The sequence below is a fragment of the Sinohyriopsis cumingii genome, chromosome 2, assembly GCF_028554795.1.
Source record: "Sinohyriopsis cumingii isolate HCF-2022 chromosome 2, ASM2855479v2, whole genome shotgun sequence".
Lineage (NCBI taxonomy): Eukaryota > Metazoa > Mollusca > Bivalvia > Unionida > Unionidae > Sinohyriopsis > Sinohyriopsis cumingii.
This window is the reverse complement of record NC_142962.1, coordinates 149,656,408-149,771,593: the sequence shown is the minus strand read 5'-3', so window position 1 is coordinate 149,771,593 and position 115,186 is coordinate 149,656,408. Positions and strand designations below refer to the sequence as shown.

Here is a 115,186-nt window from a genome sequence, read left to right as displayed (position 1 = left end):
TTCATGTTAATGCATGAAAGAAAATGTCTTTTTTTTTCTTCTCTGTCGATCCCCTCGCGTTTGAGCATCAATGCTGCATTTCAAACTATATCAACAATAAACTCAAGGAAGTTTAAACTGATGATCATAATAAATAAAATAACAAGATTATCGTGTGAATTTAATTTTTTTACTGTGAATGTTGAAAAGATAGCGGAATTCATATCCCTAATGTTTGTGTAGCTCGTCGTATTTGCGACAGATGTATTCAAGAGCTTTTAGTTTATCACTGTTTATTCAGGAGGAAGAGACAAATATTTCGTGACTCTCATGCCCTTTCTGATTTGCAGCATGGATTTTAGCACCGACGATACTTGGAACTAAGAGGAAGTCCATCTTCTTTCAAGATCCGCAAATCTCTTGATAAATATAAAGTGTTTATATTTATTTCAGTTTATCCCGCGTGTTGCCGATTTTCGTGGACTCTAGGAAAAATTATCCAGTAGGATCCTACTAATTACCAATTGTGACTGCAGATTGCCCTCTGACAGTTGTTGACCCTCCGAATTTTTAGTCCTAGTTGTCCTAACCTGTCCGCTGCCCTGGAGTGTTTGTAAAATATAATTGTTGAAAGCTAAATAACTTTAAGTGTGTTTGGTGCAGAATTTTTTTAAAATACATTCTCGCGTTATCTTAGTTTAATGGTATTAGTGGTACAAAGATCAGGCCGAAAGTAATGTACATAAAAAAAGCCAATAGTTTGCTAGGGGAGTTTGGGGGATGTAAGTCGAATTTGGAACATATATTGTAGTCTATTCCTGTGAGTTTCTCACACGTATCTAAAAATACAAGTACATAAAATACTACACTACCAACTCGATTATCTTTGGTGTCACAGGAAGTGAAAAAACGCCAAAAATCTGTGATTTAAGACATGACTGTATCCTCTTTCAATATATAGAGCGAGTAGACATTCACACTAGATTCTGAGTTAGAGTAATGCATTCATGTCGTCACTGGTTAGTTCTAATTGGGAGTTTCATCAGCGGTTAACTTTCTTTTTTTGGGGTGGGTGCGTGGGGAGATATAGTAACATGTTTCTCGAAGAAATAATCCCTAACTTGATAGAACTTAACGGCTGTTGATTGTGCTCAGTTAAAAACACAGGTTTAAAATATTACACAAAGACCACAGTTGTACTAGTACTCGACCTCTGCATACTATTCTTTCATATTTAGTGTTAACTTCAAAGACAAACACTGTACATGGTTCCAATGCGCAAATAGAAACTGTACTATTATCTAATAAGGAACAAATAATGAATAGTTGTTCTTGAATGTTAATGTTAGCTGATTAAGTTTGCTGGAAATGTATTTTGTCATTTGTTTTGTTTATGTACAAGCGGAGTGATACACATAGTTTCTGAATATAAACGTCGAAGAAATATCAAATTTGGCGATGCTGCGAGGTTGCTACCTTTGATCGGTGTTTCAAGCACAAGGTGTTTACCAACTCGCGTCTGTGCTTTATATGCTCTACTATATCCTGATCATAAAAAAGCAACGAAACATCAACTGACCCAACAGTGGCCAGTGATGGTCTTATTTGTGCAGCTCGGACGCCGCTAGAGATCGTAGTGCAGTGGTTTGCATAATAACCTTTAAGCAGAATGGTGCTGGTTGGCCTGATCCCGTCAACAATATTTTTATGTGAAATTTTGATCATTTACGTCTTTAATGTTGTTGGTCAGTCATAATGTGTAAAGTGAAATTTGTGAGGAATTTATTAATACAAAGTGGGACTTTTCTTCTTCGAACATAAATCATTTTCACTTTAAACGTTCTTTGTACATCAGTCACGTATTTATTTGTGCACTCTATTCGTATCAGGATAGATACATGATTAAAATTATGTCTTGTTACAGTCTGGTCTCGTTTATCCGGCGTCTGATTATTTCATAACCATTTTTATATGACACACAAATGGCAATGATTAATTACGCGTGATTCCTAAATTAAACCTATTTATTCGAGACTCATCGTTTTAGGTGGAAACCATTTATGACGTGTAAATGAAATTAGACTTTAATACAGACGAATCTGGTATTTTAAGTTTTCTTCAGCGGTCAAAAACAGTGCGTGTTCAAAGTTATGTAAGCTCTTTATCTTGAAGGGATTTTAAAGTTAAACGTTTTTAATTAATATGTACCTCTCGAATTATTGAACTCAATCAAATTTTTGAATGGAAGAAATTTGAAGTCAATTTAAATGAATCGACCACGAGGCTCAAATAACTCGTACGTAATCTCGTTGCTATTTGCACTTACAACATGACTTATGTACATGTGCTTATTTACAGCATGACTTATGTACATGTGCTTATTTACAAATTGGCTTATGTACATGTGTTTATTTACAAAATGACTTATGTACATGTGCTTATTTACAGCATGACTTATGTACATGTGCTTATTTACAAATTGGCTTATGTACATGTGTTTATTTACAACTTGACTTATGTACATGTGCTTATTTACAGCATGACTTATGTACATGTGCTTATTTACAAATTGGCTTATGTACATGTGTTTATTTACAACATGACTTATGTACATGTGCTTATTTACAGCATGACATGTACATGTGCTTATTTACAAATTGGCTTGCGGGAGGTCGTGGGTTCGATCCACGGCCGAGTCATACCAGAGACTTAAAAAATGGTACTAACAGCTGCCTCGCTTGGCGTTCAGCATTAAGAGGTTAGTGTTAGGACTGGTCGGCCTGGTGTCAGGATAATGTGACTGGGTGGGACATCATGCTACATGTCTGCGGCATGATGCCCCAGTGCTAGACATCACTATAAACTGCCACATTGCAGACATCGTAGCGATATGACTGAAAAATTGTTAAAGCTACGTTAAAAATCAAAATCACATCACACATCACATTACGACACAAGTAACAACGTTTGAACTATGAATATAATCTTGGTCATATATGGAATGACTATACATTATATTATTTCCCAAATCGAATAAAGTATCAACTGTTTTATTTAAGGAATGATTTGGGTATATGCCGAAAATAATGATACTTTAGATAGACTTACCCTAAGCTCCCTATATATTTGTGTTTATTGCTGCAGACCAATGTGAATATAGCTTTCTTTCTCCTTGAGTACTGACAGAATTGTACGTAAAGCAAAAATAAGAACGTTTATAACCGCAGTAGGTAGGGGGTAATTCCCAATACATAATGACAAATAATAACGTGCGATTACGTACCTGTGGAAACGCGCCAGTTCTAGCTAGTCTGTGCCTTTGAAATGAAACTGAAGGAACATAAAACAAAAATAATTTCATAATGTTATGTCGATACTGCAAATTTAAAGTGTTTGCTCACTGTTGGGTCCTGACGTTGACATTCGATCCAAATGTGTCGACCGACCAATTTCTTACGCTTGATTTTATATCTCCGCTCGATTGTGTTGTAGTTGTTGTTTCAGTGTATACTATACTAAATAAATATGATTAATATTTGAGCGCAAGGCAAGAAAGAAGACACTTATAGTACAAAGCTACAACCCAATACAAAAGCAGACATACTAACCCAATGTATTCTTTCAACCCAACCTATTTCAGAATATGGTACATGACCCGTGTTGCTTGTCTCATTAAGCATGCATATTAAAAATCGATGTACTGTATTTAGGTCATTGTTCTGTTACCGAACTAATGCTTACACCTAAATAATCAAGCTGACTGGAGTCGATATAGCTTATTTAATATAGCCCAGAAAAGTAGATAAAGCCAAGTACAAAGGTGAATTGATGAACGATATTAAATTCAAATTCATCTTGCAAATAACAAATAGTTTTAAACATTAAGAGTTACGTGACGTATCTATTTAATTTGAAGCAAGAGATCAAGTGGACCAGTCTGCTCGTATTGATGATCTTGCGCTTTTTTTGACGTTTTCTGCCCAGTAGTGGAGAATATCTTCTAAATACGATTTTTTTTAAAAATTATCCAAACCACCCAGTGTTACAAAACAATCAAATGAACATACTCATTTACATACTGACTAAAACGTAATTTGCAGATAATGTACTATGAAAACTGAATAAAAATATTTTCGATGTCCTTAGCATATTGGATTTGCGTTAGTCCTGTATTACACGGGAAAAATTGTCACTCACGTGCATATGTTATGCATATTAAACATGTAAGATACACAAGTATAAAACAGACACAAGTTCCACACATAATAAACACTAGTTCATCATAAATATCAATCATATGTAATGCACATGCCAACAGGAAATAGATTTAATCCATCTTTGTCAGCTTCGATTTGTACATACCAGTCATATGAGCTGCTTATGTAACCTTTAAGACTAATATATGAAACATATATGGGTATTTTTATATGCAAGAAAACATGTTCTAATAATTGTTACTGCCACTGAAATGTACAGACAGTGCTACTCTTGGTCGTCCGTTACACATTTGTTAGGTTTTGTGTTGACGTCAGTTTTTAGGCAATGTGTTTTGAGACAACTGTGTCCCATGACCTGTGTTCACATTTTCTATGTTTGTTACGAATCCAAACATGTATTTTAATATATAGCACACTCAGTAGTGTGGACTCTGCACATTCGACAATACATAATGCTTAAGCATATCTAAAAATGTATAATGGTGCAAATCAATAGAAAGTCTAACTGTGGGTAAAGAATATAATTACCCATATTGCCACATATTGATAAATAATGACGAACCTGCAACGATGCCAATGCACAACAACGATATTTTTACCCACTGGCAGCGATACAAATGACAAAAACATGAGCTATGGAGAGGGTGTGTGCTAATTTATGTTCACTAATATAAAGATAATCATCCCGCTGCAGGTAACAGTCAGAAGGATGTGAAAAGATTCGACTTTAACTTAACGTATAGTAATAAATAATTCCTTAGACGTTGTCTGTAAAATTACCACCGTTTGACAGCCTCTCCCAGTTCAATCTGCAGTGTCAACAAACAGTTTCGTTTTTCAAAAAATATTTCGTGACCTGTACAAATGGTACATTTATTGCTTTATGGCAAATATTTCATTGCAACGCAGTGAACAAAGATTGTTTTACAACGCAGAGCCAACGATGATGCCTTTATATATGACATATCATTATAGGATTATTTCAGTTTCTTCTCCATTTCAAGCAAAATGATCCCAGAAATGAACTATAATACCATACTCTCAGTATTGAATCAACATCTATAAATGTGCATCCGAGGTGAGAGGATTAAATAGGTGGTTCTGGAAGACTGATGAAAGGCATATCACGCGCAAGCGCAATATGGCAAGGGTCTTGTCTCCTCGTATATATATTTTCTCATTTCTTCTATACTATAAATAACACACTTACACTTTACAGAGACCCTACTGGATATATGGTGATATCATATGTAAAAATTTGATGATATGAAGGGATTCATTCTTTTCTAATATCTTTATTCATAGACGCCATGACATCATTTAAGAGGTATACCATTACACACCAGGAAACGGCGCAATCGGCGGATGGATATCATTCACTTTCAGCTCCAAAGCAGCAAGTCTTACAGAAAGACAAGTAAACTGACTGAATGTGTTTTCTACGCAGATTTTCAAGTATGCAAAACGGGATACAATATCGTCCAGCACAGATAAATAAAAATATAAAAAATGCACAATTTTGTGAATAAAAATTGTTGGTACACACAGACGCCACCCACCCAATTTATAACCCTTAGAAAGCAACTAACGTAGTCGGATAGTTGCTTCAGTTCTATAATTGTAGTTGTCCAATCTTAGCTTCTTATTTAACTTATATCAGAGAGACCATTTACAAAGCTTAGAATACAATACATTAGACTACAACTGAAAATTCTCAAATGACACTGTATATTATTTCTACATTATAATCTGAACGAAGGAATTAATACTATGTTGGAAAGGCTATATTCAGTGGACGATAGTTCTAGGATCGTCCATTGTGTTTACAAAAGTGCTAAATGTATATTTTGTCCGATTATACTACAAGTACCGTTCTCCTAAAACACGCAACTATTGTATCTATTTATTTTTGTTAGGATCGGAACGAAATAATGTGCGATACTGAATTTACTACATGTTCTATGCTGAACCTTTTCTCTAGAATCTTTCAATATATAAGAAGTGAACTTTCTGCGTATGACATGTGTTTGTGTTTTATTGAAATGCCTTTTCTACAGACATTTACAAAATTGCAGTTTGAGTGATAGTACGATCACAAAACCTAACCAACTGTGCAAAACTGATTTAATGATTTAATTACAAAAATGTAATAGACATCCTTTCTCACCCTCAGCAACCTCAAGCAAGACAGAATTAACTTCGTTAAGCACAATAAATAAATTTAAAATAAATAAATAAATAAATTGTATGCACACAGTGAAGACCTTTGCAGAAAATGAAACATCAGGCATTATAGACCTCTGATATTCATTCTGAAGAAAAATAAAAGGCAAAAGTTTGAGAAAAAAAATAAGGCCAAACAGTTTCTGGCATGTTCAAGAATACTTTAATTGGCATATTTTAAAGAATAAATATTTTCTTAAGAACAATACTATAGGCTCGAAAACTTTGCTTTAAAACCAAATTGCGAACCTTTGTACTATTTTCATTAAGATTGCCACGTGTAATGAATGGAATTTAGAAAAAAAAACAATGAATGAATTTTAAAATACAAAGTTGCAAAAAAGTCGCTGAGGCATGAAGTATAGGTCATTGTGGCCTCGTTTTGCAAAAAGGATAAAGAATTTATCAAGCTACACTCACTTTCTACATTTCATGATTCTTGGCAAGACAGTATGCAAATATGATACATGCGGTTTGCACAACATTTCAAATCATATTTTATGAATTGTGTAGGTGTTACCTTTATCCGATGGCTTATATACATTTTTCAGAATTCGAACATCTTTACTTTATCTTTTTCTATCTTGTGGTAACTGATGTTTACCTTTAACTTAAATGGGTTTTCTTGTGATAGATTTTTGCGCTTTGCTTTACATTTTTATAACTTTACCTGTTGTCGGCACAACATAACTTTTGTGATGAGGTGCCATAAAACGCTGCTATTTGCATACGTACGTACGAAACACTCACGCGGCCATGAGCTAAATGCAAAAACTAATACACGCCACATTGAATATCTTTTGTTGTCATGGCGTAGTAGTAACAGTGATGCATATCGTCGTACATTGTGTAATTCTGACATGCATAATGCCTGCGAATAAACTTTAAAACCACATAACTTAAATCAAGTGACTGAAAAGAAGGAGTAGTGCTCATGGAGATGCTTTTCCATGCTTCAAGGTTCTAGATGAATAGTATTACGCAGCATGTTAAAAACGTATGCAATCATGATCTCAACGCAAAACGCAACCCAAGCCAGTAAATCATGAAATACAGATCACAGTGACCGTTTATTGACATGCATTGTACTAAGAGAAAAAAATATGCATTCATCTTGTTCAATTACCAAACCATGAACCAAAAAACATCAAATAGAACCGAAGTCAATGAAATAGGCGTGATTTAGATTTTTAACGTAGCTTTTACAAAATTGTCAGTCATATCGCTACGATGTCTGCAGTGTGACAGTTTATAATGATGTTTAGCACTGGGGCATAATGCCGCAGACATGTAGCATGATGTCCCACCCAGTCACATTATCCTGACACCAGGCTTACCAGTCCTAACACTAACTCTTAATGCTGAGCGACAAGCGAGGCAGCTGTAAGTACCAGATTTAATAGTCTTTGGAATGAATCGGCCTGGGTTCGAACCCGCGACCTCCCGCATCTGAGGCGGACGCTCTACCACTAGGCCACTGGAGCGGCCCAGTGAAATATGAAATATGGGTAACAGTGACCAACTACTAGGAAGAGGGCATAATAATCATTAGGATGCATCTTGGAGACAAATTATGTCATTTTATGTATTACAGTATCATGCAGTAATTAAAATCAAATATACTCATAAGCTAATTTGAAAAACGTAACATAAGACCAGTACAATTTGAAATGTAGGTTACACTGACGTTTTTTTGTTGCAAGTGTGTGATACTAACTGTGATGCATATAAGCATGTAGTTTCACGATTCTCGCATAAACAGTGCTTGAGACTGAAGTCAGCGAAGCAATAATTATAATGAATAGTGACCTATTTCTGTAACGTGGGTGCAGGACTCAAAAAGATCCATGTTCCTACCAGCGTTCACGAATCTTAATATAGCATTATGTACATCAGGGGAGAAATACTATTTGATTCTAATCTAAACGTAACACTTAAGTGAATGAAATATGAAATGTTGGTCACCGTGACCTTCGTTTGTTATAAGAGTATGCTACTAACAGAGAGGCATACCATCATCAAGTTTGAATCTACCATGAACAAGGCTTAGAATTAGGCTTAAAATAAATGAAAAAAGATTTAACGAAACTCATCAAAGCATGAAATGTGGGTTAGAGTAAACTAAGTACGTAATACATGAGTAGTACTTATCACGATGAATTCCCTCATCAAGTCAGTGAAGCATGAAATAGAGGTCAGAGTGACCTAATTTTGTAATAAGAGTACAATACTCATCGACCTGCATCCCTCAACAAGTGTCATGAACCTAAAAGTAAAATCATTTATACAGGGTAAAAAATGTCATTTAATCAAGAGTTAAACGCAAAATCTAAAGCCAGTAAAATGTGAAGTGTAGATCACAGTGACCATCTTTTAGGGTATGGGCGTACTAATAGACATTCATACAAACGTCCAGCTCATTATCCTGGCATAAGCAGTGCTTAAAAAATAAAATTAAAACAAAAAGTAACCAATCTCAGAGAAGTGCGAAATATAGGTAAAAGTAACCCACATTTTTATAAGCATAACTGTTGAGAATTGCAGATGCCCCACGTTATTTTTAATAAATGTAAATTTAGATCGTCGTGTTATCAATATGACACGTCGCCACCAGGTGACTTTAAGATTTTGTCCCCTAGATTTGGGGGAGTTATTGTTGTTGTTTATTTTTTTGTCGTGTTTGTTTGTTTGTTGTTTTGTTTTGTGCTTTCTGTTGTTTTGTTTTTCTATTTGTCTTTTGTTTTTGCTTTTTTAAATCATTCTTCCTAATATACCTAGAGTACCAATAAACCAAAAAATACCCCCACGTATTCCCAGTAGTTGTGTGATTTCCACTGTATATATAATGAATTGCTAATTTTAGGAGTAAAATGCCATGTCATAGTAAGGTACATCGAGACAATTTATGTATGCACAATGACTTAGCACGTCTTATCAGACGAAGGTGACTCACTGTGTTAATAGATTATGGTTATTCGTACTGTTCATAGTTTGGAAACGGGTATGTCCTTATGCGCATTTGAACACGTTTGTATTAGATTTACCTCAACGCAATAGACTGCAGGTATTGTACAACGGCCCCAATTAAAGAGCGCACACACAAACACACACACGCACGCTCGCACGCATCACACACACGCATTCATTTTATTCACCCAGGCCCAGTGCGGCAGTTTGGGGTTCATGGAACTTAGTGAAGGATGCGCCTTGATGACTACTGTACTCTCATTGCAAACGTTTAGGTCACTGTGACCTCTCTTTCATGTTTCACTGACATGATGAGGGAATACATCGTGATAAATACTACTCACGCATCAGGAAAACTATTTTCCTTTGACCAATATTTCATGCTTTGATGACTTTGGTTAAATCGTCTTGCTTTATGCTTATTTCTTTTTTTATTCATGGAAGAATCATCTAACTTGATGATGATTTGCAACTCTGTTAGTACCATATTCTTACAACAAAAGAAGATGATGGTGACCAATATTTCACATTATTATATGTTCATTTTTCCCCCGTTAACTTTACATTGTCAGAATCGTTCAATAGTCCCCGATCCTGAACGCGCGCGACAATACACATATAGCATTCACGTGAATAAAGGAACTACTTAATATTGTAAACAAACAATGACGCAGACGCCAGCACGTTTGATTTGTAAAGAAATCATATACATTCGCGTAAGAGGCTCTTTACGTTGTGGTTGTTTAAATTTGTTTCTGAATGAACTAAAACATGTTTCGTGGACTGCAAAAAACCCCAGCTGTTTTGTCACATTCCGCGTTGATACAATGTTACGGATTTAGACTAGCTACATTAAAAGACGGAAGATTAGGTCCTTACAAATAACATACAAGTGACAAGACATATACTGTCTTCTTCATCTGGTGATAAGAATGGCAACATAAAATATACTAAACAGTTTTACATCCTGAATTTCCCTAAAATGTTCTTTCCTTATTCTGCAAATCCGAATTACATGAGCCATGTCATAGTTTTCAATCTGGATTACACATTTCGAAATTGTGCTGTAATTTTGATGATAAGTGCAATTGCGTCCTCCTTACTGCACTCAAAATGAAATAAGCATTAAATTCCATAGCGTCTTTTTGATAATTGCAATTGAAAGATTTCATATTTTTCCCACGTTATGATTTCAAACATTCAATGACAGAAACAGGAACACATTTGCAGACGTAAACACGCTTCCCCCGCGCCACTTCAATCCCATGTATTTAATGTATAATTTGCACAGATGAATCCAGTCCAAAATCACAAACTTTCGTCGAATCGAAACAACATACCAAACTGTATTAATTCCAGATCAAATGGAAAAGTTGTTGCAATGTGCGTTCATTCACAATATGACTGAAAATTTCAGTTTTAACTAGACACGCCATTTTCTTTCGAAAATTATGTCGAGCGCGCGATTAAGTTCAAATTTTCTGGGCGGAGTTATGTGCGCATTAATGATGATGTCATTGTGTAATGACAAATCTGCGCTTGTGCATTTAGTTTGGAATAAGGCATTTATTCATTGGCGTTGTTTCTTGTAGTGTATTTTATTTATATAACTAAACCTTAGGTAGAATAAAAAAAATGAGCATATAATAAAAAGGTTACTGCATTTGTATGGGAAAATATGAACTCGTTTTGTCGGACGGATATACTGTACTCACAAGCTCGTGCAGTATTCCATCCCAAAACTCGTTCATATTTTCCCATACAAATGCAGTATCCTATAAATACACTCGCTTAGGTGTTACATTTTGTTTATTCAATGAAGCCGTAACAATGTATGTATTAGCATATGTGCTACGCTTTGTGTAATGTAACAGATCTCCTCTACTTTGTATGCAATAAACAGTTGTCAAAAGACCACTTCTCTTTCCAGAAATTTACATATTATTTAAGGATAATACGTTTCAGTCAATGGCACATGTTCCTCTTTTTATTCACCCCTACCCCATATATATATATATATATATATATATATATATATATATATATATATATATATATATATATATATATATATATATATATATATACGCGGTTTCATTTTAATGACATAACGAAATTTATAATGCAGAAATAACATTCAATTTGAGCAACTTTGCTCATTTTTACGCCATTGTTTCTGCCAGGTGAGGTGAAAGGCGTGCAACTCGAGTACGTATTATAATTATATTTATAAATTTGTTTGGAAAATATGCATACATAATTATTGCTAGAAAACTCAAAGGTAAAATGTGCCAAAGAAATTCGTCAATTGCAAGGTTACTTTCGATTTATTCAAATGACTGGAACACACATCACATAAATCGAGCTTCACCTGTATGTATGTATGTATGTATGTATGTATGTATGTATGTGCGTATATATATATATATATATATATATATATATATATATATATATATATATATATATATATATATATATATATATATATATATATATATATATATATATATATATATATATATATATACATATATATATACATATATATATACATATATATATATATATATATATATATATATATATATATATATATATATATATATATATATATATATATATATATATATATATATATATATATATATATATATATATATATATATATATATATTGTTACAATCCAGGGGTATTTCATTGACCGAGTGGTGTCAAATCATGGCGCCATTCTGCACTAAGTCATAAGTTTCCCCTAATTTTCCAAAGACTTCCATAAACCTTCTGTTGTAAATTAGAAATCCCAACGTGTCCATTTTATAAATAATTTTACTCTAATCAATACAGGACCACAGCTCTCACAACTTTCAAATTGTCTTTCAACCACACATCTGCATGGTTTCTCTTCATGAACTTTTCGTACTGTCAGCATTTCACTCCGTAAAACTATGCAGCTTCGCCTAACACAATGAACTAATTTTATTACGCCACCTTAGGCCAGTCAAATCATGGTTTCGAGCCACATTCCGCCTGCAAAACTGCATCACATTTGCCACCATGGTGACATAAATGGTATCTGCCTTTTTGTTTATTCCATTGTGTTATTTATCAGTGTCAACTATAAATACTGCATCTGCTGTCACACAACCAATGTACACCACTAGATTTTAATAGGGACTATGGAACGACAGGGACTCTCGTGCGACTCTAACCTTAATTCATCAAATGTAAACCATGGCACCATGGAAACTCACAAACACTTCACTCCGTGACGTCTGCTCCAAGTAAACTGGCTAATTATTTCTAGCTCAAGAATATTTCCACGGACCGAGTTCCAATAATCGAACAAGTAATCCTAAAAATATTAGATAAGAATTCCTTAAAACGGGAAGCGATAACAAAATGCGCATACTCCAAAATTATTACGATATATATATATATATATATATATATATATATATATATATATATATATATATATATATATATATATATATATATATATATATATATGTGTGTGTGTGTGTGTGTGTGTGTGTGTGTGTGTACATACATACATGCATAGAGGGAGACAGACAGACAGACAGAGACAGAGAGACAGAGGCAGAGAGAGATAGAGACAGAGACACTCACAGCTCAGATATATAACATTGCCTATATAAAGCAATTCATGTGTAGCAGTCTTTACTTCAAAACAAGAGGGTACTGAACTATTTAGCTAAGTTCACATGGCGTGGAAATGAAATGGGTGCGTAGGTTTACATATATCTCAATGGTGGTGATATTTCAATATAGGTGTGAATGGTGATTACAATAAGGTTATGAAAATCAAATAAGTAAGATTATATACCCCCACAGGGGCGTAGCTACCATATAGTAAGAGTATGCAAAACATAGCTACCCACGAATTGTTTTTTACATTATAGATATGGCAGGGATCACCGGTAAGTTTTGCATAGTGGTAATATCCTAGCTACACCACTGATACTTTATTCGGTAATGGGGGTTCCTGCAACGTTCAACTAAATGTAATGATGATAACGTGGTGCGATTAACTTTACGAAAATGAAAAGGAAATCAGCTGTGTAATAGTGGTGCAAGTTGTCGGGAGTTCTTGCATGCTATGTAAACCTATTTTTTTTCATCCACTGTTAATATATCTCCAGGCGTCAAAATAGAATAAATATTCATTTGAATAGTGTATTTGCACTTGGAATTGAAAACTACATGCGAGCCAGTAGTCTACAATATACATAGCTAGCAATATTTAGAACGTGACTAAGCTCAAACGATGACGTAATGGCATCAAGAAAAAGACGCCGATAAGAGTGTATCGAAGTTCAAAAGATCATATGACGCATTTACAAAGGGCCATTCTATCATGGGTGAATAAGTTTAAACGGACCAGTAAACTAAAGGTTATTTCCCCAAACACATATTCTTTTCTCGGTTCTGGTCAGACAATGAAGCATGTGATCAAAATGTGATGATCAGACAATATTTAAGAACTTTCTCTAACTGTTGAAGAAGTGGATATATCAGTGTGTTGTCAGTTATGATTTTTTGATGTTGTTGTCTCCATCATTAGAGATACGTTTTTGGATTAAAAAGTTCCATTTTATGATTTCATGCGTGTATCGTAAGTGATTTAGACGTGCTGTTTTTTCATGAAGTTGTGAGTATCTTATATTAACGGTCTAGTATGGTTATATACCGGATATCAGAACACGGTATAATTAGGAATACTTGTATACGCTTTCCGAAGGCGCACTATGCGTTATTTTGAGGCGATTTCCCTCAACGACAGTGCCGTCAAGCGAGGAAACTGCCGAATATAGATGTTGAACAATCTACATATGCATCGCTTATAATTATGAAAGGACTTTATCTGATATATAGCTTGTTGATATTTTAATAATTTTCTGTCGATCTGTATTGCTGATATTAGTTTTCGATCTTTATCCAACAATACCAGATACGTGTGTCTTTATTTCTATTAAATTACACAGACTTCAATTTATTCATTTGAAAAATATGAGAATAATGTATTATTCAATCTAGGTCTATGACATCGTTTCGCTTTAATATAACTAAAAAGGACAAATTCATATATTAATATTATAATGCACGTACAGTAACATAAAAATGCATGTACTTTATTAGATTTATATATTTTTAAATGTAAACAAATTTTGTTTTAGGCAACTTCATTTCATGACGTGTTTTCATTAAGATCCGAAAAGGGGAAAATATACATTTACATCCTCAGTTTTATCAAACAACTTTAGATTTTCTTTAATAGTCCCTTGATTAAATTTAGGATACATTAATGTAGTTATATTTGCTTATTTCACGGTGATTCTCTTACACTTTATCGATAACGGGAAAGATTGAAGGAGGATTTATTCTTTTAATATACAGTTTTTAGAATTGGAATATACTGATCAAGCTGGACCCCGTGTCATCGATATTCGATCTTGATGTCATAAAGGGATTAAAATCAATAGTATAGTTCTATTTCTTTTAAATGGATTAATTTATTAATCGATTTAAAATATTGATATAGAGGGTCTTATTTGTTCATTTTTTAAAAACCTAAGACTTGTTTATTTGTCAACCTTGGTTTACATTATAGATTTTGGAATTTGATTTTAATAACAGAAGAAGTTAACATAGTTACAGTTCTTTCATTGATAAATAGCATGCAGTTTATTTATATTATCCTTTGTAAGGATTCTTTTAAAACTCAAGCTATATTTTGACATCATTTTTCCGTCCTGATCATTGAAAGGATATAGTATGGAAAAATGTATTTTCCGATGTAAATGAAATTTTAAAACGGAACGTTTCCTTGATTATACAGAGAATTACGTTTGAGATAAATTACCGTAATTACCTGTCCGTGAAAGCTTGCCGATTAAAATGTAACTAGGTTAGTGTCGAGCTAGTCTCGAGTTAGAACTACTTCTATCTAGATTCTTCAAATATGCTCGGTTAGAGATTCTACTTTGTCAAAACCGACATATGGCATGGTATATACAATTTGATCGAAAAGACATGCACAAGATTGAGCATTTGACACCTGCAGTAAGAGGTATTGGTAAATGTAAGGGGTCTCCCTATCGAGCGAATCCAACACCTAGGTTGTTGTTTACTTCCGAAGACTTCAAGGCAACAGTCGTTGTCAACGGAAGGATTCTTAAACGCGCAAATACTGCACCAGATTTTCTATAATCACCTAATGACCACTGTCACGTACCCCCTGCGGAATTATTACTAACCCCGGATAAGGACGGACAATGAAAAAGTTAAAAAGCTCCTAGCCCTCAAGTCAGCAAAACCGACGGTCTAGGTGTATAAAATATAAAAATAATAAGGTGAAAGGTATAACAATTTAATAAACTATATCACGGCATCCAACCATTACAGAACAATTTTTCAACGCAATTGCTTCCAATCAATAAAAGACCTATCCAAACTTCCAATTATTTCATCACGCGAAATTAAAGGTAAAAGTGTTTCCTTCCGGTATCCCTTACATGTTACTCATCTGTAACTTCTGCCTTGTATTCCTTGTCGGTACTTCCGGCACCCTTGTTTCAGTTCTCCTGGCACTCCTTATTGGTACTTCCGGTAAACTTGTTTCCGTCTCCCGGCTCTTTCTTCACACAACCGCATAATTCTACTTGCTCTCCTCGTCTCCTTCCCTTTAATCTTCGGATGAAGTCCTATCCCACCCGGAAAGCTTTCTCAGAAGCCATTGTTCCAAATCTCGTCCAAAGTGAAGTGTTTGAGAGTTTCCATGTTGACCCTGCAGGTATGTGTATTTGTATTATTTTAACAAAAGAATTTCAATACAAAATTTAGTTAACTACTAAAAAATTTGTCGGGGTATTATTTTTTTTTAATCCCCCAGTGTTGTTCGTCCAATTGTGGGCTTTGTCCCCAGTGTCGGAGTTCCATCCCCCTTATTTTGTGATCTGTGCCAACGATCTCCCAAGTCTCGTATGTGCAATATGTGATTTTGCTATATATTGTGTGTATGCTACATATTTAGATGTAGGGACGGCAGTCTCAGTCAAATTATATCCCAGTTGTCTTATCATTTAAATTTTCTTGACTTATAAATTGTCCAAAATTTTTGATAATTATTTTTTATTTTTATTTAAATTTTTATATTTTGTAGAGAAAACGATGCATTTCAAGGTTTATAAAAGAAAAAGATCCTAATGTTTCACATGCATAATCATAGTGTGTCGTTTTCTCTTTGTATCTTAATTGCTGAGAAGGCTAATCCCGAGTAAGGAGCCGCATTTTCTTTATTCGTGTATGCATCCCTTATCTGCAGGTTTTTAGCCGTCTCACTTATCATTAAATATATACAAGTTCCAAAAGGGTTTTATTCTTGGGTTAGTCCCTAAACGTTAGTGAGGGCAACTCTTGGTTATTTTACCAAATTTATAGTTTGTCCCCGTATAGTTGTTCTGTTTGTCCATTTCCAAACATGTGGGCTTTTCTGGCGCTCTTCCGAAGGCCTTTTCACTTTGCGTATCGCCATGTGACATAGCCCTTCGGCGTCTGTGCGTCATACTTCTCCCACAAGTAAATAAGTAAAAAAGATACATATAAAATACAGAACATCTTGTATTTAGACGGCATATTTGACAAGAAAACACTCTATTTGATTACAGATTATAAAATTGAGACAATGAAAGAATGCGGACAAATTATTTTGAATGGAAGAGACTGAAGGCTGGAGGCGAGAAGGGGGAGAGGGGGCCAGGGTATACCACCCCTTAAGGATGGATACCGGAAACGGGCCTTGGCACCCCAACTCACCCACCGGCTTAGACCTTAGTACTCGGAAATAAGAATCCAATCTCATAAAATGCCTTAGGTAAATTCTATTAAGAATGATAACTATTGATAAAAATAAAGGAAAAAATGTATATAAATAGAGGGAAGGGACAGAGGACCTCTATGAGGAAAGTACGAGTCGAGGACGCCATGGGGCTAAGTCACAAGGCGCTACGCGAAGTGGACAAGCCCAGGAAAGAGCATGGATATACACCCTATATATGAAACTATGCATACACATAGAAATATACACCCCATATAGGAAATTATGCATACACACAGAAATAATGGGGTGTGATAAATATATGTTAATAGGGCTATTACTTACTTTCACTATGCTATCCTTTATAGACTATACAGCTCCCATTTACTTACTGTCACTATACTATCCTTTATAGACTATACAGCTCCCATTTACTTACTGTCACTATACTATCCTTTCTAGACTATACAGCTCCCATTTACTTACTGTCACTATGCTATCCTTTCTAGACTATACAGCTCCCATTTACTTACTGTCACTATACTATCCTTTCTAGACTATACAGCTCCCATTTACTTACTGTCACTATGCTATCCTTTCTAGACTATACAGCTCCCATTTACTGACTGTCACTATGCTATCCTTTCTAGACTATACAGCTCCCATTTACTTACTGTCACTATGCTATCCTTTCTAGACTATACAGCTCCCATTTACTTACTGTCACTATACTATCCTTTCTAGACTATACAGCTCCCATTTACTTACTGTCACTATGCTATCCTTTCTAGACTATACAGCTCCCATTTACTTACTGTCACTATACTATCCTTTCTAGACTATACAGCTCCCATTTACTTACTTTCACTATGCTATCCTTTCTAGACTATACAGCTCCCATTTACTTACTGTCACTATACTATCCTTTCTAGACTATACAGCTCCCATTTACTTACTGTCACTATGCTATCCTTTCTAGACTATACAGCTCCCAATTACTTACTGTCACTATGCTATCCTTTCTAGACTATACAGCTCCCATTTACTTACTGTCACTATACTATCCTTTCTAGACTATACAGCTCCCATTTACTTACTGTCACTATGCTATCCTTTCTAGACTATACAGCTCCCATTTACTTACTGTCACTATACTATCCTTTCTAGACTATACAGCTCCCATTTACTTACTGTCACTATACTATCCTTTCTAGACTATACAGCTCCCACTGTATAGTCTCGAACCCCCCTTGCGGGTTTGACTCCAATAAAAGCAATTTCGGCCATTTTGTTTCCTAAATAAAGTAGACTCGGCCTGCTCGAGCGAGGAGAAATATATACAAATAAATGAAATATGGACCCTAGCTCGAGTACAGTCAGTCTTATTCTAATTTATGCGAGAAACGACACGAATGATCAAACACATGAGACACTAGGCCCTTTTTTGTTCAAATATTTACACCGTTTACTCGCCAAAATTCAAAATTGAAAATACGTTTAAAGTAAATCATTGGAGACTACATCCAATAATCATATAATAGGACAACTGGGGTTTTGAATTTGATTAACTGATGCTGTCCCCACATGAAAAGGATATAGCATACACACAATATAGCATACACATATAGCATACGTGGGACATAGGCAAACTCTAGTAAAGGTCAACTACATAACTAGCGAAGGAATTCCGAGAAAGGTGATTAAAACCTATTTCGGATGAACAACCCTATAGAAGCACTAGGGAACTCTAGAAGTACCCCAACCAAAATATTTCTAAAATAAACATTTCATTCAAAATTCTTTTTATAAAATTAAACAAACAACAAAACAAACAACACACCTTTGGGGGATACAAAAACACATGAAACAACCATTATTTCTTTTGGACGGGGTGGGTGGGGGGCATCTGTCTGGTGCACCCCCCCCCCCAAAAAAAAAAAAAAAAGCCACATAAAAAACCACGGAGGTTTCCTGTATCCCTTAGTTAGAAAAGAGTGCAAATAACAGAATACTGTATCGGTGCTTTATTAGTAATATTTGGGGGCCCCGAGTGGCCGAGTGGTCTAAAGCGCTCACCGTTACGGATCACAGCCATCTCACCTCTGTCTGCGTCGGTTCGAGTCTCGGATTCGGCTAATGTGAGAAAGCTTGCCAGTAGCTTCTCGTGGGTCGGTGGTTCTTTCTGGGGGTTTTCCGGGTTCTTCCTCCACTATTAATACTGGCTGTCATATATAGCCTATCTTGGGCTGAAAAATGGCGTTAAACACTACAACAACAACAACAACATTAGTAATAAATAGTGCAAACATTTATTTAGTATTGCGTTGTTGGTTAGATTTTATTGTTTTCTTTAAATAGTCTGCAATAGTTTGGTTTCGTATATTGGTCCTCTGAGGTGAGAGATGAAGACCGGGCTGCAGCTCGTATTTGACGCTACGAGTCACTAGTTGGGCGGTATACCGAAGCCCCTCCTGTATCTCCCTTCTCCCTGGCCAAGACAAGCAACCTTGAAAAGTAGACTTATTTTGAAAGCGAGGATTCTTAATACGGAGTAGATAAAAGAAAAGAAAAACCGTTATTTAATTAGTTTTATTACTTGACCACAAGATAGCATAGCAGTTGTAATGCAGTCAATTATTTTTAAAACCACATTACTTTCAAAATTTGCATCTAGATATAAAATATTGTTTCTTTGATACTTGTACTTTTTACATATTTCCATAATTAGCAATATCCTATTTTTTTTTCTTTCTTTTTTATTCTTTTTTCTTTTTGTCGCATTGGGCGTTTTGTGAAATTGGCAACTTTACATAAAGAGCATTTCGGTATTGTTCTGATAATACAACGTCTGACAGCTTCTTCGCCTGTAAGCCAGACGTTGTGCAGATATTTAAAAATTATGCTTTGAATTTTGACAGATCTTATTTTCTCCCAATTTTTCCAAGTTTTTTCCCAGTTTACCCCCCAGTTGCCTTGTTCTACTCTACATCATATTCTTTTCGTTACATGCTCTCTTATCCAATCATATGTTTTTCATGTATCCAATGTCCATAATTCTGCTTGATCTCTATATTTTAAAAGTGTTTCCTTAACATATCTAAATTTTCGTGACACTTCGATTTTTTTTCTTCCGTAATTTTATTATTTTTGTATATCTTCTGTCGGCCCCTCATGGTGAAGCCGAACCAGTAGATGTACAGTGCCTCCCACGCTGTCTTAGCTTCGGGTTGTACTTTTTTCAATCTATTTATTATATTAGTTACTTTTAGTAGTAGTGGGCTTGGCAGTCCCAATCCCCCTCTACTTTGTGCTCTATACAGAGTCTCTTTAATAATAGAAAGGGTTTTGTAATTCCATATGTAGTTTATTATGTCCTGATCCAACTTATTCAGAATTTTAATTCCATGTCTGTTGATCTAATTGTATAATTAATATTTGAATACAAATGTGTTTTTGCCACTTGGGCCAGCTCCATGATGCATAGTGGCGTTAGGGCCCAGATTTTCGCATTTTCTCTTATTTGATTAATTATATTTTTTAGTTTTCTATAGTGTCTTTTTTCCAAAATATACCCCACGAGGTTTCACTGTATCCCTCATAGGTGGGGAGGTAGCTCGGGTGGTTCCCTCTCCAGTTATCTATTTGCAAGATTTCGGTCTTGTTTTGGTTGATTTTTGAGCCTGATGCTTTCCCTAAATGTTCAAATTCTTTCTCTAGACGTTTATAGGATTTTGCATCTCTTATAAAGTTTGTACAATCATAAGCATGCTGGAGCAATTTAAATTCCTCTTTTAGATTTTGTTTTTGGATACCTTGTATTTCTTGGTTGTTGCGTATTTTCTGACTTAGAATTTTGATTTCTGAACTCCCTTCCAGCAATCTAACGTCTCCAATTTCCCTCTGATCTGCTCTCACCAAGGTCCAAACATGCACAGATCAGTTCACAATGAATGTAACAGAATTAGGTCTGGCTGCGTGAGAAACCCGCCCCAAAATTTTGCGATCTTAGTTCTGACTGGATACAGGTGGTATCTTTGAAAAATGTCTGGGGTAGTATCACTGATGTGTTATAATGTCGGGTTTCCGGTCTCTAAGCCTAAACCGACCGTGACAACACTGCTGATTGCAAAACAAACAGAGTTTCTCACCTCCGTGGCAAGGTTCTTCAAAGGATGTAACGGCGAATTTGACCGTAATGCAATGGCTAATTCACGGAGAGGTAATTTCTTTTTCAGAATCGGTCGTAATATTATATAACACGTATTGACATTACCCAAAGTAATTTTAATTACGAGTTCTATCAGAAGACATGTATATACATGAAGCAGGAATTGTTAGCAAATGTTCTCACACAACGTGACTACCACGCATTACGAAACTCTAATTTCACACTTGCATGATTTTTTTCGTGTTTCACATTTGCATGACTCATAATTAGGTGTTTCTAAGCAGTGTAGTTGTACGTCATACGTCATAAAACACGACCCATACATATGATACAAAGAACTCGTCCTATTTCGAATTACTTAAGACTTGTACATTCGAATATCATGATAATCCCTTATTTTTAGGGGTCCGTTTAGACTATAGAAACTCGAGTAAAACATGGTTCGTTGTATATGGAGGCCGCTGTGGTTCTTTACAAGAGAGTTATTCCAATAACCTCTTCCACATTCTCACTCATTAAGTTACATTAAAAACAATTTCAGACTGCTCACTTCTATATCTAGTCCTATAATGTGACATGCATAAAGAGGGTTTGAAGTGTTACTGCCAGATAAATCGGTGCTGCATAGCTTGTACTAAGGTCGTTCAGCACTGGAACAAGAGGTCAAATTTTGAAGAATATCTCACACTGTTGGCATTCCATATTGACAGTGTTGCACAATTTTGACCCAGATTGCTTTAACTGTACTATAATTATCGTGGCTCGTTTTATTTGCTGAATTAACTCAATGCACAATCAAAAGATTTGGTGTTTGAAACTCCACTGACCACCATTTCAGTCTGTTGAAGAGTGAATGTAGGGTTCCGGGTCAAAACGGACCAGAATCAAAAATGCCCACGACCAAAACGGACTAGTGCTGAAAAGGCCCGGTCCAAAAAGGCCCGGTCCGAACAGGCCCGGTCTAAAAAGGCCCATTTATGTATTAATTACCAACTACTAGTATCATGTCTGATAAAAGTAACTAATACGTAAATATCAAATCCTTGCTTTACTGGTAAATGTCTATAAATAATGTGCAGTAGAGATTCATTGTGCAGTATGTCACAATCGTATGTCAAGTGATCATGTAAATAATTGCGACACGCTACTACATGTTCTATGTAAAATGAACAAAGAAGGCAAATAATAATTGCGTTAGAAAACATTGTATGTAAAGCGAATCAATAATATCTTTGTTATAACATATCAAGACTGAATACGAGTTAGTGTCACCCACGTGTGGGTTGTGCATGCCAACTTTATCATGGTAAAGCCTTAATTAAGTAATGACGATTTAATTTATAATGGATGAATATTTTCTCTTGCGAAGACTATTGACTCTTCCTGTTTCACATACATTCAGTATCGTTAATACATGTGTATGCGTATTGTATTTGCGTTGATTATAGTTTATGCTTTCAATATACATTTGTTATAATCTGTGCCTTGTAGGCACCGTTATTGCGTTGTGGTTGCATTGAAAGTCATGTTACAATTGGAAAAGAATTAAGAGGTTATTTATACAAAAATTAACAACATACATTTGTATGAAGGGTTAGAAAGAGAAAAAGAAGAAAATATATCATGTCTAGCTAGTATAAGCAAACAAAAAAAAAGATAAACGCTAATGACATTTCAGATTTATAAATTTGTTAATAATAACAATCATTATTGCTAATACATGAATATTAAAATCTAATATCAACTACTACAACAATATTGCTCATAATGGCTCTCAAATATATTTAACAGTAAAATATAGTAAACAATTATACAATAACAACAACAAAAAATCTTCGAACTATATAATCTGTATACATAGATACTCACTTTTCAACCAAAAACCTTAACAAAATTTCACAACAGTGGCTGCTGGCGTTAATATTACGATATAGGATGCAATCCTGTAATAACAGAGGGATATAGTAATGTTGTTCGCGGTTATCATTAAGCTTTTCTAAAGATAAATTTCCTTGTCATTTCCAGGGTTTTTCCAGGATGAAATTACTTTTTCAACGTTCACATATGACTATTACTGAATAGAATTAAAACTCCATTGGCTTAGAAGTGAATAGATATGGGTATTGTAAAAAAAATGTCTTTTTCTTATTCTTTTCTTCTTCTTTTTCTTCTTAATCCATCTTTTTTAACCCGAGCCTTTTTGGTACCGGTCCTTTCTGACCCGTTACCGAATGTAGCCGAGGATTGCCGAAGTCTTTTAACTGGTGGCAAATTTTCGTTAAAGAAATAACTACGGATATATTTGGTCAATGTAATTAGACATGTTCATTTGAGGAATAAAAATTAACTCTTAGCTGAACTGGCTTCGGCATTCCTTGATTTTAAATTTCTCCGCGACTGTATGCATTGTTATTATATGCAGTAGTTCTGACATCATGTGCAGTGGTTTTGTCACTTCATGCAATGTCATTACATGCAGTAGTTCTGACATCATGTGCAGTGGTTTTGTCACTTCATGCATTGTCATTACATGCAGTAGTTCTGTTATTATGTGCAGTGGTTCTGTCACTTATGCATTGTTATTATATGCAGTGGTTCTGACATTATGTGCAGCGGTTTGTTACTGTAGGCAGTAGCATTGTAATTATATGCAGTGCATGTTTCCCATCATTTGGTGCTTAACTCCTTATTCATTTTATTTGGTGGTTATGTCTTTTTTCATGCCACTTAAATTTCTATATTGGGTGGTTTTATCAGTAAACACCTTGCTTATTTCATATATGATTTTACTATTGACTATCATGATGATAGTTGGAAAACTTTGTGAGGTTAGTCTATTTTTAGAAATCCTAGCGCCTAAACATGGACATTTACAGGAGATAGTTAGGAAACAATAAGACCATTAGGTTAAAAATACATAACAGCCATGTTTTTAAGAATGTGGGAGTAAATTAAGGTTGTGCCCATGGGTCTGATTTCTGTACAAAATGCCTGTGTCTTATGCAAAATGTGCAAGACTTAACAGGTATGGTTTAAAAAATGTTACCTGCATTTTGTCCTTTCCACATTCAATTGGCATGCACTCACTTCCTCAAAACATTGTTTTGAATGTTCACTTCTACCTATGATGCCAAATGCAATGGGGATCAGGATCAATGTAATACTTGTAAATCTGTTCTTAAAAATGAGCCATTTTTGGATGAAAAGAAGAAGTAGATATTTACTTCGTTGTCTTGAAACTTCTTTTACAATGGGACTATGGTTTTTCACTATATCACACGAGGTTCATGGGGTAAGGGTCAGAGCCAATAAATAAGTAATTCACTCCGTCATTTGAGTTCCATGGGGTGGGGGTCAGAGCCAATAAATAATTCACTACATCGTATGAGGTCCAAGGGGTGGGGGTCAGAGCCAATAAATAAGTAACTCACTCCGTCATATGACGATCAAGAGGGATGGGAGTAAATAAAGGAATTAGCCGTAAAGTCTTCAAATTGTAGTGATGAATGTTGGTAAGTACTAAACCACCATTTGTCATCTCATCAACATCAATTGGTAATCTAACATAAATCATTTAATGGTCACCATCATGCTGATGAAACTATAAAATTTGAATGTTGAAGATATTGACACCTTTGCACTGAAATTGTTCCCACATCTCCCTTTGTATTCTTCTGAAAGTTGACAAAACTAAATGTGAGTGCATCTTTGGGTGACAATACCTAACCTTGTCTTTGTGTGTTAAGTTTCACTCCATTAGATCAGATTCAGCAGTCATTTGTTCCATATATAGTAAGGATAGCTGTGATTGATTTTAATATCCCTAACTGTGACCTTTACCCTAATGTCTTGGGGGTGGGGGTGGGGGGCATAATTGGTATATGATGCAAATCACAATTATAATGTATCCCTAGATTAAATCTAAATAAGATATATCGCAGCTTAAAAACTACAAATTGGTTGATGATATGTATCACTGGGTTCAAACATTTTTCGAAACAAAAATGTCCAAGTCTTTCCTGAATCAAATTGATTTTTTTCAAGGTTCACATATGACCTTTACTGAATGGAATCATCCAAATTTTGATTTCAAAAAAAGTTTTCAAATTAATAGCTGTTTCTGTCTTGAGATTCTCATACAGTATCTCAGTGAGATATATGACCATGTACTAAATGATGGGATGTGTCACTTAAAACAACAAATTTTAAAATTCAAATAAATTTGCATGTAACTCATTTAAATTTACAGAATAAACATGTTAACTTTATGCTGCTTAACAGAGTCTGTTGATGTGAAGATTTTTTGTGGAACAGGGTTGTTTGAAAGTTTGACAAAAAGCGCTTAAAAATTATATACCTTTGTGTAAAAATGACATTTAAAAAAATAATCCCCTTACATTTGGTTGCTGTCCTCAGGGGTACTTTAATGTAACCTGTTTATGGAGTGTATATTTAATACAACCATTGTTAAGTACATCTAGCGGTGGCATTCAACACCGAAAATTGCCCCAACTGTTGATAGATTTATGCCAGTTTATCAAGATCCGATAGAAAATATCACTGCAAAGGAGGTGGAGGCTGGAGTCATGGCTACGGTTACTGATGATGTTTAACACAGCCTCCAGAGAACTATCAAATAAAACAAGCAGATTTATCACATTAAATGTTTAACTGGGGAAGATAAATGCTATTATTTGTTTTCTTAAACTTAACATGATCACAACTGACAGAAATGTATTACGACTATGCGATGCGAGATTGGTCATCATATATTCTCCTTAGAAAAATATGAACATGCAGCCGTGGGAAAACCAATCTACTTGACCAATTCCATCACCTCAGCACTTGGATTGACTATGGTTCTGCTCTATGGTTATTATGTTCTTCTGAAGGCAGAACAGGTACAAGGTGGTGACGTATCTATTTGTAACAAGTACAATGGAGAGAATATCGGTATGCATCAATGCTACTTGCATGAACTGAAAGTATCTATATTTGGTTTTAGGGTAACAACATGCTGCCTAATGCCCAAGATAACCTGCAAGGAAAACCTGAGAAGTTATCTAATCTAAAATTCAAACCGTGTGCTAAGTATGAAACTGTAGAACAAAACCTATAGAAATATGTTTTGGGGATGTACCCATAGCATGCATACAGAATGATACCTCAGCTGACTCAAGAGTTGCACAAGCTCCAAATAGCCCATTAATAACCCTTCAAATTTAACTCAAGATGAGCTCAGTAAATTGAAGCTATAAATTCCCAATTTTCCCCCGACTTTAATCGATATCTACAAATGAATGCTAGTTTTTCTCCCACTTTCCTGGTAGCATTGAAAGCCTGGCGACATAGTGTGCATTTCTGCAGCTCTGACCTTCAATTAGGTAGTGCAATTGTGGTACTCGACATACTATCTGATATATATATCAGATAGTACATACATACATACATAAAATTTCATTCAAATATCTTAAGTATTTCCAATATTAAAAGCTGTAGATATATATCTAAAAGCTATGACCTTGACTTTCAGGCATGGGGGTAGGTATGGTATGCAACAATATGTTTGATCATAATAGACTTGCATAAAATTTCATAAAATTATCTTCTGTTGCACTAAACTCACAGCTTGGACAAAGATATATGTCACAAAATGACACTATTCCTTGCTTTGACCTTGCTGTTTAGGCAGGAGTGACATGACCAATAGGCAGTATACCATCTTGTAATTCTTAGCTGTGCAAAGTTACATCATGATATTATAAGTGGTTGGTAAGTTACCACCCAGACAAAGATATATGTCACCAGGTTACTTTTTGCCAATTGCTGACCCTGATCTTTATGCCGTCAAAGTTTCTACAGCAACTGTTAAGTGACTGGCAAGATATGCAAAAGTTAATGGATGAATGGGTGAATGATCACCTCATAACACATGATGTGCCAGACGTATATAACACTCAACTGCAAAAAGGCACAGACCCATATCCACCATAGCATAATGCACAGGCCCATATCCACCATAGCATAATACACAGACCCATTTCCACCAAAGATAATGCACAGACCCATTTCCACCATAGCATAATACACAGGCCCATATCCACCATAGCATAATGCACAGACCCATTTCCACCAAAGATAATGCACAGACCCATTTCCACCAAAGATAATGCACAGACCCATTTCCACCATAGCATAATGCACAGACCCATTTCCACCATAGCATAATGCACAGACCCATATCCACCAAAGATAATGTACAGACCCATTTCCACCAAAGATAATGCACAGACCCATTTCCACCATAGCATAATGCACAGACCCATATCCACCATAGCATAATGCACAGACCCATATCCACCAAAGATAATGCACAGACCCATTTCCACCATAGCATAATGCACAGGCCCATATCCACCATAGCATAATGCACAGACCCATATCCACCACTGCATATTGCACAGACCCATTTCCACCACTGTAAAAAGCATAGTCCCATATATCCACCTCTGCATAATTCACAGAACCAAATCTACCATAGCATTATGCACAGACTTACATCCACAGTTATATAATGAGCAGAATCATATCCACCATAGCATATTGTACAGATCCATATCCACTACTCCATATTGCAAAACACACACGGAATTTATCAAATGGGTTCTCTAGCCAAAATGAGAGTCAAATTCAATCAACCAGGCAATTTGATGTGTTGCTCGACCTTTTCAAATCGAGCTCAGGAACGTCGTCCAGGTAAGTCCGGAATTGGTCTCTACTGCTATTTTAGCAGTCATGACGTCTTTTCGGCATCACCATAATACTGTGCTAATGACTGATCACTGGTAATCCGTTCTTTTTTTTTATTTATACGGATTAAAAGGCTGGGTAGACAGGTAACCGTGGGCTGCATGCTCCGTGCATATGGCCGCACCCCATTTTTCTTATATTCTTATGGTTAGTCACGGCCCACGTGCTGTATGCTTATCCACTCCTCTCTCCCTCCCGTTTTATTTGTTTTCCTAGTGACGAGTGCTCTGCTGTATTCCAATGTGACGTTCCACTTGTCATCCAGCGAAATCCTTATGCGGCAGTGCCCTTTGTTGCTATCCACTGCAACTTTCGTCCTTTGTCTTCGCAGCACGTGGTGGCTGCGCTGGACTGCTCAAAGATGTTCACTAGACGACATTCCCTGGCTGACTGCTGATGATCATGAATTGGTGCTGATGTAGGTATTGTTAGTTTTTGTGTAAGGGGATGTTTCCCTTCACGTCCGTGTTTGAGCTCCCCAGATGTATAACCCATCGGGCGGTGTAACGGGTAGCTGATTATTATGACTATAACTTGTTACTAACACCTTTATTTTTCTACTTCTACTCAAAGCATGATGAATCACAATAAAAAGTGTTACTTATAACTGGCCTACAACATTAAAAGTATAAGGTGGCTTAAATCCCAGTCATCATGGCCCGCTGCACAATGCGGCAGCAAATAGATTATAAATTACCTAGAAAATTAAAATAACAACCCAAAATTATACCTATAAGGTGGCTAAAAACCCAAGCCATCAGGGCCAGCCACACAAGGTGGCACCAAAATATATATAATAAAGGAATTATGACCCTAAATTAGTGAAATATAAGGTGACTAAAAACCCAGTCATCAGGCCCCCCGCACAAGGCGGAAACAATTATTATTAGCATAGAAGCACCAAATACCACTCACTTAAATAACTTCTCTCCTAAAATATATTAGGAAATTCATCCTGCAACCTATATATATATATATATATATATATATATATATATATATATATATATATATATATATATATATATATATATATATATATATATACATACTTCCTACAAACAGCACAAAATGATTTTCCAAACTATAAATACGGCAAACGACGCCGTTGCTATTCGAAAAATGGGGACAAAAATAGATACCGGATGTAGGGTGCGACCCTATGCTGAGCCTGATCCTCCTTTGCCGCCTCCAGGTGAGTTCGTGTGGACCATTCCCACCCACCTTTAGTCCCTTGAGACAAATGTCTCGAAATCGGACCAATCAAATAGCACTTTATAAGTGTATTAATGCGTTGGGGGAAGCGGCACCATACCTTCCCCCTCAAAACAATCCAATATTCCCAAGTGGGAAATAAATCAGTCGTGCATGCCCGAAAGGGCGACACACGACTATAACTGACTTAAGTAAGTAAGTAAGTCTGGCTATCATTCATTCATTCATTCGATTCAGGCAGTCGACACGGAGGATGCCGGACCGGCTTACTAGGAGCGGTGTCAGGGCGGGAAAGCAGAACAAACGTGCGTTTAGGAACACAGAACAAAGAATGTGTCAATAGCACTTAATAAGTACAAAAAAGAACAAGTATATTCTGCTCGTGTACGGCCTTTCATCACATGCTGCTGATAAGAATTCACCGAAACAGGGACAGAGAAACGGGAGGAAGCAGACAACACGTTGCAGCTCACAAAAATGTAGGGCAGCCAGTGATACGACACACCACCAGAACCATGTCTGCAATCCAGTGAAGAACAATATAAGCAGTACTGAAGAAAGAAGTGGCACCATAGAAATTTAATGGAATGGTGTACTACTAGGTGGTCTGCTAAAAAAGGGAGGCGTTATTCCAGGGACGCCACCGGAGAAACAAGCTATGGAAGCCCTCTTATACTGGAGCAGCTAACCAGCCTTTCGGAAGATGCCTGTTCCATAATAGCATTCACAGAGAAGAACCTGGGAAAAATATTGCTGCCATTGCCTGAATTTATACGGTTTTCATTTGGCTGAAAACCGTTTTTGATAATATCTTTATTTTAATATCCTAATTTGATCTGTTTTGATACCGCTATTAAAATATGTATCCTTCTATTTCTTGTTATGCGTGATACAAACTATGCATAAGTCATTTTGACTTCGTGATCGGTATGTATTAGTTTATTGCATGTACACTCTGTACACAAAATTCCAAGTTTAGTAATGAATCATTTTTGATTTTTTAAAACTTGTTGTCTTTGATTAATTGCACAGGTGGCTTACACATTATTGGTATTTTTATTGTCCAATAAATAACTGAACTAGATTTGGTTAGTACGTGCTGGTATTTCAGGGCTCTGTTTCGTTTGTTTCAGATGCACCTGGAAAATGCTCGTCGTCTCGTACACAAGCTAGCTATGGAGGCTATTGATGACGGTGAATAAGAAGAAGTTGAATTAGAGGAGGAGAGGGCGAAAGAAAAGGGGTATAATCCTTCTGATGAGACCCATTTGCCACGTGAAGCCTATGGCGATAGTATCACTACAGAAATCACCGCAATAGTTCACGGTACCTTGTACCGAAGATTCGGACTTGGAGCTGGCTATACAACGCCAAGAGTGGGAATATTAGCGTTCACAGCAGCAGAATCAGTGCGTACAGACAAGAGATGCATTCTTCACAATCCCTCAGACTGAAGATTGGGAGACTGAAGCGAATCAAACCTCTTCATCAATCCCTATCTTTACTATTTCGTGGGAGAACAATGGGAGCTGTAGATGTGTGTGGGGCCACACATGTGAGATGTCAGCATTAAACAGGTGCTCCTGGAGTTTAAATACCAGTCCTTCTCAGGGCTATGCAGCTGTCTAGAAAAGAGAGACTGATTAGGTTGCCAATCATAGAATTCTGTATGTGTTTGTGTGCGCACATACGTATGTATGTATGTATGTATGTATGTATGTATGTATGTATGTATGCATGTTTGTGTGCGCGCGTACGTTTGTGTGTATGTATGTTTGTGTGCGCACGCGTATGTTTGTGTGTATGTGTGTGCATATGTGAGTGTGTGTTTGTGCGCATGTATGTTTCCGCGTGTGCGTTTGTGTTTGGTTTTATCTTAACAAAAGAAAAAACTCGTCCCTGTACAAGTGGTATTAGTTTGTTGTTTTGTATTTAAATTTATTTTAGGTTAGCCCACTTCTGTTAGGGGATGACTGGTAAGTAATATGGGTAGTAGACAAAAGGGCATGCTTTCATTCACGTCCGTACGTGAGACATATCAAGCGAAGCCTTCGTCAGTCTGGCGACCCTCGTTGACCAGACAACAACTTGAAAAATGAATTTGTTAAATGACTTAAAAGACAGTTTATATTGGATGATGTATGCAGCGTATATCGTAGAAAGGATTGCAGCTGAATGGATGTATCCAGTTAAACAAGACTTCGTGACAAGTCAAGTGAAGAGTCTAAACATAGCCAGAGATCTGGTCAAAGACGCGGGAGAGGAGGAATTGGAGACGTTGAGAGGAGGAATTGGAGACGTTGAGAGGATTGCTTATGTTGGAGTATGTTAAGGTAAGAAATTGAAGGAGTCTGTTGATAGTGTGAAAAAGTAAGGTACTTTTTAGAAGAAATAGAGAATTTAACTGATTGGTCTTTTGTGAAGTGGGGATTAGACCAATTAATTAAAGTAGAACAGATGGTTAGAAAGGTGAAGATGATGAAAGAACTGGAAGAAGACATATATATATATATATATATATATATATATATATATATATATATATATATATATATATATATATATATATATATATATGTCTATGTTTGTCCCTAGAGTAGTGCGTATTCATGTCAGCCCTTGCCCCACTTTTTCGACCGATTGAGGTCAACCACTTACAACGTTGTTGAGAGTGTCCAGTACTGTGACATCGCGCCTGTTCAATTCTAGGGACAATTGAAATACCCGTGTTAAATTTCCCATGTTAAAGATCACTGGGACTATCTAGGGACAATGGAAACACATATGTTAAATTTCCCATGTTAAAGTCATTTTGTCCCCCATTTACAAACACCCAGATTTAACACTAAGGTCTCATTCTTCTCCGTTCGCCCCCCCCCCCCCCATCACTACTTACGAGCACGTTTCTTTAAAGAAACGACAAATAAGATAATGGTGACAAAAGCAATTAGATAGCTTCGTTTCATCAAAGGAACACATCGGTACTTTGGGGACGGAAATGGGGTGGATAGGGTGAGTGTGTGTGTGATTTGGATTCCGAACTGTTACGAGTCTATGCTCTTAAAATAAGTAAAAGAAAAGAGTACAAACAACAAGCTTCGTACAAATTTAACAAATAATGTGTATTCCTATAATACAAAGTTAACAATGAGAAACAGAACCTACTGTATTGCGAATTAAATCTAAAAATAATCCAAGGATTAAGGGCTCAAGTCCTAATAATAAAAAATCCGGAATAAAATTCAATTCAAGTCCTGAAGAGATCCAAAATTGAAGGCGATGACGTGTCGGATATGAGCTGTGAAGTACTGATGTGTCAATAGTCACTTGTTGAATCAAAGAAATATTATTCCAGGTTTGAATGCAGCATAACTTCCAATGAATGTCTTTATCCAAGAATTTGTTCATAGTACTTTTGTATTTCCATAGAAAATAATCACTTGAATTCAATAATTTGAAGAAAATAAAATTCAGCCCAAAGTGGTCACAACATAATACAACTTAAAGTACTAGATGTTAAAGCACGATTGGTAAAATCCTCACAGTCACAAGATAATATAGTTCTCTGCTTCACCCCAGGTCACAAATTAGCATTTTCTAAAAACAACCATTACCTAATGTAAAATAACCTTCTAGAATGATCTAATGAGCCTTGTTTATTTACAACACAGTAGCCTATACAATTCACTTTGGAATCATCAAAACCCTGACGAAAATCAGCATGTTTACGTGAATAATAATTCAGGTAATAAGCTCATACACATAGAAAATAATGAAGCTATTATTAGTTCTTTGCATAAATGAAATTTGAAAAAAAATAAAAAGTCAACCAGATCAAGCAGAAATGAACTCAATGCTGGACTAATGTTACATTATAATAATATGTAATGAAGTTTAAAAAATAAAACTAACAGACAAACGATTTAAATTAAATATACATAACAGAACGTAGCTTTTAACGATTTTTCACTCATATTGCTAAGATGTCTGCAGTGCAGCAGTTTATAGAGATGTCCAGCACTGGGGTATCATGCCGCTGACATGTAGCATCATGTCCCACACAGTCACATCATCCTGACACCAGACTGACCAGTCCTAACACTAACCTAGCGAGGCAGATGCTAGTACCATTTTTAGGAGACTTTGGTATGCCTCGACTCGAACCTGCGACCTCCCCCGTCCGAGGCGGACGACTTAACCACTTAAGCCACGGGAGCGATGGAATAGTGTGGGAACACACACACACACACACACACACACACACACACACACACACACACACACACAGAGATATATATGCAAGTTACTAATATCTGCTAGTAAATAGCAAAAGGAATATGAAAATAATTTTTTCTCTCAAAATTCAAATGTTGCATTTGCCCGATTATCATTGAAAATATTCCATTTGGTCACCACGTTGGCGTATGTGACACGTGTACAACATGTGAAAGAGAATCATAATTATAATTATAATTATATATTCAAAATTTATGTGATAAATAAAACTGTTTGGTAAAAATAAATGAATTATTTTCAATGAAAAATGGAAACGCAGTGTTAATAACATGAAATTCGTTTAATCGTAAGTTTTTTTTTCTTCTGTACATTCGTTACTTACGGAAACTACCGATGTACCGTTAAGCGAGACAGTAAGGCGGTACGTAGCAAAGTGGAATGATCTCTTTTACGATTCTCAAAATGAGCACTTGGAGCACTGTTAGCTTACTTCAATTGTTGACAACTGGGTGTCGTTCTCCTCGTTTATATTACACACGCGTACATTATGATAAACAGTGAACACATGAGCGGTAAAGCAGAACAATCCATTTCGAATTTTATAACAAATGCCACATAGTTAAGCAGAATTTGATGTATTGAAGGTAAGTGTACATACTTGTGCGATTGTTGAACTATCAGACTGTAAAGTTATGAAAACACCGTCCGATATGTAACAGCGATGCGTTGAGAAAGTTAACTGTTACGCTTCGTGTTCACATAACAACCTTACAAATCCCGTAACTTGACAATGTCAGTTACGTGATAGAACACAGTGCCGGATTACCAAATAGGCAGAGTAGAAACCGGCCAATTTGCCCCATGTCACTTATGGGCCCCGCGACAACGGATCAAAATAATATTGATAAAACATTTTAGGAGATAATTTGCGATGGGGGCCCTAAGATTTCGACTGCACAAGGGCCTCCACAGGTTTTAAGCCGGCACTGATAGAACAACGCATAATTTACTAATAGTTTCATAGATGTTCATGGTTTATTTCTAATCTACCGTCAGAGTACCTAATCCTGCACGCTTTTTTAACGATACATTGTCCAATAATAGAAACTGTGTTGAACTATATTGGTGCACAGGAGCTAGTATTGTTTCTTACCAATGACCTATATATAAAATCATGTATGTGCTGTACAGTATATATCGCTATATGACTTGGAATATGTGTTAACTGTAAGCAACAAGTAATACGAGTCTCTGCTATATAACAATATAGTACATACATGCATTTGTAAATTCAAAGTAAAGACACGAGCCCTTATGTTTCGAGGTACAAGGTGACTTAATAAACTGGGTTTTGAGTGTCGAATAGGGGTTGGGGTTGCTTGGTTCTTTTTTTAAATAACTAACCCACATAATCAAAAAGTATACACGATCGGCTCCAACAGAAAGGAAAACTAGTCTGTCCGTTGTTTCAAATACAATTTATATGTGCCAACAATTTAAAAAAGTTGATATTTAAGTCTACAGATTAATTTAGAGATATCATGTACCTTGACTTTGAAGACATCAGAAGACCTCGCATTATGGGCCTGTTTATTACGTGACTGCACAGTTATTATTTATCGACATTATAAATGACTATCCATATCAGTTGTAATATCTGTAACACCTGTGAACATACAGCTGTACATTGGACTTTGACACGTTGAGTTTTCTACTCAGTAGTAGATTACATATACCTCTTATGGTGTTTAATATTTTAATATTTCAGTATAATCTAAGAGAAGATCACAAATATATTAAATCAACTAGACTTAAGGTATTTTAAAAGTAAATTAAACAATCACAAAACCATCCAGAATAGGGATGCGATTATACACAAATTCTACATTAAACAACACTGGAATACTCAGACAGGAATTAGGGTAATAGAATATCGCCTAGTAACTGTTTTACAGGTAAATAAATGCTGAAAGTCAGCAGGGGTGTGTGGTGTATAAAAAAAGCATATAAATATAGTGAGAAAGGCCTAACGATCTCACCTCAAAAGAGTTGAAAAAAGATTTCATTATAGATAAACGATGTCTTGGAAATTTATATTGGAAACAGCAGAAGGGTCACAGTTGAATTGAGTTGACCAATATTGCAAATTACATATAAAACTGACAATGACGTGTATATATATATATATATATATATATATATATATATATATATATATATATATATATATATGTGTGTATATATATATATATATATATATATATATATATATATATATATATATATATATATATATATATATATATATATATATATATATATATATATATATATGTGTGTGTGTGTGTGTGTATGTGTGTGTGTGTGTGTGTGTACGATATACATTCACCTAAAAGTGATTTGTCTTTAATTTTTTAAAGATTGTCTCTGAAAGATCGTTTCAGTTATGTTTGATTTTTTACTACTTGCTTGGTTTTCTTTGGCTCTTTCCAACTGTTATTTGCATTACAGCTTTTTTCTGTTTGGGTCAGTTTTATTGTTAGTGTCATGTTTTAAATCTTCAGTCTGTTTTTCATACGTTACCGCATCAGAACGTATAGAGTAGATTTTCGGGTTGGTATAACAAATATTTTCGCTGCAGATGGAAGGTATTCACTTTGAATTTTTACGCAGTATTTGTCAGTTACTGTCTCATTTATTTTACTTGCTTATCAAACTGCTCATTACTGTCAGTTGTTCTCATTTTTCTGTTTCCTCTGGTACTGTTAATTGTTTGCTTTGTACAAGAGTAGTTTCCGTGTGATATTTAGGTTCTGTCTGTTCAACAGATAGCACCAATTTATGGCATTTTTATTCTTCAACTTAATGTGTGGCCAGCAACTCCGTTTCCATCTGGTCTGCCATTGTGCTGCGTGCAAGAATTAATTTGAACTTTTCGCGATTATATGTTTCATAATAGAGTTCATTTAGCTTTTATTCTGAAGTTATATCTTTCTGACTGATATTTTATTTTGCTTATTTCATTGCCTTCCTTTGTGTCTTCCTTATACAAGTGATGAAATAGGCTTGCAGTGCTAGCACTGTAACATGGAGTTTGCTCTAAAAAGCCATTAGCAAGTTTAATAATCGTCATAACTTGTATCTGACCTTGTGCCCCTCCTACATCAGCATCTTCATATCAAAGATGCACAGTTGAATTATCAAAATCATCACCTACACCATAAATCATAGTATGTATTATGTTGTTAACAAAAGATAAATGTCACTCTTAAGGGAGACCATTAACCTGATTTTGGACAAGGTCAGGTACAAATATAAATAAACTTAACATACAGTCATTATGAAAAACCAAAAACAATACAAATTTTCTGTTTCGACATTATGGTCTCAAACTAAATAACAGAAAAATGCAAGAACCAGCGTGTTTTGTCAAATTCAAGCAATTAATTTCCATATAATACAAAGAACTTAGAGTATTGTGAATTAAATCCCAAACGGTCCTTAAAGTTCTATCACGAGTCCAAATGTGTGAAGTTACAATTGATTTACAGTGGTATTCAAAATAAATTCCAATATTGAATGTGTTGATGTGCATCTAGTCTCGAACATGTAAATGTGCCAGTTGCCTGGAGGGTGATGATGGGCTAAGTGTTTTGATGTATCAAGATAATACAATCCAAAATGTCGTTTTCTGAATTCACTATAATTCTAAATTAACGTTCCACTCCAAGATATGATTGGGCTCTTGGTCCTTCCAGTGAATACTAATTTGAATCAATAAATCCAACCAAATAAATAAAATAAAAAAAATGAAGATTGATTCTTCTTCAGATGTAAAGTCAAGAATGGGTAATGTTTGAAGTAAACACTATGATATAAAAAAGCTAAGACACAATAATAGAGCCAGGATGTAGGTCAGTCTCCTCTTTAAAACCATCAAAGTTGTCATCGACGATGATCTGGATATATAATACATGCTCATAGAGAAATATTAGCTATGTATAATGTTGTTTACAAACTAAATGTCACTGGTCAGGCAGATCCCTAACTTGATTTTTGACAAAGACAAGTACAAAATACAGATATCCATAATCTACAGTCATGGAGAAAAGCCAATGTAGATCATGCGCGCGTGTGTGTGTGATAGCATATATTATTCACTGACACACTCTTTGTAAGTGTTAGTGAATGATTTGGCGTCTCATCCTTGCCTGAACATTTATCTTATCCCATTGTCTATGGCTTCCTTTAGACGTATGCATGCCTCGTTTAGAAAATGTATATAAACAAATACTGATGATATATAATTATTGCAGGATTTATTTTCAAACTATCGACGGCAAAAGAATACTGCAAAAGCCTTGTTACCTTTGGTGTGTGTCAACCTTCTAGGTTTTCTCCAGTGCAGGTGAAAGCAAAAACAGATGAAGTCTAGATCTGTATAAGAAATATTATGTAATAAAAAGCAACTAAAGTCTGCCAGGTTAGATTGTACTATAATGGAAGATTCTCACATTAAAATGGAAAGTGAAGTAAACCCAACGAATATCACCAAAGACAGCAAAGCACAGGATTCCAACAGTAACACGAATGCGAGTGAGGAGACTGAAGAAAAACCAAATCTAGATTTATTTCCTCGGTATTGCGACAAAGATCATATGAAAGGTAAAGTCGTACTTGTTGTTAATGAATATTTTGAGAGAGAACCCCGACGTAAAGGAGCCGAGAAGGATCTAGCTAACCTAAAACATGTGTTCATGGATAAACTAGGATTTGAACAACTCAACGAAAAGCAAGAGTTAAACCTCAAAAAGTCGGAACTGGAAAACGTTCTGACAGAGAATGCCAAAATGGATTATAATGATACTGATTTATTTGTGTTTGCTATCAGCACACATGGCGAGGAGATACGAAGACATACCCAGCAGTATGAACATGCGCTTATGTGCTCAGATGAAGAATACGTATTTACCACGGACATCATCGACAGATTCAGTAAAAATCCCTCTCTGGCTGGAAAGCCCAAAATATTCTTTATCCAAGCATGCAGGATTCCATATGACACAGATCCTGAAAAAGGTATCAAGTACATACATTTGTTTCAATCATATACATACAGACAGAAGTCCACAATACATATATCAATCATATACCTATAGCCAAAAGTCAACAATACAGATATCAGTAATATACATTTAGACAGAAGTCCACAATACATATTTCAATCATATACTTTTAGACAAAAGTTCACAATACATATGTCAATCATATACTTTTAAACAAAAGTCCACAATACATATATCAAAAATATAATTTTAGACAAAAGTCCACAATACATATAAGTAGTGAATAGGGTCACTTTAGCCTCAATGGAAAAAAGCATTACAGAGACCCCTGGGTCGTTTTAGCCTCAATGGAAATTTAACATGGAGAAAAATCGTGGGTCGTTTTAGCCTCAAGGGGAATTTAACATGGGAAATAGCCTTGGGTCACTTTAGCCTCAAGGGGAATTTAACATGGGGAATAGAGTTTGGGCTTGTTTAGGGACAAGGGGAATTGAACATGGGATTTGTTTTTAAAAAGAAAATTTTTAAAAAAAGGGGTAGGCAATTGAAAAGTCATTCTCTTTTCGAGAAATATGGCTGGCCCTGAAAAGGGCCTTTGGGTTTATTTTAATGTATTCATTAACATAAAGGGCACCGCATTGGTCTTCTTCTTGTCCTTAGGCTGCGTCTCACTGTTGGCCCGTAAATCAGCACTCTTTTCAGGCATCCTTGTCTTTCAACGTAGATCCTACGTATCCACAGGCTGGTGTTTGTCCTGTGCACAACGGTCCACTTGGACCGGACATACATGAGCATGTCCGTCCTAAACATCATGGAAGACACAAGGGTGGATGATTCAACTGTGGTCCACATCTTGAAGCGACGAGAACAGGTGAATCAATGCAGTGAACTGCGCTTATTTATAGGTAGAGGAAGGATTGAAACGGATTGAGTTCATTCACCAATCCGAACACGCGTTACAAAATTCAGTCAGCCCACATCCAATCCGAAGAGAGCAGTCTGTGACGTCACGTGGTCTATATAGTTTCGCTAGTGCTTGTGTACAGTCAATCTATGCGACAGTGATTCAACATGACGGAAATTCAGAAAACGATCCATCCTTCTTGGTGTCACACTCCCGAAGACCAAATACAATTCAAAGAGAAATACTACGAACAAGAAGGCATCTCTTTAGACCACATCGAAAAAAACGAAGGCAGGCGATCGTTTGCCAAAGTGATGTTAAATTGCTTGTGGGGTAAAATGGCACAACGACCGTGTTTACCCAAGACGGAATATTTGGCAGAACCTTCCCGCTACTTCCAGATGATTCACGACAAAACCAAATACATGAAACACGTATACGTCGTTCGAGAGAATTTGATCTTGGTCAATTATGAAGAAGATCTGGACTTTGTACAAGACGACCCTTTTGGAAATGTCATCATTGCGGCTTACGTGACAGCTCATGCTCGCTTAAAATTGTACGAAGCTTTAGAACTGTTAGGGGAACGCGTCCTGTACTTTGACACGGACAGTTGCATTTACATCCATCACCCGATTCAACATCACCCTGACATCGAAGGAGACCGTTTAGGAGCCTGGACAGACGAACATCCCGACGACAAGATTCTAAGTTTCGTCAGTGGCGGCCCCAAAAATTACGGCTACGAATACCGGGACAAACAAGGAGAAGTGCACACGACGTGCAAAGTGAAAGGACTGACTCTGAATTATCGTACCAGTCGAGTGGTCAACTTTGGGGTATTGAAAGAAGCCTTGCAATCGGGAGAGGATGGAAACTTTAAAGTGACCACCTATCAACCGAACAAGATTGTACGTTTACCCACTCACCACATCGTCAGTCGACCCTTGGAAAAAGTCTATCAAATCGTGTACCAGAAGCGAGTGAGACTTCCCAATCACTTTACGTTGCCATACGGTCACGTCGTTATTGGTCTGTATATAAAAAGGAACCCTAGGCAAGATCGATAGTTCATTGTGACTACCAAGACCGAGCGAACAAGATGAATACTTTCAGAGAAACACAGAACAAGTTGTTTAGAAAGGCACAATTCAAGTGTGAGGCTTCGGAAGTGGAATGCGATTGTGAGCCTTGCGATGGGTACGATGCTGTACGCTGTGACCTTAGCGATGCCGTAAAGCATCATGGGAACTTTAGTGTCACTACCCCTATCATGGAAAGGGATGCTGTGCGTGTCAAACCTGAGGGATGCGAAAGTGATGCCGCTCGTCCTCTTGGACATTTTACTGGGCTTCGTTTTAAAGGGGAATGTTCACCTTCACGTCTACCCCCCCCCCCTACGGATATCATCCAGCCCTGAGCAAACTCCTGCCCATGTCACTCAACCCTCATCGAAACGAACCTGTGAAAGACGAATATTCGTTTCCTGTGCGTTTGTCGGAATACTGCGACTTTGAAAATCGTCTTCAATCGTTCAAAGGAAAATGGCCTAAGTATCTTGGAGGACCGACCCCCGAAGAATTAGCCAGAGCCGGATTTTTCTACTTGGGCGAAGGAGATAAAGTCAAGTGCTTCAGTTGCGGTGTGTCACTTCACCACTGGGAACCGCAAGATTCGGCCTACGTAGAACATGCTCGATGGTCACCGAATTGTCATTACTTACCCATAGTGGGACCGAGACATTGAAGTAACATACCATAATCTGTTCATGGATACTTTACAAGAGAACATTCGTGCTTTGCCTGTAGAGTTAAGAGAACGCATTTACCGAGAGCTGGTCAAAATACAAGTGAAACGTAAAGAACAATTGCATCCGTTACGTCACCGGTGTTTGAACCACTGGGACCTGAAGGCTATACAAGGATTGATTCAATTGAAAGTGTTCCATCGGACAGACATTGATCAACGATCCTCTAGTTTTAAAAAGGATTGGTTTGTTATGGACGATTCTACGTACATCATTGTAAACGTACTGCATCGAATTCCAGAGGAAGAGTTAACGAATTACCAACATCTTGAACACAATGTCAACTTAGTGAAAGAGGAAACTTCTGAACGAATTGTAATGTGCAAATTAGTGACTAAACGATTTAAATTCGACACTGAAGTAAAACCATGTTTGTGCAAAGAGTACATTTCTTGTGTCAGACCAAAGAGGATTTAGTATGACCTATTCATGGATACTTTGCTAGAGAACATTCGTGCTTTGCCTGTGGAGTTGAGAGAACGCATTTACCGAGAACTGATCAAAATACAAGTGAAACGCAAACTCAAAGTGATTCGTCCGTTTTTAAATTATGCTCTGTTCCAAAGTACAAGAAGACTGATTATGAGTGGATATTACATTAGGCACAAAGTTAAACGAGGCTATTGGCCACCACCCAACGATTCCAAAAACAGTGTATATACTTATGGATACTTTACAAGAGAACATTTTGGGCTTGCCTGAGGAGTTGAGAGAAAGGATTTACCGAGAGCTGGTGAAAATACAAATGAAACGTAAAGAACAATTGCATCCGTTACGTCACCAGATCTTTAACCACTGGTACCTGAATGGTATAAGAGGACTGATTCGTCAGAAATTTTTTCAGTGGTCAGACCTTGTTGAACACTTTCAGTTTGGGGATGATGATGGACTAGACGTTCGTAATTTTGGTTACTTCGAGATTCACTTACTGCAACGTATTGAGGAAGACGTGTTAAAGGATTACCAACATTTGTTACATGGAATCTGCTTAGAAAAAGACGAAACATCTAGACAAACTCTGACGTTTCAGTTACAGTATGTAACATTTAAATTCCCTACTGGAGAACGAACATGTTTGGTTAGAAATTACCTTTATTGCTTCCGAAACAAAGACACTATAAAATCAAGTTGCCATGCCACGGATTATGTCATATATTATTGAACAGATTCCGTGGAAGAAACTCAATGACCATATTCAAACCGTGGATCATTACCATCGATTATTACAAGAACTGTATCCATTCAATTTGGGACGACAATTGGTGTGTGTCTTAGTGACTTGTTTTCTGGGATTTCGTTTACCAGCCGATTCTTTGTGGACTCTTTACGATCAGTACTTACCACCTCAATGGCCTTAAATGGTCACGAAAAACTTCTTTTGCTCAAAGCCTTGCGTTTTCATCTGGATACTTCTCGACCTCAACAGGAAAAAATGATTCGTCAACTTTTAGCTACCCAAGACGTGTATGACGATATGTGTGTAGCTTGTGACTTACATCCCCATTGGACAGATGTCCGTGCCTGGAAAGAATGGGGTTTTGAGGCTTGGACCCAAGAAGTGGCCCAGTATGCACGAGAGTTGTTCAAGGAAAAAAGTTACTTTTCAACCCGTGTTAGTGACGGTGCCAGAAGAACCCGTCACCCAGGACAGGACTGTCGTGGACAGGCCTGAAAGACCCTTTCGGGAGGACACTTGTGTGACCTTACCCCCTACTATAGAACTGGTTAGAACATTACCCAAAACATGTTGTTGTTGTACAGACACTTGTTTTTATTCCACGTTAATGGTCATCATGTGCCTTTTATTCTTGTACTTAAGCCTTTGGCTTTTATGTATTTTTGTCTTTCGTATTCATGTCTGAACAAAAAAACATTCAATAAACGTATTCTGAAAAAGTATATAAACTCTTGTCTTGTTTGTTTTCGTGTCACAAGTGACATTTTTCACACAATGGCTACCTCTGCTGTCTCTGCTCCCTCTTCCTCTACTGTCAAAGTCATCGACGAACACTTAGATCGTGCCAGTTGGGAGGCTTTGTATCTTCGCCATCCCTTTAACTGCTCATTGCTGGATCTAGCGGTTCAGGCAAAACCGAATTCGTCAAACGTTTGATCAAACATAAACATCATTTGATCGATCTGCTACCTCAACGGATCGTGTGGTGTTACAAAGAGTGGCAATCGGCCTACAACCTCTTGCGAGAAAGTCAAGGCGATTCCATCGTGTTTGTGGAAGGCATTCCTAAAGAAGACGACGGCATCGTCTCTGACTCCCGTCAAACCCATTTGATCATTTTCGACGACATGTTAGGAGAAGACGAAGAAGAAATTAAATTGTGGTTCACGCGCAAAGGGCATCACCGTAATGCCAGTGTCGTTTACATCACCCAAAATTTGTTTCAACAAAGTAAAGCCCATCGCACCATCAGTCTCAATGCGCATTACGTGGTCTTGTTTAAAAGCCCTCGAGATAAATCGCAAGTGCAAGTCTTAGCCAAACAGTTAGGAACGCCTTGGCTGACTCAGGCGTACGACGATGCCACTCAAACACCACACGCCTATTTACTCGTCGATTTGAAACCTACGACTCCCGAGGATTTGCGATTTCGTACCCACTTGTTTCACCACTGGTGCCAAGACGGAGGGGCTGTCCTGTACACGTCTCCGTCCTCGACTTCATTTCACTCCCCATAAAAAATCTATAAAAACCTTAGACCCTTTTTCGTCTGTCTCACACAATGTGAACATGACGTCCCTTCAGTAGCATCTTCCTGTCAAATTGATTCGTGCCTTGTATGGCATCAGTCGAGAAAAAAATCCACAAACACGAGCTCGTGTCTTAGAAGCTAGTCTCAAAGAAGTCTTACGATGGTTCACGGTGACGGCACGTCAAATACTCCAAGGAATCATTCAGATTCCTCATCAAACTAAACGCTTTTTCGATCGAAACAAAGTCGCTTTGGTCCAACTGGCCGATCTCCGCATCGACACTCAAACCAAAAAACAAATCATTTTGAAACCTGGAGGGAGCGGTACTCTAGGAGGGGTCATCATTCGCTCTCTCTTAAGATGGGATCCTAATGCCCCTAAAGTTATACTCAAGAAAAAAATCCAACGAAGCCCCAAGAAGAAAAAGAAAAAGACCAGGTCCCCAAGAAGAAAAACTTCTCCCGTGGCGGGACCCTCCTCTGACCAGAAACCACCCCGGAAAAAGAAAAGAAGCCCCCAGAAAAAGAAACAAGAGTAAAAGTCCCCAGAAAAAGAAAAGTCCACAGAAGAAAACTAGTCGCAAGAGAGGCACTTCGGCCAGGACGCAACCTTACACTCGCAAACCACGACCTGACACGGCGGTGACTGCGTCTCCGGCATCCTCACGTTCGTCCATTTCTCCGTTGATGACACCAGGAACTGAAGAGTACTTGGAGACGTTGATTACACCAAGAACTTCTCCCTTGATGACCCCAAAAAGAACTTTCCCAGTGGCAGGACCCTCCAATTTAGTGGCAGTGGCTGCTGCTCACAAAGTACCTTCTCCCAAAATCAAAGTCCATGAAAGATCGGGCATGTTACAAAGTTTACTGGATTTGTCCAAGCAAGAACTGGCTCGATTTAGTCCGTTACCTACCCCTGCACGACGTGTCATGCCTGTCCTCAAACTGATACGACGTAAAGACAATCAGTGGCGACGCGTTCCAGTATAAAAAAGGCGTGTGATCAAGTAGGGTATCAGTGTTTTTGGTGCTCCTGAAGACTCTAAGATGTCACCCTCCAGAAAACCCCAAGGAAAGAAAAGGAAAGGACTGCCACCACGTTTAGCCAAACATGGGGACATGTTATCTGTCCTGTCCAAAGCTTCTCCACCCCTACGAAAAAAACTCATTCAAACGGCCTCCAAAGAGGTCATCGATACCGTGTGCGAATGTTGTTTGAACGTCTTGAAAGGCACGATCCCTTTGTCCAAACACCAGAAACAATGCTTAGGTAAACATCGTCACGTTCTTCGCCAAATGGTTCAAAAGAAAATTCCCATTCGTCAAAAGAAGAAGATGTTGGTCCAACGTGGAGGTATTTTACCCCTCTTGTTAGGTCCCATACTGAAAGGAGTCTTAGGAACCATGTTGGGAGGACTGGTGGGAGCAAGATAAAAAGGCCCTCGGAAGTCCCAAGATCTCAGAATCGACCCCTGACAACCCCATGGAAGGACGAAAACTGGCTTTAGTGCCTTACAAACGATGGATGGAATACCATCGGTGGCAAGAACAACGCACCCCGCATTTACCTCCCAATCCCAATTTGAGCGAGATGTCCCAGTTACAACACGAATTGCAGTCTTTGATGGATCGCCAAGATTTGTCCGAAACAGAAAAATCGCAAAAGTACGGTCAACTCTTGCAACGACTGCAACTCTTTCACCAGAAAGCTTTAGACGAAACAGCTCTACCCACTCTGAAAGATTTTAAGAGCTTGATGAAAAGTTCAGCACCATCACCAGTACCAGTACCAGTACCATCACTACCAGTGACCAAGACAGAAAAAGGAAAAGAAGAAGAAGAAGAAGGGTTTCAAACTCCACCAGAAAAAGTACGCAAGTTAACAACACCTCCTACCTCCAGAATTGGATGGATTAAAAAGATGATGGCCACCCCTTCTTCATCACAAGAGAAAAAGAAAGTGAAGACAGAAGTGAAACAAGAACCGATATCCCCCGCTCAGACATCCTCCTCTTCAACACCTATTGCCGGTCGCACACGCAAAGCATTGCAATCCAAGAAAATACCCCAAGAGAAAAAGAGTAGCATCCTCCAAGAGTGGGTGCCTTATTAACACACAAACACAAAAAAATGGAAAAAGTCTTAGCCAGCATTTACTACGATCCCTCCCATCCTGCAGGTTACGCAGGAGTTCAAAAATTGTATCGTGCTGCCAAAAGTCGACTGAAAAGTCTCCGTTTACCTCAAGTGCAACGATGGTTACAAGAACAAGCTACCTACACTTTATACAAACCCATTCGTCGCAAGTTTGCCAGAAGTCGCACCCGAGTGGAAGGCATCGATCATCAATGGCAAGCCGATTTAGCCGATGTCTCTCATTTGGCCAGCTACAATCGTGGCTACAAATATTTGTTTTGTGTCATCGACGTCTTTTCCAAATTTGCCTGGGTTGTGCCCTTGACTTCCAAATCGAGCAGCGAGTTAGTGCCAGCCCTGCAACGGGTGTTGAAACAAAGCGGTCGTCACCCTCTTCGATGGCAAACGGACAAAGGCACCGAATTTCTGAACCAAGCTTTCCAAAAAGAATTAAAGAAACGTGACATTCATTTTTTTACCACCGAGAATCCCGAAACCAAAGCCAGCATCGTGGAACGTTTTCAACGCACTTTGAAAGAACGCATGTGGAAATATTTTACGCATCACCACACTCTGAAGTACATCGACATCTTACCGCACCTGGTGCAAGCGTACAACCAATCTTACCATCGAAGCATCGGACGTGCCCCGCAAGAAGTGACTCCCGACAACGAAGTGTTGGTGTTTGAGCGCCTGTTTGGTACGTCCCCGACGAGGGCTGTCCCCAAGAAAAGTGGAGAGTTGACCGTAGGAGATTGGGTGCGCATTGGCAAAACCAAACGCACTTTCGACAAAGGTTACTTGCCTAACTGGACGACCGAATTGTTTCGCGTCACTGGACGAGTGCATGGCCGTCATCCTGCCGTCTATAAATTGGAAGACATGAACGGAGAAGTTCTCAAAGGAACGTTTTATTTGCCCGAGTTACAACGTGTCACCAAAAAAGAAGACGACGTGTACGACATCGAAAGCATTCTCGAACGCAGTACCCGTAAAGTGGGCAAACGACGTGTCAAAGAAGTCAAATTACGTTGGAAAGGATATCCACCCAGTTTTGATTCTTGGATCGACGCTTCGCAAGTCATCGACTATAAAAAGAAGTGACCATCATGCCCTTTCACACAGACGCAGCTACGTCGACCACTCTTTCTTCACCTAGTTCTTCTGTGCAAGATTTACAAAAACAACCCTTGTGGGTGTGGTGTGGAGAACGTGTGCCTAAAACGCAAATCGTCTTTTTCTGCCAAATCTTCGTGGTGTATTGTGTCATCGGTGCAGCCATTGCCAATTTGAGTTTGCAACAAGGAGACAAACAATTGTGGACCATTTTATTGAGCAGTTGCATCGGTTACCTGCTTCCCAATCCCTCCCTGAAATTCTCCTCGAACGGGAACCACGGGAACCTTGTGTCCAGTGCCAGTGTCAGTCACCACTCCAATCACAACCAGAACCCCATTTTGGACGGAGACACGCCTCTGACGTCCACTAACCCCTCGGACAGCCACAGAACTCTGGAATTATGAGTCACCAAAACCAATTTTACTTAACCTTACCCAGCGACAGTTCCATGGAGGTGTTTCCCCACAACACGTTGTGCTGTTACACCGCCAAATTACCTCAGGGCATCCCCTTAGATCACGAAGCCCATTGGGAAGTGGCTTTAGTAGAAATCATTCACCCGACCCAAGTCCTCAATGTCCTTCCCAATCAAAATTTTTTTGATGTGGAAGTTCATGACGAGCAAATGCAACAGTGGATGGATAGCAATGTCAAATATGACAAGAAAACCCGTACACAAAAGTACACCACCTATCACTTGTTTATTCCCCCAGGCTATTATTTTAGTGGTCAACATTTGGTCAGCACCATAGCCACCAGGTTTAATGGCGTGTTTCTGAAAGCTTTGGAGCATATCAACAAAAGTGTCACCATGGAGTACCACAAAGCAGCTCTTCGCTTCTCGATGAAATTTGAACGGAGTAAAATCATGTCCATTTTATTTTGTCCTGAATTGTTTGACATGTTGGGCGAAGACATGAACATGAGAATGGCCATGCTCAAGAAAAACGAATTACCCATCGTTTAGGACAACGAGTCGTTTAGCAAGTTATTTCGTACCCCAGTAGAACTGAATCAAGGACTGAATTTGATGTTCGTGTATTCCGATGTGGTGGAGTACAACGTGGTGGGACACACCTCCGTACCGTTACTACGTGTCATTCCTTTCAAAGTGGATTCTGCCACGAACGCTGACGAGGAAGGTGGAAACACTTACCACGTCCACCGCGAATTTGTCCATCCTCACTATTTGCCTGTCAGCAAGTCGTATTTGGACACGGTCAACATTACTATAAAAGGAGATTTGGGACAAAATATTCCATTCACCAAAGGGAAAGTCACGGTGAAACTCCATTTTCGAAAACGGTTTTCTCACGACTCTTAAGTCATGTATCCAGTGTACCGAGGGGTTGCTCGACAGCGAGGACACGGTTTAGGAGATATGTTAAAATCGGCCTTTCGTTCGGTGGCCCCGGTGTTGAAACCGATGGTGACACGCGGATTGCACGCCTTGAAAGATGCGGCACAGACGCAAGACAAAGAATTTCTCCAAAATGTCATCATCGACAAACAAAACCCTAAAGAAGCCTTCATGAAGGCAGGCAAAAATGTCTTGCTGCAAACGGTAAAGACATTTTGGGTCGCCGAGAAACACCTATAAATGCCCTGCAGGCTACCGAGTCAGGCATTCAGCAAGGACAAGGCAGAAAGAGACGACGAAGAAAACACCCTTTCACCAGACTTCAAGCGAGAAAGGCCAAGAAAAGAAGAACCGTTCGAGACTTAGACGTTTTCGATTACTGAGACACAGAGAAAAAATGATGCACCGAGAATCTTGCGCTTGTTCCAAGACGGAACTGGACCTGTTTGCCATGCCCCCCACGATGATGACGATGCAAGAATCCCAATGGGTGGAATATCACCCCGTCTCCTCACTGACCGATTCCGCTCCCATCGAGTTTGAAATCAAAGGACAGCCCGAAGATTACATCGATCTGAATAGCAGTTACTTGTACCTGAAAGTCAAAATTCTAGATAAGACTGGAGGTCCTATAGACGATGAAGCAGTAGCTCCCGTCAACAATTTCATGCATTCCTTGTTCAGTGGAGTGGACTTGTACTTGAATAACAAACTGGTCAGTAGCAGCATGGATACTTACCCTTATCGTGCCTACCTGGAAAATCTCTTGACGTACGGAACAGATGCCAAGAACACTCATCTCACTGCCTGTGTGGTATGGGAAGCTGACGAACCTACCAAGTTTGAAATATTGGAAACTGATGAAAAGAAAGACAACAATGATGGATTTGTAGATAGAAGAAAGAGAATCACGGGAGTCGACACAAGTTTAGAACTGATGGATCGTTTGCATTTGGACATGTGGTTGCAAGAAAAGTATTTGCTGAACGGGGTGGATGTCCGCCTGAGACTGAATCGTAGCAGTACCGCTTTCCATTTATTGGCTGATAGTGACGGTTACAAAACCAAAATCCAAGAAGCCAGACTCTACGTACGCCGTGTGGAAGTGTTACCTAAAGTGGGAAACGATATCAGTCAGACGTTGAGCAGAACGACCGCCAAGTATCCCATACGACGCGTGGAAGTGAAAACCTTCACCATTCCCAAGGGACAGCGATCCATGATCGAAGATCATCTGTTCCAAGGACAGTTACCCAAACGTTTGATCGTTGGTATCGTCGAGAATACAGCCTTCAACGGAGCTGCCGAAAAAAATCCTTTCTACTTTCAACACTTTGGCGTGTCCAAAATCGAAGTCAGTCGCGATGGCAAAACCTTGTGTACCCGACCGTTTGAACCTGACTTTACCAAGAAGAATTACTTGAGATCGTACTTGTCCCTGTACGAAGCCACCGGACAGTTAGGAACCAATATCAGTAATATTACGTACGAGGATTATGCAGGAGGCTACGCTTTGTGGGCTTTTGATTTCACTCCAGACCAAGGCAGCGACGAGGGACATTTCCACCCTATAAAATCCGGCCAGATTCGTGTGGAAATTCAGTTTAAAGACCGAGACCCTGATGAAACGGTGAACGTCATCCTGTATGCAGAATTCGATAATACCATAGAAATCAACAGTTTGAGAGAAGTTATTCTAGATTACTAGAAGCCATGGAAGACTGTTATCCCTCTTTACCTAGTGGAGAAACTTTGGACATGAAATGTGAGGAGACCGTGGAAAAAGAAGAAGTGTTCATGATGAAGTCAAGATGGCCAGAACAAGAAGCCCATTTAGTCTGCTGTTTTGCCAAACACTTGGTCGAAAAAATGACGGAATTGATCAAGAAAAATTGCTATGGATGTCAAAACGATCATCCCAGTCAAATTCAACACGATAAATGCCTGATGTTGAGTCAAGAAGAAAAATTGGACGAGTATCTGGACGAAGCTTGGAGTCTCATCTCGGACAAAGACGTGTTGCACCAGTGGTATAAAGACTTGCGTGAACATTCTTGTCCACCATTAACCACTCAAGAGATCCATCGTATCGAAACTCTCCTGAATCAGAGTGAGGAGACGAAACGAAGAAACGGTTATTTGTCAGACATTTTGAAGCAAAAAGTCAGGATCGAATTGACGACGTATTATTACCTGTGAAGAAGAAAAAAACAACACAAATGGATACCTGGGAACTTTATTACCTTTTGAACCACAGTTCGTATACGTCTTCTTGGAATCCTGTTGTCTGTGCTAAAGATGAACTCCCTCATCGCAAACCTAAAGACCATCTAGCTTACGTGATCAACACGGACGACAGTCATCTCCCAGGAACCCACTGGGTAGCCGTCTACTTTCCTCAAGAAGGATGTGTGGAATATTTCGATTCGTACGGATTGCCTCCTTTGGAAGACGATATCATCGACTTTATGAGAAGAAATGCTCAAACCACCCGTTTCAATAATGTGAAATTACAAGGCACAGATTCCTTGGTGTGTGGACAATATTGTGTGTATTTTCTGCATCATCGCAGCCTGGGCTATTCCTTAGAACATTTAGTGACTCATTTTGATCCTCGTTCTTCTTCTAGAAACGATGTGAAAGTAGATCGATGGTTTTGTGACCATTATGCTTATCTTTTGTCTCAAGCTAGGAAACGTAGTGTCCATCAATGGCCTAATGATTTCCAACAGTGGAAATCACAATTTCATTCACAACGTTGTCAGCCCTGTTTAAAGTAGACTGTCAATTGAGAAAAAAATGTTTGATGTTATAATGTTGGATTATTGTTTTAAATATGTTAGAGTTGATGTTTAGTGTTAAGTGATTATTGAATAAATAATGTTGTGTTTTGAAAAAAATGCCTTTGTGGTTTGTTTAGCTATAAGACTGTTTGATTGATGCTCTTTCATTTCTTACTATCCCTCTCATGACACTCATTGAACGTTGCGACTCGAAAACCGTGTGGGGATGTTTTCCTTCACGTGAATTTGCATAGGGTCAGACACAGTCTGATACCGAAGCCAGAAGAAATAGAGAATGTGAGAATGTTAAAAGTCACTGAAGACCTGATAGAAGAACTCTTCAGAGAAGAAATGAACAGGGAGAAAGAAGAATGGACAGAGAAGTACAGACTTCAGAGACAGCATCAACAGCAGCAACAACAGCAACAACAACAGCAGCAGCAGCAACCTGAACCTGACAGAGGCTTTGTCGATTGTCGTATCGACACCAAAGAGTTCTTCTTCTCTTTCCGAAGAAGCAGACCTATCGCCAGAAAGTCTATCCTCAGAGGACATCGCATTCTTAGAAACTAAAAAAGAATGCCATAGCAAACAAAAAAAACCAGCCCTTTTCAGGGCTACCCCAATACTCTAGAAAAGAAATAACGATCCATTTGCGAATGCGTGTAGGTAGAGTAGTGTGAAAATAAACACTAACTCTTTTTCAAAAAAATGTGAGGGTATGTGTTTGTGTGTTTGTGTTTGTAAGTGCTCAAGTACGTTGGTATGGATAGTAGATTAAAATGATGTCTTTTTTGGTGTTTGAGGTGTATATTAGGGGTTAGATTCGATTGCTTTGCGTATGTGAATAGTCTATTGAAGTGGTTAATAAAAAAATTTTTAGAATAGGAATGGGTAGCATAAAAAGTGAGTGAGTGTTTCTTTTAGGTCCGCGCGTTGTTTTTTGGTCATGATCTAGGTAAGATCAATTTAATGTTTTTTAGGGGATGTTTTCCTTCACGTCCGCGCTTTCACTATAAATTGAAACTCGTTCGGCAGTCTAGCTACCCTTGTTGATTGATCAACACCAAAAATGAACACGAGACTGTCTAAACTGTTGGAACTTCATGTGCATCTGGAATATGCCAGGCGCCTGTTGAATGAACTGGCCGAGGAAGCCATTGTGGAAGACGGAAGGATGAGAGAGGAGGAGGAAAGAAGAAACAAAGAAGAGGAGGAGAAAAAATACAAAGAAGAGGAGGAGGAGAGAAGAAACAAAGAAGAGGAGGAGGAAAATGAGAGAAGAAGAAGAAATTTCAGAATCCCAGAGAGCGAAAATTGGGATTCTGAAGCCACATATCCTGCCTCTGCTCTCTCCCCCCAAAAGGTAAAAAGTAACTGGGGGACAAGATGTGTATGTGGCGCCAGGCCTGGAATGTGCCACCATTAACCAGGTGTCCATGAAGTTCCAAAAAACAGCCCCTTTCAGGGCTACCCAATACTCAAGAAAAGAAATAACTATCAATTTGCCAATGTGTGTAGGTAGAGTAGTGTGAATATAAACACTAACTCTTTATTAATATTGTGAGTGTATGTGTGATTGTGTTTGTGTTTGTAACTGCTGACGTAAGTTTGTGTGAATAGTAGATTATGGGTTTCTTTATTGTTTCTTAGCGTATGTGGAGAGTATAGTTTGTGTTTTATTATATGAAATGAGAAACGTAGGGGGATGTTTTCCTTCACGTCCGCGCGTTGTTTGGTCATGATCTAGGGAAGATCAATTTTATGTTTTTTAGGGGGATGTTTTCCTTCACGTCCGCGCTTTTCGTATAAGAACCCACAGTATTCGTCGTTCAAACCATTCTACAAAGAAGATGGCTTCGAACCAACTGGACAAGATGCAAAAATTACAAGACGTTTTAGACAATTTAGGAATGATGGAGCAGATGTTAGTAAGACTTAATGAAGACCATTATTCCTATAGTCCCCATCGTGTAAAGATGGAAATTAATAACGTAAGAAAAGTAAAGGACATAATAAGTGGTGTCATGAAAGAGATAAAGGAGGAGAAGGAGGATGAAGAGGAAAGGATAAGAATAAGAAAATGGAATGAAAAAATTGAAAAAGAAGAAGAAAATGAGAAGAGGAAGAAAGAAGAGGAGGAGGAAGAGAAGAAAGAAGAGGAGGAGAAAAAAAAGAAGAGAAAGAGTGTAGGAGAGAAAATAAGAAGTTGGTTGAGAAAAAGAAGAAATTAGAAGCAGAAGAAGAAAAACCAAAGGCCCTTTTCAGGGCCACCCATATTTCTCGAAAAGAGAATGACTTTTCAATTGCCTACCCCTTTTTTTAAATTTTTTTTTTTAAAAAAAAATCCCATGTTCAATTCCCCTTGTCCCTAAACATGCCCAAACTCTATTCCCCATGTTAAATTCCCCTTGAGGCTAAAGTGACCCAAGACTATTTCCCATGTTAAATTCCCCTTGAGGCTAAAACGACCCACGATTTTTCTCCATGTTAAATTTCCATTGAGGCTAAAACGACCCAGGGGTCTCTGTAATGCTTTTTTCCATTGAGGCTAAAGTGACCCTATTCACTACTCATATATCAATAATATACCTTAGAAAAAAGTCAACAATACAGATATCAATCATATACTTATAGGCAAAAGTCCTCAATACAAATATCAATCATGTACCTTAGACAAAAATCCACAATACAAATATCAATCATACTTTTCTGTTCAAGTCCTGTAGGAAGGAAAGTTTGCCATGGACATCTTTATGTTTACAACCTCCGTTGTGCAGTCTTTTCCTATTGATGTTTTCAAGAACTGAGTTGTTTTGGTGGTACATTTCATCGATAATCCATTGAAAAAGCCCTCTAATAAATTAATTACATCATGCTAGATAAGAACACTTGTATACATTCGTGACCACATACATTAGTGACCACATACATTACTGACCATTCTGATATTATTACATATTTTCACATTAAAATTAGTTTAACAAGCGTTACATTGGTCTCGATAACCGACTTTTCAACGGATGCAGGATAGGTCAAACAACTGTTGCACAGTATGTTAACAGTATATTAAATAGCAACGCCCTGCATCGACATTCTAAATCTCGAATGGAAAGGCTCAAAACATTCTTCATAATTTTTTGAGGGCACGAATGCTTAAGCGAGCAAACCTTCAATTTCAGCTGCTAACAGTTTGGTATTTGTTTGTCACCCCGTTGATCGAGTATCGAGTACAGTTTGACATGCCCATGGTCCATTAGTTAGTTCTTGCTATAAAAACCTCGAGGCATTTTGTGAAAGTCATTTCCTATGTTCTGTAAAGTAGTACTAATGTGTTTCTCGTGAATGGCATTGGGGTAACTATTTGAATGAAGAGACATTTGTAATCAATCTCCACGTTTTTATTTTCTCTGTACGTACATTTGTGCCGAGATTAAGTTTTGGACTACAATTTTCATGCGTAGTTAACTATTTTCTGATAGTTCTATTTTATGTTTTCACCTTTGTGGGGAATCAGTCCATTTATGGTCAACTTTCCTCTTCCTTAAAGTAATAACCGGGCGCAAACGTCATCGCCTTAAATAGAAAGACTGTGTAGTTTTGTTAATTATATGTTTTGGATGAACTGGAAAATTGCTAGTTTGAAGTGGGAGGGAGAAAGCTGGTGTGACTTTAAATCATTTAAGTATCACTTTTGTTGTGCCACTTTTATTTTACTGATTTCGTCTCGATATTCTTTGTTGAGTTTGAAAATGTATGCAAGGAGCTTCATTTTGATAGCTGGTGGCTTCAAAGGTGCCTGGATACATCTTTGATCGCGCCTGTATCCGAAAACTTGAGTTGTGCTCCCTTAATTAATAATAATTTGCCAGCTGTTCATGTTTACTTAATACGATTTCAAGTTCGTGCTTAGAACTGATTGTTATTACGATTATCTCACACTTAAACATTACTCGGAGCAAATAATGGTTAAGTCTTAAACCTCTTGGAACATGACCTCCAACTCAACCCGCCCCCCCTTAGCCCCCCCCCCCCCCCATAATTTTCACCACCTATCCCTCAGATGTCTCCGATTCATATTAAAGTGTCGTCATTGGAAACGAATCTCAAGGAAACAGAGTTAAAGGTCATAAAGTGCTAAAGTATAATTCATTGTTTTGGGTCATAAGTTGATGTACATCAGCTTAGAAAATCGTTATTCATATACACTTTATGACATATCTTCTTTAATTTATGATGATAAAAAAACTTCGTCCAGCGAGGAACGTTGTTGGAACTTGTCGTTTTCAGCATTTTTAGCATAGATTTTAGTGGTGATATACGGCTAAGTGGAATGGTTTATGTTTCTAAATGTTTGTGCAGTCTATTTTTACAATTTTTTTAACTTTACAAATCTGGTGCTATATAGCCACAATTGTGTTGATGTGCCATAAAACGATACTACACACATATATGCATTTCCAAATGAGCATGCATTTCCTTACGTGGGTTCACACAACTGTAACGAAATGCTCTTCTAAATGATACGTTAGGTGGATCAATAGGTAGCTTATATTTGCGCGGAGGAATTTTTAAAAAGGTACCGTAGTAATCAAGCTCAGTAGTACGTTATAGGGACAGAACGGCTTAGATAAACTTTCGAGATTTCCTTAAGAGAGCACTAACATGGGGTCAAAATACAGAAATACATTTGAGTCAGACAGGTTAGAGACTTTGTGGGTTTTCATTTTTCCTAGCTGTTGCCTTCTGACAGAGTGAGTTTGGCATGTACCACAAGAAAGCGAAAGTGGTTATTTAAGGGATGGCTGAAATCCGTTACAAAGTCTTAAACAACACTTTTGGGACAGCGTAAATACACCAAAAAGCAGTGAGACATAAACACTTCCTAATTACTAAATAGTATTACTAAAGTCTTGCTAGTAACGTTCCTGAGATAAATTTAAGTATTACTAAGATTTTCTAGACCACATAATATCGCTCCTCAAACCTCCTGGTCAGTCCACAACAAAGTAAGAATGGACCAAACCAACCAACGACAGTGCCTCAATAGAAAAGTCCATCTCAACGTCCTATGGTTGTAAATCATACTTTCAAATATTTTCCCTGACCCAGCATATAACACTGTGTATCTCAGATGATAATGGTCATATACCAAAAGATTTGGAATGCTGCTTCTCTGATATTGAACAGAAATAAAGCCATAAAGACAACTCAGAACTAGTGCTAGGATTTTAAAGCTAGATGTTCAGGGCACATGACGTACAAAAATCTGGGCTCCCAGTCGTAAACATACTAAATTCTGGGCTCCCAGTCGTAAACATACTAAATTCCAAGTTTAAATATTTGTTGGAAGTTTAACAAGGAAGCAATTCTCTGAATCATCCAAACTACCTAAATTTTATTTAAGTTTCTATACTGATTATAATCATATTGCTCCATTGTTTTAATTAGGCTTTTAAAAAAACCTTAGCAAAACAGGAACTGCATATAGATTGTTTACTACAGTCATAATTTGTCCATTACAGCTACTATTGGCAGTACTGCTTCTAAAAATGAATGTACACATCCTCTCACATCCTAATTTGTAAAATTACTTGTCAGAGAGAGAGAGGGGTGGGGGTGGGATAGGGTCTGTCCCTATGAAACATAACGTCATTAGGAACCAAGTTTTGAACCGAAAATTCGTTCACTGGATCACATCAGTGAGAACCTAAGATTTGAAGCAGCTTTCAACTTATATGTTCAAGAAAAGTACCGTACCCATGAGGGGTATTGCGATTTATATTGTTAACATACGGCGTAATTGTAGTTTCGCCTGTCTTGAATCCGTTTAAATGTCGGTTAACCTGACCAGTGCGAAGCATTGTAGAATTTCATGACAGGGACTGCAAAACTTAAAGGAACAGATTTCATTTATGTTCAGTCTGAAGTTGTTGAAAAAGTTGTTCCTCATTGGGATCTGATTGACTATTTGGCCATCCACCTGACACAGCGACTGACAGATGAAGATAATTGACTGATCACCTGTAATCGACTGTTCACCTGTATGTGTCAATTGAATCAAAAGGAATGCTAATTAGCAGCAATGCAGTGGAGCACCGAGGCAACATTGTTTTGTAGGAATCATTATTTTGAGTGGTTTTGTTGTTTTATCTCAATCAATTTGCGATGTTTCCTTTATTTTGTCACCGAACCATTGGTTTTAAACCTTAAGCAGTCTATTTAAAAACCTCATCACTTATGTAATTCACGTACATTATTTACTTGATTGCAATAGTTCGTCTTCTTTTAGAGTTTTCCCTTATTTGTGCCGAGACTCTTCAGCGCTGCATTGTTTTCTTTTGAATTATGAGCTTTAATACTCATCGCCAAGTGCGTTGATAATTAATATCGATTGTATATTATCACGCCCTTATACACGGTGATAACATTTAATTGATAACAAAATACCCGTAATATGAAACCTTTCATAATATCTTTTTTATATTCGCCAGATGCCAAAGTTTATGACCCGGGTCACGAATACCAGCTTTTGACAAAGCATACAAACGAAGAAACCGTAACCAAAAACAACGGTAAATAATATATTTTCGGATCACATGTATGTAGTAGCTTCTATTCTCAGATTCAAGATGTGGACTGCGAATGTGAAACTAATATTAACCTGGGTGACAAAACCATCCACTTTATTTTACAGAAGGATAGTTTTCACTTGCGATAACCTATTTTATTTCGAGTGAGAGAATCAGATTTTATTTTTACTTGCGACTTTATCTCAGTTCTAATACCACTCATACATAGCCTGTTACATTGTTATGAAACCACATTTCATCAGGACCGAAATAACATTTTATAAACATTTTCATCTGTTAGATGAAGAATTACTGATTCAGGTTGAACTATTCTACCCCATATGACTTTACTCATTCAGGGCACTTGTAGGTGAAGTTCGCGCGTGGGCACGTGCTCATGATATGAGGATAAAGTGGGAGGGGGGCTTAACCTAGATCAGAAAAAAGCAACAAAAAAATCATCCCAAATCGTTAATATCGTACTACTATTTGTGAACAACAGAATATATTTTAATTAAGCTGAGCGAATTATAGATCATGTATAAATGATGTGTCGCATCCGATAGCGATAACGACACCCCTGCCTCAAGGTCAAGGTCACGGTAATGAGCATTGGAAGCTGAAATTAGGACCAGTCAAGATATTTTAATGAATCATTAGCCAGCTATACGTCCTGTATAAGATATGTCACATGACATAACCACGCCCTCTGCCATAAAGTGAAAGTCAGCAAAGAAAAATGTAACTGACTTGTATCCTTGTCTTTAGTAGAACTTTTTTGCCACTAATAATTTAATAAAACTTTAATCAGTTGTTTATCCAGCGAGACACTCATAAACCACAGCCAACCCATCTCGCCTCAAAGTCAAGGTCACAGCAAGGGAACTTATAAATGAGTAAGTGTATGACTTTCAAACTGATGAAGAGATTTTAATGAAACCATACTATTTTCTTTATTTTAAATTGGCATTTTTCCACCGTCATAGCCCTACAACAAGGTCAAGTCACACCAGGGATAAATGTACGTCAGGACCCAAATTCCGTATCTAATTATTTCTTTTTAACCCCTACGTATATTTTGATGAAACTTTACCTAGGTAATATTTTAACATAACAGCCAAGTCTCCAGCCTTAAGTTCCAAGTCATTAGTAGCGGAAATGTCGAGACGGGCTTATCAAGTTGCCCAGGCCTACGGTAAAATGGACAAAAAGTGCTTTCCCTTAATACGCCGTTAAAATGGCTGCTTTCTGCCATCTGGTGGTACATGTTATTCAAGAATTAATACTACTAGTTTCGTAAGTGTTTAATGGGAATTCCTATGCGCGTTGGGATTTTTAAGGAGAACACCATGCCCCCTTTGCGTTAACGAAATTCCAGCAGTCTTAAATGACGATGATTATCAACAAAATAACAGCAGTGGTTGAAATAATAGCCAAATACAATATAATGTTCTGAGAATCTGAAATCATATTGCTTTATGCCAAACACTTTAAAACCCGTGTTCTTTTTATGTATGTGATATATATATATATATATATATATATATATATATATATATATATATATATATATATATATATATATATATATATATATATATATATATATATATAATGTACGCTGCTGTATCAGTGATATACCACGATATGTATACATTTTTCATGAAAAGGAAACGAGGCTTTCCGAGTTTCCTTTTCATGAAAAATGTATACATCTCGTGGTATATCATTGATACAGCCTACATACTGTGCACATATTTCATTTGTATCACATACAAATACATATATTTGCTCTTTGAACGGAGCTAAGATTTACTACAGGCAGCTTTGTATTGACCGGGTGAATGAACTCCTCACGTCCCCGGGTGTGGCCGCTACAAAATGTAGTTCTATGCCTTTTGTGGCTATTGACAATCACCTTTGCCTTTGCATATTGACAAGTTGATTGTTTTCTTTTTTTATAGTTTCTATTTTTCTTCACATTAATTAAATCAATATACTAAACGCTTATGATTTAAACATAAAAGATGGTTTTAATGATAAACGTAGAGCACAACAAACACTTGCTTAGCTACGCCATTCACATGAACGCTATGCCATTCACGTACCGTCGCATGGAAATTAATGTGGAATAGAAACTTAGCGAAATGACGAACCAACAAGAGGTAATTAAAATATTTTAATATATTTACAGTTGATCGTTGTCAATATTCTGCTTTAGTAACAGTACCACCGACAATAAGCTCTCTCTCTGTCTGGTCGGTTTGACTTTTAACACACGTACACACACTCTATCTCTCTCTCCGTCTGTCTCTCTCTCCGGTCGGTTTGACTTTTAACACACTCTCTCTCTCTCTCTCTCTCTCTCTCTCTCTCTCTCTCTCTCATTCTTTGGTCGCTTTGACTAAAATTTTACCATCATTCATAAGTCCAGAAACATCGTCGGATGACACAAACGAAAATCCTTTACGCTCTTCATTTCATAGATTTTAGCCCACATCTTGCTACGATGGTCAAGAGAGAGAGAGGGAGGGAGGCTTTTGGACATTTTTATATTTTATTAATAATAATAATCAATTTTTAGAACATTATAGTATGTTTACGAAACAACAACAACGACAACAACAAAACATTAAATACATCACAGTATGTGTACCACGTAACCGAGAAATTTACCGTATAATGTGGACATGGTTTGCAACTTTTTTCATTGATAAACAGTGTACCTAAATCCCAAGGAAAGTGGACACATATCGTTCCGACGAAACATATTCTTGTAGGTTACTTGGTAAAATTTCTATTTCAAGATTTTGATCCAGCTAAAATTCCTTTTCTCTCTCACTCCACATTTCTGCATAGTTTGCCGGTTATGTATGAGAGGGAAGGGTGGACAGAAAGCATAAAGGATTGTGATGAAAATGTGTACCATATTAAACTGATTTAGAAAATGGGGATTATTATTACTTTTCACCGTTATTTTCATGCATCAATAATGATTAATGTGTGGAAATTGATCTTTGATCTAGAATCAACTGCAGACGATCTAGAGAATGTTTATATATGCGTATTATTGCGCCATGGGCGGATCACAATTTGATATATCAGCAGTATTGGTATATCAGATTGCCTTATACCAACACATTAAATGCCAAGTTTATATATATATATATATATATATATATATATATATATATATATATATATATATATATATATATATATATATATATATATATAAGAAACCTTGGTTCCGAAACGTAAGTGATATGTTTAAATCATTATTATTTTAATATAATAAAGGTATACAACAAACTTGACTGCAACACTTTACACTTGCTTAAAAGAGTTTTCCCTTATGACGTGATGACTCCGCGGCTGCTGCAATGGTCTGACAAACCTGAGGTGTTTTCATACTCTTTTTCAAGTCCATTGGTAATCAAGGTCCCTCGTGATTCCTGTTGACCATTTATTCAGTAAGAAAGACCCGTACATTCTAATTTTGATAATTTATTTTTTCAGATTCGCCAGAATCCGAAGTCTGTGGCCCGATTCACTCAATCCATACTTTGACCAAGAAGGTAGACGAATGCTCCTTAACCGAAAACAATGGTATTTATAATTAAAAAAATTATTTCAGCATTATCCCTTATTAACAGTATAAGCTATTATATTCTACTCTCAGATTCAAGATCCCAGTTTGGAAATAGTGAAACTAATATAAACGTGGATTTCAACTCTATACTCTTTGTTTATAATCAGGATTGTTTTAATTTACTTGAACGTAGTTCTTTTCAAATTAAATTATCAATTTTTTTTACATGCGTCGTTAACTCATTTGTGAATAATATTCGTGTACAACTTGTAACGTTTTTATGAAAGCATATTTTTCCAGCAGGACCGAAGTAATTGTCATTTATTGGATGACGAATCAAAAGTGTCATTAAGATGGAGCTAACAAAACGCTTTGCTGGGAAATATAGATATGCAACAGCCAGTATATATCTACACATACCTCAAATGACAGCCAATCTATATGTATATGTACCTCACATGACAGCCAGTCTCGATGTACATTTACCTCATATGACAGCCAGTCTTTATGTACACGTGCCTCACATAACAGCCAGTCTATACGTATACGTGCATCAAATGACAGCCAGTCAATATGTACACGTACATCAAATGACAGCCAGTCAATATGTACACGTACCTAATATGATAGCCAGCTTGTATGTACAATTACTTCACATGACAGACAGCCTGTATGTACACGTATTTCACATGATAACCAGTCTATATGTACATGTACCTCATATGACAGCCAGTCTTTATGCACACTTGCCCCACATAACAGCCAGTCTATACGTATACATACATCAAATGACAGCCAGTCAGTATGTACACGTACATCAAATGACAGCCAGTCAATATGTTCACGTACCTCATATGATAGCCAGCGTGTATGTACATTGTAGTTCACATGACAGCCAGCCTGTATGTACACGTACTTCACATGATAACCAGTCTATATGTACATGTACCTCATATGACAGCTAGTCTTTATGTAAACGTACATCAAATGATAGCCAGTCAATATGTATAAGTAGATCAAATGACAGCCAGTCAATATGTACACGTACATCACATGATAACCAGTCTATATGTACATGTACCTCATATGACAGCTAGTCTTTATGTAAACGTACATCAAATGACAGCCAGTCAATATGTATAAGTAGATCAAATGACAGCCAGTCAATATGTACACGTACATCACATGATAGCCAGCTTGTATGTACATGTATCTCATATGACAGCCAGCCTGTATCTACACGTACTTCACATGATAACCAGGCTATATGTGTATGTACATGTACCTGCTTGAGAGCACGTTATAAGCGGACGCCTTTATATAAGTACTCCCTTTTATTCTCAGGATTGTTAAATATTAAGAATACGTCGCATTGTCTTTCTTAATATTGATAGCTAAATCTGACACAAATTTAAAGAAATATTTTCATTTTTGCATAATGAATTGCAGTTGAAGTGGCAGAGAATAAATATAAAAAATCACGTTTTCTCACATCTTCAGACAAAGCACATGCCGCACAAGACAAGGTAGAGGCAGGACATAGGAGTGAGAATGACCAGACGAGTCAACCAAGTTCACAAGACAGAGCAGACGCAGGACATAGGAGTGAAAACGAGGGAAAAAGTCAACCAGGTTCAGGCCATCAGGGACAAAGTTCAGTCCATTTTCTCAGTAACATTCGATGTCCAAAGGATTGCCTTGTGGTTTACGCAATTCAGTCTGGAAAGCTGGCTTGGCGCAGCGAAGCTCATGGATCCTGGATGTTCCACCATTTACATCAAGTGATTTGGAACTACAAGCAAACTTCAGCTGTGGATTTCTTTGACGTCCTGACTAAGACGGCATTTGGGATGGCGCAAAGAGAGTCCAACACGGGAGTAAAACTTACACATGGCAAAAAAGCCGTCCCTATTGTCCAACATAGGTTGACGAAACAGCTTCTCATTCCACTGAGAAACATATAGAGTAATTTGAATAACGCTGGTCCCGTTGACTCAAAATAGGGATTCGACTTGATGATAGCACAGTTTGCACTCAAAATTATATTTAAGGTGATAGCACAGTTTGCACTCAAAATTATATTTAAGGTGATAAATTAAAATGTTTAAATATTTTACGTATGATCATGTAAACTTTTTAAATTGCACATCAATTTACAGCAATCCTTTTCCATCATAATAACGAGAGGTCTAATTTTGTCATGACTGAGCAATTGCTTACTACTACAGGAAGGGAAAGTCATGTTCGACACCATGGCTATTTCAGCGTTTATATTTATGAGTCTTCAGTATTTCTTAACACTGTAGGTGAGATTTGTTTCCTACACCTTGATTTGCTACTATTTGTCCAGAGTATTATCTCATTGTACTTGAGCATAACATAAAGAGCAAACAAAGACCTGGTCTTAGTGCATTTCTCGTTGGAATTTCATTACTTATCACAGCAGTTAAACCATCTCGTGTCTTGCTGTTGTCTCGTCCATTTTCCGCAGTTGTTAAACATCCGATCCATTTTATTTAGAAAATAAAAGAAAACTAAAACAAATATCCTTCACTTAGTTCCAGAATCTCATTCTTCATACTAAAGTGTGAAAAATGTATTACATAATAAATGTAACAATTAGGGAACAGTGTTTAATATCTATTTTGAAAAACCATGGTATGAAATGAAAAAGAAATGAACGTTTGTTTCGTCATGAACAAAAATGTATTCAACTGAATTTGGTCAATCGATATATTGATTACACAATTGCTATATATATTTAAAAACTATTTTAAAATAGAAAGCATAATACTGAATAAAAGTCATATATACAAATGTGGATGGACTGTACACATTTGAGTTTAAGTGTGCACATTTTTGGTCACTAATTCATAGCCAAATACTTTCTGATTATATAGCAAGTCAAAGGTTTTGTTGTTGCACCTATTAGGCTTTTTTGAAGAGAGTCATATATCGGTATAAAAATCTATAATACATCCGGTATACAAACAATAGTACAATGTAAAAAGGACGGTGGATGATCTGTTGTACAAATTTTTTTGTTGTTTCAATGTTTTGCAATCAAATAAATGTCTTTAATATATAGCTTACACCAGTTATATTAGTGATGATGATTTAGATAAATTGCAAACCTTACAGGTGTTATCATTAGAACAAACGACACAATCAAACCTATAAAGAGTTCTATCCATCTTATATCAAATTATAACATGAAATACAACACATTACCTACCTTGAGCACTATATTAAACAGAAAACAAATTGCGAAAAATATTGAATTAGCAAACAAGATCAACCATAAAGCATGAGGCTAAGCTGTTGCAATGCTTCAAGGTTTCAATGTTAAACATTTTCTTTTGCACTTTGTGATCCGTGGCTGGGTACAATTTGTTAGAGAAATTGTTGGCTTGGCAATGTCTTAAATTTGTTTATAGTCTAACCAATGCTGACTAACAACATAGTGCTTAAAACGAATGTTCTTCCTAACAGGACCTTTTCATCTTACTGTTCTTTCTAATTGTATTGTTTTCTTTGTTTCGGATTTTCATACATTTTGTGTATGTTCTTGATTGTTTATTCTTCCTTTGTCTTGTACAGCATGACTAATTTGAATAAAGCTACATCTATTTTTTCCTAACAGCATAGTGTTTAAATATTTTCTGTTTGAAGTTGTAATTAATTCATACACATTAGGCCATTTTTCACCTGTTATTTGCTAATCTGCTCTGGCTAAATTTTGCTCAATAAAGTTTATAAAATATAGTTGTATGTTGTCTGTCTTTTTCTGCTTGTGTCAATGTATACTTTTAAAACGCTTGAGCTAAATTGGTTTATTTTTTAGGATGTTTATTTTTTTAACATGTGTTCCCCTTAGGGTCAGCACAATAAAGGCATTGCTTAATCCTAGCAACTATTTAAATAGCTAGTGACAGGAAATTGATCAAAGTCATTAGCCGAATGTCGCTAAAGGTTACGGTGAAAATAGTACGAAATAATACTTTTGATTGCTAAATGACCTGCAGGTTTAACTGGAGTTTCAGTTTTGTATTCATGGGAAATAAACTGCATTTTTTTCCATTTTACTACTCTTGATGAGCTTGACAGAGCTATTCCAAATGCTTTTATTTTAAAAAAGTCATGGTCAGTATTCGGTAGCGAAAGCAATACATTTGTTTGATCAAACGAAACCCAGTTTGAATTTTCCTAGCATTATAAACCATTCATGTTCAAGGGTTCTATATATTCTTTCAAATGAAGATTCCAGTAATTATCTTCTTGACCAATGTATCTAATGTCAAATATAAACGAAACCCAGTTTGAATTTTCCTAGCATTAGAAACCATTCATGTTGAAGGGTTCTATATATTCTTTCAAATGAAGATTCCAATAATTATCTTCTTGACCAATGTATCTAATGTCAAATATAAACGAAACCCAGTTTGAATTTTCCTAGCATTAGAAACCATTCATGTTGAAGGGTTCTATATATTCTTTCAAATGAAGATTCCAATAATTATCTTCTTGACCAATGTATCTAATGTCAAATATAAACAAAACCCAGTTTGAATTTTCCTAGCATTAGAAACCATTCATGTTGAAGGGTTCTATATATTCTTTCAAATGAAGATTCCAATAATTATCTTCTTGACCAATGTATCTAATGTCAAATATAAGTTGTCAAAAGCTAGTGAAGTAGCAAGAACTACTCACGACTCTTCTAAGTCCAAAATTGAACGAATGTATGATAGAAATACACTTTCTTGCCTATACCTTAAAATCGTCTTCCGGCTAATGTCTTCGGTTCTTACACAATTGAAAATAAAATAAATGACTTAAATCATATGAACCACACTGCTGAGAGGCGGAAAAAGAAACAGCTTTGTCATGCAAATATGTTAACGGAGGATTTTGATAGAGACAGCACAGTTAATTATTCAGTCAACTTAGTTGTACCCAAAAAGAATGGATGTGAATGGTAGAATGCAATCTCATTGTTGTAACTTTGACTTAAACACTCTTCGGAATTAAAAATATGAAATAATTTAGACCAGAAACTTTCACATCTATTACAACAGGAAAGTAGTGAGTTAAAACAGCTATTGTATGAACACAAGTACTTGTTTCCTGATGTTACAACACGAACAAATACAATCTATCATTACCTTTAGATTGTAGCCTCTAAACCTGTGAAACAGCATCCTTACAGGATGAATTCTCTCAAAAAGGAATATTTGGAGGAAATAAAGAAAATTATTGGAGAATGCCTTGATAGAACGAAGTAAAAGTAAATGGAATTTACCATGTATTTTTGTGCCTAAACCATATAATATATTCCGCATGCGCACAGAGTATACAAAAGTCAATAGTGTCATCAAGACGAATTCATTTTCGATGCCAAGAAAAGGTTATTTCATTGCCAAAATTGGAAATGATAAATGTATCACTAAGTTTGGCCTTTGACGTAATATTGATGAGACATCGGATGTCGATCTATGACACTTAAGAGCGGCTGTATGTACAGAATGAAGAGAACGGGTCCGAGAACAGAGCCTTGTGTAACTCTAAAACAGCTCAGTTTAGCTGGAATGTTTTCCATTAACAGACACAATTTATGTCATGATGGCTAAATTGGACTTGAATCATAGAAACGCTGTATCGCGAATACCGAATACATGATGGAGACAATGAAGCGAAATAAATTATGGTATGTTGTGTCCAATGCAGCAGAAAAATCAAGGAGGTTGAGTGCTGTAATCGTTCCTTTATCCAAATCACAGAGAAAGTCGTTAACTACTATCAGAAGGACAGTTTGAGTAATATGCCGAGGGCGATATACAGACTGTATATTGCTAAACAAAAGCCTATTTTAATTCAGATTGGATACGCGGTGGAACAGATCATCTTTATCTAAGATTTGTTTAATGAATGAGAGGTTAGAAACAGGGTGGTAGTTCTTCAATCCTTAGAGTCAGGTGTCGATTTATTCAGAGGCCTTACAATAGCAGTTTTAAAAAATGATAGGAATTCCCTGGAGAAGACGGAAATATTGATAACATCGGTTAGTGAAGACAATATTGAATCTAAGCTGTCACGCAGTACTGATGTAGGAATCGAATCGAGTTCACATGACTTTGGGGCACTCTTCATCACAATTGTATGTACCAAATCCATAGAGATAATTTCAAATGCTGTTAAACGTTGCCGTGTACATTTATTCCTTTATATTAGCTTCTTCGTAATTTTGACGAGATCTTTGCAGCTGGGACTTTCAGTGATCTTAGTACTGTAGTAACTTGATTTTGATGCATGAACTGTTTGTAACTTTCTCATTAGCGACTTCATATACCTGCTTATGAATAGTGAGGCTGGTGGAAAGCCAGATCCTCTCAGCCTTACGGCGTTATCTTTTAGCTGTGCTAAGATGGTCCATAACACTACAAAATCATGGAGATCACTTTTTAATAGATACTCTACACTCGGTTGCTTGGGTATGTTTGTCAAGCAATTTAATTTATACTTTTGTAGGAGTTGACGAATTTGTTAGGTTTGCTTGGAAATTATGCATGGGTTGGGTAATTTTATTTATACGGAGGTTTCTCTTAGTAGCGAGCAGAGATGGAGGATTAAGGACTGATACGTTAGAATGGCATTTTATTATTTGCTCATTTTTTCTCCCGTTAAGTTTATATTGTCAGAATCGTTTAGTATTTTACGATATTCCACACCTTCATATTGCATTCACGTGCATAAAAGAACTACTTTCTATTGTAAACAAACAATGGACGCAGACGCCAGCACTTTTGATTTGTAAACAAAAGTCATGTACACTCGTGTAGTAGGCGCTTTACATTATGGCTGATGAATTTTTTTTCTGAATGAAGTAAAGCAAATGTTTTGTCGACTGCCACATACCAGCTGCTTTGGCACATTCCGCTTTATCTTTTTTGATACAATGTTTCGGATTTAGACAAGATATATAGTAGACGCCAGAAAGGGTCCTTCCAAATAACATACAAGTGATAAGGCATAAGCTGTCTTCTTTAGCTGGTAATAAAAATGGCAATAAATATACTTACAGTTTTAAATCCTGAATTTCCTCAAAATGTACTTTCTAGTTCTGCAAATCCGAATTACATGAGCCATGTCATATGTTCTCAATCTTGATTACACATTTCGAAATGGTGCTGTAATTTCGATTATTAGTACACTTGCATCCTCCTGACTGCACTCAAAATGAAATAAGCATTAAATTCCGTAGTGTCTTTTTGATAATTGCAAATGGAAGAATCATTTGGCTAGCCTAGCCTGTATTTGCTTACTTCATATCCAGTTTCATCATCCGACCAGGAGTTGTCATTTGGCTCGCAGGCCACATTTTCATTTTAAGAGAGATCTCCTCGGATATTCCTTAAACTATCAGTTCAAAGTTGTAGCATGAATTGAAGCAAAACATTTGCCTGTTGGCCTATGTCCATACATGTGTTGTCTTAGATCGCAATGCATTTAGTCTGACATTTTTTTATGGCTCTAAATAAAAATATAAATGATTGATAGGTAAGAATTGAACATGAGTATCTTTATCATTTTCGGGAGATTAATACAATATAGCACAAGAGGACATAAAAAAAGACGTGGGTATTTTTTTCTTCAAAATCACTGATTTCTTGATAAATATAGAATCTATGAATTTATCTTCGTTAATCACCTATGATGGTAACACATACAACCCGCTACAGCGTACTGGACGATTTTCCTTACACTAATAAAATAATTAATATTACAAACTCATAAACTTAACGGTGTCAAATTTACAAAGGCTACACACATGGTAAGGTGAAGGAAATCCTCAACGGTATATTATATTGCCCCAGGTGGTTGGAGTGAGTTGGGGGTAGGTGGGTGGGTGAGAATATAGGCCGCATTTTGTCGGACGTATGGATTCTATTCCATTGATATTTACACGCATTTACAAACACAAATATACAAAAAACACAAAGCACTGCACAGCTACCTCACTGTACTCTACGGCGTGACAATTCTGTATAATTGTAGACATGGCTTTAAACTGTTTTAATCAATAGAGCGAGTAAATATTTACAATATAATATATGTAAGTCATCCGTTTGTTCTCATTATATGTAAAGTTCTTTTCAAGATAGTTGAATAAGGTCTGTGTTCGATATTTCCTTACTTAGTGAATAGGACTTGGCTACCAAGAATTGTACTCATATTAAAACCTATGTTTAATGTCTTACACGAAGTCTACAATCGATTTTGCGTCCTCGATGTGACCGTACTCTTTTTTCACACACACATATACACAGTGGGGATGGTGTCAGTGCGGAGAGAAATTATTTGATGACCTAATGAACAACAAAGACATAAAAGATTGTTCTTTAACATGATTTTTAATTTACTGAATTGATGGCTAATTTCATGATTAGTTCTTACTGTAATGACACCTTTAACTACCAGAAGATGAATATCGTGTGTCAGTTGTTTTACTGATTAAAACACTCTAAAGACGAGCGGAGTGACACATATAAACGATGCCGATAGGCCGAATTCGTCAATAGTGCAGGGTAACTACCGATGGTTTCTTTTTGGGCAATCAGTGTTAAAGGTAAATGATCTTTAAAACTTTGTATTTGTTTCAAACGCTTTTAGATATTCGGATGTAAAATCACTGATTCGTGAAACAGACCGAAATATAAACTGACGCAACAATGGACCAGCCTTGGCCAAATTTTTGTCACTCAGATGAAATGATGACGGTAGTGCAGTGGTTAGCATAACAAATTGGGCAGTGAAAGGGAGTAGTTTCCACTCTCACCACTGACTATCAACAATATTCTTCCGCTAATTACTGACCGTTTATTTATTCAAACGATCTGGGTGTTTTTGCGATGTTTGTGACGAACTATTACATAAACTAAAACTGGTATTCCCCATACAGAAATAATGATATACGTCATATTTATTGTTATTATTCTCTAAAATCTGCTTGCAAATGAGAAGATAAATACGTAAAAATAATTCCAGTGTACAAAATTTAGTAAATTGTATTGCCCAATGTAAACTGTCATATAAATACTTCCTATACGTAAACTAACTTCAATAACCAAGCATACACAATCTAGTAGTTAAATATGTCAGTTTATTGTCATTTCTTTCCTACTTTCTTCTGTTATAATTTTACAATACGTAAGAGAGTTGCTAATGACAACCACACTGCGATCAGAAATCTCGTTCACGACCATATTTCCACCGGCTTTAATGTTCGCAATTTGTAGACTGAAACTGAAAATATATTTGAGAAAGAAGAAACTTGCAATAAATCGAAAATACTCTCTCAAGCAGACACACAAGTATGGAGGCACACACACATACAAAAACTAATGCACGCACATCAACCACAAATTGAAACTATCATTTAAAAAGAACACTTGAAATGGAGTTCATTAATTATTACAAGTGACCGCAGCGTCGGTACTGGAAGAGGTCTTAAGGATTCTAGGTAGTGACAGCTTAGTTTCACCAAAAAGTATTTTACGACCATCTCAGAATTGCTTTTAAAAGAAGAAAACAAACTGTAATATTAAACAACAGGTAAAGTACTAACTTTTATTTTAATATGAAATAGATCAATATTGTATGAAGAATATCGGTATATTTTCTCTTTCAGAAATAAATATAAAATGTATGCTGCCGTACATATACTGATTGGTGGACGGATGAATGGATCAATGAGTGGATGAATGGATGAATGGATGGAGAGACAAAATATGAATTTCGAAAGCAAAAATATAGTTCTGTATTAGGTCTGAGAAATAAGATTTTGGTAGGACTAATAGACAATGCATATTTCATACTCGAAAACGAAGTGTGACTATTACAGCAATTCCAACATGTTCCGACATATTTTTTATTAAAAAAAAAACAAAAAAAACACTGACATCGGAAAATAAAACAAGAGATTCCTTATAACTTTACACAAGTAAGATTTACTCTCCATGGTACTATTCTTTGAAGAGAAATTCCTTCTCATTTAATTACAAATCGATGTTAAATTGTTTATTGCTGTGAAATTATATTTTTAACATTTTAACCCTGGATACATTGAGGGTATTTTCTTTTCCTACGTTAAAACAGGATAGACTTCATCGTGTGGAATAAAAACCTCGTTAATTTAGCGAGTGGCTTCCACTTGAGAAATATATCGTTTTTGGCGCCACAAAATTAAATATATCCGGTATTTTTCTTTTTATTATTTACCAAGCTTGCTCCAGAACTTTTGCTTAGAAGACTAAACTCACAACACCACACACCTCTTTTCGTAAATTCACGCCACTTAAGAAAGTAATAAGATTGAAATAACATAATATTTCGCAGAAAATTGCATTTTTGTAATTTTATAAACTATTTAATCATTTTTTACCATAAAGCAAGCCTGATTTAGCAATATTTCAGCGGGTTTATTAAGTTTGTCGAGGTAGTAAGGAGAATTAACTTAAAAATTTGAGTCTACCGCATCCTCTCGGTAATAGAGTTCAGCGAAGCATTTGACCACATCATCGTATGATGTAGATCGCACGTGTGTGTGTGTGTGTGTGTGTGTGTGTGTGTGTGCGACACATGAACGTTATGTGGAATACGTGTCCCACATGAATGCACTCAAAAACACCGCAGATGCCATGACTGTGCTTTTGACGTCATGAACGTCAGCAATGTTTATAGCGGTTTTGATATAGAAATTTTGCCATGCTATAAATAGTAATCCTGTTTTAAGCAAGTTCAATGTTCTATAACAAAAATCTTAACTATTTGTTCACTTTCTAATGGCGTGAAAACATTCATAGACATACTCTGTATTTCTAAAGTTATATCGATACCGATGACGATCCATCTTTTTATGCAACAATGTTTTCTAGTGAAAATGAGAATAAATTGACTTAAGAGATTAAGACATTTTTATGGGAAACGATTCTTTTGGATGGATAGTTCATGACCTGTGGGAGTGCAGTATCCATCCGATAAACCGAGTTGATAGTTTCTTTCGCAAACGCAGTAACCTCTTTATTATATACTCATTTCTTATTCTACCTAAGGCTTAATTATAAATAATGCACTGCAAGAAATAAAGTAATTTAATTTATGCTATATTCCAAAATAAATGCACAACCGTAGATTCATCAAAACACAGTAACATTGTTCATGTGCACATAGCTCAGTCCAGCGATCTTGCAGCTTAGTCGCACGCTCTGCATCGGTTTCAAAAAGAATTGTCGTTTTTGGTCTACTTATAATTGAAATTTAGAGCCATATTGTTAATTAATGTGCATGTATTTTGTTTATCCAGTTCATTTCTTCTTTTCTTATTATAATTGACTGCATTATTGGGTCAGTTCAGTGTAGTAAGGAGAATGAATTTCAGCCGGAAATGTAGCCTACTCGAAATTCCAGTACAGTTTCGGTGTGTAGCAGGTTCTGCAGGACATGTCGGTCGGATATGAGGAACTAAGTAAGAAAGTACATTTTGAGGAAATTCAAGATGCATAAATGTAATATATTTATTACCATTCTTATTACCAACTAAATAAAACATGTTTATGCCCTGTCACTTGCATGCTCGCTGTTGGAGGGACTCCATCTATGACCTGCATCATTCAGTGTGTCTTCTATCGCTAGCGAGACATTGTATCAAACTAATTACAGGGAGAACATTGAAAAGCAGCTGTTGTCTGACACTCCTTTTAGCCAGTGGAAATAATACTTATTCGCCGTCTTGGCTTACTGGTTCTGAGTCTCTTAGTTTCCTACCAAAACCTTCAGTTGCATTTTTTGCTGGAATGTAGTACTTTGACAGACTTTTAAAATGATGTCTCCCATAGATATGCGATAGCCCCTGGCCTCAATATGCTCTTATATGCTATATTTTGTTAGACCCTATAGAGCACTGGACATAGTCTTAACCATTCTGTTTGCGACAAAAATAGGAATATTCTCCTAAATAACCATTTCAATGATCAGAACTCTATTTTCAATTACTGCGTCTTTCACGTTTGTTGCTGACATTGTTTTGCTTGTTTGAAAGTTTCGTTTCTGACTCAGTGAACTCGTCCACATCGTTAGCTTTATCATCCATACCTTCAAATGGACGAAACAGTCGTTTTACAAACAAATGTAATCAACCAAATCCTAAAACTTCTACTACACGAGTGTACATGGTTTGTTTACAAAGTAGCTCCAAATTCACTATACTATCTTCAGGCGCACATGTTGTGCACGTGCGTGCAATATGAAGGAGTTCAGTATCGTAAAATACTGCACAATTATGACGATGTAACGTTAACGGAGACAAAAATGAGCATATAATAAAATACGTGTTATCGTGGGACATGGAAATTCAGTTAGCAAAGTGTCATATCTGCGTGCAGAAGCTGACCCTCGGGTGAGATTACCCGATCCCACACTAGTGCACATGGATGGATTCTATTAATCTAGTCCGTATAAAAAAAAAACCAAGATTACTCTGTCCGGTAGACGAGAAATTATGATACATGATCCGCTCGACAATACTAAATATACATTTAATTTTGCGTATACACCAAAACTTTGTTAACCCGGACACTTTTATTACCAGCATTTTGCAAGGCATATGGCGTAATTAATATCACCTAAAACTAAACAAAATTATCTGTCCTCAGAAACTATAGTTCGGATACAGATAAATCAGGATGTACGAAATCTGGATAATCGAAACTTTATTGTACATGTTACATAAACAATTGAACACAAAATAAATGGTTGGTACAAATGCAGTATTTTAATCTGGCTTCATACATGTTTCATTGTTTATTTGGGCGTTTTTTCAGGATAAGAAAGGACAGATGGTAAACAAGTCTCGTGTATCAGACTACTTTTTATTATACAAGGGGCAAATGCTACCGATTCATGAAAAGTCATTAATGTTTTAAATTTGTTTACTAAAGAATCACCTTTATCCACAAGATTTTACTGGCACAGATTTGTGTCGAGGTTATGAATTAAACAGAAACATTGGAGTCGATTCGTTGAATTTTGTATCAGGTTCATGTTCATATAACAACAGCTCGTGTTCAAATTAGTGTTTTTTTCTTCTTTATTTATTTATTTATTTATTTATTTATTTATTTATTTATTTAATTCGTTAGTTGATTAAGAAGAGATTTATAACTGATTTATACCTCACAAATTATCTCGAGCAAATATGTCAGTTTTCATTTATCTCTTAAGACACTTTCTTTGTGTGAAAGAAAATTCAAGTAAATTAAATTGAATCGACCAAGAAGTTAATTTAACTCGTACGTAATGTATTTGCTTTACATATTATTTGCATGTACTCACTGACACCATGACTTTGTTGTGTAATCTTGTGAAATTGATAACTGTGACACGTGACACGTGTCATATAATTGATTATATGGACATTATTTAATCGATTAAAAATAGATAAGGTTTAACAAAATTGATTTTACATGTTCCCTATCATACATACAACAGCAATAAAAACAAAATAACAATAATAATAATAATAACAAGAAGAATAAGAATAATAACAACAACAACAAGAACAGCAACAACAAAACAACAATAATCACATGAACACTATTGGTTGTTGTTGTTGTTGTATGGTTTAACGCCATTTGTCAGCACAAGGTAGGCTATAATGGCGGCCAGTATCAATGGTGGAGGAAGAACACGGGAAGACCCCAGAAAGAACCACCAATCCACGAGAAGTTATTAGCAAGCTTTCTCCCATACCCACATTGGCCGAATCCGAGACTCGAACCCACGCAGACAGAGGTGAATATTATTGGTAATCGTAGGGTATAAGGGACACTCATAAGACAATAAATTAAATCATAAAAAGTTAAAGACAAGATGTTTCTATCAATTATCAAGACCTATAACTGACATATTTTCTTGTCATTAGTCGGAGATATAACTATACTAAGGATATGTACTGTAGTCTGACGTTATGTTCCTATCTTCCTTGGCCTTCTCTTTTTTTTTTAGATGATCATAATTAGTTTAAATCTTCTTTTCTACATAAGTAGTTTTATGATAGAAATGGACATTCTGAACGATGAACAGAATTTTTGTGTGCACATGCTGAATGATTTATTTTGCATACACATTGGTTACCAGTTCCAGTGAGTGGTCGGTTGATTTGTTGGGACATTGTATTGGCTAAACTTTTAGAACATAATACTTCCTTTTGAGCATTAAATTATAAGGACCTGGAGCACAATGCACTTTTACAGTCTGTAGAACATGCTGAAATAAGCTTATTTCGCCTTGAGATCTGACCGACTTTTACATGAAGCACTAACGAGAACATTTATAACCATCATATCAAAGAGATTCCGAAGGAACAAATGACCTGATATCAAGTGTGATCCACCTACCCGTAGAAATGCTCAGTGCGAGTCTTTTCCAGGTATCGTTTGCATCTTAAATCCTGTTTTCACTTGAACTGAAGGTAAACGAGCATACGACACAAAAAGGTTGCAATAATGTAATTTCCACGTGGCAAATGTAAAGCGTTGCGCCCACTGCTGGTTCTTGTTCGGATCAAAACGTTTGTCGATCATGTGTTTTTGAAACCCACCAGGGCGAAAAAGATACTATGTAAGTATGTTCAACAATTGATAGCAACCTAAACCCAGTACGTGTTCATCCCTCGCTACAACCCGATGCTCAAACACAAAACGTTCCTGCCCACTGTTTTCTTTTTATCAAATCTAGCACAAAACCCAACCTTGCGGGTTAGGTACCCCCTATTCCATATATCTATCGCCGATTTATATATATAATCCATTTTTAAGTGTGCGTTGTTGGAGGTACGTACACAACCACATACACACACACACACAGATATATATATATATATATATATATATATATATATATATATATATATATATATATATATATATATATAGTACTATTGAGCTTGAAATATGGATATTAGTTATGTAGCCTATCTCTCAGTAAAGAAGACAAAAAGAAACCAAAATGTACATTGATTAAGAATTTAATAACCGAACAAGCAATTAAAATAATGACAATCATATTTCATGGCACAAAGCAACACTGTGTTAATTTTAAGTTTTTTGGAATGTGATTTAAATATTTCACGAAATGGATATGAAAGCGGAAACTTTGGTATCTTGAGATATTGCCCTATTCTACACAAGTATGGACGAGATTAGAATGAAGAGAACGTTAGTTTTGCAAAGATTAACTTTCAAAATAATGAAAGTATTAATTTGGTAATTTCACACCCTAAAAAATATACTACACAGTTTCAGAAAAGGTTAATTTGAACAAATTTTGTTCAAGGATGATACCAGCGAAAAAGCAGCATTAGCCCTGATAGCAACATGGTCACAGCATTACTATATGAAGGAATGCAATACCTTTTGGATACAGGTAACTTTACAAATTTATATTCACCTAAACTTATTGAACAACTTGAAGATCAGGTAAACTTTCAAGTTCAATCTACAATGATGTGGCAAAAACAGATAGAAATACTTGGAAAGCAAACGTTGTTTAAAAATGCAACTATGAGGTAGCTATTTTAAAATCAACCGCGGGAATGGCAAATGTGACATAAATATGATATTAGTCATATTTTTCAAAGGATTTGAAAGAATTCAAAAGCGTTTCTAATTGCTGAAAATAAACGTTCCTGCTGTAGATGGATGTCATGCGGCCATGTTGATAACGTCTATCACAATTCACCACGCATCACGTATTCTCCAGATGACTGTATTCCGTTTTAAATGATTCACTGCCACATTGTCAAACAACCAGTTTCGAAAAGGGCTACTTTCAAAACTTTATGCTGGGAAATATTTCAAATCAGGTTCAGTAACTTTAGGTGACTCAGTTATTTTCAAACTAGACGATCTCAAGGATATATAGGACATATTTTACAAAAACGTGGTAACTAGGTACAATAAGATAGATGACAAACACTAAATTTGAAATGATTTTAAAAGCAAAATGGGTGAACGGCAAAATGTATATACTTGTAAAATACAATGGATATGATAAATCATGCAACAACTTAATCAAAAACTATATGATGTGCCAAAAGTACACCCAGCAAAACGGAGGAAGCACAATACACAGAATAATCTTATCAAGGATAACAAAGATTGATTTTTTTAAGATAACGAATTTCTAAAATGTGACAGATGTAGATTTGACAGCCAACTAGAGCACAAATAAGTTAAAAATGCATTGCACACGGATTTGTGTTATTACATGAAAGAGATGAACCAAATACACATCCAAAGTCATTACAAGTAAACAACGAAATAATACACATGACCAGCGCGATATGACGCCTACACCGCAAGCAAAGTGACAACAAAAATAATACACATAAAAAGCATGATTAAGGGACTACAACGCAAGCAAAGCCACAACAAAATAGTAAATATTACACGCATGATAACGGGACTACAAAGCAAGCAAAGTAACAACGCAGTAATACACATTACACGCATGATAATGGGACTACAACGCAAGCAAAGTGACAACGAAATAATACGCGTGACAATCGTCATAAGAGGACTAGAACGCAAGCAAAGTCATAACAAAATAATACACATTACAAGCATGATAATGGGACTACGACGCAAGCAAAGTCACAACAAAATAATACGCATTACAAGCGTCATAAAGGGACTACAGCGCAATGTGACAACAGGCTAATAACTGACAATACTTAGGAAATAAAGAGGATAACATTTAAAGTTGATTCCAATTAAACAAAAAATAATAAAAATCATCTCACTGTTGATGCAATGATAAGGACATCAAAGGGAGGATACTGCAGTTACACAATAGAGTATGCATTTTTCCAGGATTAGATTTATGCCATGCCAATTTTAAAGCGTCCATGAAAATTTCATTAACTCTGTATTGTCACATAATTATCCAAAATATATTGATATGGGAGAGTTTGTACATCATCTTGATGAAATATAATGTAGTACACCTGTTACAATGTGTAAATATAAAGTTCTTGACTAACAACATTGAAATTAAGCTTGGAAAACAAATGGTGAACCAGTCTTCAGGATAACATTTGGTCGGAGCAGATACTGGTGGGAATCAGCTGGTTTGTAGTTCAGGTCGGTTTCTATGTTTCCCTATCAGAGGACGGATTTGGTTGCATAAAAAGGCATTCAAACTATTTGATGACTGTGACGTACATGAAATTGATAGGTTCAAGTAATTCTCTAATTCAGATACAAAAAAATTAAATTGTCGCCTGTTTCAATGCACCACTGCATGTCGTCAATAAATCTGTAGGTTCAGACCGATTCCATAGTGCTCTTTGGAGGCCTTGATTTCCTCATCATTTGTGATGTTGGTGTCTAAAGAATATACATCCATAGTGACGTAGAGATTATTGCATGGAGGGGTAGTTTTCGGTGTTTTATTAAGGAAGTCTGTTCTATCTATATAACACAGCGAAGGTGATAATCAACAAATTCTCTATTTATTCCAGTGGTATGTTCATTTCCGGAAATGGCTGTCTTACTTGATGCCTTTCTTTATTTGTTGAAATATACATAAAAAATGCAAACAACTCAGCAGTATAATTATCAAAATAACAAAAATTCAAATCTACGTACAAAACGCGATAGAATATTTTCGTAGGTGAACCATCAATCAATAAAAAGCCATAATATAGGCTAGTAATTTGAATTCAAGCTTGAATTAGGTACCTTTTTATGTGTACTGCAAATTTTTCATGTGATATAAGTCATACTATGAACTGTTTCACCTAATATGAACGTAACTGTGTGTAAATGAGAATTGTCTGAAAGCTAAAATATAGCAAAAACTAAAATAACACGTGTGCGTGGTTTGGATTTTTAACGTGGCCTGGACAATTTTTCAGTCATATCGATACGATGCTGCAATGTGGCAGTTAGTTTATAGTGATGTCTAGCACTTGCGGCGTCATGCCGCAGACATGTAGCATCATGTTCCACCCGGTCACATTATCCCGACACCAGGCCGACCAGTCATAGCACTAACCTCTTAATGTTGACCACCAAGCTAGGCAGCTGCTAGCACCATTTTTATAAATCTTTAGTATGCTTCGGCTTGGTTTCGAACCCGTGACCTCCCGCATCCTTGGCGGACGCTCTAACCACATAGGTCGAAGGTCTAGTTCTAAAACAACAATGTAATAAATTCAAACAAAATGGCAAAGTATCACGTTTAATAAAGAGCCATCATAGACATTACCATCTATCGGTATGGCGTAATGAATTTGCATATAATCCTTGATTTCAGAAGTCATATTAGTCCAAACTTAACTATAAACTGAGATGTCCAAATTGACGCAGACATAGAGGATGGTCAACAGCCTGAAAGCTAGTAATCAGGTAGTAACACAAGCACTAATTCCTTGATAAGTCATGGTTTTACTTGTGCGGCTTGGAATGCCATTTTTTGTATATTTAATCTGTTTTCCATACATGTTTTTACAACAGCTTAACTTCTGTAATCGTTGTGAATACCCTCATTGCATGCAATGACCGTTGTCTTGGTATAACCAGCTTATTTCTCTGCTTTTCATTTGAAATACTATATCTTTATCCAGCTGGTGAGTGATCACTGGTATTACCTTTTTACAGGACTTTAGGGGATTGTCTGGAACATTTGTCTCTCTGTCGGCCATCTTCCTATTTACCGCCGTCAACACTTTCAGAAAAGAACATGGTTTTAGATAGTCATAGCTCATTACTTCTTGCCACAGATAGTGCAACATCCACGATCCGTCATCATTACTTCTCCATGCATAATGTCCTGACGGGGTAGCATACATGACGAGGCAGTCATTGTTGCAGTTCACTGTGGGTTTATCTTCCGAAATCTCTTCAAAACTTCTTGCATCTGAGTCATCTACACATTGAACGCGATCACGACAAAGGCCTGATTCAGATTCGGGGTTCATTACAGACTCCAATGTTTCTTCATCAGGGCTTTTCCCATCATCTGTCAGGTAAAGAAACACATATGTTATCTACAAGGAAACATACCTAAACAGACCACCCTCTATCAACCTATATTTTCAGACTCTGCAAATTGCTCATAAATACTGCTCACGACTGGACAATTTAAGGATCGAATCTGGACGCTATTCATAAACTGATAGAATTTGTGGTGGAAAAGAAATATCCTGTATCGACTATTCTATGAAGCTGTATTGAACGTGGCATATTTGAAATTTCAGAAAACGACAAGAGTGCTTGACATCAATATTTCGACAAATATACTTATTAGTGCAGCTTAAGAAAGACAACTTGGACGGATAAACATATACACTCTCCCATATTCAGCCAAATCAACGGGCAAAGCCCAGAACCTATGGGCTACGAATCGCGTCATTGAGTGTACCATATTGCTTTAGAGGTGAAGACGTAATAAAAATGGCCGATTATAACAGTTGCATGTTATTTATATATTTCCTCACCGAGAACCGAGAGAGAGAGAGGAGCTTCAACTTCTTTTTACACGGAGTCTGAGAGCTGAGAATCTTAAATATAACATCCAAATAATTTTAATAAAACGGATTCCAAATTAAGAGGAAATATATCAAAATTTTAATTTCCAAAGTAAAGTAAGCTTTGAAAAAGTGTAAGACGTAACTATTGGTCCCCTTAACATCACAAAATGAATGCAACAGCAAGATTATTTTGTATCCTTACGACCACAATATTTTTCTTAAATAGGACGGACCTGTTATTTTTGTAAATTAGACCCATTCTTGATATCAGGACACTCTGTCACTGTACACACACACACACACACACACACACACACACACACACACACATATATATATATATATATATATATATATATATATATATATATATATATATATATATATATATATATATATATATATATATATATATATATATATATCGTCTGCAAATTGGTGGCAGGAATAAAGAATCTAGTTCGCTATATTTTGAACATGTCAATTATGACTGGGTTTAGCTTCAGGTTCAGATCTTCTTTATTACCTTACTGATAACCTAATAGCAAGCAATTAAACATACCATATGTTTAGACTATACTAACCAATCATTTGTGTCAAGCATCCATTTCTAGACAACGTAAATTCGTGCAAACCTAAATACGTGGCAAACTCATTAATTTATCCCATAGCATCGCCTTCCGTTTGTGGTTAGCTATTACTTACGGTGCGATCTGGAACTATGGTTGTGACCATTGCTGTGCTCCTCGAAGTCGTTACGGTCATCCACATATATTCCTATTTGTGTTCCGTCGTCGGTATTAGTGCCTGAAATGAATATATATGTGCATTACTACACTTTGGCTTCGTGAGGATTAACCTTATTTTCAGCACATGATATGCTATAAATGGCAGTGAAAGTGTGTGGACTCGGGTGAGATCATCTTTTGGAAAAGTTCTATCTATAAATATCGTACTTAGTTCATATATATTTCAAACAAACTCTTTTATATATAGTGAAAGAAGGATAATCTATGCAAGAGTGACGGGTATCTAGCCCTCTATAACAAGTTACAGAATGCTTTACATAAGGCCACATGTAATGCTGTAATTGATTCAACCATGCCAAGATTGCTAACTTTTTTGGTTGTCTGGATTAAATGTAAATATTTTAGAACACTAGAAGCTACAAGGTAAACCACTGAACTCCAGTAGCCAACTTAAAGACTGCCACTAAACTCTAGCAACCAACGTACAAATTGCCATTGAACTCTAGCAACCAACTTGCAAACTACCATTGAACTCTAGCAACCAACGTACAAATTACCATCGAAAACAAGCAGCCAATGTAAAGATTGCCATTGAACTGCAGCAGTCAGCGAAAAGATTGACATTTAACTCTAGCAGCAAGAGTAGATATTGCCATTGAACTCTAGCAGCCGACGTAAAAATTGCCATTTAACACTGCAGCCAACGTAAAGATTGCCACTGAAAACTAGCAGCCAACGTAAAGATTGCCATTGAGAACCAGCAGCCAGATTAAAAATTGCCATTGAACTATAGCAGCCAGCAAAGGATTGACATTTTACCCTAGCAGCCAGAGAACAAATTGCCATCGAACTCTATCAACCATCGAAATGATTGCCATAGAACTTAGCAGCTAGAGTAAAAATTGGCATTGGATTCTAGCAGGCAACGTAAGGATTGCCTTTGAACTCTAGCAGCCAGCGAAATAATTTATATTGAACTCTAGCAGTCGACATGCCTTTGAAATCTAGCACATAGCGTAAAAATGGCCATTGAACTACACCAGCCAACGTAAAGATTGTCATTGAAAACTAGCCTCCAGCGTAAAAATTGCCATTGCACTACACCAGCCAGAGTAAAGATTACCAATGAACTCTAGCAGCCAGAAAAAAGATACCATTTAACTCTAGGAACCAGCGAAAAATTGCCATGAAACTCGAGTAGCCAGAGTAAAAACTGCTAATGAACTCTAGCATCCAGAGTAAACATTGTCATTGAACTCGTACAGCCTGCAAAAAATTGCCTCTGAACTCGGGCAGCCATCTATAAGACTGCCATTGAACTTTAGCAGCCAGAGTAAATATTGTCATTGAACTCTAGCAGCCAGAGTAAACATTGCCATTGAACTCTAGAAACCTGAGTAAAACTTGCCATTGTACAACAGAAGTCAGCGAAAAGATTGTCATTGATCTCTAGCAGCCAGCTTAAATATTGCCTTGGATATCTCGCAGCCAAAAAATATTTGTCAAGGGAAACTGCAGTGTTTTATTCTTTTATACAACTCAATGAAAATATTTGTACATTAAACACATAACGCTAATTTAAGGCTTTTTAAAGCTGAGAAATCAATGAAAAACAATTTATGCGATATTAAGTTTAGCTTTAGATTACAAAAAAATGTCAATTAAATACTACTGTTATTAAAACAAGTTAGTTTACAATTATTTCCACAATAAATGGCACAAAGCATTTCTTGCTTTTCTTTTTGCTGGTTCTGAACCGGTCGAAAAGAACACTTTACCGTTCTTTCACCATGTCTAGAATTAACTCCGTTTTGCAGGTCAGTTAATACTTAATATCGACACAGATAGGCTCCAAATTAATAAGATGCTTTATGTATTTACTTTTATTCTTAAATAAACACATGTGTAACTCTCTTGAGAATGTCTGTGAACAGGACGAAACTTTTGAGTGACTAGTATCGCGAGACTGCTTTTTTAAATCATACTCTTTCAAGCAAACATATAGTGCTTGTGTTCTGAATTGGATTAACTCATTTACACAAAGCACAGGAAAAATATATCATACAAAACAATACCTCTGCATGCCTGAATGAAGAATAGCTTGGGTTTTCCTTTGAGACTGGGGCAATTTTCATCGCTGAACATTTCCAGAATATCACCTGTAAATATGTACTGGTCATCGGAGCAGTAAATAACATGTTCTTTCTTTCCATTTCTTGGATGTTCCATCTCGTTGCCATGGGAACTAATAATAAGTGCAAAGCTATCCATTTTGGAATGGTCGGTGTCTTTCGCGTCTTGCAAGATTGCGAGTGTTGATTCCTTATCCAGATTATGGCGCTCTATATTTTTATTGAGGTATCCAAGTTTTCGAAGAACTTCCTGTGTCTTTAAAAGATCGACATCTGCACCATTCCTTGGGTAAAGCCTTGTAAAAGATTGATTAACTATAACAACTGCGTAACCTCTATGGGGATGCGAGAAGTCGTATAGGTCTGGATTAATTAAAGTGTCTTGTGATACATCGTTATTGCTGCAAATATGTTCTCTTGGACATGACACTTCCACTGGTCTATCCACCGTACTAACATTTCCTGAATTTGTTTTTCCAAACTGCATTAAAGTGTCTGTAGATGAACCATTAATACCTGAACTGTGGTTACCACCCCCACCCCTCATCTGTTGAATGTACGGATGTCTGGGAATAATACCATGTTCATTTGTCGTGTTAAGAAGTTTCCATTGAGTTTGTCTAAACGGATCAATTTGCGGCTCCTTTGCTTTGTCTTTGGCTAACTTTTGATATGGAAGTTTATGCTCATTCTTTGCTTTTTTTCTTATGCATGGAAATAATAGCATGAATGGTAAGGCGATGTCTTCTTCATCAGTTACGTAGTACGCGTTTACACAGTCTTCTGCAACTGTATCCGTATTGGTAAGATCCCCTGCGCCACTGTTATTATTATTTTCACAGCTGTCTGGAACTATGTTTTGATCAATTATAGGAGCTTCTAAAACTCTGTGTTGATTATTGGCATGGTCAGAAACTATTTCATTGTTCATTCTAGTTGTTACTATGACTGGCAAGTTTGAATTACAACTATTTGGCTTGCCTGGATTTTCTTTCGCCCCATGTATCACATTTTTCTCCGATAAATTTCCGTCAGATCTGAGCAAAGTTTCATTCTTGATTCCTTCGCCTTGGCTCAATCGTTCTGTTATTATCGTCTGGTCAGACATTTCTAATTTCCTTCGGTTCAAGCCTAACGCATAAATTTTAGTGACTTATTCGCTTTTTGCAAACCATTTTACCCAATATATATTTCGAAAATTAGGTCTTGGAACATCGTGAGGATATACTGTCAGTGTTAAAATGTCAAGTTGAGGTCTTGCTCAACAAGGGTCTGTTTTATCTGAAATGTTAAAAATGCATTTAATTAAAACGTAAACGCTTTGATGGTGTTTATAACGGGAAAACATAATACACGATAGAGTAACAATCCATAGGGCATGTGCTATTTGTAATTACGACTCAGTTGATAGCTTTGTTATATAATAGTTAATGATTTGTTTGATTATTGGGAATCTGTTGGGAAGACATTTCTTAAAGCGAGTAATTAGCCATTTACTTGATGCAGATGTAATAATGAACCATCCTTTACGAGAAAGCAAGGACTCGTTTCGTAAATTAGCCCCTGTTCAATTTCTTCATATAATGAATTCTGAGCATCTTCTCAGGTGTAGGGTTTAATTAGACATATGCATACTTCTGTGCATTATGTCCTGTTTGTGGTGCGTGATTTGAAATAGCGATTTATTCATTGGAATTGCGAACTGATAAATCATACGAAAGTGAAGTACTGAAAACCAATTAAATTAAATTCTTATTAATGTGTGGTCCTTAGCTTAATTAGAGAAAGATTGTGTTCGGTATTAGCGCGTTTAAGCATCCTTTTATTGAAAATGGCTTTTGTATTGAAATATATCCACGTTGGGCAACAACGACCCCGGGCCAAGCTCATGCAGTGTGTTCCACATTATTTTTCTTCAATTGGTCTTGAGGTGAATAAATGCCAGACGCTTTGTTACAGTATTATTGTCATCGTCAGGAGAGAAATGCAGGGAATAAAGCAAAATAAAGAACGTGCGTGGAGCATTGTCTTTTTAAGAATGCTCAGATCTCTTGATACATATACAATGTATACATTTATCTCCATTGACAGTATTTGCAACATAAACCCGTGTCTCATGCAAATCGTTTCAGCATACTAGACGAAGTTCCTTTGCAGTAATAAAACATGTCTTTCAAAAATACGTTTGTGCATCATCATCGGCTTAGCAGTCTCGTAAGTACGTCGATTACGCAGATATAAGTGTAAGGCAAAAAGAAAACAAAGAAACAAACAAGGATCCGCTAGTTTGCCTGGAGGGTGGGGAGATATGTGGGCCGCGTTTGCAACATATCGTGGAAATTATTCATGTAATATTCACACACAACCCAAAACAAAAATACTCACAACAGTACATTACGACATCAGTGTAGGACGTTCCATCGTTTTTGCATCAAAGTTAAATGTGAAACTCCAAAAGTTTATGTCTTTATCCTTGACCTAATGTGTAGTGCGAGCAAATTCACCATGGATTATATGTTGGAGTAATATATTCATGGTGTCAACAATCAGTTCTAATTTGGAGTTCCATCAAGGATAATCTGTTTTAAAGATAGTTTGAATAATTCTCAAGGAAATATACCTTTAAATATACCTCTGCCTACTGTTCTACCGTTCTTAGTACAAAATTCAAAGACGATCGATAACGACACACGATGGCAGTGCGCAAAATGAACTTGTAGCATTATCTTTTAAGCAGTAATGACTGAGTAGTTGACTTTGAATGCAAATGTTAGCCGATTAAATGGCTTAATTAGCAGCACCTTTAATTGATTTATAATTTCTTTTTTGAAGTGATATTTCTAATCCCTTAAAGGAGAATGATTGTTTGATGATATATAAGTTAGAGATGGGGCGGAATGATATGCTTGGTCGTCATTACTATAAAGGCTACACATTCGCCATATTTAGAGATGGTGCAAGGTGGCTATGTTTGCTTTGTTGGTCGATCGGTGGTTCAAATAAATTATGTTTACGGACCTTCGTCCTTGTTTCAAATGATCTTCCATATCCAACACACAAAACCCCGAACTTAACACACACAAACACACACACACACACACACACACACACACACACACACACATATATATATATATATATATATATATATATATATATATATATATATATATATATATATATATATATATATATATATATATATATATATATATATATATATATATATACACACACTGTCTTAAACAATGTCACAGAAACAGAGCGCAAAACTAACATGTTTAATAAAAATTAACAAATAAATTATTTCCTTAGCATACAAGGGGAAAATTAAAAAGATATAGTATTGTGAATTAGATCTAAATGTTCTATGACAAGACCAAAAGTGCAAAATGTTCCTAATGAGTTTCAAAAGTCTTGAATGTCTTGATGTATCAAGCTTATACAATCCAGAATTCTTTGAACGAGTCTTAAATAATCACAAAGTAGTATTTTAGTCCGAAATGTCAAAGAGCACTTTGTAGTTCCAATGAATAATTTTAATAAATTTTTCCTTTTAAATTATAGATATACATTCTGATCATAAACAGGAATGAATAATAGTTGATAAAACCTTTTTTATCCATATTTCACTTGACAGACCTTCTGAAAAACTAATGGAAAATTATACACACTTTTAAGCAAAGTTTGGCCTTGAACTAAAATTTTTAGATTTTAGTAAGCATCTTGTTTACCTCTTATAATCATGACAAAATGCAGGTAGACAAAACATGACAAAAGTCCGGTAAGCAAAACTCTACCTTCAATCATAGACAAAAGTTAAGCACACCATATAAATTAAATATACAGCACAAGATAAATAAATAGAGAGATAGATAAATAGATAGATTTTTCCCTCAAACAGAAATTAGTATGTTTATTATACCTTCTGATTTTTACTCAGTAAATCTGCCTGCAAATAAGAATATAAATAACCCCAACTCACATTGTACATAATTTTGTATGTATTTATTGCCTAAAGAGTACCGTAAAAGCATTTCTATTGAACTATTTAGATATTGGAATGCAGTGGCATATTATTTTTTATTTCATCCAAGTACTATATTTTTACGATGAGCAACGGTACTTCTATTAACAAAATGCACCGTTTGTATCCTCCGGATTGAGACTTTGTAACTTTATTGACGATAAATTCTTATAGGTAAACCCAAATGCCCTAGCAAAACAGATAACGTATCTGAGTATAAAAACCCATACAAAGTCCTCCTTCTGTCTCACACATTCATCACAAAATAAAGCTACCATTTATAATGAATACTTAAACGGCAGTTCAACTAAAGATACCATTTATTATGAATACTTAAACGGCAGTTCATCAGTTGCTATAAATAGTTTAATCCACCATAACTATTGTTTACAAAATTGAATTTCAAGAACAAATAAACAAAGAAATAGATGCACGAAATGATACATAAGTAAATAAATTTATTTGCTTTGAAATTAAAGTAGGTCTTATATATTTTGATATCGATTAGTATTGAGGTGAAAGAGACGTTTAGTAATATTCAGTATAAAGGTGGAAGAAACTTAAGTATTGGGCAGCATGGTGGTGGAATAGCCTGTAAGTATTGGACAGTATGGTGATGGAATAGCCTGTAAGTATTGGGCAGCATGGTGGTGGAATAGCCTGTAAGTATTGGGCAGCATGGTGGTGGAATAGCCTGTAATTATTGGGCAGCATGATGGTGGAATAGTCTGTAAGTATTGGGCAGTATGGTGGTGGAATAGCCTGTAAGTATTGGGCAGCATGGTGGTGGAATAGCCTGTAAGTATTGGGCAGCATGGTGGTGGAATAGTCTGTAAGTATTGGGCAGTATGGTGGTGGAATAGCCTGTAAGTATTGGACAGTATGGTGGTGGAATTACCTGTAAGTATGGTACAGTATTGTGGTGGAATAGTCTGTAAGTATTGGGCAGTATGGTGGTGGAATAACCTGCAAGTATGGTACAGTATTGTGGTGGAATAGTCAGCAAGTATGGAGCAGTATGGTGGTGGAATAGCCTGTAATTTTAGACAGTATGGTGGTGGAATAGTCTGTAAGTATTGGACAGTATGATGGTGGAATAACCTGTAAGTATTGGGCAGTATGGTGGTGGAATAACCTGTAAGTATTAGGCAGTATGGTGATGGTATAGCCTGTAAGTATTGGGCAGTATGGTGGTGGAATAGCCTGTATGTATTGGGCAGTATGGTGGTGTAATAGTCTGTAAGTATTGGGCAGTATGGTGGTGGAATAGTCTGTAAGTATTGGACAGTATGGTGGTGGAATAACATGTACGTAGTGGGCAGTATGGTGGTGGAATAACCTGTAAGTATGGGGCAGTATGGTGAAGGAATAGCCTGTAAGTATTGGGCAGTATGGTGGCGGAATAGTCTGTAAGTAGTGGGCAGCATGGTGGTGGAATAGTTTGTAAGTATCGGGCAGTATGGTGGTGGAATAGCCTGTAAGTATTGGGCAGCATGGTGGTGGAATAGCCTGTAAGTATTGGGCAGCATGGTGGTGGAATAGCCTGTAACTATTGGGCAGTATGGTGGTGGAATAACCTGTAAGTATTGGTCAGTATGGTGGTGGAATAACCTGTAAGTATTGGGCAGTATGGTGGTCGAAGCGACTTTAAATATTTAAGGTAATAACTTTATGTAGTTATGGTAATAACTTTAAGTATTTAAGGTAACAAGACTTTCAGTTTCATCATTGAACTGTCTTCCAATCATGTAAGAATTTCTTTCTAAGAAGAATTTTTTTTACATACCTTAATTACTTAATCACGTAAATAACCAACATTCCGTTCAATATTCAAATGATCACTAATGTATGAAGAGCATTGGTATAATTTCTCTCTCAGAAATATGAAGTTTTTTCTGATGTGAATCACTCATCTCAAGAAAAATATTTCGATTGACTGATCGACTAAAGGAGGCACTTTTGAATAATCGATAGGTGGATGGTTCGATGGACAGAAAAATGAAGTAAAACATATCCGACTCATTATTCGCTTGGATTTAACGAGTTTAAAAATAATTCTGACTCGGGCTTAAATCATATGTGCGTCCGTTCTAACAATAATTAAACAAATAGTTGTACTGATGCAAATTAGGATAACTCTCACGTAAGTGGAGAAGATAGACAAATCCAACCCCAAGGGATAATACTTATGCCATGGACGAAGTCTGCACCGGTATAAATCGTTCTCCTCGATTGTCCACATAAGTGGGGCAGATTCTTTTTCTCGCAAACCAATTGATATTTCTTCTTTGGTCGACTTTGTAGAATAAAAGAAGTTGGGGTACGATCTGACGTAATTATTGTGCATAGATGATGACTTCCTAAGGATCTGCAAGATTTTGGAGCGACTAAATCACTTCAAAAATTACAGAGGAAAATTTGTCCCCACGACATATTGTTCCGATACCGAGCAATTTGAATAAATAAAGTCCGGATAAACGAGACTTCATTGTATATATTAAACAACGAATCAACTGCAAACAAGATATAAAAAAGTGCTTCCTTACAAATGCCTTCATTCTAACATGCCTCCGTATATCCATCGCGTATTTTTTGTGCATTTTATCCGCATCAGAACAGATTTATTATTATTATTATTATTATTATTATTATTATATCAGTCTAGTCTCATGTGTTAGGCGTCTGTTTATCTGACATCCATTTTTATATGAAACACAAATGGTAACAATTCCTGACACGTCATTCATGAATTAAATCTATTTATTCGAGAATCATCTTTATCCGACATTTAAAGTCGAACACTATTTATGGCGCATTCATGAAACTAGACGGTAATACAGACGAATCTGGTTATTTGAAGTTTTCTAAAACGGAAAAAACAGCCCGTGTTCAAAGTAAGGGAAGTCTTTTATCTTGAAGAGATTTTAAAATGACACTTTTATATGTAATTTATTCCTCTCGATTTGTTTAACTAGAGCAAATTATCATTCTCGTCCTTCTTTCAAAACAAGTTGTTTGATTGAACAAAAGTTTAATTCATTTTAAATGAATTGACCAAGAAACTAATATAACTTTTGCGTAATGTCGTTGCTATACACAGTATTTGCATGTACGCCTTTACACCATGACATTTTCAGTCGTTGTCAGTCGAATCTATCTTATAATTGACCTATCGCCACTTGTCAATCATACTGACCAATAAACCAGTCAGCGAGTGCTTTGCTACGTCCGCCATTTTCCTCCGACAAGCATCCTGTATCAAAAATGAATTAATTATGATAAGTATTTGAAATGTTTGCGATGGTTTGTTGATTTCTTGATTGATAAGAGGAAGAGAGTCAATGCGAGCCTTGTAATTCTTTCGGTCGATATCCAGATCGTCTAAATGGAGGAATTAGATTTAGTCCCTTCCGGAAACAAAGACAAAACTTCGATAGATAAAAGACTTTTGCTGTGGTCGTGTGTACGATCAGCTGAATATGGAAATAATTTATGGCAATTTTACAACGTTTTTGTGAGCATAAAAGTATATAGGAAAGCATGTCACGTCGATGTCTTGAATGACGAAAAAAACTGATTTTGAAACATATATGTAAAAATAAGTGTTTCTAGAATATAGGTGGAGAACCCAACAACTTTCGGGCTTTGATGGAAGCACTGAACCCCAGACTGTATTATTTTAAAGTTTGAAAATGTACACTTTAATGTTGGCTTGTCCCAAAAACAATGATTTATCGTCTCGATCTTTCAGACACTTGAGTGACTCTTTAATTTGGAATTGGGCTGAAGGAGATGTGGGGATACAATAATGTAATAATAAAGAAATACAAAAAAAAAATGGTCTCAGGTAATTATCGTCCGATATATTAAGCATGCGTTTACATGTTTACATTAACAGACAACATTGATTTAAATTTCATCTGAAGAACATAGTAGAACTTTGAAATTATTATTATTTACAACGGTATACTTCTAAACAGTAATTATTTACGATTTTGTTATTAATTTTTAATTCATTTACTTCCAAGGCAGCATGAACAAAAGCCAGATAAAATTAATAAGGATAAGATTATATATTAAATACATTAGAATCTTTTGGGGCAAATTTCCTTTTACATGAATAAGTTCTCGAGCAGCTTTAAAATTGATTTTTCTTATTTTCTTGAAATAACACATTTAGATTATTACAATACGAAATTGAACTACAAATACAAATATTGTCTACTGCAGTCTAATTTATGCAACTTTGAAAGTTTACATTTTTAAGAATAATGCAAATCATTTTCAATAAATATTTCACTTAAGCTGAAACATAATTCTTTGCCAAATACTTCATGTTTGTCGGAGGTTAGCAGAGCGGCATGTCACGCGTTTTGGTAGGTGGAGCGATCTATCACATCGAGTAAGGTCAATTTCAGTGTGAAATTGATAACTATGACACTCGTCAATAATTGGTCATATGAATGCTGCTGTCAATGAAAAAATTGTTTAATCGATTTTAAAACTGTGAAGTATCATAACATCGACTTCACACCTCCTCCATCATATATATCAAAACGACATAATTAACAAAATAACATGCCACAAGGGTCTCTTTACCGATCGAATTCATCCCTGGTGTGAATCCTACTAGAAGTCATTTGTTTTCCCATCATTTCCAAGGACTTCTCGGCAACAACCGTTGTCTATTGGAAATTCTAACGCGCCCAAACTATAAATAATTTTCTTGTAATCAATGCATGACTACAAATATCACAACCTCACAATTGCATGGCAACCTCACAACTGCGTGGTTTCTCTTTATTATAATTCCGTAATGTAGCGCCAGTACTTCACGCCGTGAAAATATAAATACAACTCAAATACCAAATACAGCGAAACATTTTTTCTATTATATCACTAGATCAGCCAAATCATGATTTTAAGCTTCATTTCGCCTTTAAGTCTACACCATATTTACCACCATAGCAGCAATAAATGGCGTCTATAGATCACGGAAGTATCCATTCTCAATTATTCCATTGAACAAATTAAACTGGTCTTCAATTTTTTCAGAAGTCGTCTTCTTCAGAGATAAAATGTGTTATTTTTTATGGATTTTGATGTGCTGAATTCAAATATGACAATAAAAACAGCTGCTAAGATATTAAAGTTCTTACATTTTACGTCTATGTGTATTATGTAGATGGTAAAGTTTTAATCATAAATTGTAAACCTATGTCTTTTCATGTGTTTATCGTTGTTTTACAAGATAATATTTCACCTGTCCTGTTGATGTTACACTTTAAAAAAACAGCAAATGGATTATATAAATGAAATATGAAACAAAAGGCAAACACCTGTCATCTTAAATCTGTTTTGCTGCATAATGGCAATGTTTTGCCATCAATTCCACTTGGTCATGCAGTCCATATGAAGGAACCTATGAAAACATGAAACAACGTTTGAGGTGCATAAACTATGACCAACATCAGTGCAGCTTTGTGGCGATTTGAAGGTTCTTGCTCTCTTGAGTGGTCTGCAGACTGGACACACAAAGTACTGCTGAATGGAATAGTCGTGCAAGAGATTCCCACTTCATCAGAGAGATTGGCCACTCCGACATATGCATATATAAGTCCAAAGTTTAGTGCTTATTCAGTGTCTACTCCGCGCTTCTTGGATTGTGTCGTGTATTCATTAAATGGACCATCTCTTTTCACTGTCCAGCAATAGTCTTCAGACACAGATGTGCTGGGGCCCCGAGTGGCCGAGTGGTCTAAAGCACTCTTCGTTACGGATCACTGCCATCTCACCTCTGTCTGCGGCGGTTCGAGTCTAAGATTCAGTCAATGTGGGCATGTGAGAAAGCTTGCCAGTAGCTTCTCGTGGGTCGGTGGTTCTTTCCGGGGTTTTCCGGGTTCTTCCTCCACCATTAATACTGGCCGCCATGTATAGCCTATCGTGCTGAAAAATGGCGTTAAACCCCACAACAACAACAACAACAACAACACAGATGTGCTCTCTTTGCCCTAATAGCGTTTCTCCATTGTTGCAATGTCCTGGTGAAATCGCTCGCCGTGCTTGTCGCTCACTGATTCGCAGTTCGGTGGAAAAAATCTAGACGAGAGTGCAAAAAACTATCTTTAGTGACATATTGAAACCAAAGCTTTTATATGCCTTGAGGGGTTTTTCCACCAACTCCCTGTAGTTGTCTCCCTTGTTGTTTCCGACAAACTTTGTTGCCACATACTGGAAAGCTTTCCACGCCGCCTTTTCATGGCCACGCAGTGCACGTCAAATACATCATCTCCAAGAAGTTCGCGAATCTAAGGACCATCAACGAAACCTTCCGTTATCTTAACTTCACTTAACCTTGGAAACTTTTCACGGAGGTACTTGAAAACTGCTTGTGTTTTGCCCATGGCCTTGACAAAGTTCTTCATCACACCCAGCTTGAAGTGCAATGGTCATAACAAAGTCGTCCTTGATTCAACAAGTGGTGGATGATGAACACTTTACCTCTCAGGCTCCAATGCCTGTCGGAGTGGCCAATCTCTCTGATGCAGTGGGAATCTCTTGCACGACTATTCCATGCAGCAGTACTTTGTGTGTCCAGTCTGCAGACCACTCAAGAGAGCAAGAACCTTCAAATCGCCACAAAGCTGCACTGATGTTGGTCATAGTTTATGCACCTCAAACGTTGTTTCATGTTTTCATAGGTTCCTTCATATGGACTGCATGACCAAGTGGAATTGATGGCAAAACATTGCCATTATGCAGCAAAACAGATTTAAGATGAATCAATTAACAGTCTCCACTCAAATGGATCATCAACAATGTTGAGGACTGCCATCACACCATCGATGTCGTTGCAGGCTATAAGATCACCTTCCATGACGAAGAATGGGACAAGATCCTTTTGATGGTCACGAAACATGGAAACCTTAACTTCGCCTGCCACGAGATTCCCCTACTTTAGTCAAGAGCACAACAGCTCTGCCTTACTCTTGGATAGATCCAAATCCCTGACAAGGTCATTCAGTTCACCTTGTGTTATGAGGTGTGGTTCAGAAAAGGAGGATGGGAGAAAATAAGGGTCATGTGACATTGGTGGTGCAGGACTAGAAGTTTCATCCTCTTCCTCGTCTGACACAAGTGAGAATGATTCTGGTGCATCAGGAACTGGCAGTCCTTCTCCGTGGGGTATTGGGCGTATAGCTGATGGAATGTTTGGATAACGCACAGTCCATTTTGTCTTCTTTAACACACCGTTCCCAACTGGAGGCACCATGCAGAAGTAACAATTGCTGATATCACCTGTTGGCTCTCTCCAAATCATTGGCACTGCAAAAGGCATAGATTTCCTTTTCCTGTTCAACCGCTGACGAAGATTTGTTGCACAAGTGTTGCATCATATGTGTGTGGTCCACCTCTTGTACTTATCTCCAATTTGGCAGCTACGAGTGAGGGAGATAGACTTTTTTAACCATAGTGGTTATACTTCTCTGTTTGTAATGTAAAAGTCACTTGACCACAAACATAGAAGAAGTTATTTGCATTGTCCACACAAGTACGAATCATCTCTGCTCACTTTGGCTATACATAAATGTGTACTTTGCAAAATCAAACATTGACAAAAAAGAGATCATGACACTGATATAGTGCAATTTGTTCAGCAGAGTGTTATATTAGTTATGATTGCATCATCCATGACTTCTAGGAATAACATCATGCAATTCATATCATGTATGACGCAATACCAGCTTCAGATTGCATCATTCATTGTTTGCCTAAAAATCAAGTAATATCCAAACCCAGTCATATATTTATTCATAGATCCAGTCAAAGATGTATTTTAGTCATTTCTGGTTTAAATTGAGATCCCTTCCCTTACCCTTGTAACTCAATTATCCTCCGCCATTCCTGCGTCGAGGGTCTTATATACTGACCCAATATCATATTTTCAAAAACTAGAGCCAATCAACAATTTTAAGCATCATTTTCGTTCTCAGTGACCCAGAATTAGTGACGAGTCTATGCTCTTAAAACAAATAACAAAAGAGTGAAGACAACATGCTTTGTAAAATTTAACAAATAATTTATTTCCCTAGAATACAAAATGAAAACTGAGAAAAAGAACTTACGGTATTGCGAATTAAATCCAAAAATAATCAAAGAATTAAAGACACAAGTCTTAGTAATAAAAGTCCTGAATGAAACTCAGTTCATGTCCCGAAGAGATCCAAAATTGAAGACGATGACGTGTCTGCTATAGCCTGCGAAGCACTGATGTGTCAACAGCCTCTTGTTGAATCACAGAAACATAATTCCAGGTTTGAATTCAGTATAAATTCGAATGAATGTCTTTATCCATAAATTGTTAGAGTACTTTTGTATTTCCAGAGAAAATAATCACTTGAAGTCAATAATTTGAAGAAAATAAAATTCATCCCAAACTGGTCACAACATAAATCAACTTAAAGTACTAGATGTTAAAGCACGACTGGTAAAATCCTCGCAGTCACAAAATAATATAGTTCTCTGCTTGACCTCAGGTCACAATTAGCATTTTCTAAAAGCAACCATTACCAAATGGAAAATAATCTTCTAGAATGATCTAATGAGCCTTGTTTATTTACAACACAATAGCCTATACAATTCACTTATGAATCTTCAAAACTCTGACCCTGATCAACATATTTAGTCCTTCTTCTTCACCTGAATAATAATCTCATACATGGAGAATAATAAAGATATTATTAGTTGTTTACATGAATGAAATTAACAAAATAAAAAAGTCAATCAGGTCAACAAGAAATGAATTCAATTTTAGACAAGGTCAAGTCCAGCAAACAATGTTACATTACAATAACATGCAATAGAATAAAAATAAAACTAACAAACAAACAATTAAATTAAATATACACTGCATTTATTTTGGAAGCAAACCTCTATCACATATGCTTCTCATGGAGATACTCAATCAATCAACACAGTTAAATTTTAATAGGGACTACTGGGCACAAATCCCACTTATGCGGATCTGACCTGAACTCACTACGAAACTAAACCATGCCATCACGATATCCCATCAACACTCAACTCTATGACGTTTGCTCCTAGCAATTAGCTAATTACTAGAGGTGAGGAATATTTCCCCAACACCGACTTCCCATTATCAAACAAGTAATCACAAAAATCTAATAAACGCTTAAAATAGAGAGGTATATACAAATGGCTCATACACCAAATTTATAATAATAATAATAATAATAATAATAATAATAATAATAATAATAATAATAATAATAATAATAACACAATGAAACATGTCAGAAGATAAACTACAAAGATTTAAAATATAATAATTTAAACAAGATTGCTAGAGGCCGAAAGTAAAATCCAAGACAACATTTTTCAGTGACTGTTTTTGGTTCGATTCTTCGTGATGAAGAGTGTACTTGATTATTCTATGTTTATAGCTGGTCTCCATATTCTTGTATCCATCTCATTTCATTTATTAACGCTCAAGGGTTAGCTACACTTTGGTACTTATTACTTGGATTGAGCTTCCCATATCTTAGATCTTTTTTCGAGACCATATCAAATATTTTAACCATTATTCAAATATTACGCGTCTATGGAATATTATCCACCAAATCCAATGGACAATATTTTTGTTGCATGCCGAAAAAAATATTACTTAAGATATACTTACCTCAAGCTATCCATATATCGGTGTTTAAAGTTGTAGACTATTGTGTTTTAGCTTCCTTTTTTTCTCTGAGTAAGGACAGGACGATTACGCAAAGCAAAACTAACGACGTTTATAGCCGTATCTGAACGGGGAAACTCCAAATGAATAGTGACAAATAATCACGTGCGATTACCTACATGAAGAAATTCCCACAATGCACATTTTCAAGGTATGATATTATCTTTAAATTGAAAATGAAGGACATACAGCACAGAACCATTTCGAACATGTCATTGATACTTAGCAAATGTAAAGTGAAGTGCTTCCTGCTGGGCCGCAACTTTGCTATATGGTTCAAAACGTTTGTCGACCGATTTATTTCTTATGTTTACTAATAGACTGTATCTATGTGCCAGATTGTGTTGTAGTTTAAAGTTATTCAAACGCCCTACTGGCTGTCAGATTGTCTTTTAGTTTAAAGTTATTTAAACTCACTACAGGTCGTCAGATTGTCTTTTAGTTTAAAGTTATTTAAAGGCCCTACTAGTCGTCAGATTGTCTTTTAGTTTAAAGTTATTTAAACGCCCTACTGACCGTCAGATTGTGTTTAGTTTAAAGTTATTTAAACGCCCTACTGGCCGTCAGATTGTGTTGTAGCTTAAAGTTATTTAAACGCCCTACTGGTTGTCAGATTGTTTTTTAGTTTAAAGTTATTTAAACGCCCTACTGGTCGTCAGATTGTCTTTCAGTTTAAAGTTATTTAAACGCCCTACTGGTCGTCAGATTGTCTTTTAGCTTAAAGTTATTTAAACGCCCTACTGGCCGTCAGAATACGAATAATATTCTAAATAAATATGATTAATAACTGAGAGCAAAACAAGAAAGAAGCGCTTCTATTACAAAACTACAACCCTATATAAATCACATCAATCCCGACCGCTGTCTTTCCGACCGCTCCGGTGGGCTAAGTGGCTAGAGCGTCCATCTCGGTTGCGGGAGGTCGCCATTCCGAGACCCGTTGAGGCAAGACTTGTAAAAATGGTACTAGCATCTGCCGCATTAAGAGGTTAGTGTTAGGACTGGTCGGTCTGGTGTCAGGATAATGTGATTTGGTAGGACATGATATTACGTGTCTGCGGCAAGATGCCACATTGCAGAAATCGTAGCGATATAACTGGGAAAATGTTAAAGCTACATTAAAAATCTAAATCACACACAGTCACAAACCGTCTTCTTTCCATCCAACATACCCATGTAACTTGCCTTTGGAACCGCCTTAATAAGTATTCCTATTGCAAATATATGTATTGCATTTTTTCATTGTTATGTCACCGAACTATCGATAACTAAATAATCCAGTTGATAAGAGTAAAGATATCAGTTATTTCAAATAACTCCGAAAGGTAGATAAAGGCCAGTTCAAAGGTAAATTGATAAACAATATTGAGAACTATGTCATCTTGGAGACCCCAAATAGTCTCTAACACTTGGAGGCACGTGATTACCCGATTTAATTTGAAGCAAGACACCAAATGGCCTGATATTGCTCGAATGGATCATTTTGCCCGATTTTTACTCTTTAAAAAAATATCTTCTAAATGTGAAAATGTTTGATATCCAAAATACCCAGTGCCACAAATAAATACACAAACGAACTAAAGTGCACAATAATCATGTATGTGCAATCTAAAACTTAATTTTAGATAATGTACTATTATTAATTACTACAAAGATTTTAGATGTCAATTGGATGCTTAATTTACGCTTGTCATGTACTACGGAGACAAATTTATACCCCATGCTACACATATATTATGCAGGTAAATACAAAATCCACGTGTGTAAAACATATACAAGTTCCCACACATACTAACTAAATGTTTATCACATATATCAAGCATATGTGAAACTTATGCAACACATAATATTTTTTTTTTTTGCATTCTGTCATTTGAATAAGTTTGAATTTTGCATTTTTATGTGTGAACATATCGTAGTTTGCATATGTCCTGTTTAAGGCATACATGACATCACATATATTTATCATATATGGGAACGTTGGTATGTTGAAAGTCTTTTATATGTATAAACATGTTGTAGTATTTGTATGATGTATTATGAAAGTAGAAGGAACATGCAGTGCTGCCCTTGTATGTCCATTACACCTTCATTACAGTAAACGTCTGGCTCAGTTTTCAGGCGGCCGAGGCATCAGGTCTCACTGGATAGTTTCGTATTTTGACATCCCCCTAATTTTTAAGGTAGAAAGCATGAACCTATTATCACAAGCCTAACATTTATAAATGCACACATAAGCTAAATATATAATGTGGTTTAGATTTACTTTGAATTACGCTTGGAAATAGGTTGGCTTGTTGGTGACTGCCTGTCACAGTTAGATGAGCATCGGAGATCAAATGCGTAACTTGGGCTGCAAATGAGCTGCCGACTTGGCTTACGTATTTATGTGTGTCTGCTACAGAGGTAAATATCTAAAAATCTAGATGGTTGAGGGTGATTAAAAGTATGCTAATTTGTTATAGTACTAGTGAACTTTATTCATGCATAAGGCACATACTGATTCTTTTAGCTGCCTTGTCACAGGAAAATATTCAAAATAGCTATTTCTAGTCAAAAATGAGTGTAAAATTTAGGGGTTGGTGGCAGTGTTGGTTCAGTATAAAAACCACCAGTTGCATCAGGAATTAACCTGATTACTGCAGTCAAAATCTTACATGTATGCTTTCTACAAAAAATCATTAGTTTGTTTTTATTTGTATCTTCAGTGTAAAATTATACTCATTTTTCTGTAATTGGTCATTGTTTGATGAAAATTCACTAGATAAACTGTCCAGTGAGACCTCAGTGTGCCATGATCCGTTTTCAGAATTTTATGTTTATTACATTCTAAAAATATATTTCAAGATGTAGCAAACTCGGTTATGTATACTATCTCCCTGTACAACATTTAATACTTTTGCGTATCTAAAATAAGTATAAGTTTGCACACCAATACCAAGTCTAAATAATGCTAACGAATATCATTATCGTCATTGACACATACTGAACAATAATGACGAACCTGCAAAAATGCCAATGCACGGCAACGATATTTCTACCCACTAGCAGCGATGAAATAGAGGAAGCAGGCGCTAAGAAGAGGGTTCGTGATCGATTCTTGTTCCCTCATATAAAGATAATGATCCTGTTGATGAATATTAATCACATGGATTGTCAGAAAGATTCGATTTTGAATAATGAATTATATAGTTTGTCTGTAAAACTAGCACCGTTAGACGACCATGTAGTTAAATGAACAGTGTCAACACACATTTTCGATTGTCAGAATAAGTTTTGAAACGTGCTGCCAATTTCAGATTTTCCATGCAAGAGCACACAATTCACAAAATCTTAACAGTTCTACAGTTTTTATAGAGTGCATTAATTGATTGTGGTTTCATTACAACGCAGTGAACAATGATTGTGTAAGAACGAAAAGCCAACTTTGCTACCATTATGTATGACATATCACAATAGTTATTATTTCATTTACCTCTCCCTTTAAAGTAAACTAATCCTAGAAATGAACTATACTGCCGTGCTCTCAGTATCTAATCAATATCATTAAAAGTGCATCCGAGGTGAGATGTTAAAATAGTAAACAGCATATCACACGCGGAAACAAGCATTGTATCTGGCAGTAATGGTTCCCTTGCTTTGCTTTTTACGAGGTAATATGTTGTGTCCTGAAGATATGATGGTAATTTGTGGACATGTGGTCTCATAAAATGGTCCAAATATTCTGATATCCTTTCAGTGGTATGTCCGTTACCGGATATTATAGGCCTGCCCGGGATACCTTGTTTGTGGATTTTAGGTAGAAGATAAAATCTACTTGCCCTTGGCTTTTCTGGGCTTAAGTAATTTCTCTTGCCAATCCACCCACACACATCCTAGTACAACTCCTGCAGCTTATCCTAAAACTTAATAACTTTGAACTTAATGGAAAAAAACTACCTCCATATTAATTTAACAGCAATGGGTACAAAAATGACCCCTTCGTATGCTACTATGTTTATGGGAAAACTGGAGGGTCAACATTTAGCAACTCAGACCACGTCTTCCTGGACACAACAACCAGACTGGTAGAAAACAAACTCCATACAGACATCTACTCCAAACCAACCGACAAACACTATTATCTCCTCCCAAGCAATGTCATCCAAAACACTGCATTAGGAACATTTTACATAGCCTGGCACTGAGGATACGCAGAATTCGCTCTGACGATGAAACATTCATATAAAGGTCTGAAGAGCTATCTAAACATTTAATTTACCGAGGCTACGACAAAGACCTGATTACGGAGGCAATCCAAAGGGCTAAACAAACAAACCGCGATGACCTAGTAAAATATGAAAAGAAGAAAAAGGCTGATAGGATACCATTTATCCTAACCTACCATCCAGACAACCCCAAATTAGGTGAAATCATCGAGAAACACTGGCCCATCGTGGAATCGTTGGACGCACGAAAGTGAATCCTCCCTAACAAACCTGTAGTCGCCTACAGGAGACCAATAAAGCCCAAGGACATCCTAGTCAGGGCGAAGCTAATGCCAATTTCAGTAATCAAGACCACCCTAGTCAATCTGGCTCCTGTGGCGATAAAAGGTGCAAAACCTGTCAGCATATGATAGAGACCAGGACATTTTCTAGCACAGTGATTAGAAAAAAATTAAATATATAAGGTCCAAACAAAGCGTGCAAAACAGAGAATGTCATTTATCTCATCACATGTAAGATCTGTTTCCTTCAATATGTCGGAGAAACTGAAAAGCTACAGAAAAGGATCAACCTTCATAGATCTGATTGGATGACAAAGAAGCTGTATAGACACCCGGTCGAAGAACAATTTTCCTCCCCTGGCCACACTTTCAGTAATATAACACTTATTGCAATTGCTCACAACCCCAACTGGAGTCCCCAAACCAGGAAAGAAAAGGAATCTTACAGCATACGCCGCCTTAGAACATTGAAACCAAGCAGTTTAAACCATGAAGACTAGAAAAAGACAACCTAGCACAAATAAAAAGATCTTTTGCAGCCGACACATTTTCCTTTAAATAATTCTCTAAATTTGCTTAATAACCTATGACTACTATAATAATGAAATATCTGGGATATAATCTACGCATACATAAATTTACATAAAATAACAGATGTGGTTATCGCTCATCAATTTCTAGGTCAATACAAATATTTTCCAGTATCAGCAACAAGCTGAAATAAACTAGCTGACACATAAAAGAGTTAAAAAGTTGAATTCCTGTAGAAACAGCCATGTAAAGTTTCGCAAACATAACCGTTTTTATGTTGTTCTATTTTTTTGTTTGTTTGTTTGTCCTGTCCATGTTTTGTATTTGCCTTGGAAAAAAAACTCATTAAAGAGTCGAAAGCGCTCAGGTTAGCTAGATACTTGTTTCGCACTGTTCGTTGTCATTTTATTGCATATATATATATATATATATATATATATATATATATATATATATATATATATATATATATATATATATATATATATATATATATAAAGATTATTTATTACGTTCTTGGATTGGATACAACGTTTCCTTTAATTTACTTGGTTATAGCGTTTGATTTCAATGGTCTGCCTTTGAAAATTAGTTCAGTTATATCGTTTTCATCACCTGACGCACATAAGCAAGATAACAATGACGTTCAGTGCTTAAAAAGTCATACGATAAACCTACAAAGCGGTCCGTTCTAATTTCAAATCGTGCCTCTCCTGTATTCTATGCGCAGTGCCCGTCTGGCTATTTTAACTAAAAATCTGTTTTGCCTTAGAAAGCTTAAATCGCGCTGATAAAATGCGGAACTTTATTTTCATGTCATTGAAAGACTAGCAAATTATTGATATGTATCTCCATGTATGCCAGTTACCCTTGCGAAGATCGTCTACTTACCGTACTTCTGTGAGAATCTTTGTGTGGAAAGCGAAGCATGTGAACTATGAACGGGGAGCAAGTTGCCTAGGTTTTCTATAATTAGTGCTCACTTGGCTTTCTCAGATATGTGATTTTACACGCGGTAAAACTAAAATACCAGTTTTATGTCCACCAACCACACATACCTTTTCATAGACGACATACAACACCGCTTTTGAAGAAAAAAAGCACACAAAACAAATAATAAAAAAATATTCGTCGTATTCACACGCATTATAGAAATACAATTATAGAAAACCTAGACAATCTGCTCCCCGTTCATAGTTCATATGCTTATGAAAACCAGCCAGAACCAGTCGGATGGGTACCGGAACTATTTCAGCAGTCCTTGCGACCAGTACAAGTATGCGTGGCTGATTATGTTGTTGTTGTAGGGTTTAATGCCATTTTGCAGCACAAAAAAGGCTACATGGCGGCCAGTATAATTGTTGGAGGAAGAACACTGGAAAACCCCGGGAAGAACCACCGACCCACGAGAAGCTACTGGCAGGCTTTCTCACGTATCAACGTTAGCCGAGCTTGAGACTCGAACTCACTCAGACAGAGGTGAGATGGCAGTGATCCGTAACGGTGAGCGCTTTAGACCACTCGGCTACTCGGGGCCCCACGCGTGGCTGATTAACAGGGTAAATTCTAACATGTGGACACATCACGTTGTTAATTAAATACCTTCTTGTTGTAAATTTAGGCACAATATGGGATGTTTTCGATGTGTGGAATGCAATAAACGGATCATACGTGGTCCATGATGGCTTTTGAGTATTTGATTGAAAATCCTAAGTCCTTTAGAAGAGATGAGATACAAGGAAAACACCGATCAAAACATGGTTTTGGCAGAAACATTGGTGTAAATATTTTCAGATTAATAGAAGAAAAAGATGACTACTAAAAATGTATTTCCATCGAAATAAATACGGACTAATTTACTAATTTTTAAGTTACTGAACAAAGACATTTTTTGTCATTAAGTTTTTCAACAAAAGACATTTTTTGTCATTAAGTTATTAAACAAATGCATTTTTTGTCATTACGTTATTGAACAAAGACATTTTTGTCATTAAGTTATTGAACAAAGACATTTTTGTTATTAAGTTACTGAACAAAGACATCTTTTGTCATTAGGTTACTGAACAGAGACATTTGTTATCATTAAGTTACTGAACAGAGGCATTTGTTGTCATTAAGTTATAGAACAAAGAGATTGTTTGTCATCAAGTTATAGGACAAAGACATTTTTGTCATTAAGTTATAGAACAAAGACATTTTTTGTCACTAAGTTATAGAACAAAGACATTTTTGTCACTAAGTTATTGAACAAAGACATTTTTTGTCTTTAAGTTACTGAACATAGACATCTTTTGTCATTAGGTTATTGAACAGAGATATTTGTTATCACTAAGTTACTGAACAGACATTTTTTTGTCATTAAGTTATAGAACAAAGACATTTTTTGTCATCAAGTTATAGAACAAAGACATTTTTTGTCATTAAGTTATAGAACAAAGACATCTTTTGTCATTAAGTTATTAAACAAAGACATTTTCGCATAAAAGCGATTTTTAAGATCCGCCGTCTAATACATGTACTTGCATGTAGATACTTTCATCAGACGGTAAAACACTGGTTTATAAAAAATATTCATGATAACATGCATTGACACACAGAGAGAGAGAGAGAGAGAGAGAGAGAGAGAGAGAGAGAGAGAGAGAGAGAGAGGACTGGGATTTTAGAATGTTATATTGTGTTATAGCCGAAAAACATTATATCAAAATTTGTTAACTTTCAAAATATTTAGAACTTAGGCTGGCATGTAGCAAACAACAAAACTATGCTAGAATTATTACTGCCAGTATTCGTATGTAATGGTAATTTATACTAGAATTATTACTGCCAGTATTCGTATGTAATGGTAATTTATACTAGAATTATTACTGCCAGTATTCGTATGTAATGGTAATTTATACTAGAATTATTACTGCCAGTATTCGTATGTAATGGTAATACATTTTATGAGCTGGATTGAAACAAATAAAAATGACCTTAGGACCTTCAGATAGCCATAATAACAAGAAAATATGAAGAGCAGAACCAGAGCATGTTCAATGATTTCCTATCTGACCTCTACTTTAGCTAGCCTCTAGTAAACACTAAGTATTATCATGCAGAACAAAATCTATAACTGAAGATTTTCTGTAATCTGTTATCATTACATTTGAACTTTTAATGATTTTAAAATTTAAAATCTTAACATTTAAATGTCACCATCTACCTGGCTATCTAACCAGGGCCGACAAGAGCGTGGTGGGGGTTGGCAACCGGGGATTATCCCCGGGGTCCGGGCCAGCTCACGGGCCTGGGCCGAACAACACTTTTTATTGTTATAAAAGAAAAAATTTGTTGGAACAAGAACTAGGCGAGGTTCGGGTGTTTCTTACCCCAGGGCCCGTGATCGCTCTCTACGGTCATGTATCTAACTACCTATATACCTAAATACCCACTGCGATAGAGCTTAAAAAACTTTAACCTCCACCATTAATACTGGCCGCCATGTATAGCCTATCGTGTGCTGAAAAATGGCGTTAAACCCCACAACAACAACAACAATAAAAAACTTTAAACAATAAAACGAACACTCTTTACCACGATATCACAGCAAACATACCATAATAAGTTGATAAAAACGGGTTGTAATTAAATCGTCCCTCTTAAATTTGACCTGATAAAGTTTTATAATTGAAGCCAAACTTTGCTTGGTGAAAGTCACGGGCATTTAGTAAATTTACAGTGACAGTCAGCAGTGAAATCATAGTCTACGCATTAAGAATTACCTTGATTGGCCACGACAGGTGACTTCTCACATGAAAATCATGCAATCCACCCCTCTAATTTGTACTCATTCACAAGTACACATTCAATTAATGTGAATATTAATATATTACAACATAAATGTAGAGTCATTCGTAAAGAACATTTACCAATCAATCATCTCACCGCTGAATGCGTGGGTTCGAGACTCAGGCTCGGCTAACGTACGTATGTTAGAAAGCCTGCCAGTAGCTTCACTTGGGTCGGTGGTTTTTCCCGGATTTTTCCATGGTTCTTCCTCTACCAGTTATACTGGCCGCCATGTATAGTCTATCTTGTGCTGCAAAATGGTGTTAAATCATATAATAACAACAACCATTGAATCAACAAATATATCCCTACTTCCAACTGCATTGGTTATAATCGCCTTCTGTGTAGGCAAGGATAGCATGGACCATTTGATCATAAATACAAATACTTAATCAATGCTAGTAAAGCATAAATTATAAGTTACAGAAACCTGCTTTTCATTGTAAGGTGTAGTAGCATTATCAACGCATCCGATTATAAGGTTTCATGAATTGAATTTTAAAAAATCGTCAAGTTAATGAACTTTTAATAATAATAAAAATTCACCAATGTCACTGCTTCATGACATATAGGTCATGTAGAGCATTTGCAAAAAGGATGCAGAACTTATCAAGCTTTATCCACTCACCAAGTTTCACGATTCAAGGCAAGACAGCATATACATATCATTTCCAAACTTTATTTGGCTATGAGCGCAATACAAAACGTAACCAAATAAAATATGAAATATAGGTCGCAATGAACCTCTTTTGCTGTAAGGGTGTGCATAGCACCATCAATTTGGGATTTTTTTCTGTATTCTGGCATAAATAGTGCATACGAAACTTAAATCAAAATTTAACCCAAGCCAGTGAAGCGTAAAGTATGGGCCAAAATGATCTAACTAAATGAGGGAGTTGTGCTCGTCAAGATGCAGGCCCAATTTTTAAGTTTCTAGGTAGGACAGTATCTAGATAACATGCTACAAACCCATATAACGATGAGCTAAATGCAAGGCGTGACATAAGCCAGTAAAATGTGAATTGCAGGTCACATTCATCTCTTTGGTATTCGAGTTTTACTATGAGAAATGTATACAGTCATCTAGTTTAAGATTAAAGCATGCACATCACACGTAACTTAAGTCTGTGAAATGTGGAATATAGGTGACAGTGAACTGCAACTTAAATGAGGGTGTAATACTTATCAATTTGCATCCTCCAAATACGTTCCTGACCTCATGTAGAACAGTAGATAAAAATCCATTATGGTGGAATTTATATTTTATGCTGTGCTTAACGCTTGTCCATGATTGTAAGTTGTACTTTAGCGAATGTAAACAGGATTACCTAACTTTGTAATGAGTGTATACTAGTCATCAGGGTGCATCCCTTCACCAAGTGTTATACACCTAGGCATGACGGTATTTATACAGGATACGAAAAGCTATTTGTTCATAAGGTAAAGGCAAAAGCTTAACAGAAGGCACTAAACTGTGCAATGAACGTCACAGTGACCTACCTTTCTGGAAAGGGTGAAGTACCAATAAAGATGCATACGATCACCTAGTTTGATGATTCTAGGCTGAACACAGCTTGAAAAACGAACTTCCTACAAAATGTAACCAAAATCATTGAATCGTAAAATATAGGTTACCGCGATCTAAGTTTGTGATGCAATTGCATTATTAATCAAGAGAAATCACCTCCCAAGTTTATATGCTTCCGGGTAAAACAGTATTAATAAACTGTATATAAACCGTCTGAGCTAAACGTAACCCAGAATGTTCAAGTAATGTTAATGAACATAAAAACTTAGTCGTCAGAGCCCCCTCCCTAGGGTTTCTGTGCATGAGATCCACCCCAAACTGTTGGAGGACATAGGAATAAATAATAGTTTTGACACAGTGATGTTGAACACATGTTTATGCTTCTATTTGTCCAGACGCCTACAGGAGGGAGGAGGTTAGAGGTGAATCTAATGTAGGCATAACAGAAAACTGCGACTGTCTTCAAGTATGAGTACCAGTAAGCTAGTACAGTATGTACAACCGTAAGCTATTCACATTGTGAGCTACCTTTGTCTGATAAGACGTGCTTATCCATTTCACCTGCATCAATTGAATACATGCACCTGACTATGACGAAGCATTTTAATCCTATAATTAGCAATTCATTATCTATATAGTCAAAATTACACACCTATTGTGAAAATGTGGAAATATTTATTTGTGTTGTATCCATATGGGGAATAACGATTTAGGAAAAAATATCTTTAAAAACAACAGAAACCATTCATATTAATGCCACCTAGTGGCAACATGCTTTATACTAAGAACACGACTAAACTTTTGTTTAATAAAAAAAAAAAAAACACATCAGTGCGTGATATTTAAAATCTTAACAGTCGTTTGAGGTAACTGTGTGAAGAGAAACCCCATGTTTCGTTGTTAAATTAGACACTGTCGGAGTTTAAAGCAGTGGTTCTATTTGAATAAAATATTTTCCATCCTTCAAGCAGCACCAGTTTTACCAAGGGTCATAGCAGATCGTATGTCAATGAGCTAATCGCTACTTTCTTGTATTTTTCGTTCCTTAAATTCAAGTCAAGTACGTGTCTTAGATTCACTTAGGATAACAAATAATGACTATAAATTCGAATAGACCTAATAAAAGCTGCAGTGTAAATACTGTTACAATGTCACATCTGCATTAACTCTGACAAGATTCCAATCATTTCCGAGGTCAAAGGTCAAGGTCATTTTAATCTACATTTGTTTATTGCATAATAATTCACATTTATGATGGTCAATCAAGACTACTAAAAAGTGAGTGTTACACGGGATTAGTGATTGTCCCTCCGTATTTGGTTTTCGTTATCTAGGGGTTGACCGCCCTCGATGTTATTGCCCGGTTCGAGTAAATATAAATATAAGTGGTGAAACTTATAGGTGGAATAGATAGAGATCTGAGCAGGTATATAGAACAAACCAACACGAGCCCCCGTACATGTAAACAAACAATTTAATCAATTACATACAAACACTGTGAAAATTCATTACATCAGGAATGTACTCTGCTTTTAGAAATTTAACTTTCACCGAAATACAAAGAAAACGCAAATAGATCTAAATAAGATAGCCGATCTGTTACTGATAGATTTAGTTCATCATAGGATCGAGTGAACAATCGAAGTCAACGTCTTGTACGATTTCATAACCTGCTCGTCCTCAGTCTGTTTTTGCTTCCTCTGTCGCTGTTCAGACCATTGGATCTCGGGATGATACTTTCTACCACCCGTCTCAGGATACTCTCAGAATTCGTCTTCAGAAATTAATACGTCGCAGGACTGCATCACAGGATAATACGTCTCACTGCACTCTTCTCTATGCTTCTCCGTATAGGTCTCAGAATAACACCACCTCATTCGTTCCATACGTCTCTGGAGCTATTTTCTCCCCTTTAGATAGATATAAATAGAGACAACCTAAATTTCCCGTTATTTATGGAACGGTTAATTCTTCATTATTCTCCCTCGTTATCAGATTTCACTATCAGTGCTAAACAGACGCTATCAATCGACTCCACATGTCCTATAATGACCCTAGTTAGTCAAATGGCTAATTCGTTATGCCTTGACCTTACACATTAACACATACGCGAGGCCTGGGGTTCTGAGCCAGCCTCAATTTACACAGTGAATAAATAGGATACATCACGTCAATCAATTACTAGATCATTTCCGTCAATACACACTTATTCTTAATCATACGTGAAATCTTCTAAATTCGGCGAATTCACACGGATTCTCGTAATCAAATTAACTAATGTAATGTATTAAATTCTTAGAACATAATTCTTATGCAAACAAGACGACAAATTCAACCAATTCGTCAAACTTATCTAAAGAAGATTAATGTACAACTTCCTATGTATAAATTCAACACATTTATACTTCAAATAGCAAATTATTACACGAATGTAGAAAAAAGATTCATGCAGATACAATTAAGTAACTTCAGCAAAGCATTATATATGGCATCAACAAATTACATGGAATTGTCACACTACCTTTGCTTTCAACGTTCCTCCCTCCAATCGGTAAATTAGTTCGTCGGTTCCTTTCGACAATCGTCCCCTTTTTGGACAACAGTTGTTTTACGTAAATTTCTTGCAAATTTCCGGAGTCGTACTTTTTGGGTCTCCTCTCGTAGGAAAAGCTTAGACTGATTAAAATTCGATGCGGGCGATATTAAAACCTATGAAATTTTGTGTTGGAACACGCCCTCTCATTTAACGTACCAATCAGAATCAAATATCTCTGCCGCCTTTTTCCAGAGGCGCCAAAGTCAGGGTCAACTTGACCCTGGTAGTTTGAGTAAGAGAGTTTCTGCGTTCTCTCAATTGTGACAACTTTACCATGAAAATGAAGTTTTCCTTGTCCTAAATTGTCCGCCTGGCTGCTGTATAAACAAATGTTTAATTAGGAACGAAATTATCCCTCTAAAGGACATTAAGGTACACGGTAGTATGGCGATATGATACGCGCCTGTCTCAATAAATCTAATTAATGGTTGTCTGGTCTCAGCTAATGTATTCTTGTTAGATCGACATAAAATTTGCAACTTCACAGTGAGATTTTCGAATAGGTTATTTCATTCTGGTGTATTTTAACTTAACAAAATTTTCATAGAAATTATAGTAAATGCAACCACAAGGAAACAATGAAAGGACCATTTTATACGCATTCTCATTCAACAAGATTATTGGTGAAACCATTCAGTTCATCAGGACTCGAACTTACTTCTAATCATACTTTGAATCAACGTATATCAATTCGATTAGATGTTTGTAATCAATGTATTTAGCACGACTTCCGAATGTTCCCGTCCTTCCTGTTAGATCTGAGCGGCTCTCGCTACCATGCCACGTATTCCAAGTGTTGTGAAGAATCGGAAAAACATGAAAGGTTAACATGAGTAGTATGACAATGGGGCTTTTAGACTTTGGTTACTGACCTTGGTCAAAGCATTCTATATCCCCGTGAAATTACCAATCTTTACCCTCACATCACAAGCGAGTGCATCATTTACGCATGCTGCACGACTATAATGTTTGCAGTAACAATAATTGTATGGCTATCGTAAACGATTTAGCAAATTCGACACCAGAGTGTGTCCAAAAGATTATTCAGTGTTTAATAGTAAACATAAAAAAGAATTGGGACGATTCAAGGATGAACGTGCGGGTAAGCCCATTGAGGAATACGTGGGACTGCATCCCAAAATTTATTTGATCGTGGTATAACTTCATGCCAGCAAAACCATTAAAAATTCTAAAGGAATTCCTTAAGCCATATTTGCAAATGATCTCAAGCATAACTAGTATGTGGAACGTTTGCGCGAGCGCAGTGAGTTATACACGCTGCCAATCTTATCCTATCAAAGAAATAAATGTAAGTGTATCACTGCACCAAGGTGGTTTTTTCTACGTTGACTACTAAGCGATGGATTTTCGCTTATGGTGCCACTACTTATGTGTACGGATACAATGCATTTTCAGACTAGACATTGGTGGGAGTCCCGTATCCCCTGAAAGGCTTGCATTTCTTTCCGAACAAATGCTTTGTATCTCGTTTGTCAACGGGTGTTAAAAGATAGCGCGATGATTGTCCCTAAATGTCAATCCGGTCCAAGATGGCAAATTCATCAGTGTACCATACCAGGCCAGCAAACACAACGCTGTCCGCCGCCTTCTGACTCTCCCGGTGCATACCGAAACCGAACTAAATTGTTTCCACGAGGGGTTTCACGTGGGTCGTTGTAAATCTCTTGTTGAATCGTCTCAGTGGGTTTTAACCTCATTGTATCTTCATTATTCAACGCTGATATCACCGATCAATGCCATGCTATCCACTCGCGAGATTGTTCTTTACGATTCATCAGAAGTTCCTACGCGTACTGATGTCCGAATAGTCGTTCCGCACGTGTACAGTTGAATAGTTCTACGATAACCTAGGATCAATGTATAAAAACTAGTCCAAGACAAACCAGGACTTTATGTTTGCTAACAGAAAAACAACGGTTCCAAGAAATTATTTGCCCAGTTCCATCTGTAGAAGCCGTGTTCGCGTGTTAGAGGCTAGCGTGTATAGCTACATTTAAGTGTGCTTGGGACACTTCATGTATTTTTGGACTCAAAGGCTCGGCTTTCTTGTATCTGTTTGCAAAATGAATGTACAAAGAGTAACGCGTTCTTGCATGTACGTGCATGGCCGCGTCCACTACCACGTACGCGATCATGGAGGAAAACAAAATGTCAGCCAGATTAACATCAAACCATCCACGAAAATTCATTCTTGACGCGGATGCGTATGTCTGCCATAATGTTACTTTAGCCAACTATACTAGAGCATCCCCATGGTGAACGTTTGACGCACCCTCTAACTTTTAAACTGCTGTTTTAACATTAAAATAATCGCTATTCATAACCATCATTAAATATTACAGTTTTACATCTAATGAGTGGGTTTGTCCTCCTCCAATGAAACGTTTTGCTCTTACACCACCTTTGTTCAACCATCTGGCGATTCTTTTTCGAACACCTGGCCCCTAAATAGCGTTCAAGTCATAGATGCGACCCACATCAATGCGTCGACGTGCACGGATATGACTTGCTGCTTTATAAGCGAGGTCATGTTGGTAACTTGCAGAAACGACTCTGTTTATAGCTCCTTCACGCAGACAATTTAAATACATGGCTGAGTTATACAGCAATTCACATTTAACTGGGGGTCGATGTGAAAGAAAAAAATCACGAACGGATCTGACAAATCAATTATATATATATATATATATATATATATATATATATATATATATATATATATATATATATATATATTGCTGCGTATCCTTTGGATTGCAAGCGGTTCAATCGATTCGAGATTTACTACGATAATTAGTGACTCGGGTACAATCAAAGGTAGTTACGCTTTCACAAGAAGTGACATTTCCAACAAAACTGGCCTGGTCAGTAAAATCGTCAGCGAAGCTACTCAACAACGTCTGATTCCATGATTGCAAATGCTGAAATGGGAATCGGATTACAGTTGTGGACTGAGCCTTGACAGCAAAGTCGTCTCACAAATAATTATTCGACGAAACTAATAATTTATGAGGTGGCAGAAGTATCCGATACCGCGTTTGACATGGACGTGCATGTGATGATATATCAGAGCACAAAGGTCCGGATACATCTCAGTATTTTCGTCCGTGTATTGCCTTCTCTGGAAACAATGAAAAAGTGATAAAAAATTATACTTACTCCGACATTACCCCATTTGGATTTGTCAAAAGCGGTATCATGGCGTTGTTCAGAAGGGCACATTATTTCATCGATGGAAAAAAATAATATAAAGATGCAGAAATGTCCGCTGTAATTGGTACAAAATGCAAATTACAATCTTGGATTTGCAGAGCATCAAGGTCAACTTCACGGAGACTCGTTGTGGTTTTCGGGTGCAATTCTTCTCAGTCATATATTTGGGTTTTGCATAGATGTTGAGGGGCTATATTTGGTGCCAGACACGCTGTCACATTATACCGAATGCGTGACCCACATGATGCTATTTGGCATGTACTAACCACATAGTCGTACGCGTATGAAGGCAATGTTCTGGAGTGATCGTGGCAAACAATCACCCCTAAACACATCATGGCAAACAATTTCCCCAAAAGGTACCCCAAAACACATTATTGCAACTAATTACCACCAAAAGGTACCCCAATACACATCAAGACATGTATTAATACCGTTTCGAACATTAGTTCGGTCGCATTGTTGACGGGAGGTGAAATTATATTTGACTAATTAAGAGTACCTGAAGTCCCGTTATGATTTAATGGTTATCTTGAATCGTCCCAAGAGCAGTTTTGAACTTTGCAAGGAATCATTTCAGACGTGCATATGACAAGCTGTTATCTTTCATCTGCAGAGACCGAATTGTTGACATAGTCTGCACATTTCCAAGAAAGATTTTGCTTCGTTGTAACCGACTTATTACTCTTTGATGGAACATCTGGACCAGCACATCTTGTTGTTGAAGTATTGCGTGTATCATATACTCTTGTGTGCAGGTCGCGTTTATCAAACATTATACTAATACTGCCCTATACGGAGATAAAGCATAATTAGATGCAAATGCCGCCCAGCGCTATATAGAATACCTTCAACAATACGCGTTATAACTTTATGAAGGAAATTCAAAGAATATTGACCAACAAAACATCGGAAAAACTGACGAGTTAACCTTAGCAAATGGTTTACTTGTCATTTAAAATGCTTTTGATAGACCTAAGCGTCATATCTTAAAGGTATGTGAGTCATGATCATACTGG

The 115,186-nt window shown here is 36.6% G+C and overlaps 2 protein-coding genes across 2 annotated transcripts; one reads left to right on the top strand and one right to left on the bottom strand.

The window, feature by feature from the left end:
* Window positions 1-34,011: 34,011 nt before the first annotated feature.
* On the top strand, window positions 34,012-65,470 carry LOC149806069 (uncharacterized). Its single transcript, XM_089950946.1, has 5 exons — window positions 34,012-34,299; window positions 37,972-38,734; window positions 58,036-58,116; window positions 61,633-61,722; window positions 63,206-65,470. Exons 2-5 carry the CDS (start codon window positions 38,155-38,157, stop codon window positions 63,667-63,669), a joined length of 1,215 nt encoding a protein of 404 aa, XP_089807072.1. The 5' UTR covers window positions 34,012-34,299; window positions 37,972-38,154; the 3' UTR covers window positions 63,670-65,470.
* An 11,370-nt stretch (window positions 65,471-76,840) lies between these two features.
* LOC149806068 (uncharacterized) lies at window positions 76,841-98,067 on the bottom strand. Its single transcript, XM_089937271.1, has 4 exons — window positions 97,905-98,067; window positions 84,121-85,458; window positions 82,002-82,103; window positions 76,841-80,785 (listed from the first exon to the last, which is right to left on the bottom strand). Exons 2-4 carry the CDS (start codon window positions 85,283-85,285, stop codon window positions 80,310-80,312), a joined length of 1,743 nt encoding a protein of 580 aa, XP_089793397.1. The 5' UTR covers window positions 85,286-85,458; window positions 97,905-98,067; the 3' UTR covers window positions 76,841-80,309.
* Window positions 98,068-115,186: the final 17,119 nt, after the last annotated feature.

Coding starts and splice junctions, on each gene's coding strand:
- LOC149806069 (XM_089950946.1), top strand. CDS start 38,155: ATGGAAGATTCTCACATTAAAATGGAAAGTGAAGTAAACCCAACGAAT. Junction 38,735..58,035: donor TGACACAGATCCTGAAAAAG/GTATCAAGTACA, acceptor TATATTCGCCAG/ATGCCAAAGTTTATGACCCG. Junction 58,117..61,632: donor AACCGTAACCAAAAACAACG/GTAAATAATATA, acceptor TTATTTTTTCAG/ATTCGCCAGAATCCGAAGTC.
- LOC149806068 (XM_089937271.1), bottom strand. CDS start 85,285: ATGTCTGACCAGACGATAATAACAGAACGATTGAGCCAAGGCGAAGGA. Junction 82,104..84,120: donor CTTCATTCAGGCATGCAGAG/GTATTGTTTTGT, acceptor TATTCATTTCAG/GCACTAATACCGACGACGGA. Junction 80,786..82,001: donor CCATAGTTCCAGATCGCACC/GTAAGTAATAGC, acceptor TTTACCTGACAG/ATGATGGGAAAAGCCCTGAT.